The 144,179-nt window shown below is 37.1% G+C and overlaps 9 protein-coding genes, 2 long non-coding RNA genes and 1 pseudogene across 16 annotated transcripts; 3 read left to right on the top strand and 9 right to left on the bottom strand.

Annotated features, from left to right (window-relative positions):
- The first annotated feature begins 10,664 nt into the window (after positions 1–10,664).
- Positions 10,665–12,175, top strand: LOC121735879 (annotated as a pseudogene).
- Positions 12,176–21,207: 9,032 nt separating this feature from the next.
- Positions 21,208–30,886, bottom strand: LOC121735880 (pseudouridine-5'-phosphatase-like). Its single transcript, XM_042126856.1, has 4 exons — positions 30,592–30,886; positions 22,318–22,536; positions 21,716–21,948; positions 21,208–21,425 (listed from the first exon to the last, which is right to left on the bottom strand). Exons 1-4 carry the CDS (start codon positions 30,644–30,646, stop codon positions 21,243–21,245), a joined length of 690 nt encoding a protein of 229 aa, XP_041982790.1. The 5' UTR covers positions 30,647–30,886; the 3' UTR covers positions 21,208–21,242.
- Positions 30,887–45,919: 15,033 nt separating this feature from the next.
- LOC121736049 lies at positions 45,920–48,278 on the bottom strand. The gene is made up of 3 exons (XR_006036963.1): positions 48,219–48,278; positions 47,845–48,030; positions 45,920–46,897 (listed from the first exon to the last, which is right to left on the bottom strand). It is a non-coding gene; the product is annotated as an uncharacterized LOC121736049 (long non-coding RNA).
- Positions 48,279–48,283: 5 nt separating this feature from the next.
- On the bottom strand, positions 48,284–55,796 carry LOC121736048. Its single transcript, XR_006036962.1, has 4 exons — positions 55,721–55,796; positions 55,521–55,638; positions 48,697–48,888; positions 48,284–48,345 (listed from the first exon to the last, which is right to left on the bottom strand). It is a non-coding gene; the product is annotated as an uncharacterized LOC121736048 (long non-coding RNA).
- Positions 55,797–58,380: 2,584 nt separating this feature from the next.
- Positions 58,381–61,929, bottom strand: LOC121735885. Of its 3 annotated transcripts, XM_042126865.1 has the most exons (5): positions 61,686–61,929; positions 61,411–61,605; positions 60,745–61,069; positions 59,302–59,560; positions 58,381–59,178 (listed from the first exon to the last, which is right to left on the bottom strand). In XM_042126865.1, exons 1-5 carry the CDS (start codon positions 61,803–61,805, stop codon positions 58,902–58,904), a joined length of 1,176 nt encoding a protein of 391 aa, XP_041982799.1. In that variant the 5' UTR covers positions 61,806–61,929; the 3' UTR covers positions 58,381–58,901. The 3 variants fall into 3 exon arrangements, with proteins under 3 accessions (XP_041982799.1, XP_041982801.1, XP_041982800.1); XM_042126867.1 differs by lacking the exon at positions 58,381–59,178 and having other exon boundaries at positions 59,411–59,560; positions 60,975–61,069; XM_042126866.1 differs by lacking the exon at positions 58,381–59,178 and having other exon boundaries at positions 59,483–59,560; positions 60,926–61,069.
- A 7,241-nt stretch (positions 61,930–69,170) lies between these two features.
- LOC121735884 (intracellular protein transport protein USO1-like) lies at positions 69,171–92,064 on the top strand. The gene is made up of 21 exons (XM_042126864.1): positions 69,171–69,437; positions 69,517–69,637; positions 70,347–70,529; positions 71,137–71,204; positions 71,430–71,574; positions 71,734–71,891; positions 73,780–73,829; positions 75,820–75,886; positions 76,292–76,462; positions 78,475–78,607; positions 78,851–78,962; positions 81,489–81,699; positions 83,183–83,362; positions 83,767–84,031; positions 84,889–84,999; positions 85,334–85,695; positions 85,887–86,168; positions 88,398–88,555; positions 89,203–89,329; positions 90,168–90,320; positions 91,407–92,064. The coding sequence occupies exons 1-21, from the start codon at positions 69,318–69,320 to the stop codon at positions 91,491–91,493; spliced, it is 3,264 nt and encodes a 1,087-aa protein (XP_041982798.1). The 5' UTR covers positions 69,171–69,317; the 3' UTR covers positions 91,494–92,064.
- Positions 92,065–94,916: 2,852 nt separating this feature from the next.
- On the bottom strand, positions 94,917–96,189 carry LOC121736034 (aminomethyltransferase, mitochondrial). The gene has a single exon (XM_042127072.1). The coding sequence runs from the start codon at positions 96,148–96,150 to the stop codon at positions 94,930–94,932; it is 1,221 nt and encodes a 406-aa protein (XP_041983006.1). The 5' UTR covers positions 96,151–96,189; the 3' UTR covers positions 94,917–94,929.
- Positions 96,190–96,549: 360 nt separating this feature from the next.
- Positions 96,550–97,252, bottom strand: LOC121735838 (protein Abitram). Its single transcript, XM_042126793.1, has one exon. It carries the CDS (start codon positions 97,108–97,110, stop codon positions 96,571–96,573), a length of 540 nt encoding a protein of 179 aa, XP_041982727.1. The 5' UTR covers positions 97,111–97,252; the 3' UTR covers positions 96,550–96,570.
- A 2,098-nt stretch (positions 97,253–99,350) lies between these two features.
- Positions 99,351–121,016, bottom strand: LOC121735846 (sarcalumenin). The gene is made up of 11 exons (XM_042126802.1): positions 120,917–121,016; positions 120,643–120,781; positions 106,812–106,898; positions 105,373–105,723; positions 104,037–104,557; positions 103,371–103,692; positions 102,758–102,930; positions 102,135–102,326; positions 101,609–101,872; positions 100,804–100,967; positions 99,351–99,961 (listed from the first exon to the last, which is right to left on the bottom strand). The coding sequence occupies exons 2-11, from the start codon at positions 120,719–120,721 to the stop codon at positions 99,751–99,753; spliced, it is 2,364 nt and encodes a 787-aa protein (XP_041982736.1). The 5' UTR covers positions 120,722–120,781; positions 120,917–121,016; the 3' UTR covers positions 99,351–99,750.
- A 2,353-nt stretch (positions 121,017–123,369) lies between these two features.
- On the bottom strand, positions 123,370–127,072 carry LOC121735876 (DNA-directed RNA polymerases I, II, and III subunit RPABC2). Its single transcript, XM_042126852.1, has 2 exons — positions 126,762–127,072; positions 123,370–123,594 (listed from the first exon to the last, which is right to left on the bottom strand). The coding sequence occupies exons 1-2, from the start codon at positions 126,973–126,975 to the stop codon at positions 123,407–123,409; spliced, it is 402 nt and encodes a 133-aa protein (XP_041982786.1). The 5' UTR covers positions 126,976–127,072; the 3' UTR covers positions 123,370–123,406.
- Positions 127,073–128,089: 1,017 nt separating this feature from the next.
- Positions 128,090–130,210, top strand: LOC121736059 (40S ribosomal protein S27). Its single transcript, XM_042127103.1, has 3 exons — positions 128,090–128,185; positions 128,501–128,720; positions 130,050–130,210. The coding sequence occupies exons 1-3, from the start codon at positions 128,180–128,182 to the stop codon at positions 130,076–130,078; spliced, it is 255 nt and encodes an 84-aa protein (XP_041983037.1). The 5' UTR covers positions 128,090–128,179; the 3' UTR covers positions 130,079–130,210.
- A 240-nt stretch (positions 130,211–130,450) lies between these two features.
- LOC121736109 (putative riboflavin kinase) lies at positions 130,451–142,621 on the bottom strand. Of its 4 annotated transcripts, XM_042127163.1 has the most exons (6): positions 142,614–142,621; positions 141,611–141,618; positions 140,621–140,623; positions 137,374–137,458; positions 134,740–134,891; positions 130,451–130,872 (listed from the first exon to the last, which is right to left on the bottom strand). In XM_042127163.1, exons 1-6 carry the CDS (start codon positions 142,615–142,617, stop codon positions 130,669–130,671), a joined length of 456 nt encoding a protein of 151 aa, XP_041983097.1. In that variant the 5' UTR covers positions 142,618–142,621; the 3' UTR covers positions 130,451–130,668. The 4 variants fall into 4 exon arrangements, with proteins under 4 accessions (XP_041983097.1, XP_041983098.1, XP_041983100.1 ...); XM_042127164.1 differs by lacking the exons at positions 140,621–140,623; positions 141,611–141,618; positions 142,614–142,621 and adding an exon at positions 137,929–138,128 and having other exon boundaries at positions 137,374–137,570; XM_042127166.1 differs by lacking the exons at positions 140,621–140,623; positions 141,611–141,618; positions 142,614–142,621 and adding an exon at positions 137,929–138,128 and having other exon boundaries at positions 137,374–137,484.
- Between the last annotated feature and the right edge of the window lie 1,558 nt (positions 142,622–144,179).

The following is a 144,179-nucleotide window of genomic DNA, read 5'->3' as shown; positions in this document are numbered from 1 at the left end:
CGCTCCTCCGCGTCGCGGATGTCTGCGGGCGGCCGGCGCTTCGTCCCAATGTAGTTGTTCAGTGCCCAACGGACAGTCGCGCGGAGCGGACGTAAGGTACAGTCTTTTTGTCATGGCTGCGTCAAATGTGCAAAACGAGAGGGTTGTACAAGAAGTACGTCTTCAACCATGTTTTTGGAATCTCCGCGACAATTTATATAAAAATAGAGACGCAAAATTAAAAGCATGGATAGATGTTTGCCAAGCTGTTTGTCCGAATTTCGGATATAGTTCAGGTGAAGAAAAAAAACAAATCGGTAAGTAATTTTTATTGAAACATCTGTGTTATCTAATAAATGTATCTATTTTGCCAAGGTACAGATCCTTCATTCGAAACAAAGTAATTTGCGAAATTATCTCTTATTGTATTGCCCGAACTTGTACTAATGCGAGCATTGTAATCTGTAAATCCAACTACAATCATAGCGTCTTCTTCCGTATGACCATCGCGTACTCTAATGAAATTGTGTAAAATGCAGCACGCTTTGATTAAAATTTGTGCAAATGATGTTGATACATTGATAGATCTTAGGAATATTGCAAATTTGTTTGTCAATATACCAAAACTCGATTCTATGTATCGGCGTGCACGACTTAACATGTAATTAAATATATTTTTTCTGTGTCAAATTTGTACGCGCGTATGGGCGAAGTATTGGAAATGCCAAAAGCTGCGTCTGCTACAATGACATGTGGCTGTGGGTTGATACATGTACCTGGTAATAATTTTGGAGGTGGCAAATTTAGATCATCTCATTCAAGTCTATGAAATAACGAAATTTTCTTGAACACATTAGCGTCAGCTTCACTGCCACAAGCCCCGACATTTACATAGGTGAAACAGTAATTGGCATCACACATTGCAAGTAAAATAATAGAATAAAATTGCTTATGGTTGAAAAATACGGATCCACTTCCTTTTGGGCACGTGATTCTGGTATGCTTTCCGTCAAGGGCACCTACGCAATTGGGAAAATTGGCATCGCTTTCAAAGCCAAGTGCTATTTTATCCCAAAAATTTGGATCTGGTTCAGGCAGACATTCGTTTTTTCAGAATTGCCCATATTAATGAACATACTTCTTGAATGATGTATTTAATTGTCGATTGCCCCAATCGATAACTTAAATTCAAATCAGACATTCTTGACCCAGTAGTCAGGTACCTGCAACAAAAAAAAGTGTGTATTAAATAAGTTAAGTTACTAGCATGTGTTGTTTTATTATTTATTTATATTATTTTATTTACAGAAAAAGCTGTTCAGTTAAGATGGAAGACCGCCCGTGATGCATACATGAAGTGTAGAGCAATTCTTAAGACATCAAAATCCGGTTCTGCAGGGGGTGTCAAAAATAAGTATATTTTTTACGATATAATGACGTTTTTGGAAGACACAAAGGACTTTGATCCCACACATGAAAGTATGGCTTCAACATCGTCGCACAGCTCCCAAAATGTCGCTTCAACGTCATCGCAAAACTCGCAAAGTATTTTACCTATTGCCACGACCCCGGACTTGCCATCAACAGAAGAAACATTTCAGACACCTGTGAGGACTTCTCCAAAACCGTGGCAGAGAAAAAAAAGAGATGTGTGACAGACTTTGAGTCACAATTATTGAAAATAATAGAAAAGAACAACACTTCCACCACAAACTCTGCGTCGTCCACGGCTCTTAAAGACGATGACTGCAGTTTTTTCAATTCCCTAGCACCCATTATAAACGATTTCGATAATTATAAAAAATGGTTATTCCGAACTAGAATACTGGAGCTAGCTATGGAAATCAGAGGTCCAGCTATGAACTCGCCCAGCACATCTGCATCAACCGATAGTGCTACCAACGATTTACCTCACTTATTAGGGAGTGATGTGGAGGGGTCTTTAGAAAGCTGGCAACACGGTGATTTCACTGCATTGTAATTAATTATATAATTACAATTTAAATTGAATAAACTATTTTTGTAATTAAAAACAATTTTTCATTTATTTAAGTACCTACTTACCTAATTGTTACAGCCAATCTCTCCCGCGAACATATGGGTTTCTTGTATATGTTACGCTCAAAGACCGAAAACGCTCAGTGAGCGAAAAAATGGCTCACAACGCGTTGTGGTCATAGTGAAACGGCCACGACGCGAATTTCGCGTCGTGGCCCTAGTGAAAACGGCCACGACGCGTTCTGGTAATCACAGAAATACCACATAGCGAAATTCGTGTCGTGGCTGACGTGCTATTCGACCACAACGCGTTGTGGTAATCGAGAAAAGCCATGACGCGTTCTGAGCATTTAAAAACAGCCACGACGCGAATCCGTGTTGTGGCCCTAATGAAAACGGTCACGACGCGTTCTGAAAACAGGTTAGTTACTCAGAAGTAATTTTATAGCGCCCAAGTGTGTGCGCAATACACAAGAACACTCTGGTTTCAATGAAACCAGGCCAGTTACGCAGGAGTAATTTTATAGTGCCCAAGTGTGTGCGCAATTCTATATAATATAATATAAGACTGTTTCACTATTACCACAACGCGTTGTGACTTGTGAGCCATTTTTTCGCTCACTGAGCGTTTTCGGTCTTTGAGCGTAACATATATATCGCAACGCATTAAATAGGGCTCCAGTTGCGCATGCAACTCCTCAAGAGTCCTAACGGAAATATAAGAAGAATTTCATTTCGTCATTCTGCAAGTCCGAAAACAAGGATACAAATTCTCCTTTAAGAAGTCTTTTCTCAAGCAGTGGATGCACATTAAATCTTCTACCATGGCGTTGTCTTCTGTTGTTTAATATACGAGGGCTGCTATTTATGTATCCGGAACTGGCCACTTACAAGAACAATATTTAAAAAGTAATAACAACATTTGAAAATAGAACTCTTTGGTTGAAGAATACATTTTGTTTCATGTGACTGTCAATTATTTTTCCATTGTGGCGTCATTTTGAAAATTGCGTGTCTTCATTTGCCATGAATTTAACGCGTGAACATTTTCGTGCAATGATTTACTACGATTTTCGGCGTGGGCTAAATCAACAACAGTGCTTTATTCAACTCACCGCAACTTTTGGAGATGAAGCACCATCAAAAACCACTGTTTATCACTGGTACAGTGAGTTTAATCGTGGGCGGTCTATGCTCACGGATGAAAATAAAGAAGGTCGCCCAAAAACAGCTGTTGTCCCACAAAATATAGATGCTGTGCGGGAACTAATAATGCGTGATCGTCATGTTACATATCGCGAGATAGAGGCGTCCTTAGGCATAAGTATGACGAGCATACATAAGATATTACACGAACATTTGGCTGTAAAAAAAATATGTTCGCGTTGGATTCCGCACAATTTGACAATCGATCAAAAACGGGCTCGTGTCGATTGGTGCAAAAAAATGATAAAAAAATACAACCGTGGTACGTCAAAAGCCGTTTATATCTACACAGGTGATGAATCTTGGATCTATGCATATGACCCCGAAACTAAACAACAGTCAACGGTGTGGGTGTTCCAAGATGAGCCGAAACCAACAAAAGTTACTCGTGCAAAAAGTACTTTGAAGCAAATGGTCGCCTGTTTTTTTGGAATTAATGGACATGTGGCTACAGTGCCATTAGAGAATCGTAAAACGGTTAATTCTGAATGGTATACGACCATTTGTTTACCAGAAGTCTTTGAAGAAATAAGAAAGGACAACCGACAACGCAGAATCATATTACATCACGACAATGCTAGCTGTCACACCTCAGCTGAAACAACTCAGTTTTTGGAGGGTCAAAAGATCGAATTGCCTGGTCATCCGCCGTACAGCCCTGATTTGGCACCTAACGAGTTCTTTTTATTTCCATACGCGAAGAACAAATTACGTGGTCAACGTTTTTCGAGCCGCGAAGAGGCTGTTGATGCGTTCAAAATGCACGTTTTGGAGATACCTCAATCAGAATGGAAAAAGTGCTATGAAAATTGGTTCCAGCGTATGCAAAAGTGTGTCGATCATCGCGGCGAATATTTTGAAAAGCAATAAAACCATATTAAATGATATATGTTTGTTTCTTTTTTTAATTCCGGATACATAAATAGCAGCCCTCGTATAGGCCGCAATCACCAAATTCAAAGTTTTATCCATGACACTGTACCACTCTTGATCACGATCCGCAACGCACTGAACGACGAATTCATCCGCGACGGACGCATAACCTCATCCGCGAGCGGACGGTCTAAGACAGTGTAGGTAATTATATCACGGATTGGGCCGGAGTTAACCTACTTTCCCTTCTTTTACTATGCTATTGCTGTGTGTTTGGGTGTTTTAATAATTATTCAACAACAACAAAAGGAGGGGTCCTTTTCGAATTATGTAGCAAAAGTTTCAAGTGTAAACCATGAGGGAATACCAATGGTAAAGTGGGTACGTTTTTTTTAATGAAATAAGGGGGCAAACGAGCAAACGGGTCACCTGATGGAAAGCAACTTTTTTCGCCCATGGACACTCGCAGCATCAGAAGAGCTGCAGGTGCGTTGCCGGCTTTCTAAAGGGTAATAGGGGAGGGTAGGGAAGGGAATAGGGGAGGGTACGGAAGGGAATAGGGGAGGGTACGGAAGGAAATAGGGGAGGGTAGGGAAAGGAAAAGGGTACGGGGTTGGGCCTCCGGTAAACTCACTTACTCGGCGAAACACAGCGGAAGCGCTGTTTTTCTGTGAGGACGTGGTATTTCTCCGGTCGAGCCGGCCCATTCGTGCCGAAGCAAGGCTCTCCCACGTCAAAACTTGCAGAGACAGCGAGGATAATACTGCATATTTTATACACCCTTTGAGGCATGTTGATGACATTAAGTGCAAGTTACCGAATCCTTTATTTGGGCGAAGAGGGAAAATCTTTCGTAAGATTTCCTTTAAAGAATATAATGTTATTATACTTTAGATATTTTAAGTTCTCGTGAAAACATTTAAAGCAAAATTAACGTACCTACCTACAGTTCTTAATACACTATGTGACAAATATAAAATATGTTAATATATTAATACTAATTAATTAGGTTTTGAAATGTGCCATATTGTTGTGAATTCCAAAAACGTAATGCAACGTTAATTTTGTTTTATTAATAGTTTTTCAGGTTTTTTTAATTATTTTTAGGGTTCCGTACCTCAAAAGGAAAAAACGGAACCCTTATAGGATCACTTTGTTGTCCGTCTGTCCGTCCGTCCGTCTGTCAAGACCCTTTTTCTCAGGAACGCGTGGAGGTATGAAGCTGAAATTTATATCAATTACTCAGGTCTACTGTCCCTTGAAGCTGTGAAAAAATCAAACTTCTAAGCCAACGCAATCAAAAGATACAGCCGTTTATGCCGCAAATTTTCGACACTTGCAAGGGAATCAAAACCTACAGGGTGCTTCCCGTGAACTCAGAATCTTGAAATTTGGTACGAAGCAACGTCTTATAGCATAGATAAAGGAAAAATTACGAAAACCATAAATTTTTAGTTACATCACATAATATATTTTTTTTTAATAATTTTAAACTTACTACCCATTTCCTCATAAACGCGTAGAGGTATTAAATTGAAATTCATACCAAATACTCAGGTCTATAATACCTTTAAGCTGTCGGAACCCTCGGTGCGCGAGTCCGACTCGCACTTGGCCGGTTTTTTTTATAATAAACTATAAAGTTTATTCTCTACTTTTAATTATTTACCTCACAAATACTACATTCCGAAGAAAAAAGTTGTTTAAAACTCATTTGTTTGATCATAAAACAGTTTTTGTTGATTCCTGACAAATTTTATTTTAAGTGACTTATGTGGTTTTTGAAATGACCGATTCAAATACTTTAGCAACAAATTATGGTATCTAGATCAGCAGTTTGTTCACCAAATTCTTAAATAAATCTCGCTAAAACCTTTATTCTCTTACAGGTTTTAAGAAAAGTTTGGCATACGTGTCATAGGTTGTGTTGATGGGACATTTGTTGCATTAATAAGACCGCTACAAAATGAAGATAGATTTTACTGCCGTAAAGGCTTCCATGCAAGAAATGTTTTATTGGTAAGTTCTACTTAAGAATTTCATTAAAGTAAGTATACTACCAATTACCTACTTACATTTTATTTAAAATATGTTTTTGTGCATTTCAGATCACAGATGCGGATTTAAATATATTGCATGTGGATTCTTCATTTGGTGGAGCTTCACACGATAGCCACATCCATACTAATATTATAAATGCGAAATTGTGTCTGCCTGTCTGTCTGTTACCTCTTCACGTCCAAATTTTTATCCCGAAAAATGTACGGTTCCCGCTTGATAAACGAATTTTGGCGCAACGGAGTTGTGGGCGTCATCTAATATTTAATAACTCGCCAATCAAATCTCACCTTAAGCAACATACATTCTGAAGAAACTGTATACTTACTAGGTTGGTTCTAGTACCAATTGAGAATCATTATGTAGTACCCAGCGGGGCTAAAATGGTCGCTTTGAAGAATCATGATATCAATCATAACATGATTCATTTTTCTAAAATCGCAAAATGCAACTCTGCTTGCAATTCAGTTCTGTATTTTTGTACTGATTTGACATTTGTCAGTTTGACAGTTATGGCAATTCATTTGCTGAATTGATTGAGAGGAATTGCTAAATGTGACCATTTTAGTCCCACAGTACTCGTTACCTTCTAATTTCATAGAAGTTATTTTATCTGTTTCGGGGATTCAGGTTAGCTTTAAGGATCCTACTTGATCCCAATAGCAAATGCAGAAGACAACAGTCCCGAAGAGCACTACAACAAATTACATGCAACAGCTCGAAACAGTGTCGGACGTGCTATTCGTGTTCTGAAAGGACGTTTCAGATGTCTTCTTGCACATAAGGTCTTGCATTACGCTCCTGATGTGGCTGCGAGAATTATTACAGCATGTTGTGTTTTGCACACGACACGACGACTGGTTCATACCCTGAACCTGAAGGATGACGACCTCTCTGCCGCGTTAGAGCGGCACGTCGTACCAATGAAACTACGCCGTACTTAAGATGACACTACGTCGTATGCCTAACACGATGCGTCACACAAAATTTTGTCATGTGTCTTGGGCGACGCGACACTACGTCGTATGCCTAACATGGCCGACATTATGAGGAGTCCACACCGCCGTTTTTCCATACAAACGCTGTCCCTTGTTTCCTCCCTGGATAATGCCGGTAGAGTTATGATTTTTTTCCTGAATATCTATGGCCACTATTAGCATGTCCCTTTTTTTCATAATTTTATTATTAAAAAAGATAAGAACGTCCAAAAACCCAAAAAAATGGCAAGATTTTCCTCTGTGTTCAAACACCCAGAAAACAACACTGGCTAAAATATACAAAAAAATAAAACATAGGAATACAGCTCAAGCCTTGCTTTAATTCTTAATGAAAAAAGTACTTAAATCGGTTAAGTTTTGGAGAAGGAATCAGCGGACAACGAATCGAAGATTTTCTGTTCTTTTATTAGAACTTTTGTCGTGTTGTCTCTATCGCACTCTGCGGTGGGAGACTTGAGATTGGTGAGACAGCAATACATTTTCAAATACCTACCTATTTTCAATTTCTCTCGCCCCTGGTGTATCCTCTTAAGTCATATGTTTTAAACGACGCGTCACTACGTCGCATGCCTAATATGGCCCGACACTATGTCATATGTTTCGAGCGAGACGACACTACGTCGCATGCATAACGCGACGCGACACTACTCGTATGTACAGTAGGCGTCCATCGGGGCCTGAGGTGACGCGCGGGGGCATCGCCCCCCGCTTTCACCCACCTCGCCGCATTCGTCGAGGTCGAGTGTTGTCCTCGACGGTGACGCACGCTTGTCGATAGCGATACTAAAAACTATTAACCGCTAATTGTGTTGTTTTTTTGTGTACGAAAACATGAGTACTTCGCCTTCAACAGGTTCATGTAGAAAAAAACCTTATATAATACATACAGATGTGCGTCGAAGAAAAAAAGATAACAAATTTGCTTATCCCGTTAACAATGCTTTAGATCGAGCGGCCCGTTATACTGGGCTTACTAAAAGGACATTGACTAGAATTCAGACAGAAGCAAAAATGGGTAATCTTTGTTCACCTTCTAAAAAAGGAAAACCATGTCATAAAAAGACGAACTTAAATGTGGATGATTTCGATAGAAGTGTAACACACTTGTCCTAAACTTCTAGCGGTCATTAGAGAAAAAATAGATTTTCCATGGGGAGTTACAAGTTTAAGAAAACTACTGAAGGCAATGGGCTATAAATGGCAAAAATGTCACAACAAGCGAAAAATTTTAGTAGAAAGACCAGCTATGGTATTTGCTCGGTCAAATTATTTGCAAAAAATTCGTCAATATAGAGAAAACGACCGCACTATTTTTTTTTAGACGAAACTTGGTTAGACAACAACCTCACATTTAAAAAGTGTTGGAGAAATATTACATAGACGCAGTACTAACCGACACTAGCTCCACGAACAGACTGATTCTCGTCCATGCCGGATCCAGACGTGGTTTTTTGGATGGAGCAAAGTTGCTTTTTAAAGCTGGGACTGCTACTGGCGATTACCACGGGCAAATGAACAGCACAAACTTTGAGAAATGGGCGACTGACATGTTCATTCCCAATTTGCCACCAGCTAGCGTTGTCGTTATGGACAACGCTCCATATCATAGCGTTCAAGAAAATAGAGTCCCTACAAAATCAAGCAATAAAACAGTTATGTTAGACTGGCTTAGTAGAAACAATATAGAGGCTTCACTAAGTATGAGAAACGTCGAGCTTTTTGAGCTGATAAAACTACATGCGCCACAAGAGAAAACTTTTAAAATGGATCAGCTTATCCGTAGTCACGGACATGAGGTTTTAAGGTTGTCGCCGTACATGTGCGACTTAAACCCCATTGAATTGGCATGGGCAAAAGTCAAAAGAGTTGTGAGGGAGCATAACGTTAACTCAGATTTATCGCTGAAAAGATTGAAAGAAGTAACGGAGATGGCTATAAACCAGGTGACAGAGGAAGATTGGTCTGGATACGACGATCACGTCATCATTTTGGAAGAGCACTACTGGCAAAAAGATGGACTAATGGAAAATGCGATAGACAGATTCATAATTGAAGTCAGTGACGGCGAAGATAGTGACTCTGATTCTGCCCTGTCAGTTATCTTTGCATCTGATAGTGACTAATTCGTGTTTAGGGTTTTTGTGCTTTGTATTTTTTTTTTCCTATTTTTGTAATAAACTATTATTAAGTATTGGGTAAATCCATTCGATAACATGTATTAATTTACTTAATTATAGTTGTAATAAATTTGTGATAGAAATGGTTGACCAAATGTGTAATAATTTATCGACATCGACATTACCATAATTGATTAGGTCACAGCACTACCGCATTCCTCAGGATGGACATGAACTCGCGCGCCTACTGTACTATATCTAGGACTTTTAATTTAGTATTGCCAGATTAATTTCAGATCATGGCCAGTATAACAACAATGGGCGAATTGGCCACAAGACCTTGCCCAACCGGTGACGAGGAGGCATTCAAAAATGTAGTAAATATATTCGACGAAAATTTTCCGGACGACTGGAGATCATGGGAGGTATGCGACCTCTCATATCACGACCTATTCGGAGACGAAGTGTCACCCAAAATCGAAAGTAAGTTGAGATTTGCTATCCCGACTGTAGACCTAGGCCGAGCTTTCGCGCCTGAATCTTCTTTGCTCTCCGAGAGGAAATACAGGAGCATCAGGACAAAAATTCTCTACTGGCCCCTTGGGCGTGCTTTAGTGCATTCACCGCATAATATTATGGTGAAAATTCACGGCTCAGGTCAATATTACTATGCCTTCTTCGAAGCCGTTCGGACTATCAGAAGTAAACTCACAAATCGTAGTAGGGCCTCGTCCGAACTTCAACAAGATCAACGGACATCAAAAAATTTACGCTGCTTCTATGCATCTGAATTGGACGCAAAAGGAGAAAATAAGATTGTAAAATTCATTGATATGATGACACTAAATTTTCGTAAAGTTTATAATGCTGGAAAAGAACTCTCATTGGATGAGTCACTTCTTCTGTACCGCGGTCGTTTGCACTTCGTCAATATATTAAATCAAAAAGGCTCGCTACGGTATCAAATTTTATGAACTAACTACATCTGATGGTTACGTGCTAAATATAAAAACACGCGGGAAAAGAAGAAACTGAGCAAAATGGGTCTAAGACCGAGAAATTAGTAATGCGATTAATGCGTCCGTATCTGCTACGTGGACATCATCTTTTTATGGATAATTACTATAATTCTGTGACGTTAGCACATAAATTGATCGATTTAAAAACCCACTGCACGGGAACATTGCGTTCAAATCGTAAAGAAAATCCCGTATACATTGTTAAGAAAAGTCTGAAGAGAGGTGACCATATATGGGTACGCAAGGGTAAGGTTTACGTATCGAAGTGGAAGGACAAACGTCCAGTAATGATGATTACTATAGGCAAACCGTTTAACTCAGTCTTCGCCCGCGCGGTACAGGAGTGCGGGGGTATGGCGACTACGGGGACTGCGAGGGGTGCGGGCGGCAGGCGCATTTTTGTTTCAACTCAGTTCGCTCGCTACGCGGTTAGCGATCGCATGTGCTAATTGTCACGGACGCTTTGTGAGAGTTATACATGAGATTACATTGTCAAGATGAGTCGAAAGATATTCGCACATAAAATTAATAGTCAGTGCAAGCAAATGGCTTTTAACGTATACGAATATTTTAGAAAAAGAAAACTGGACCTATCTTCTGTTGAATATCAACAAGACATACCTTTAAATAAAACCGTAGCTGAAGTTACTGGACTATCGGAAAAGTCTATATCTAGAATTGTACAACAAGGGAAACCATTTAATAACGACGAAAGATTTAAATCACCGAGAAAATCAAAACATGTTCGCAGAAAAAGAGTGGAAATAGACGAATTTACAAAAGGAGTGGTAAGAAGAAAAGTCACTCAGTTTTATACAATCGATAAAAAAATTCCAACTCTGAAAACTTTAAATACTGTACTAAGAGCAGAGAATATATTACACTGCGGCAGGGAATATTTAAGGCTGTTATTACATGATCTAGGTTTTAAATTTAAGAAATGCGGTTCTAAAAGGAAACTCCTTATCGAACAGCCAAATATAACATCGTGGAGGTGGAAATACCTAAAGACGATTAAAAAATATCGTAGAGAAGGAAGACATATATTAGATCTTGACGAGACTTATGTAAATGCGTCTCATAACGTTTCGAAATGCTGGCAATCAAAGGATGTACATGGCGTGCTATCTCATATTGGTAAAGGGAACCGTTTGATAATCGTACATTGTGGTGGTCAAACTGGATTTGTAGACGGAGCACTTGTGATATTTAAATCCAAATGTAAAACAGGTGATTATCACGATTCGATGAATTTCATCAATTTCAGTAAATGGATAAATGAAAAGCTAATGCCTAATATATCTCCAAATTCTGTCATCGTAATGGATAACGCAGCTTATCATTCTGTTCGAGAAGAGAAAAAGCCGACTATGGCTTCTACCAAGGCAGTTATGCAAACATGGTTACGACGACATGACGTGGCTTTCGATGAAAATCTTAGAAAAGATGACTTATTAAAATTAATTAAAAAGAAAGAAACTGAAGATATTTACAAAATTGACCAGTTATTGAAAAGAACGGACATGAAGTGTTACGCTTGCCTCCATACCACCCAGACCTGAACCCCATCGAGTTAGTCTGGGGTGATATTAAAGGACGATTAGCAGAAAAAAATATCGACTCAACTTTGGACCAAAAAAAACAAATTTTAGAGGAATTATTTGCTGAATATTCCGTGGAGAAGTGGGAGCATTGTGTTAACCACGTAATTAAAATCGAGGACGAATACTGCAAACATGACGGAGTTCTAGATGATGCTGTTGATTTTATTATTAACACCCAGGACGACTCTGATGATTCCGATGATGGATGCTTCGAAAGTGAACAATCCAGTTCTTCTGATACTGATATGAATACAAGTGATTGATTTATAATTTTGAGAAATTATTGTTTATAATAAAAAGTATAAAATTAAAGTTTTTATTTAACTATCTACATAGCTTTCATTAAAATATTGTATTTGTATCGTCATCAATTAATTTTGAAATAAAAATTTTCGCCATTAAACACTATGTCGTCACATAAATTGGATTCGTCACATAATTTGGTATTGGTTGCAAATAAAAATTTGAAAACATATCTTCGAAGCGGTCTAGAGCGTAATTTCACCTCTTGTGTATCACACTACGAGCGCCTGCCGCCCGCACCCCTCGCAGTCCCCGTAGTCGCCATACCCCCGCACTCCTGTACCGCGCGGGCGAAGACTGAGTTAAACGGTTTGCCTATACAAGCCAACATCCATCGATTGTGGAAGTGAGGAATAGATTTGGTAAGACAAGACTGAAACCCACAGAAGTAGATCTGTATAACACGTACATGTCCGGCATTGATAGGGCTGATCAAATGATATCTTATTACTTGTGCCCTCGTAAAACTATTAGATGGTATAAAAAGGTATTGTTTCACTTGCTGGATATAGCGGTATGGAATGCCTACTTCCTTTTCAAAAAATATAAGAAAAACAACGCCAATACATATCATTATGTAAACTACCGAGATGAATTGATCAGGAAGATGATTGGGATCAATGCGAATATGAAAGTTAAAGAAATGATCCATCAAAGAAGTATTTATGATAACAGACGTTTCCCGCGGTCGCCTGCTGCAGCTGAGTCGGCCATCAATGGTACTGAAACTATTTGAGTTGATAAATATCAAACACAAATAAGTCCATCATAGACAAAAAATTTTTTTTTATGTCTACTTAAAGTAAACTAAAATCTAAACATTCTGAAATGTTTCAATTTCCAATATGTCCTTGTAGTTTCTAAGAAATTCGCCTGTAAGATCTTCATTATTTTTCAAAATGTAATATGTCCATAGAAGCATTCACAACAAAAACGAATATGTCCAAAACAACCAATCAAATGACTCCTTTCGGTCAAAATGGCGCTCAGTAGTGTTTGTATCATTACCGACACAGTGCACGCTCTGCGATTTAAATTAATTTAAATTAGATTAAAACGGTGAAAATGGATACAAACATAAATAATGTGGAGCTTGATAAAGCCAGGAAACGAAATAACATAAAGACGCAGAGAAAAAAGATAGAGAAGAAGCAAAAATTGTGAGTCAAACTTAATTATTACGTTAATGTAAACAGCCATTTCTTGAATTATTGCAGGGCTGCCATTAACACTAGTTATTAAAATATTGACGTAGTTTGTTTTCTATGATAATAATATTTCAAGTATGTTGTTAAAACTAAACTAAAAGAAATATTCGTAGGCTACAAATGTTTTTTTTATTATTATTATTTATCTAAGCCAGCGCTGAGTTAGGTATAACATAATATTGACGTTTTAACTTGATTAAAAATCAAAGGAGGGTCTCAGTTTGACCTGTGTGTACATTGTACATTTGTCCGCGATTAACTCGCGTTTGGCTGAACCGATTTCGATGCGGTTTTCAGAAACGTATCAGTTACACTTAGGAAAAAGTTTTGGTCTTTTAAATGACATCATACAAATGTTATTATTAATGAGGTGAGGTGTAAAATAAAATGCCAATAGTAAAATGAAATGCCAATAGTATTATTTTTCTTTTTCAGATATTCGGCCGTTGGTCTACCTAAAAAGCCAACATGCAAACATAACTCCAAATCTCTTAAATGTCTTTCGCTAGTTAATCTGGACCTTTTTTATTTCCATAAAAGACTGTATGGCACTTACTCTAAGACTGAACAAGATAATTACATACTTAAGCACATTGTCGTCTCAAAAGTCAAACGTTTTCGGCCTAGAAAGGGGAGTAAAAATCCCAGGGCATTTAATGTAAAACTTTACATACCAAAATACAAAACTAACGAACTTATTCCTGTTTGCAAAAAAACTTTTCTGTTGGCGTCACGTTTGAAGTCTTCTAGGATTGATGGAGTAGCAAAAAGACATTTCGAAACTGGAAGTATGGCCAAAGAAAATAGAGGAGACAGAAAACACTTCAGTTTCTCCTCTAGAAAAGAAGCTGTGGAAAAATTTATTAAAAGTTTTACTCCTTTAGAGAGTCACTATTGCAGAGATCAGATAAAGGTGCGTCAATACCTTCATCCGGACTTAAACATTAAAAAAATGTATCAAATGTACGAAGATCAAGTTTTGCCTGGATATAGTGTAACACAAGGTTTTTTTAGAAAAATATTTAACACAAGGTTTAATATTGGATTCGGTAGTCCAAAAACGGATGTATGTTCAACATGCCTTCAGCTGAATGAAAATATTAAAATTGAGACGTCACAAACTAAAAAACAAGAATTTATCACTCAACAAAGAATCCACAAACTGAGGGCTAAACAGTTTTATAAAATGTTGTAGGAAGAACTGCCTGGTCTTCTTATAATTTCATTTGACTGCGAGAAAAATCTTCCTCTACCCAAAATACCAGACCAGGCCACATACTACTCTAGACAATTATATTTATATAATTTTACAATAGTTATCGGTAGTTCGCGGGCATCCATGACTCCCCAGAATATTCACGCATATATTTGGACTGAAGACCAGGCAGCTAAAGGTTCAAATGAGATCTGTTCAGCATTGTATCATTGTATGAACTCATTAGACCTGTCTGGAATCGAAAAAATAAGGCTAGTATCCGACGGCTGTGGTGGCCAAAATAAAAATTCTATGGTTATATGTATGATTATGAAATGGCTGTCAGAAAAACCATCTAATATCAAGGAAGTTGAAATGATATTTCCTGTAACAGGACACTCGTTCTTGCCGGCTGATAGAGTGTTTGCCATAAATGAAAGAGTGATAAAGAAACGAGAGAGTATAATTAAACCGAATGATTATGAAAATATAATTGGTGAACATGCAACGATCCATAAACTGGCGGTGGAAATACCTATATCTGACTGGAAAGACAAAAGCAAAGATTTTCTAAAAAATACTCAAAGTTGGCATTTCCAAATCAGTAAGTGCAAAAGAATTATATTTCAGAAAGGGAACCGTAACACAGTCCATGTTCGCGGTGAAGTTTCTTATAGAAATTATATTTGCTCTTACAAATCTTTGACAAAGCGCGGTAAAAGATTAAACGAACTAAGTTTGGATATAGTACCAGCCGGCGTTCCCGTTAAACCTGCTAAATTGAAAGATGTAAAAAACCTTTTAACGAAACACTATGGAGATGAGTGGCAGAATAACGAAAACCTGGGTTACTACAAAAATATTTTTACCAGACTTGACACTGGCGCTACGACCTATGATTCAGATGATAATGAAAGTCTTGTAGATCCCGGCAATTTAGAAAATGAAGAAATTACTGATTTTGTTTAACAAAAATTTATTGATTGATTTGATATTACTTATTTTTGTTTAAAAAATAGATATATTGTGTATAACAAAAATATGTGATTTAAAATAACATTTGATACCATTGTCGCATGTTTTTTTATTTCTTGTCAGCCATGTAAAAATCCTATAAGCATCAGTAACAACCCTAAGCCGTGGCGCCATTATGACATCATGAGTAATTTTAATCAAATTCTAATATGTCCATTCATAACTTTTTTTCAAAACCAATAAGTCCATTGGTTCAGTTCAAATCCCAATATGTCCAAACCTGTTTTAATAGTTTTGATGTCATTTATGCGTTATTAGTTATATTTTTATGTAGTCAGGGGTAATTATTATAAAATTAAGCTAGATTAAACATTAACATATACAAGATAACATTGACAGCATCTGCAAAAAGATAATTTGGTCTACCGCCTTTTCACTTATGAAGGACTTATTTGCGTTTGATATTTATCAACTCATTTCTAGTGGTCACTGGCCAAAAAGTTCGCCTTCCTGAAATGCAAAGTTTGTAGCAAAAAAAATATTCGCAAGGAACGAGCTATTGCTGCAAAGGATGTCCGGATAAACCTCCATTGTGCCCATTGTTTCGAGCCTTACCTTATTGATCTAGGTATTATCAATAATTTCTAATTGATTGTTATAAATTTATAATATTATTAAGTTTCTTACAAAATCTAAGACTGATTAAAATATGTGTTGATTTTTGAGAAGATTTTATAAGATTAAGTTTAAAAAATTAGGTATAACTGTCATTATTTTGATATTATATTTGTAATTGCAATTATTTTTAAGATGATAAAACGCATTGTTATAATAAGTTTCTTACCTACAAAATCTAAGACTGATTAAAATAGATTTTTGAGAAGATTTTATTATACTTATTTAGTTTAAAAAACGGTATGACTCATTATTTTGATATTATTGTTTTAATAAAACTTCGTTTTGATTAATTAAACAATTGTTTTACTAATTTACTATTATATAAATATTAACACCTGAGAATGTACTTCCATATCTCATCATAAATAATTCCTATGTGACAGACTGCCTTATGACGTTTACGTTTAGCCGTTCTGTCATATCACATGCTATAATATGGTATGTGCTGTGACAGAACGCCTTATGACGTTTACGTCTATAGACGTTCTGTCATATCATGTGCTTTAATATGGTATGTGTTATGACACTACGCCTGTGGGCAATGTATGAAAAAAGTACTGTCTCAGCACACTGAATCTGAAAAAGAGTACTGTCCGTCAATGTGTTAAGCACTATGTTGTTTATTTTCTTAAATCCCCAAATATTCTACTACCCTTTAGTATACAGTATGCACCTTTATATTGTTTGTGTGACACTAATTCTAATATTACATTGTGTTTCTTTTGTGTGATGTACAATTTTTTTGATATTCACTCATATAATATTTTTTCCTGAGAGCCTCGGTTTCCGAAATAATCGTACTTCACAGTGCCAGAGTAGACAGAATTATAGAGTATGCTGACTTAGAACTGATGTTGAAATTTTTAAATTTGACGTGTTATGACGAAAATTGTCGCTAGTGTTGTTAAATATTGTTATCTACGAATTTAAAACCATGACATATTCGCTGGACGTGTTCCTCTTTGGTTGTATTGTTGTTTGTGTTTTGGCACATGCGATCTAAATTATCAGAATTCAATTATGGAATCTTTATTTTAAATATTTAAAAATAAATTATATCAGCCAGTGTGAGGCACAATCCGTTTATAATCCTAGTGAAACCCGACGAATTTGACAGATATTGAAACCTGTCCATTTCTTTGCACTCGAAATACTGGTAGTTATGTCTATTGTGACAGTGCTAGTGTAGGCAAAGGGGCGCGGGACTTACAAAATTTTCGGTGAAAAAAAAAATCACTCCAATTAACACCATCATTTTATTGGCACATTGTGTCGAGCTCACCACAGGGACCAATTTTACCCATGAGACGATTTCACGTAAGTCGCATCGTTTTCGACAAAAGCCAGGTTGAAATTTCTTTCAAAAAAAGACTAAGCTTGTACCTAGCTTACACAAAAACAAACCAACCGACAAAAAACCTTACAGGACTGATGGACAACTTTCAGAAAAGGCAGCAATATCCTATGTTGACTCATAGAAGTCACACATTATTAATAATATTATGTTAGGTCTGTATGTAGGTACTGATGCTCCCCAAACATCCATACTCAGACACTCAGAGGATTGTACACAGATAAAAGTATAAGTACAATAATTAGAGGATTGTACAAGTATATTGGATTAAGTATACTTAATTCATTGTAGAAGTCTATTAAATTTAAACAACTGTCCGTGTTATTAGTTATGGAAATAATAGTCCATACTGTGAAGAATGAAAACATGACCAATATTCATATACTAACCATGTCTTTTGTCACATGTTCGTGACAAAAGCCGGCAACAAATTCCATGTCAGGATAATTAAATTATAAATGAATTTGAAGCAGATTAATAATCACAAATTAAGGTATATTTCTATGTATTATTCACAAATTACAAAATGTATGAACCATGATGTAAAAAATGGCGCCTTCAGTTGCACACACCACAAATGACAAATCAGTAATCACAATGAAAATGACAAACACATTACCTACACAGATGACAGAGGTAGTCAGTTATCAATGTCAGAGTAAAGGGACCCATTCACGGCAGGCCGCCTTGCTGTCCGCCGGCTTATGTAGGAGCGTGAATGTGGTTGCAGGACTGCATTTTGACATTTTGTTGACACTTGACAGCAAAGAGAATAATATTATTCATTTACTAGCGACCCGGCTTCGCACGGGTATAAAATATATTAGCCACTGAAAAAATAATTAAAATCGATTTAGCAGTTTTGATTTATGTTTATTATTATTACTACCCGTGGCCCGCATTGGTCGGCACCGCCCGCGCCGCAAAAGCTGCGTCTCGCAATATTTAAGCCCGGCCGCACATTGTCCGAAATTTCTGATCAAAACAGTTGAACGTCCGCGCTCTCTCTTACATTTTGTACTAAACCGAGTGAGCTCGAACTCGCCGGAAGGATATTTCGGATAGTGGCAGTCCAGCGAAATTCAACTGTATCTGATCAGAATTTGGACAATGTGCGCGCGGGCTAAATATGTAATATTATCTTAGAAAATATTCACTTACTATCATATGCTAAGGGTATAGACCTATATTAAATCAACAATTACATTTGCTGAACGACAAGACGGTTTAATCTGTGATCGGTGAAAATGAACTTCCCTACATCATTTTTTCCAGGCTTAGGACTGGCAAGCAGGCAGGTTCATTACTGAAATCTATCTTAATATTATAAAGCGGAAGAGTTTGTTTGTTTGTTTGTTTGTTTGAACGTGCTAATCTCAGGAACTACTGATCCGATTTGAAAAATTCTTTCAGTGTTAGATAGCCCATTTATCGAGGAAGGCTATAGGCTATATTTTATGATGCTAATACTAATAGGAGCGAAGAAATTGAGGAAAGTGTGGAAAAAACGGGGGGATATTATTTGAAAGGGCTTATTTGAACGCGCTAATCTCAAGAACTACTGGTCCGATTTGAAAAATTCTTTCGGTGTTAGATAGGTCATTTATCGAGGAAGGCTATAGGCTATATTTTATGACGCTAATACTAATAGGAGCGAAAAAATTGAGGAAAGTGTGGAAAAAACGGGGGGATATTATTTGAAAGGGCTTATTTGAACGCGCTAATCTCAAGAACTACTGGTCTGATTTGAAAAATTCTTTCAGTGTTAGATAGCCTATTTACCGAGGAAGGCTATAGGCTATATTTCATTGCGCTAAGACTAATAGGAGCGAAGAATTAGAGGAAAGTGTGGAAAAACGGGAGAAATTAATTGAAAGGGCTTATTTGAACGCGCTAATCTCAAGAACTACTGGTCCGATTTGAAAAATTCTTTCAGTGTTAGATAGCCTATTTATCGAGGAAGGCTATAGGCTATATTTCATTGCGCTAAGACTAATAGGAGCGAAGAATTAGAGGAAAGTGTGGAAAAACGGGAGAAATTATTTGAAATGGCTTATTTGAACGCGCTAATCTCAGGAACTACTGGTCCGATTTGAAAAATTCTTTAAGTGTTAGATAGCCCATTTATCGAGAAAGGCTATGGGCTATATCTTATTACGCTAGGACTAATGAGAGCGAAGAATTATAGGAAAATGTGGGGAAAACGGGGGAAATTATTTGAAAGGGCTTATTTGAACGCGCTAATCTCAGGAACTACTGGTTTGATTTGAAAAATTCTTTCAGTGTTAGATAGCTCATTTATCGAGAAAGGCTATATATAGGCTATATTTTATCACGCTAAGACTAATAAGAGCGTAGATGTAGAGGAAAATGTGAAAAAAAGAACGGGGGAAATTATTTGAAAGGGCTTATCTCACGAACTACTGGAGCAAATTTTCTGTTATTTGGCACAGATAAGAAATAGACCACGTAAAGGATCATAGGCTATTTTTGTGGACTAATTTGTCTGTGAAATATCTAATTTACGCGGGCGAAGCTGCGCAGAACGTTATATTTCGCGTGGTCAGGATATCACGCGTAAACAGCTGGACCCATTTTGCTGAAATCTGGTATAAAGATACTTTGAGTCCCAAAAAAGATAATAGGATACATTTTGTCCCGGAAAAATGCACGGTTACTGCACAATATACTTTTCTGATTTGCGCGTAAACTTTTCAATCTATTTTGATAGAATTTGGTATGACTCTCGCGAAAGGAAAAGGAATACTAATTTTGTCCCGTAAAATGTACGGTTCCCGCACAATAAACTTTTATGATTATCGCCTAAACTATTCAATCTATTTTGATTTGGTATGGCAATACTTTCAGTCTCGGGAAAGGACAAGGTACTTTTTATCCCGGAAAAAATACGGTTCCCGCACAATAAACTGACGATTCTCGCCTAAGCTATTTAATCTATTTTGATCAAAATTGGCATGGAGATACTAATTTGAATCTGGGACAAGGAATGTTTTTTCCCCCGGAAAAATGTGCGGCTCCCACACAATATACTTTTCTCATGTGCGCGTAAACGACTCAATCGATGTACGGGAACAACTATAAACTAAAGTCCACGCGGACGAAGTCGCGGGCAACAGCTAGTTTTACATATTTACTTAAATAATTTAAAATTACTTGTATGAATATCACCACCCGTCCTTCGATCGCGTCATCGCGTCGTGAGAACGGTCTTTGTCGCACGCACCGTTCCGGTATGGCAACTGTTCACGTATAAACCAGTTTATCAGTAGGCGCTAAACTAGTTTACCCGTTCATAAACACATTAAACAGTTTAATAAAACAGTTCGTTCATTAAATGCCCATCCCTACCGTCCATAGATAAAGTCTTGAACAATCATGAATCAGCCATCCATTCGAGTTTCGACCTGCCCTTCCACGGGGCAGTTCGATGTCGAAAACTATTTGTCGTGTTGGCTCTGGCCCCTAGCTCAGCTATGTTCAACCTGCGGCCCGTTTGTCAGAGGCCCACGTAAAGTTAAACGATTTTGAAATGCATGTCCACCGGCAACATGGTCGCGACTCGCGACTCCCCCTCAATTTTTTCAAAATTATAACATATTTCTTACTTCAATAAAAATGTTATTTATTTACAATCTTTATTAATTGATTATTATATTTTAACTTTCATCGTATGATGGAAGACCAAAGCTTTCTGGTTTAAATTGCTCAATAGAATTCAATATAAGTGTGGCTTCTGGTACCAATTTGTGGTCTAATCTTGGATCGGGAACCATCACTACTTGCATACTAGCACTGCGCGCAGCTTTCACTCCATTTATGGAATCTTCAAATACTAAACACTGTAAGAATTAAACGAATCGATTAAGAATACTTCTAACAAAAAATAAAAATTTACACCAGTATTTAAAACTAGCTGTGGTCCATACAATCTTTTGTCTTTATATTTCGTGCGACTTCTTGGATGTATTAAAAAAAGACAAATGAAAGTTAACTCCTAACAATTTGTACAAAGACATAGTAATTCTTAAATTTTATGTCCAATATCGCATCGCCTTTACACCAAATCGCTTTGCGTAATGAGATAAGGCCCTAATGCTAAATGTGCTGTCTTTTAACGGAAGCAGAATACCTTTTCTGGAGGTGGATGTTCAGGAAATTTGGCTGCGGCAACTAAAAAAATATCCGGATATGGTTTTCCTCTTTTTACATCCGGATCTGAAGATCCCCATGTCTTGTAAGCGAATAAATCGAATATATCCTTATGATGGACAACTTTCATGTTGTATGACTCAATGCTGCTACTAGTTGCCAGTCCAATAGGTATTTTATGTTTATGAAGATGACGTAGAAGCTTTTCAACTCCTTAAATTATCAACAACACAAACATACTATCATAAATACCATTTGTTATTTATTTGGATAAACATAATCTATAAATAAAATTGAATTGAAGGACTTGCCTAATTTTAGTCTTTAAATGTTCATGGAAACTGTCCAGAATGGACTATTTAGAGGAAAGTGACACAAAGTTCACTGGGTCATCTAATAATGTATCTACGTCCAAAGAAATCTTATTCTTATTCTAGTATATTCTTGAGAAATTTGATTAACAATAGTAGGAAAAGTTTGGAATAATAATATTATAATACTTAATTAAGTAATAATATAATTTTGGAATATAGAAAATATTCAAGTTTTACTTTGCCATACATTATGAATTAGTGCACTTACCAGGCATTAGTTCTGATTGCGGAAATAACTCTTCAAACAATTTTCTAGTCTCCTTTAAAAAGTCCTCAACGGTCAACGGTAGTTCAAGGGCATCTATTATAGACTGGGCAAACTCTTTGCTCTGTTGACCCATTATTTTAGATTTTAATTCGAAAGTAAATTCCTTGCCGTAACGTGAAACCACCCTTTGAAATACTGTAGTATACAGATCTTCAGTATCTGAAAAAAATACTTTATGAATCACAATGCGCGCATGCCTACTTACCAAAGATGTTGTTTTTACTTAACGCGACATAGAATATATCAAATTAAAAATCGTAATAAGCGACATCAAAATATATCGTACCGAGCGCCGCGTTGGCGACCGAAATGTCAAAACTCTCTTTAAATAAGTCAATGATATAAATATTACAAGTTCCACAAGGCTTTAAATGAAGGTAGCGAGAAAAGGAACTAACGCTTCCATTGAGATAGACTATAAGGGCGAAGCCAAATGAGCGTAATTTGTGAGTTGTGAGTCGCAGAATTTCTGCCGGGCAGAATTCTGCTGCATTCAGTTTCATACAAAAGTCCTGTTTGATTCACACGAGCGTAATTTTGTGAGTCGTGATTTGTATGAAAAAAATTCTGCCCAGCAGAAATTCTGCGGCTCACGACTCACAAATTATGCTCGTTTGGCTTCGCCCTGACGCTTCCATCATACAAAAACGTCATTTTTGACATGTGTTTGACAGTTTTCCTTTACCAGCAGCACCCCGTCCACATTTAAGGGGCCCATTCACGGCAGGCTGCCTTGCCATCCGCCGGCTTATGCAGGATTGTGAATGTTGTCGCAGCCTGCACGGTGGCCGGCAACACCGAGCAGGATGTGACCTGAGTCCTGCAGAAAGTGTGCAAGCTCTGTCAGTGGCTCGGCGTCCTGCGTGGTAGACTGCCGTGTGGAAAGCAGGAACGTGAATGTGGTTGCAGGACTGCATTGATGACTTCTCTGGCTCAGTGGTTGGGCGTGTTGTCAGCGCTCAAGCCGGGGGTCGCGGGTTCGGACCCCGCCGACGGAACAAAAAGTTTTATTATTATTATTATTCTGTCATTTTGTTGACAATGGACAACACGGGCTTAGGGGAGTTTATTGAAATATATAAAGAAAATCGCTGTTAGTAACCAACAAAATATCCTCAAATTATGGTAATAAACAATAAAAATAAATAAGTAATAAAAAATATGTTTATCTAATAACAGAAATAAACAAAGCAGAATAGCTATTTTCTTTTTTTAGAAATAGCGCGGAATATCATTGCAAGAATACCGACACTAAAGATGTGTGCAACAGTACTGATGATGGACGGCAGAGCAGTATAGTGTGTGAGCTACGTCCAGCTTTACAGTCCTGCACGGTGGACTGCCAAGCAGGATAGTGAATGGGCCCTTTAAAACCTTGGAGCCTTATATAATTTACTTAAGTAAAATATCTTTGCCTGGAGCACTTGTATTTGAATGGCCAATTTCAAGATGTCCCTAAGTCGACTTAAAGGGCCCATTCACGGAGGCCGCCTTGCCGTCTTGTCGGCCGCGCGCGGCCGACAAGACACTTGAACGGCGAACTTCAAGACCCGGCCGCGCGCGGCTTACGACCACAGATTTAGATCAAGATAGATACCGCATGTGTATTGTGTATGTACTTCGCGTGCCATATCGCGTTCCCAAACGACGAGCTATGCTCGTTTTTTTAAAGTGTTTTCTTTAGTTAGCTGTCGGAATCGGACGTCAATCGGAATTAAAAAATGCCTAAAAGGGGTATTACATTATCATTTATATTGGATAATTTGTATGATCATATATAGGATCCAATATATATGATCATTTGATCATATCTGCATATTACATTATCATATTTCATTGATCCTATTTTACGTCATATGTGGTTTCAATAGCCAAAGAAGAGCGCTAACGCTGACAGGTATTGACGTCAGGGTTACTAGACCTCAGAATTCGATTTGTCAAAAGACATCGTCATTTTTAATATGGCTTGTTTTTTGTTAGAAATAACAAAAAACAAGCCATATAAAATTGGATAATCTTGCTGAAAAGCAAGATTATCCAAGTATATACTTAATTAGAAAAATAATTACATTACATTATTTGAAACATATTAACGAACAAGAAATTAAAAACTCTTTTTTATATTAAATAACTGGCAACACCTATTTCTATGACCGTATTGGATCCAATCTCTCAGCAAATGTCAAAAATCTATGATCAAGGAAGAAATGAATCATATGTCTATATTACATTATCCAATATCATTGACTCAATGATCTCGGATCCAATATAATATACTAGCTGTTGCCAGCGACTTCGTCCGCGTGGACTTCAGTTTAAAGCGCGCGGTGTCAATAAAATTGGTGTCAAAAGCAAAGCAAAGTCAGTAGAAATACATATGAGCAAGCGATAGCGCGATCTAGGCGCCATCTGTTCCAGTTTTTGGAACTAACTTAATTTGAACAAATTTACGCATAAACACCCCCTTACCCTTTTCCAGTTAAAAAGTAGCCTATGTCCTTTCTCAGGTTTTAGACTATCTGTGTACAAAATTTCATTACAATCGGTTCAGTAGTTTTGGCGTGAAAGCGAGACAGACAGACAGATAGAGATACTTTCGCATTTATAATATATTAGTATTAGTATAGAACGTGTATAACAATCGAAAGAATCGAAAAACTTAGCTTAACATGGTACCACCTCATATAGAAATACGCATGAGCAAGCAATAGCGCGATCTAGGGGACTCTTGGCGCCATCTATTTTGAGTTTTTGGAACTAACTTAATTTGACCAAATTTACGCATTTTCACCCCCTTACAACCCCCTTTTCCAATTAAAAAGTAGCCTATGTCCTTTCTCAGGCTTTAGACTATCTGTGTACAAAATTTCATTACAATCGGTTCAGTAGTTTTGGCGTGAAAGCGAGACAGACAGACAGACAGAGATACTTTCGCATTTATAATATTAGTATAGATGATAATCTAATATCTCCCTAAATGCCTAAAGTGCCGTATGGAGCTGTAGAAATTCAAATTGAAATGTTGGCCTTGATAATGGACACGTTTCTTATCATCGGTACGTTACAGTAGGTAGTAAAAAAGTGGCACGCTCGTTTTCATACAAATGGAGCGACATGCGGTATCTATCTTGATCTATTTCTGTGCTGTCGCGGGCCTCAGAAGCGGTACCATCAAGGAAAATAAGTAAGCGGTTAGGCAAGATGAAAAACTATATTCTGTACATACCAAATGTCATTACCATCGAAGGACAACTACAGACTAGAGACTTGACAATCTAACTTTTTAAGTTTGACACTAGTTGTCTATACTTTACATCTCCCTTTCTATGCAGACAAAAATTATAATTAGTTTACTAACATAGTAACAGTAATAATAGAATAAATTGCACAGCCCAACTAGATACCATATGTATCTTACATAATGAACTAGTAATTATAAACTTAGGTGCTATGATTATAATTAAATATTAAGTTTATTTATTGGCTTGATGATTCTACCAAATCTTGACATTCTTGGTGCAATCACTGGTTGAGGCAAATTTGAATTATTTGTATGATCAGGGTTATTCATTATAGAACTTGTTGATGCTGGGGGTGAGCTAATTGGTGGTAATTGTTCTTGTGCTGGGGCCTGTTGTAAAGCTGGTTCATCAGCATGGACGGTTTCAGGTATTACTACTCTGTTGCTGGGTATGTCTGCTTGTGTCTTATGCAGGTGGCTTAAATTTCTTCTTAGTATTTGTCCTTTGTCTGTTTCAATGATTACAGATCTTGGTAGACCTTCAGGCTTACTCACCACAGTGGCCCCTTCCCAGTGACGATGAGAGACTTTATGTCGGACTTTGTCATTAACTTCTATAGTATCTGGCTGTTTGGTATGCTTATTACTGTATCGGGTTTGTTCCTCTCTTAGTCGTTTCAGTTCGGCTGTAACTCCTTGTATTATTTTTGGTTTTAAATTTTTGTCAAGGGTGGGTATTGGAGATCTAGTAATTCTGCTGTATAATCGTTGGTTTGGTGAACCTAAAATATCATTTCTTGGTGTATTTCTCCAGTTTAACAAAGCTAGTTGAACATCCGACTTGTCAATGCTGCATTTTCTTAGCATATTCTTGGCTGTTTGAACTGCCTTTTCAGCGAGCCCATTGCCTTGATGGTGATGTGGACTGGATGTGACATGATTAAATCTCCATTCTCTTTGAAAGATCTTGAACTCTTGAGACAAGTATTGTGTTCCATTATCAGTTTGTAGCTCTTCTGGCACTCCATGCACAGCAAACCATCTTTTTAGTTGTTCAATTACTTCATATGATGACTGACGTTTTAGCTGATGAAAATCTAAGAATCCAGAGTAACTGTCACAGATTACTAGGTAAGTTTTTCCTTTTAACTCAAATAAATCTGATGCAACTATTTGCCATGGAAGTATAGGGATCTTTTTAATTAGTACTATATCTTTAATGTTATCTCTCTGAGTTTGTTCACAGACAGAGCAGGTTTTAACTAGTCTTATGACATCGTCATATTGTCCTTTCCAGTAAAGAAATTGCCGTGCTCTTCTTAAACAGCTATTTATACCTAGATGTCCTTGATGAATATTCTTTAACATTTTAGCAATCTGTGGTTTTGGTACTATTATTTTATTTCCTTTGAAGATTATTCCGTTGAGATAGCTTAAGTCTTCTTTAAAGTTAAAATAATGTCGTAGTTCGGTAGGCAGATCATTGACTTTTTCTGGGAATCCTTGTATTATTGTTTTTAGAAGTAACTGTAAGTGTGGATCTTCCTTAGTAGCTGTAATTAACTCTTCTTTAGCGTTTAATGACATAGGTAGTATAACTGCAATTTTCAAATTGTCTTCTTGTTCATATTTCAGATTAGATGTATCGCAATCTCGACTGAGGAGATCTGCTAAGGGTATTTCTGTTCCTTTTTTAAATATAACCTTTGGCGAGTATGGTGCAAGATTGAATATTATGCGTTGCAGTCTCGCTGGAGCAGATTGTATATTTTTTTTAAAGATTGTCTCAAGTGGCTTATGGTCTGATTCCACTGTCAGTTCTTTGCCATAAACATATTCATGAAACTTCTTACATCCGAACAGTATAGCAAGTGCTTCTTTCTCAATCTGTGGATAATTCTGTTCTGTTTTAGTCAGCGCTCTTGCACCATAGGCTATTGGTTGTCCTTCTTGAAGAAGTGCTGCTCCAAGGTTTCTTGAACTTGCATCTACAGTTAGTGTTACTGGTTTGTTAACATCATATAGTTTCAATACTGGAGGACTCTGTAAAACATGTTTTATTTTGTTCAGAGCTTCTTCTTGATGGGCTTCCCATGTGAAGATTGTATTCTTGTGTAGCAAATCTCTTAATGGATCTGTCAATTCTGACATGTTTTGAATAAATTTGTTTAGATACGTAATCATCCCTAGTAGTCTCTGTAGCTCAGTTTTATTTGTTGTTGTTTTTATTTCTTGAATGGCTTTTACTTTTTCAGGGTCTGCTTCTAGTCCATTTTCTGAAACAATGTGCCCTAAAAATTTAATTCTTTGTGATTCAAAAATGCACTTATCTTTGTTCAGTTTGAAACCGGCTGTCTTCAATGTTTTTATGACTTCACAAACAGTTTTGTTGAGTTCTTCTCTGGATTTTGAATGAATAAATATATCATCGATGGACACTCTGACATTTTTGAATTTACTGAGCAGATTAGTTAATATTTCTTGAAATATTTCAGGTGCTGACGACACTCCAAAAGGGAGTCTTTTGTAAGAATATCTTCCCCATGGGGTAGCAAAAGTTAGTATTTTTTGTGTTCTTTCGGAAAGTTTTATTTGCCAGAATCCTTTTGTACAATCTAATAATGCAAAGAACTTAGAACCTTTAATATCAGCTGAAATTTCTTCTATAGTAGTAAGTGGGAAGTGACGTCTCAGAATGTTTTTGTTTATATCAGATGGGTCTATACAGATTCTTAATTTGCCTTTTTGTCTGACAATTACAATAGGACTCACCGCAGGAGTAGGCTCCTTCTGTGGCTTTATGACATCTAACTTCACCATTCTGTCGAGTTCTTGCTTCACCTCATCTCTTATGGCATGTGGAATACGTCTTGGTGGTATGATTTCGAGTTTTGGGTTCTCTATAAGATCAATATCATACTCATAATCTTTATAACAGCCTAAACCGTTGAACACATCATCTTCGCATTCACTTTCCTTCAATGTTTTGACTCTAGCGATTAATTCCAATTTTTCACAGGTATCTAGTCCTAGAATTGGTATAACTTTTTCTTGTACTACTTTGAATGTAATGTTACTTTCTTCATTTTTGATTGTACACAATAGCTCCACTTCACCCGAAACTGCCAGTCTATCTTCAGTGTAGCTTATTAAATTTTTAGTGCGGCTTGGTTTTAGCTTTGCCTTTATTTTGTCTATCAAGTGTCTCGGTAACACATTGCATTGTGCTCCTGTATCTAGTTTGGCTGTAAATTGCACATTACCAACTTGTATCTTTTCTGTCCAGTCTTTATTTCCGCCAGCATTTATAGCTGATATGTATACCTCATCTTCAGAACTAATTGAGCTTTCTTCTACTGCATTCACTCTATTTTTCTGTTTAATCTGATATTTTTTTTGTGTATGGCACATCTTGGCAAAATGTCCATTTTTATTGCATTTTGCACATGGTTTATTAAAAGCTGGGCATTCTCTGCTTTTATGGTTTGTATCGCATCTTTTGCAGTCAAAATATTCATTTTGTTTATTTCTGAGACTTTTGTTTTTCAGTGATAAGACTTTATTTTTACCTTCGAACTCATCCAGTTGTTTTGTGGCTTCTTCACAAGTTTTACATATTGCTATAGCTTATGTCAAGTTTAGTTTGTCTTCTGTCAACAATTTCTCTCTTATCTGATTTGATCTAATTCCAAATACTATTTTGTCTTTTAGCATTTCGTCAAGTAAATTGTCAAACTCACATTTGCTTGCTTGAGTTTTTATTCTGGTTAAAAATTCGTTAAAGTGTTCAACTTCGTTTTGTTCGATCTTGAAAAATATGTACCTCTCGAATGATATATTTGTTTTAGGTGTGAAATATTCCCCAAACCTTTCTTTTATAATTTTGAGGTTATTTTTATTTGCGTCGCTAAGATTGAAGCTGTTGTAGATTTCGATCGCGTCTGGGCCTATTACTGCCATAAATGTAGCTGCCTGGACTTCGGCTGGTTTTTTATCGAGTTGAATAGCAATTGCATACCATTCGAACTGTTGTAACCACTTTTTCCATGACGTCGACTTGTCCGAGTCAATTTGTAGGCTAGCAGGCGGCTTTATTCCGGATACGGTATCGTTCGTAGCCATTTTACAACTTTCTCACATATATTCCTTTTCTTTATCACGTTATATACTTATGACACCATGTTAAGTAGTATAATAGTTATTAGGAAAATAAGTAGGTAAGCGGTTAGGCAAGATGAAAAACTATATTCTGTACATACCAAATGTCATTACCATCGAAGGACAACTACAGACTAGAGACTTGACAATCTAACTTTTTAAGTTTGACACTAGTTGTCTATACTTTACAATCACTGACCTCCATTAAACAAGTACGCTGTATAATGGAGGTCAGTGGGTACCATACATTTTAATATCGCGAACGGCCGACGACAGTCGTAGGCCGCGCACCCGCATTTGATCGCGATGCACGGAATTTTACCATAAGTAAAAGTCAATGCAGTCAAGAAGTCAATTCAATCGATAACAATTCAGTAAAGTGGTAGACGCATTACTGAAACTTTCAATGGAGTTTTGGAGGGAACACAAAATAGCACGTTTCTGGATATTACATCACTTTCCTACACTTGTGCACGATGACAAATAATATATATATCTATGTAATGGTTAAGGGCCGCGCTACACCGGAATGGCAGCGGCGAGGCGAGCGCTTTCAGTGTCATATGATTTTAAACTTTATCTTCATTACATATTGTAATACATAGTATCGGTTGAGATTTGAGAAGTCTATGGCCGCCCGTGGCCGCTTGTGGCTGCTGGCGGCCGCCGGGCGGCGGCCGCAATTTCTTAAGCGATACTATGTATTACAATAATGAAGATAAAGTTGAAAATCATATGACACTGAAAGTGCTCGCCTCGCCGCTGCCATTCCGGTGTGGCGCGGCGCTTATAGGTACTTGAAAAAAAAAACTTACTCAGTAATAAGCCATCCATATCAAATAAAACGTGAGTCACTGGTTTAAACGTCATTATTAAATTATTATTTAATTATAGTTACAGTACCGTAATTACTTGCTAAAATATTGTTATGCCTCTGGTAAAATTAACTAACTGCTACGATGTTACAGTATCTATGCAAACAAAGTTACACCAAATTAGAACTGTTTTGCGTCATCAAATATTATGAAGGTCAAGAATCAAGATAATTAATAATTATAACCACAGTCATGTCATAACCTTAAGTGCCTGACAGACGTACGAACTTAAAGTACGCGGGTTTTAAGGGGGGTATTACATTATCATTTATATTCGATCATATCTATAATCATATATAGGATCCAATATATATGATCATTTGATCATATCTGCATATTACATTATATTATTTCATTGATCCTATTTTACGTCATATGTAGAGCGCTAACGCTGACAGGTATTGACGTCAGGGTTACTAGATCACAGAGAATTCGATTTGTCAAAAGACATCGTCATTTTTAATATGGCTTGTTTTTTGTTATTTCAGCAAGATTATCCAAGTATATAATTAGAAAAATAATTACATTACATTATTTGAAACATATTAACGAACAAGAAATAAAAAACTCTTTTTTATATTAAATAACTGGCAACACCTATTTCTATGACCGTATTGGATCCATTGACTTTTATAAGTGGACTCGGCATAATGGTCTCTACCAAATCAAATACTGTGGCTGGTCCGCCATTTTATGTTCCGGTTCTCCGAGGTACATAAACTGTCAAAGTGTCGTATTAAAGGGATGTCGAAATTTAAAGAAAATATCGATACATCGATATTTGAAAAAATATCAATATCGGTCTCGATATATCGCGAAAAAAATAGGCACTTGAAATGTTCACAAAATACTCAGTTGTATACATACTTTATAATAATAATAATAATTGATGGTAAAATTAAAATAAACTGTAAACACTTCGTGCGTGAGTACAACTAGTATTTGTCCGATTTTTTGGTAATTTTTGCCCGATATCAATAATAGCAACTTAAATAATAATTAATAAACTTAAAATAAATTAAATAGTTTTATTAAAATTAATTATTAGTTTTATTAAAGGCTCCTATATAAAAAAAAACCATATTTGCCTATTTTGTCTCTATGTAAGACAAAATAGGCAAAAATGATATTTTTTTATATAATATTAAAAAAATCATTTTTGATATCAATATAATCCATACTAATATTATAAATGCGAAAGTATCTCTGTCTGTCTGTCTGTCTGTCTGTCTTGCTTTCACGCCAAAGCTACTGAACCGATTGCAATGAAATTTTGTATACAGTTATTCTAGAGTCTGAGAAAGGACTTAGGCTACATTTTGATGTGGGAAATTATTTCCATGAAAATATCGATGAAAATGAATTCGCATTGCGCGTGGCCAGCGCTCATCCCGGGGGTCCTGGGTTCGAGTCCCGCAGGCGGAACAAAAAGTTTTCAATGTTCCTGGGTCTTGGATGTGTATTAAAATAAAATTTCAAAAATCTTAAACATATTTTATGTATAATATTATAAAATCCATACTAATATTATAAATGCGAAAGTATCTCTGTCTATCTGTCTTGCTTTCACGCCAAAACTACTGAACCGATTGCAATGAAATTTTGTATACAGTTATTCTAGAGTCTGAGAAAGGACATAGGCTACATTTTGATGTGGGAAAATATCTTATTTCCATGAAAATACCGATGAAAATTAATTCGCATTGCGCGTGGCCAGCGCTCATCCCGGGGGTCCTGGGTTCGAGTCCCGCAGGCGGAACAAAAAGTTTTCAATGTTCCTGGGTCTTGGATGTGTATTAAAATAAAATTTCAAAAATCTTAAACATATTTTATGTATAATATTATAAAAAATCCAGAAATATATCGATGCAATGAACATTTTAGTTCTAATACGATTCAACAGATGGCGTTTTATTTTTTACTTTATTGTAACACTAGCTGTTGCCCGCGACTTCGTCCGCGTGGACTTTAGTTTATAACGCGCGGTGTCAACAAAATGTGTGTCAAATTTAAAAACTTTTTAAAACCCTGGTAAGTGGTACCCCTCTTAGGGCCGCGCTACACCGGAATGGCAGCGCTGAAAGTGCTCGCCTCGCCGCTGCCATTCCGGTGTAGCGCGCGGCCCTTAATTAATCAAAATACCCAAAAACAGCTGTGCAGTGTGCACATAATCTATACTAACATTGTAAATGCGAAAGTATCTCTGTCTGTCTGTCTCGCTTTCACGCCAAACGCCAAAAGTATCTCTGTTTGTCTGTCTGTCTGTCTGTCAGTCTCCCTTTCACGCCAAACGCCAAAACTACCGAACCGATTGTAATGAAATTTTGTATACAGATAGTCTAAAGCCTGAGAAAGGTTATAGGCTACTTTTTTACTGGAAAAAAGGGTTGTAAGGGGGTGAAAATGCGTAAATTTGTTCAAATTAAGTTAGTTCCAACAGTTCATAATAGATGGCGCCGTGCGTCTTCTACATCGCGCTGACGCTTGCTCAAAAGTCTTTCTATATGACGTGGTATCATCTTACATTTAAGTTTCGATTTTTTTCGATTGTTATATCTATTCTACGGTATTAAATAAGTCAGTACTTTATCTGTGCAGTGACGTAACCTTAAATCTATCAATGATAAATAGTTTATGGGTAAAGTTGGGTAATTGGAGGGCTAAATAAGCTTTAAAATTTGGCATAAAATATAAAGTTTAATATAAAAAAATGAAATACTTATTGTGTGCACACTGCACAGCTGTATTGATTTAAGGGGTACCAGGGTTTTTTTATAAAAGCTTTTGACACCAATTTTGTTGACATCGCGCGCTATAAACTGAAGTCCACGCGGACGAAGTCGCGGGCAACAGCTAGTATATAATATAACAGGACGCTCACTTATAACATGTTAGTTTATCGATGTCCTCGACAAATATCAACCGGTCACTATAAACCGCCATGTTTAGTTCTTGGCAATATGGCGCCGGCCACACTTTTTTGTAGTTATGTCGCCTCCACCTGTTTCCTTATTCATTGATTGGATCCAATCTCTCAGCAAATGTCAAAAATCTATGATCAAGGAAGAAATGAATCATATGTCTATATTACGTGGGAGAGCCATGCGTCGCCGGTCGGGCCGGAGAAATACCACGTTCTCACAGAAAACCGGCGTGAAACAGCGCTTGCGCTGTGTTTCGCCGAGTGAGTGAGTTTACCGGAGGCCCAATCCCCTAACCCCTACCCTATTCCCTTCCCTACCCTCAACTATTCCCTTCCCTTCCCTTCCCTACCCTCCCCTATTACCCTATTTCCTCTTAAAAGGCCGGCAACGCACTTGCAGCTCTTCTGATGCTGCGAGTGTCCATGGGCGACGGAAGTTGCTTTCCATCAGATGACCCGTTTGCTCGTTTGCCCCCTTATTTCATTAAAAAAAAAAATACATTATCCAATATCATTGACTCAATGACCTCGGCTCCAATATATATACTCGTATATGATAATCTAATATCCCCGAAGTCCGCGAACTTACTCGGCTCGCGTCGGTGACACACGAGTACACTGGGTTACCATGTCGTCGACGGAAGAAGCTTTGTGTTATTTAGGAATAATATCATATTACGTTTATTAAGAAAAAATAAACTAATAAGAAAAAACTAAATCGAAAAGTTTAAGTGTATAGTGTATACGTACGTACATATTTTTCACACAGATGAAAACCAATTTCGGTTTCGTTTGACAGCTCGAAATTGTTGCTCTATTCCGCTAGGTATATTAACTTTATGGTACCAAGGAGATTTATAATTTGGACATTGAATTTTCTACGTCTACATGTTACTGCTGATGTACGTTGTACATCAGCAGCATCAGCTATCGAAGAACACCAATAAATTAATATTTTGTTTGATAACATAAAATAAATTGAGATTTTGTTGATTATTAAAGATTTAAAATTAAAAAACGTTTTATTTGACTGAAAAATGTTAGCATAATTTTTAGCATTAATTACAGTAAATTTTAACAGTAGTTTAGCATATTTTGCATCAGTCGTGTTGGCAACACTGCCTGACGGCTCGCGGCTCGCGCCTCGCGACTCGCAGTGCTGCCAGACGTACGAACTACGAGTAAAATTCCAAGACGGCGAACTTACGCGGCAATCTTTAAGTACGCGTACTTTAGTCGACACACAGGCGAGTAAGGTCGTCGAGCCATAAGTCCGCGTACATACTCGCGTGTCTGTCACCCGCTTTATTGTATTTTTACACTTTGGTTAGGTATACACACAGATTTTAGAAGTAGTAAGTTACAACCATGTTACAACAATTGCGGTATTTACTTCCTAAAGGGAAACTTTTTAAATGAAATAAAAAAATAAGAGAACTTTATTAATTCGACATAAAAATGGGCAAAGTGACAATATTTAAAATGTAATAAGCGTTCTCTGTGAAAATACAAATAAAAAAATACACCTTTTAAGCGTGATTACGTTTAGAAAATTTTCCCGCCTGTCATGACTTTCTTGACGCACTATACACTTATACAGGCCCTGGGGCTAATAGCTGTCTCCCTTACCTCAAGCCTATATATACCGCAGAACGCGATAGAGACAACTGCAGACAATCAACGATTCGTTGTCCCCTGATTCCTTCTCCAAAACTTAACCGATTTAAGTACTTTTTTACAGGGATCGGAAACCGGTTTATGTTTTAAACCGGTTTGGGGTCAATGACCGAAACCGATTGGATTCCGGTTTTAGGTTTAGGTTACCGGTTAAAACCGTTTCAATCGAATGAAACCGGTTTTCTGTAAAACCGGTTTGGTAGAACGAAATTAACCGGTTAATTAGAAAGGTAAGTGTCATATTATAATCTATTTTGTAATTCGCATCGTAATTTTTGTCCACGCTCTGTGTCTAAGCTTTGTCTACATAATTTTCTTTACTAGAGATCGCCCAATGGTCGAAATTCAACCTTAGTTTCAACGACATTAGGACTACTACCTACTTATATTTTGTAAAAAATATTAACTTTATCATTTTTTTTCAACTCTTGTCTCCGGGACTTAGCTGATCTCAGACTGGCCGTGTAAGCATTGTCTAATAGTATCTTAGATTCAATATAAAAGTTATAATCCATTTTCAATTTGTCAAGTTGTTGTCAACAGAATTCAACCATAAATAAAAGATTATAATTCGAATGTATAGGCTTGTCACTCAAAAATCTGTTATTTCTCATCTGTGTGTGTTGTAGTGTGTGTAATGTTTTATTTGTTAAAAAAATTTATGATAAGAGCATAATTTCAAAATAATATTAGCTCGATGCATTCCTTCACCATATAAACTGTAACTGTGCAAAATTCCATGCTAGGTGCAAACGTGGGAGAGCCATGCTTCGGCACGAATGGGCCGGCTCGACCGGAGAAATACCACGTTCTCACAGGAAACCGGCGTGAAACAGCGCTTGCGCTGTGTTTCGCCGAGTGAGTGAGTTTACCGGAGGCCCAATTCCCTTCCCTATCCTCCCCTTTTCCCTTCCCTTCCCATCCCTACCCTCCCCTATTATCCTATTCCCTCTTAAAAGGCCGGCAACGCACCTGCAGCTCTTCTGATGCTGCGAGTGTCCATGGGCGACGGAAGTTGCTTTCCATCAGGTGACCCGTTTGCTCGTTTGCCCCCTTATTTCATTAAAAAAAAATTTGTTTCCCCATTTTTCGTAAAAAGGGTTACAAAGTTTTTCGTTCGCGTATTAATATTATGATATTATTATTATCTTTAGGGTGTATATCTTTACCTGTAAGTACCTTAAAAAAAGTAAAACTCAACCCTTATAAGATCAGTTTCTCACGGTACTTAATGGTGCCTGATCTAAATAAATAAATAAAATAAATAAATAATTAAATGAGTCGTTCCCGATTCGTCCTACGTGATTACGCCGCATTTAGAACAAGCCGGGAATTTTTTAAATGTCGATGCCGTTTCGTCCCATTTGGGTCAATTCAGACTGCAACGCGACGCGTAGATGCATTTCTTAATTTGTATGGATTTGACAGATTTAAATTGCGTGAGGCGTCATGCAAATCTGTCAATTGACAAATAGAATCCTAGATTTGTTTTTGTTGTATTGACTCCTAATCAATAATGTGTGTTGTTGTGTTCTTCAATTTCACGCAATAATAACTCATGTGTATCGGAGGTAAGTGATCATTTTTAGGGTTCCGTACCCAAAGGGTAAAAACGGGAGTCGGGACCCTATTACTAAGACTTCGTTGTCTGTCCGTCTGTCCGTCTGTATGTCATCAGGCTGTATCTCAAGAACCGCTACAGCTAGACTTCTGAAATTTTTACAGATTGTGTATATCTATTGCCGCTATAACAAAAAAAACCGGCCAAGTGCGAGTCGGACTCGCGCACCGAGGGTTCCGTACAAACCTGCAAGGTTTACAAAGTTCGTTCATTACGACAATCGAGTCATAACTATGGTATTTTTATTGCAAAATGAAATTCATAACATTACAATGGGGAAAGATGGAGGAGTATAAATTTAAGACAAAGATCTCTTTATCGTTTAAGTAATAAAAAGTAATAAGTTTATATTTATTAAAAAATATATATTTTGTAAAGTAACTAAAAATTTAAGGTTTTCGGAATTTTTCCTTTATGTGTGCTATAAAACGTTGCTTCATGCCAAATTTCAAGATTCTAGGTCGACTGGAAGTACCCTTTAGGTTTTGATTCCCTTGCGAGTACTTGCGAGTTTCAAAATATGCAGCTTAAATTGCTGTTTCTTTTGATTGCGTTGACATAGAAGTTTGATTTTGTTACAGCTTAAAGGTATTATAGACCTGAGTATTTGGTATGAATTTCAATTTAATACCTCTACGCGTTTATGAGGAAATGGGTAGTAAGTTTAAAATTATTAAAAAAATATATATTATGTGATGTAACTAAAAATTTATGGTTTTCGTAATTTTTCCTTTATCTATGCTATAAGACGTTGCTTCGTACCAAATTTCAAGATTCTGAGTTCACGGGAAGCACCCTGTAGGTTTTGATTCCCTTGCAAGTGTCGAAAATTTGCGGCATAAACGGCTGTATCTTTTGATTGCGTTGGCTTAGAAGTTTGATTTTTTCACAGCTTCAAGGGACAGTAGACCTGAGTAATTGATATAAATTTCAGCTTCATACCTCCACGCGTTCCTGAGAAAAAGGGTCTTGACAGACGGACAGACGGACAACAAAGTGATCCTATAAGGGTTCCGTTTTTTCCTTTTGAGGTACGGAACCCTAAAAATACTAAAAACAAAATAATATTCATATTTAAGGGGGCTCCCATACAACAAACGTGATTTTTTTGGCCTTTTTTGCTCAATATCAATAATGGCAACAGGTAGGCACTTAAAATTTTCACAAATACCTTAAATATATGCGTTCTTTAACAATTAATAATAATATTTAAATAAATTAAAAATTTAGGGGGGGCTCCCATACAAAATAATACAAGTTTTGGCCTATGTTTGCTCTAAACGATACGGAACCCTTCGTGCGCGAGTCCGTCTCGTACTTGGCCGATTATTTTACCTTTGTTTAGGTTTAGTTGTCGCTTTATCATTTATTACAATTGCTTTGTGGGATAATGCGTGGAGGCCGCAAAGGAAGATCTTCCGACCGAGCGAGGTGGTATGCTCGGTCAGGCCGAACCGCCACATCTCTCCCCCCGAAGACCGGAGGTCGAATCTTGAAGTCTTGTCGCTTGAGTCGCCAGTGCCAGAGAGCACTGTTGCAGTGAGTCCCAGTGAGTCGGAAGTGTAAGCTGCTGCACGGGATCCAGTAACTCAGATAGCTGCAGTGCGGGGCCGATGCCACGTGCTGACCAGGAGAGATGTGCTCTGCTTGCTGACCGGTCGGTGTAGTGACAAAGCCCGATGATGCCGATGCGAAGTCGCCCAGGCCGCAGTACATTGCGACTAGTGGACGATGTACCACTGCTTAAGTAGCACTGGTTTTTTCGCCACACATTCACTTAACTGTGACGGCCGACATACTATTATCTAACAAGTGAGGTAGTTATTAAGAGTATTCGGGCTAATGGTCCCAAAAAATTTGGTACCAATGGGAGGAATGACTAGATTACATTGAAATAAATAGATGACTAGAAAACATTGAAATAAAATTAAAATAGTTTGTTTTAGGGTTCCGTACCCAAAGCATAAAAACGGGACCCTGTTACTGAGACTTCGATGTCTGTCCGTCTGTCTGTCCAGATGTCTGTCCGTCTGTCTGACTGTCTCCAGGCTGTCACTCAATAACCGCTATAGCTAGACTTCTGAAATTTTCACAGATTGTGTATTTCTATTGCCGCTATTACAACAAATACTAAAAACAAACAAAAAAATATTTAAGGGGGGCCCCCATACAACAAACGTTATTTTTTTTGCCTTTTTTGCTCGTAATCAATAATGGTAACAGCTAGTAACTTGAAATTTACATAAATGCCTTAATTATATTATGTGTACTTCAATAATTAAAAATAATATTTAAATAAAATAAAAAATTAAGGGGGTCTCTTATATAAAAAAAATTGGCATATTTTTCCTCTTTAACGGTACTGAACCCTACGTGCGCGAGTCCGACTCGCACTTGGCCGATTATTTCTATAAAATAAATTCACAGGTTTTATTATAAAACATCTTAGGTGTACCTTGTAATTGTGAACTTATAGTTCATAATACAGTTTGAAAATATTAGAATTGCCAGTAGGTAACTCAAATAATCCATACTAATATTATAAATGCGAAAGTATCTCTGTCTGTCTGTCTGTCTGTCTCGCTTTCACGCCAAAACTACTGAACCGATTGCAATGAAATTTTGTACACAGTTATTCTAGAGTCTGAGAAAGGACATAGGCTACATTTTGATGTGGGAAAATATCTTATTTCCATGAAAATATCGATGAAAATTAATTCGCATTGCGCGTGGCCAGCGCTCATCCCGGGGGTCCTGGGTTCGAGTCCCGCAGGCGGAACAAAAAGTTTTCAATGTTCCTGGGTCTTGGATGTGTATTAAAATAATATTTCAAAAATCTTAAATATATTTTATGTTTATAATATTATTATTATAAAAAATCCAGAAATATATCGATGCAATGAACATTTTAGTTCTAATACGACTCAACAGATGGCGTTTTATTTTTTACTTCATTGTAACATAGAACTAATCATACTTATAATTAGTTATTATGTTTTTGTTTATAGTTTTTAATACGTTAGAATAATATGTTTAATAATATTATCACTTGGTATAATAATAATCAATCTATCTTATCTTAGAGAACTCATAGTGCATTTCTAATATAATATATTAGAAATGCATGCATTATGAATGAATGAATGAATATACTTTATTGCGCACATCACAGAAAGTTACAAACACACACATAAAATAAAGAACATATAAAATGAAGAGTTGACAACAGAAGGCGCTAAATAAAGGAGTTCGAGTGTACCGTGTTGGCCTGTATTCCATCCAGAAAATATATCAATGCAATCAACATTTTAATTCTAATATATTATGAAAACAGATGGCGTTTTATTTTTTACTTCATTATTGTAACAGAACTAATCATACCTACTTTATTATATATTGTTTTTATTCATAACTAGCTGTTGCCCGCGACTTCGTCCGCGTGGACTTTAGTTTATAGCGCGCGGTGTCAACAAAATTTGTGTTAAATTTAAAAACTTTTTAAAACCCTGGTAACTGGTACCCCTCTTAGGGCCGCGCTACACCGGAATGGCAGCGCTGAAAGTGCTCGCCTCGCCCTGCCATTCCGGTGTAGCGCGGCCCTTAATTAATCAAAATACCCAAAAACAGCTGTGCAGTGTGCACATAATCTATACTAATATTATAAATGCGAAAGTATCTCTGTCTGTCTGTCTGTCTGTCTGTCAGTCTCACTTTCACGCCAAACGCCAAAACTACCGAACCGATTGTAATGAAATTTTGTATACAGATAGTCTAAAGGCTACTTTTTTACACTGAAAAAAAGGGTTGTAAGGGGCTGACGCTTGCTCAAAAGTCTTTCTATAAGAGGTGGTATCATCTTCCATCTAAGTTTCGATTTTTTTCGATTGTTGATCTATTCTACGGTATGTATTAAATAACTCAGTACTTTATCTGTGCAGTGACGTAACCTTAAACCTATCAATGATAAATAGTTTATGGGTAAAGTTGTGTAATTGGGGGGCTAAATAAGCTTTAAAATTTGGCATAAAATATAAAGTTTAATATAAAAAAATGAAATACTTATTGTGTGCACACTGGACAGCTGTATTGATTTAAGGGGTACCAGGGTTTTTTTATAAAAGCATTTGACACCAATTTTGTTGACATCGCGCGCTATAAACTGAAGTCCACGCGGACGAAGTCGCGGGCAACAGCTAGTATTATTATAATTATTGAAGTATGAGTAATACTCTTCATACATTATTTTTTCTTATTTTCAATAATATTACAATTTTTTAACAAAAATAATCCTATGTTACATTAAGTAATTGCTGTGGTTATAATTTATATCAAAATATATTATTTTACATTTTTTATATAATAAATCAAGTATTAAAATTTAAAAATGCCTGAAATCAGTGTAGTTACATTCGTTAAAACTATTTATAAAATTATAACCTTATGTAATGTTCTACGAGACTTTAACAGTTATTAACGTTACTTTAAATACTTTAATTATCTCAGGTCATTCGTCCCATTGGGACCAAAATTTTTGGGGACTAATAGCCCAACTACTCGTTATTAAATGGCAGCAATGATCTGACTGGGGCATAAATTTAAGGAAATTATTTGGAATACAAACAATTATTTCTAACAATAATTACATCATCTATTATGGAGTTTTGCAAACGCATTCTTAAATTGTTGAGTACAAATTTTAATGAGAAAAAAATCCTCTCGACGCTGACACTTGTTGGTGGAATAGCTAAACCAACTTTTGTCAGATTATATAAATATGGTTAAATACACGGACGTAAAAAAAGTACGGACGGATCGCCATTAAGAAATGAGTGAAGCACCCTTAATAAGCCCAGGCGATCATATGTACACATCTTGCACAAACACACGCACTGTAATAAGCCGATCGTACCGCCATTACGCAATTAGACTGCTTCGCGGTGACACGTCTTTGTCATTCATAAATAAAAATAAATATGCCCTCTTGTGTTGTAAAATGGTGCAAGGACAATACAACCTTACACAAAAAACATCAAGGAATAATATTTCATAGGTAAGATAACATATTTTTAAAGTATTTTGATAAAATAATGTAAATATTAATTCAACTTCAACAGGTCAGTAATGTCCATAACAAAGTGGGGAAATTTTCCCCAAACCGGGGAAAATTTTAAATTATTTTTAAATAATCAAATAATTAATTTTATTGTCTTTTATTAGTGTCATGTAAGTATTTAGCATACTATTGACCAGTAATTAGGCAGGAATACAATAATAAGGGTGTAGACAGTAAACGAAATCTAATACAAATTATTGTTTTTTTGAGAGTTTGTATTATAGAATTACCGAAAATGGACATATTTTACTTAATAACTTTATAATATTTTTTATATTTAATAAGTGATTTTTTTAATTGAAATAAGAGTGTATTTATTTTTTACACATATTTTAGGTGTAACAAAATACTTATGTACTATCAGAGAAGTTGATTCCTATGCAAATCGGGGACATAAGTAGTTTGGTTGCGTTACGTCAAACCCAGCCGACAGATCACAATTAACATTGAATTGACATAAGTATTCGACCAAATAACGTTGGTCTGTCAATTGCATAGGAATAAACTTCCTTGATGGTACATCTGTAAAATAAATATATTTCCTAAAAATAGTCTACACCCCTATTAATTTCTTAATTTACAAAAGTGGATATAATTGTTGTTTGACGACCAGGGCTGTCGGTGGCTCAAGCCGGGGGTCGCGGGTTCGAATCCTGCCGACGGAACAAAAAGTTTTCAAAGTTCCTGGGTCATGGGTGTGTATTAAATATGTGTATCATATAATAAAAATCTTAAATATATGTATAGTATAACAGTATTAAATATATTTCCGTTGTCTGGTACCCGTAACACAAGTCCTTCAGGTACTTAGCACGGGGTCAGACTGACGTGGTGTGAAGCGTCCATAGATAAAATTGTTGTCTTAGATTTCCTTCAGTAGTAGGGGAGGGAAGGTGCTATTGGTGTAGTCACCCGAGCGTCATTGAGACCTAGTAGGAATGAAAATATTGAATGGACCTCTAGACCAGGAATAAATTTAACATCATGTTAGGTGATTTGATTTGACGTTAGCGCATGGTAGAACTCTCGATAGCTCTAACAGGCCGTTAACTGATTTAACAAGCCATTATTTATTTAACATTACTTGATTGTTTGATGAAACGGGTTACGGGACTTAAGTATCTTATATCTTTTCGTATACAGGTTTCTTATATAGGTTTCGGGGGCGATAAATCTGTCTAGCTAGGAATTATTTTTAGAAAATGTCATTTTATTCGTGTTTTATCGAATACGGAGCAAAGCTAGGTCAAATAGCTAGTAATAATTTTATTATTGTAAATGTTTGTACATAATCATTATTACTAATAAATTATTACATATTACGTACAGAGAAGTATATTATTTAATATACTTCTCTGTACGTAATATGTGTTTTTTTTCTATCTATAGTGTCATAAAAATAATATTTTCATTATAACATCTTTAACAACCGCTTACATTTCTGAAGCGAAAAAACATAAAAATATGTTTAAGTATAAAAAATAACATTTAACTTGTCTGAGTTTACAAAAAAAAGTAGGGAAATTTTACAAATTTATGATTTATATGGCAACCCTCATATCACGCACACGTCCTACACGGGCGGCCATAACTAGGCTTCACTCGTGATTAGAGAAGGTTACGTCCGTACTTTTTTTACGTCCGTGTATTTAAATATGGACTACACCCTTCCACTAAACATTTGGACTTTTTTGTGTTTTCGTCAAATGCAAACATCGAATATATTTTGTTTTCCTTTTTTCTTCCCATAATTATTGATAATTTACAAAAAAAAGAAACCAACACTCGCAGCGAAGGACGAACGAAGTAATAGTAAACAAACCCCGCGCATGCGAGAATCGAGATAGAGAAGAAAGGTGCGCGTGCGACGAGATGAGAGATAGCGCGGAGCGGCAACAGCGCGGCGATGCAAAGGTGCGAGCCGCACGCCGCTCAAACCGGTTTATTTCGGTTTGTGAGAGCTTAAAAATTTTGTTCTATCAATTTACCGGTTTTATGGAGGAACGAAATTATATCGGTTTATCGAACGAAATTAACAGGTTTTGCAAAACCGGTTCCGATCCCTGCTTTTTTAATTAAAGATTAAAGAAAGGCTTGAGCTGTGTTCCTATGTTTTATTTTTTTTTGTATAATCTAGCCAAATCTGTTTTCTGGATGTTTGAAAATCTGGCCTTTTTTTGGGTTTTTGAACGTTTATATCTTATTTAATAATTAAATTATGTAAAAAAAGACAACATAGGGATATTGTATTAGTGGCCGTAGATATTCGGGAAAAAAATTATAACTCTACTAGCATTATCCAGGGAGGAAACAGGGGACAACGTTTGTATGGAAAAAATGGTTGTGTGGACTCCTCTTAATAGTCTGAGGTTTGCCTCGACAGTCGCCACTCGCATGTCACCACACGAGTCCCGACTACTCTGTGACCGCGGCCTTAGGGGGGTATTACATTATCATTTATATATGATCATTTCTATGATCATATATAGGATCCAATATATATGATCATTTGATCATATTACATTATCATATTTCATTGATCCTATTTTACGTCATATTATGTGGTTTCAATAGCCAACGGAGAGCGCTAAAGCTGACAGGTATTGACGTCAGCTCAGGGTTACTAGATCTCAGGGAATTCGATTTGTTAAAAGACATCGTCATTTTTAATATGGCTTGTTTTTTGTTATTTCAGCAAGATTATATAATTAGAAAAATAATTACATTACATTATTTGAAACATATTAATGTACAAGAAATTAAAAACTCTTTTTTATATTAAATAACTGGCAACACCTATTTCTATGACCGTATTGGATCCAATCTCTCAGCAAATGTCAAAAATCTATGATCAAGGATTCGATTTTCGGGAGTGGCGGGAAAAGTAGAAAATTTTTCAGCACTGAAAATTTAATTTGATTTTTATTGTTAAAAGTTGCATAATTGTAGGATATTTGTCGTATTGTATATATTTTTTAATTGTATATAATTATTTCTTCGTATTGTTGGTAAGTTTTTTAATTATATAAAAGTCCCTTCACGGGACCAGGCGCGCCGCGATGTCTCAGCGGCCGTCCAAACGGAAGAAGAAGAGACCAATATCGTCTAGTCCGGTGGATGATCAGGCTGAGTCGAGTAGCTCTGAACAGTCTGAGCCCACAGAGGAATTTAGCAAATATGCTCCTTATAGAGTAAATGATTACAGCCGTCGCTATCCAGAGGACAGCGCAGCTGGATTTGAATTTGTAGTCTTCGTGGAAAGCACAGGTGAAACTCCTATAGGTACTCGCGACCTCATGGGTTTAAGTCGTATTTTCCAACAATCGATTAAGGGAATATCTTTCTTGAGAAAAATTAATAAATTCAAAGTTGGAGTCTATTTTAATCGGCCGAACTTAGCTAACGCATTTCTTGAAAATACTACTTTTTTACGAGACCAAAATTTAAAAGCAAGCATTCCAGCTGGTAGCACGGAGTTGACTGGTGTCATCAACTCCGTACCGACCGAAATGTCCAATCAAAAAATTTATAAAGCAATTTCCAGTAGTACAAAAAGGGTAATATGTGTACGTAGAATAATGAGAAAAGCTAAGGTTAACAACAGCTTTGAGCTGCAACCAACGCAATCAGTGGCAATTACATTTTCGTGCTCTAAATCATTGCCTGAATATGTTTTAATAAATATGTGGCGATTTCCTGTTACGACATATATTCCACCAGTGAAACAGTGTTATAAATGTTTAAGATACGGACATTTAGCAAAGTTTTGTAAGAATGCAGAGCGTTGCTCGATATGTGCCGAGGCTCACAATTATAAAAACTGTACTCAAAGCCCAGATAAAGCTGTTTGCGTACATTGCAAAGGTAGCCATTTATCTATATCTGGAGAATGTAGAGTTAAAAAAATGAAAATAGAAGAAAATAAAAAAAAGTATACAACTACATCATATGCAGACCTTTTTAATAATAAATTACAAAATTTCCCTTCATTGAATGAAAACACAAATAGTAAAGACTTATTAAATGTACTTCTCTCAAATAAAAACGCACTTACGTTACTCACAGAATGTTTAATTAAAGCTATTACTCTGAACAAGACTCAAAATGCAAGCATAAACTCACAGCTTCTTTCAGAAACAATAAAAGAAACTATAAAAGAAAAAAATAACAATCTTTCACATTCTCTGCCCAAGTAAATATTATGCAATGGAACAGTCAAAGCTTGCCAAGTAATAAATATGAACTACAAAAATTTCTATTAGATAATTCCATCCACATTTGTATAATTAGTGAAACGTGGCTCAAACCACATATCACATTTAACATGAAAGGATACTCTATTGTGAGAAATGACTGTGGTAATAATCACAATGGAGTAGCCATATTAATTCATAACACTATAGTCTATAACAAAATTAATACATTTTATGATGATTCTTTACAAAATATTGTTGTTCAGATTCAAATTTTTCAGAAACAAATTTCGATTGTAAGTTTTTACAGCCCAGGAAGCTGTACTCCTGAATTTAATAAGAAAAAATTTAATGATTTAATACACACTATTCCGAAACCGATAATTTTGGCTGGAGACTTTAACGCGCATCATACTTTATGGGGTTGCGGCAAAGTTGACGCGCGAGGGAGAGATATTGTTGATGTCGCTGATGAGAATGATTTGGTTCTCTTGAATGATGGACGTCCAACCACTGTAGGGTCGCATAGATGGAAGCCAAATGCACTAGATTTGACTTTTGTTTCGGCGTCGTTAGCATTATTTTGTGAATGGCAAGTTTCTTCAGACTCGTTAGGTAGTTATCATTTACCAACTCTGACAACATTGAATCTTTCTCCATCATTCTCTTCCCATAGTAACTTGTCACAGACATTTGAAAGTTTTCCTCTTCACACGAATCTGAAAACAGTAAATTGGGATTTGTATGAAAAAACTGTTAATCAGAAATTAAAAAAATTTCAAATTGAAACATGCGATTTAATCGACAGTTATAATAGATTCTGTGCGCTTATAATTCAAACTGTTGATAAATGTGGCACATTTATCAACGGTTTGAATAAGCCTAAGTTCTGCACCCCAACTGCTAATTCTGTTTCTCAAAGTTCTGCCTGTAGTAACGTTAAAAAAAAAGTTAAAATTCCATTAGTATGGTGGAATGAAAAATGTTCCAAGGCTGTACATGATTGTCGTCAAGCCTATGCGCGGTTTAAAGCGAATTCTTGTATTGAAACTTTTGTCGAATTTAAGCGTCTTCAGGCGCATAAAAAACGCGTATTGAAATAAGAGCGAAGACTTTCTTGGGAAAACTTTTGTAAATCTGTTAGTAGATTAACTCCTATGAGCCAAATTTGGATGAAAATAAAAAAAATTCAACCAAAGTTATACACCTAGAAGTAGTTTTATTGATAGTGAATGGATATTACAGTTTTTAAATAAATATACTCCAGATACAGTACCAAATAATTATAAGAACAGTAATTCTAATGTGACAACATCTCCAAATTCTTTTTTAGTAGATAGTTTTACATTTGAAGAGTTGAAAGCAGCCATAAAATCTCGTAAAGATTCTGCTTGTGGTCTAGATTGTTTATCTTACAAAATGTTTAAATTGTTAGACACCAAAAATATGAAGTTGTTCCTTAATCTATTAAATTCATTGTGGTGCCATTCCATGATTCCTGAACAGTGGAAAACAGATTGTCTCGTTCCAATATTAAAACCCGGAAAGGATATAAATGTTGCAGATTCATATAGACCTATAACTTTAAGTTCTTGTGTTGGCAAAATATTTGAACAGCTTATTAAACAGCGATTGGAATTTTTTATAGAAAGAAATCATATTTTACCTAGTAATCAGTTCGGTTTTCGGCGTGGCCGTTCGGCTAGAGAGAGCTTGAGTCATTTTTGTTTGGACATTCACAATGCTCTGTCTTGTAATTCAATATTGGTTGGTATTTTCTTTGATGTTGTTGGCGCATATAATAATGTCAATTTGGAAAAACTTTCAACTATTTTAACTTCTTTACAATTACCTGAAAAATTGGTAAATTGGGTGTATCATTTTCTTAGTGGTCGTAAATTATATGTGAAATTTGAAAATAAACTGATTGGTCCAAGGTATTCCTACAAAGGAATAAGTCAAGGAGGAATTCTCAGTCCTTTACTATTTATTTTGTATATACATAAGTTAAATATTGTCTTAGGTCAAAACATTACTAACCTACAGTTTGTAGATGACTTAACTATATATTGTACTGCAGACAAGTTGTCTGCAGCTATTGGAAATCTCAGAGTTGCTCTCCTTGGCCTTAAGGCCTATTATGATGATCTGGGCTTGGACATCAGCTCTGAAAAAAGCAAAGTTTTAGTTTTTTCAAAAAAACCTAGCAAAACAACAAACATTGTCCTACAATATGGAGATAGTATGTTAGCAGTTGACAAAACTGTTAGATTCTTAGGTGTGATTTTTCAGAACTCCTTCAAATTTAATAAATATATTGATTACTTAGCAAACAGGGCTTTAAAGGCTTGCAATATATTAAAGTCTTTAGCAGGCACATATTGGGGAGCTGATCCAAAAATTTTATTAATTCTTTACAAGGCTATTGTAAGAAGCCATTTTGAATATGGTTATGTATGCTTTGCTTCTATTCCACATTTTGTTGATAGACTAGATAAAGTTCAAAATAGGTGCTTACGGATTGTGCTTGGTGCGATGTGTTCCACACCCATAATATCAATGCAGGTTGAATGTAACATCCCTCCTTTGAAAATTCGCTTTAAATATTTAATATACAGGTTTTTGTTGAGAATTTCATCCATTAAAAATCATCCTCTTCTTGTAAAATTGCAGAGTGGTTCTTCTTCTTCTATTTTATTACATTACCTACCTGAAATTGTAAAAATAAAGCAAGACTATAACTTATATGAAAGTGACTTATGGCCTTGCTATATGAGCACATTTAGCTCTAAATATTTTCCACTAAAAATTGTAATTGATAATTCTTTGAAGTGCAAAGAAGATGTCTACCTTTTACTAAGTAACCTAGTTGGTTATCAACAAGTCTATACTGATGGTTCAAAGACTTCTGAGGCGGTATCAGCAGCCATATATATTAAACAGGATAAGAAAGGATATGGTATTAGGCTTCCAAATTTAACAAGTATTTTTACTGCTGAGTGTTTAGCAGTTCTGTCTGCATTAGAGTATATTGAAACTCAAGTTTATGATAAATGGATTATAGTGTCCGATAGTCTTAGCGTTCTTCAAAACTTAAATAACCCCAAATTTTGTGCTACAACTAACTATATTATCCATGATATTAGAGAAAAATATACAAAATTAACAACATTAAACAAAAAAAATATAGTTTTAGTCTGGTCACCGTCACATATTGGTGTTAAGGGAAATGAACAAGCCGATTTTTTAGCAAGAGCTATAACTACTTGTTCTCAGGAGCATTGTATTAAAAACATATGTCTTCCAGAATCTGACGTTTTAGTCAAAATAAAAGAAACCTTTAAAATCGAATTTACAAATTTTTGGAAACAGACCATGGAAACCAAAGGAAAATGGTATTCTAAGATTAAACAGGAGTTGTCAGTCCCATGGTTTACTAAAGGGCGTTTTCGTAAAAAAATGTCCCTACCAAAAAATCACTGTCCCATGACTTTGATGCCACATATTTCAATATTTACGGACTTCATTAAACAAGAAACCTCAACTAAAATGTAGTATATTTATTTTTATTACATTAAAAGTAAAATAGAACGTAATGCCATCAAAGTTAAAGAAAATACAATAAAATAAAGAATCTCTGATCGCAGATTTTCACGTGTCCCACACGGGTCGACAAAAGTTTCAACGACCCCATTTCTTATCCTATAAGACAAAGATGAAGAGATTTCGATTCGTTTGTACTGTAATTTTGATCTATTTTCATAAAATATGCGAAAGAATATGCGTTTTCTTACAAAATTATCCTATTTTACGTTTTATTGCGCTTCCATAAAAATTTGGTATGGTGGAAAATCCTACATAGTCACGAACTATTTTTTATTTTTTCTGTGTTCTTTCACACCCGAAATTCTTCTAAGACATGAATTTATTTGATCCTGGCAACACTAGTTTGTCTATGAAGACCGCCATTTGCAATAAAAGAATCATTTGACGCCCAAAACTCGTGACGACGTGTTGGAGGTTGACGCAAATCAAAAAAACATTGTTCCACAAAAGTCACGGCGTTGTGAAGAAACAGTAAGTAAATTTCATTATTTGACAACAATTTCGTATTCTTTTTGTATTTGATTATAAAATCAATAAGTTTCTGCAATCCATCTTTTAAAAAGACAATGAAAATTTTATAAAATAATTCGGTAACCCACTCAGCGTCACATCCGCACCGTTACGTGACATATAAGTGGAAATATTTTGTGACGGTGCGGAATTCTAAAGATGGGTTTACATGAATATGCTCGGATTGGTGTTTTAAGGTTAGGAATACTTTTTATTCAGTGCACAAACTTTCACAACATATTCTATGCATGAAACTGAACAACTTTCCCAAGCAACCTATATCGAATAAAAAATAAATAATGGACGGTATGGAGATCGGTCAGCTGATTGGCTAAATCTTTATACAAAGTTCAAATTTTTTTTTGAGAATTCGATATGGGTTCCTTGGAAAAAGTTGTTCAGTTTCACGAGTAGAAACCCACCTTAAAGTATTATGTTCGATCCGTATGTATGTAATTTTGTCAGATTTGTACAAAATTTGTATGTGTCAATCTATGGATTTAGTATCTTTGAATTTAGGGAACAGTCTAAGTTTCATCAAAATCGTTTCAGTAGTTTTCGAGATATGGTCAGTTGCTATTGACTTGTTTTTCACGTTGTCACTTTTTTATAATAATATACTATAATAATTATTTTTTTATATTAAATAATTATTTATTTTTAGGTCAAATGGCGTTAACAGCCGCACAAAGAGCGAAACGATACAGAGAAAAGTTAAAAACAACAAATCCTGAAAAATATGAGGCTCAAAAAAAGAAGCAACAAGAACGTTTAAAAAATATAAATAAAAAAATCGCAGATCTAACGGAAGAACAAAAAATAGAAAAGAGACGAATATGGAGAGAACAAAAACGAAAACAAAAAGAAAAACGAGAGACAAACAGAGAAACAACGGTGCCAATCAAAAAAGCTGTACCAAGCCAAACTTTTAAAATCAAACACAGGAAAATACAGGAAAACTACAAAAAGAGCTTAAAAAATATTTCAAAACTAAAAACTATTATTGAGCGTTTGAGAAAGCAGTTGTACAGAACTAAGACAAAGTATGAAATGAAAGTTAATCAACTTGAAGAAAGTAATCTTAAACTAAGCGCCAGACAGGAAATACTAGAGTTGAGCCTAAGAGAAAAATATCAAAACTTAAAAACACACGGAGAAAAAAAACTTTTACGATCAATTACTGAGACTCACGTCGCTAAAGAAAAAAATGGATCTCGATACATTGCAAAATGTCTCGGAATCAAAGGGAGAATTCGACACAGCAATAAAAATAGATACCTCAGTAAAAAAATTGCAGAAGAAATAAAACAGTTTTACGAGCGTGACGATATCAGCCGTTGTACAGCTGGAAAAAAGGAGTGTAAAACGAAAAGGAAGCATAAAGTTCAGAAGAGATATTTAACAGACACGCTTATGAACCTATTCAAAATCTACAAAAAAGAAGGTGGAAAATATAGCTTCACAACATTTTACAAATACAAACCTTTCTACGTCCTGTCTCCGACAGCGACAAACAGGGAGACTTGCCTTTGTATAAAACACAGCAATTTCCAGTTTCTTCTAGATGCTTTGTATAAAAAATCTGTCATAAGGTTCAAGTCACTGAATGATCTTGTGGCTTATGTAACGTGCGATTTAAAATCTTATGTTTGTATGTACAATCTTTGCGAAAAGTGCAAACATCCTACACTGGAATATAACAAAAATGACTGTAATGAAAATGTGAGCTGGTTTCAGTGGGAAAGAGCTACTAAGATTTATAAGAAGTCTGGAGAAGATCTTATCACAAAAATTACATGCAAACAACTTAAATCTGGTACGTTAGATGAACTGATTTCTCAGTTTGAGGCCCAAATTCCAGCGTTTAAAAAACACTATTATAACTTCAAAGAACAGCAACGACAATATCGAAAGTGTCTAAACAATTTAAGAGATAATGAAATTGCGATTCTATGTGATTTCTCAGAAAACTATGACTGTAAATTAGCTCAAGAAATTCAGGCCATGCACTTTGGCGGTTCCAAAAATGCAATCACTTTACATACTGGGATGATTTATGGGAAAAAATCTTGTCAGTCATTTGTGACTTTAAGTGACAATAACTGTCATGAGCCCGAGGCTATATGGGCACATTTGATACCCGTAATAAAGATGGCTAAAGAACTTTTCCCAGAATTGCAAGTGATTCATTTCTTTTCAGATGGACCCTGTTCACAATACAGACAGAAGAAAAACTTCTATCTGATAAATATGTTCACTACCAAATTAGACCTCAGCTACACCACATGGTCTTTCTCAGAAAGTGGACATGGCAAAGGTGTAGCTGATGGGATTGGGGGAGCCGTCAAACGGGCACTGGACAGAAGAGTCGCCTATGGGCATGATATTATCGATGCTTCGGACGCATGCCATAATTTAAACAAATGCATGGAATCGGTGGAGTGCATTTATATTCCTGAATCAGAGATATCCAACATTAAAAGCCTTCTGCCAAAGGCTCTAAAAGCCGTTCCAGGAACAATGCAAATCCATCAAATTGCATCAAAAAATGGCGAAAACGTCATATCGTATAGACCACTAAGTTGCTTTTGTGATGATATGAAAGGTGTCTGTGATTGTCTGAAGCCTAAAAATCATATTTTTACGCTTCAGACAATCACAGAGATAGATACAACATCGTCACAGAAAAAAAACCCTTACAATTTGGAATCTGCTTTTGATTCCGTGCCTGAGTTTTGTGACATTGATGTAACTCTGGACTCTGCAACTGATAAAGAAGTTTTGAATAAGGATGTCTCTATAGACCCTGACCATTTGGAATCTGCTTTTGATTCTATGCCTGACTTTTGTGACATTGATTTAACTCTAGACTCTGCAACTGATAAGAAAGTTTTGAACAATAATGTCTCTATAGACCCTGACAACATGGAATCTAATTTGCGATTCAATCCTGATTTGTGTGACATTGACATAACTCTGAACCCTACAACTGGCAAAGAAAATTTTAAAAGTGATGCCTCCGTAACAAGTACCGGTATTAATCCGAATAAACGAATCAGAGTTTTAAGTGCTATAACATTGCCTCCCAATAAAAAGATAAAAATTATGAAACCTGAAACCTGCTCAAAACCACACAAGACAAGTAGGAAATTTTTCTGTCGTAACTGTAAAACTCACTATCCCTTTAATCTAAATGAAATGGTCAATTGTACTAATTGCAAAACATGGACTTGTAGTTCGTGCTGCTCAAAACCTGTTAATTATGATACTTATGTTTGTCAACCGTGTAAACAAGATATTATAAAAAAAGCCGAAAAGATCTAAAAAGGACGACTTAGTTATTATAAGCATTCAACAATATCATATATTGTTGAATGCTTATAATTACAATGTTTTTTCCTACGATCGACTTCTTACATAAACCAAATAGAAGACTTTCTATTTGGTTTATGTAAGAAATTAAAGTAAAGGCTGTCATGTGCTGTGATTCCTTTTAAAGATAATAAAACACTTTTGTTCATAAGTATAGTACTTAAAAAGTCTCAAATAAAAGACTAATTTTAAATTTTAATGTTATGTGCTGCTGTCACAAGGTTAAACATATAGGGTGTTTTTAAATTAGTTCTTGATACCAAATGGCATGCATGTGCTCACGATAACAAACAACTTTCCCCAAGGAACACATAACTAATTCAAAAAATAATAATTCAACTTTGTAAGGAGACTTGGCCGATCAGCTGACCGATACAAAGTCCAAAAATTTTTTTAGAATTCTTTATGGGTTCCTTTGGGGAAAGTTGTTTGTTATCATGAGCACATGCATACCCTTTGCTATCAAGAACTTGTTTAAAAACACCCTATATTTTTGTGATTAAAGATCTCTAATATTTGATATTTAATTTTTATCGTTGAGTGTGGAACATTTTAGTTTTTTTTTTTTTTCTAAAACATATACTTAACTTAAATAATATCAGATTTACGGGACTTCCTGTTTCGGTTATCTAATAAACAGAATTTACACTAAAATTTCTGTTCTTGTACTTTTCTTCTGTACAACTTCCAAAATGAAAGACTAAATTTAAATGTAAGATTTAGTTAAGTCGAACTTTAAATAAATGTTCGTGTCTAAAGAAGACAACTATTTAAGATTATTTTTATGTAAGAAGCTTTAAATATTTTAATTTAAGCTTTTGTTTTTTTTAGTTTTTTTTTTCAGGTGAAACGTTTATTTTGTTAAAATTTAGAAGACAATATTTTTGGTTTTTATCTTATAAGGAGTAACCTGTTTACATTTATATTTTCTATAGCAAAAACGTTAAAACGTCTGGAATGAAAGACTTTTTTTTATTATGTCATATGCTGATTCTTTTTATCATAGTTGAAATGGCGATGTTTGTTTTGTGGTAATAACAATTTCCGTTATTTTACTCATTTTAAGAATATTTTATTTCTGTTGATTTTCAGTTGATTAGTAAAATGATTCAATATAAACTGTGCTTTACTTATTCCACCGCGTCACGACATGTTCCTTCACCGATACTGTCCCACATTTTATGGATTTGAAATTTGTTATTTCTGATGGAAATAAATTATGTTACGTTGATTTTCTTATTAGTTTTAATTTCGATTTAACTAAAATATCATATCATAAGCATATTTTTGTATCAGAAACAGTAGAGTGTTCTTAATAGTAAATTTTTATTCTCCTAATGACCCTAAAAGTGACGGTAAGGAAACAAATCAATTTATTACTGTATAATCTTTTATAAATATGCTATTCATAAATAACATTGCACAAGAAAAGCACTAATGATATGATATATAAAATTATCATTTGCCAAAAAGTTTGTATAATTCAAGAAAATAGGATGAGAATAAGTGACGACATGGAATACTTTTTTACACACTATCTTGAAACAAAATTGAATATCTTTTCAGTTTTATAGAAAAACCATATAAAATTTACATTCCTAGATTCTTAAGAATATTCCTCATTTAGGTAATCAAATACGTTTAAAAACAGATCACTTGAAATTGAAAGTTCCACAGCGTCACGATGTACACAATTTCGCGAAAACGCCCTAAAGGTGTTTCATTTCATGACAGGAAATTTTATTCTACTATTTGCTGTCTTAGACTTGGTCACTGTCGATTTAATGCTCATCTTCATAGATTGAATATATTGTCTTCACCCGTTTGTAATTACTGTAATCATTCTGAACAAACCTTGGATCATATTTTCTTTACTTGTAACAGTTTTACTCTTCAAAGATTTATTTTTATTAATCACTTGATGGATATCTTTAAAACTGCTGAAGCCATCCCGCACTCCCTTCAGCAGCTTCTGAAAACACCCGATTGTTATAAGCCAATATATGAGTACGTCCTTTCTACCATTGGTGATATATAATTAAATAGGTACTCACCAGTCATTACCTATATACCTTGAGATTGTATATAGTAACACAGAGATAGTTCTCTGTAACGGTTATGTGTTGTAAATTTCCTAATTACTTTGTGGTTGTAAATAATTCTCTTTTATATTTGCTTTTCATCTCGTTTTTCTTAGTTTTAGTAATAAAATATTATTTAATGTACATAACTTTGAACTGTATATTAGCAGACTTTTTAGCCTTTTTAGGCATCTGTCAAGAGTCAAGACCACGTCAAGACAAACCAATGACGACAAATGACAATATGTCAAATTGAAGAAGGGACAGTATTAAATAAACAAAACAATACTATCAAAACATGAGAAATGGCTTCGGCCTGATGAAAAAACTTATTATTCATATTATTTATATCAAAGAATTGGCTTCGGCCTGATGAAAACTCTATTTCAGATGGTTAATATAAAAGAATTGGCTTCGGCCTTCACTATCATTCATTAAATAGAGAAAACATAGAAATGGCTGTATGGGCAACGCTCCCTTTGCCTGTCCCGACCGGGACGAATTAACAAAAAAAAAAATCTATGATCAAGGAAGAAATGAATCATAATAAGTCTATATTACATTAAACAATATCATTGACTCGATGATCTCGGATCCAATATATATGATAATCTAATATCCCTCTTAGCCGTTGATTGTTATGTTGTTATTTGGTTTCCGAATGGTTTCCGATTTCTCAGTAAAAAGTAGGTACCTACCTACCTAGTTACCTACCGTACCTACTTGAACTTTACATAGACTAGCCAATAAGTAAGTATCATATTACTATTACCTCAGTGACGATTCTAAACTTTTTTGTAAGGTAAGCAATACACTAACGAAACCTCACTTTCTAAAATATAATTCTTTTACTATCACACAAGATGTTAGGTACCTACTTATAACTTACAAATTGCGCCAAAGAGAGCTCATATACTTAATACAAATAAGTATGTCCAACTTCAGTACAAGTAAATCATTGAATAAAATGTAAAAATTAAACAGAGTATAATTGTATCATTATGAAACAAGTAACTTGCAACTGCTATAATATAGTAGACTAGGTAGGTACCTACATAAAATATATTGGAGGTGTACTTTAATTTAAAATACACATAAGTATTTGCGTTTTCTAGATTTCAACTAAACACGTTAATTTTATGACATCATCATCAAAGTTTAATGAACAAAAGAGGAAAAAATGAGAAATAAAGTCATTCTTAATACACTTGACAGTGATGACGAATTCCCAGGTAAGTGTATTTTTTCTTTAATAAATTTTTTTTGTTTTTGATAATTAAGTAAGTACTTACTTAACTCTTTTTTATTTAAAATTTAAATCAATTAAGTTTTTATTTTTTTTATCATTTAATAATTTTGAATTGGGGAAGCAAGTAGGCAGGTGGATTGAAAGCAATTTCTATTGTCCGTGGGAAATATAGATTAGCCATAGCCAGCAATAGCGGTACTAGCCTTTTCAGATGTAGGAATTTTTCTTGAATTTCTTTGGCTAATTAAATTAGAATTTACAGGTTTTCCTTAAAAATAACTACATTGTTTAGTCCCAGAACAGATAGTAGTGCACTCAGCACTGATACAGGCTACTTTATAAAACACAAGATGACCCGGTGAACTATCTTTTTCCTCCTAATAAAGACCTTCCTTTGTCTACCACAAGTGTTTCAAGACTATAAGTAAATCGGTTCAGCCCGTGGTTCAGCCGTTCTCGAGTTTTAGCGACACTAACATTGAAAATTTATTTCTATTTATAATTTTATGCATATTGTATAGATGAAGTTGTACTAACTACTGTTGCTTAAGTATATTATGTGGACTATGGCAGAACAGAACTACTACTTACTAGTGACAGTGGTGACTTCTAGTGAGGTGTGTGAGTGTCTATTTGTTTTTCAGATGAGCATAATGAATTAGCAGCAGTCCCCGATTACCTGAACGACTGGAGATTTGATGAAATCGAATTCCAATGGCTTGAAGAAAATCAAATACAGGAAGACACTAACAAATTATTACAAAGTAAAAACAATGAACTTATCCTAAAAAGGGGTGTTATGAATGAGCAAGACTTGTATTGTTTAAAAACTATTGCAAATACTTGCCCCAACATATTGGTGTGGTATACAAATTTTATCATTTACAAAGATTTGCAATTGCCGTATAATTTTCTCCAAAGTTGCTTAGTGACCTTATAGAAAGTTCCAAGTTGGATGGGATTTACAATGAATATATTGTGATCTCTCATCTCATAGTTGCATGGTCAAATTACATTGAATGCTGGAAAACATCCAGGATAGGCCTTTGTTATGCAGCTGCTGTGACTTGAGTGACAGAGACTTCGCAAATCGCAGGGAGGCATAACAATATACCAAAAGAATTTTGTATGTGACCCACACAATATAAACTATAATATAGTTCAACACATTACTGACTGTGGTGTTATAACACCAGATAATATATATCTGTAGTTGTTAGGTTTACATTACAGCACACATATCAACTCAAAAACAGTTTGTATCACAGATTCTGTGTCGCCTCGGGTTTTTAGTATTCTTTGTATGAAACTCCCGTCTGCAAAGCAGCCATATTAGAATCGTAACAGCGCTTACGGCTCTTCGTAACCACGCTTACGCGTCCTCGTTTCTGCGGCAAAGGTCGTCAATCACCTCTGACCCCGTAAATGTTTACATTTAGCCACTCCCGTTGCTCCTCATGCTACTAGATATATTTCCTTGAATACTTCTGTAGCAGTAACGACGCGAATGAGCGTTCACACTAACACCTCGAGCAGCGAAAGTGCATGACGAGTGGCAGTGCTAGTGTCGTTTACATTCTTAAAATGCCCACTTCCCTGCTCGACCGAGCTGGTTGCAAACGACCCATTTGGATTCCACGTCAGCAAGCGGTCGGCGAGCCGTAAGCGCGGTACTGTAAGCTGTGACTACAGCGATCAAGTATTTACTTAACACAATTTTTGAAGACTTTTAATTTTACACCTTCAAAACCTTCAAGTTTTGTCTTATCTCTTTAAAAATACCCTGAGTAGCGGTTTTATAATTCTGGTGATACTAAATACTTGAACACTGCCCAAGTATTTTTTTATGAAATAGTTATAATTAGGAAACCAATTTTATACTGGAAAATAAATAGAGTTTATAAGTCATACTTCTATATCTTTTTCACTATAAATACATTCTTCCAATTCCTCATTTTCATTTAAAATTAATGTTTGTAACCTTTTGCTTTGTAAAGTTTTAATATGTTTAAGAGCAATTGGTATGAGTTCTGATAGTGGTTTTCTAATAAAATTTTCCGTTTTCCTAACCACATGATAGCATTGTCTATACAAAAATATTTGTGTGAATCCATCTCTATAGAATTTCACCATTTCCTTCCAACGGATATCACTCCAAACTTTATATGGCATTTTCGCCAACCTGCAATAATTTAAAAAGAAATTTAGGTTTATTGTAGCTACACTCTAACTTAAAAGAAATAGGACACATCCATCCTAAAGTATGTTAACATTATTCTGTTACATCTTGTACAAAATGACATACCTTTTAAATATTTTTTTCCGCAACCTATTCCTTTTGACATCACGTTTGACAAACAACTGTGCATGCAGTGTATAGTACCAATGGTACTGCAGATTGATGTAACTATACTGCATTTCATCCTGTAATTTGTACCACAATGACCGGTCAAATGTTTTATTCTTCAATTTTTTCAAAGGCAAACCGGTGTGTTTCATCAATAATTTCAAAAACTGTGTTGACAAAGGCAGCGTCCATTTTCTTCTATCAAATTTTAAAGGTTCTGAAATTAGTTTAATAAATTAAAATTACACACACAATTCCACCTACAAATTAGCTAAAAACCGAGCTTTGCGAGGGCTCACATCATCACACCTTGACTGACTGATGATAACAAATCTACATAATTATAAAAACCTTGGCTGACTAATGATATATAAATAAAGATTACTATGTTAAAGCACAAATCAAATAGGGGTGATAGTTTTTCTGTAAAGTGTACCACAAAATGTACAGGTTGTGGGATACACTAGGGCTCGCTTCTCTCACTCTGATTAAAATAGCTGTTATGGATACGCAAAAAAAAGTTGTGTTCTTGTCTATCAAGTATATTTTCTAGTGCATCAAACAAACTTGTTTGTGACATTTAATGATAATAGGCATGATGACAATTTTTTTTTTTTATCGGTAATTGAAAGACACTTAAAAAATAGAAACATCGTTAAAAGAATGACTCTGATAGCTTAAAAATTCACCAAGATATGACAATTCAAATATTTCATAAAAAAGACCTGCCCGAAACGCTCCATACAAAGTGCTACGAAAGTATGACGTCAGTCTTTCGTAGTTTGTACGCATCGGGAGACAACTTTGTTCGACAGGTATATTAAATATTGCGTTTATGAAAGTGGTTTCATAACAAAAGTTGCTTTTAATCGCATAAGTTATCGAATTGTATACAAATATTAAGAAATTTAATTGAAAAAAATTCGACTTGAATATCCAACTTTGAAGGCGCATAACAAAAAAAATACAAATGCTATCAAGCTGAAATTTTGGGAACACTTATTTTTTACCGTGATTTCTTTATTTTATTAACAAAATTCGCTAATCTTTGACCTTGTCATCATCCCTATTATTTGACTTTAGGCATTGAACAACTTTCAGTTACCTATGTAAAAATGTCTTTGAGTGCAGCAGTAATATTATTTAATATTTACATAAGTTAGAAGATAAAGGCCCGTATTTTTGGTCAGTACTTAAGAAGCGCCTCGGCCTCTAAGCCTCTAGGTTCGCCTCTGTGATTGGTCCAAATTTTGACAGCCAACCAATCACAGAGCCTGAAACTTGTCTTGAGGCCGAGGCGCTTCTTAAGTACTGACCAAAAATATGGGCCTAAGAAAGTTTCTGACAGACTCATTTATCGTTTAAAAGAACTAAAAGTAAAGAATATTATAAACATTTCACCTTTATCATTCTGCTGCAATCTTTTATAAATGCCTCTAGGATCTCTCCCTAGGATAAGTGATATAATAGGCACAGGATTCTTGGGCATATGGTATAAACATATCTGCATGATTTTCTCCTCGTAAGGTGTATAATGCCCTTTGGTGTGATAACCGTACCGGACTACAAAATGTCTGTACACCTGATGCAGATTTCTCTCTAGTCCCTGTGCCAGAAAAGAGATGACAAACCTACGAGCGCACTCCTCTGCTGTTCTTGGATTTCTGGACTTACTGATGTTCTTCCATCGAGCGAGGCAAATTGGTGTATCTGGTAAGTTAAACAACTAAAAAAACAAAAAATGTAAAACATACTTCATTTTGCACTTACATATTTAACAATCAGTTGTAAGTTTCAGTATAGGGCCTTAAATACAGAAAAATATTATTGAATCAAGTTGGACTAATGCAGATGTTTATTTAGTTCAGTGGACAGTGTGAAGCGATTCCAGCAGCATACCCATGTAGGACTTGAGTGTGATTCTTAGTTGGCCCAAGTTGTTTGCCATTTAATACCTCAATCGTGGGAATCACAGACAATAGATATTAAATTGTTTTGCAATAGCCGGGTGCTGCTTGGGGATTGATGGGTTTAAAAAGAAAATTTTAATCAATATGTAATAGTTACCTTTCGTAATTTTTGCCAATTATTGTCAATTTTGTTACTTTCATCTGATGATACAGCATCTGTGCGAAATGCTTCCTTTTGATCTGCCTCTTCAAGTAGTTCATTATCGAACACTTTTTTCGTGAGACAATTAGATTTCTGATACCATGGTAGTTCCCATGAAATAACCATATCGTCTCGTCTCGCTAACAGTTTCTGAAATATTCGTGACATGAATGAGATCATTGTGAGAGTTATACATTTAGCAAAATAGTAATTCATAAACAATTATTTACCTCCATGAACTCTTCGTCTTGCATTTGAATCTGATCCAAATATATCAACACTTCGTCAAATGCCTCAGAATCTGTTACATCTTGCACGTTCAAAATTTTTTCTTCTAAAGAGGACGCCATGACTAATGACGAAAATTCCACATCAAAATTTAAAGATGTTGTACAAAATTTATAAAATAATTTATGATACCTAATCCTTGTATTTTTTAGTTTGACTTTTGAGGTTAGAATTTAGAATTTTAGATCCACAGAATACTGAATAGGTACGGTAAGGTACGGTATAATAAGTACAGTTCGACAAGGCTTCTTCTTCTTCTTCTTTTTATTTATGGCTCCTTTGTGAATCGCCAATGTCAGGGCCCATCCCCACTCGCGCGCGACGCCGCGGAATTTCCGCGAAACGTGAGTGTGGATCCGATTCGCATATTTTTCGCACTTCGCGGCAGGTTCCCCGATTGTTGTCGGTTTTCTGTCCCGCGACAAAGAGATTTTTTGAAAATCTTTATTTTAATAAGGGCTTTTGCCATACAAGACATGCCAGAATTGTTTAGTGAACAGAATATAATTAATCCCACTTTAATAAAAATAATATCATTTATTTGCCAGAGTGAAATGTACAGTTGTATGGTCTTCGTAATACTTTATTTTATTATTATTCTTTATATACTTTATTTACTTTATATATTATATATATATATATATATATATATATATATATATATATATATATATATATATATATATATATATATATATATATATATATATATATATATATATGTTCTTAAAGCAATGCAAAGGAGTTCTCTCAGCACCTTCCCAATCTAATCATGGTATACCTTGGTGCAAAATCTTACTTGTTGATTGCATATGCTTAGACTACTTCCCACGAAACCGAAGTCACCACATGTTTCCATATAAATTTTAAGGAGTTCCCTCCATTTGTCATGGCTCCCAGCATTAGATCACCACTTTTGTGAGTATAGTACCAAATTGGGATGACACTCTGTACGCCAAAAGAAAAATTTTGAAAATCGGTTCACAAACGGCGGAGTAATCGTTGAATATAAAAAACGAACATAACCCCTCCCCCATTTTGAAAGTCAGTTAAAATTGTAGCATATGTGTTATTCTGATGTATATGCTATATTATTGTAAAGTTTTATTCAGATACATTCAGTAGTTTTTGCGTGAAAGAGTAACAAACATCCATACGTGGGAGAGCCATGCTTCGGCACGAATGGGCCGGCTCGACCGGAGAAATACCACGTTCTCACAGAAAACCGGCGTGAAACAGCGCTTGCGCTGTGTTTCGCCGAGTGAGTGAGTTTACCGGAGGCCCAATCCCCTACCTTATTTCCTTCCCTACCCACCCCCTATTCCCTTCCCTTCCCATCCATACCCTCCCCTATTACCCTATTCTCTCTTAAAAGGCCGGCAACGCACCTGCAGCTCTTCTGATGCTGCGAGTGTCCATGGGCGACGGAAGTTGCTTTCCATCAGGTGACCCGTTTGCTCGTTTGCCCCCTTATTTCATAAAAAAAAACATCCATACATCCACACAAACTTTCGCCTTTATAATATTATAAAGTAAATAAAATATATAAAGTAATAAAGTATAAAGTAGGATTAATTATATTCTGTTCACTAAACAATGCTGGCATGTCTTGTATGGCAAAAGCCCTTATTAAAATAAAGATTTAATAAAAATCTCTTTGTCGCGGGACAGAAAACCGACAACAATCGGGGAACGAAGCCAGGGCCGCGAAGTGCGAAACATATGCGAATCGGATCTCTCACTCATGCTTCACAGGAATTTCGCGGCGCCGCGGCGTCGCGCACGGTTCGCGCGCGAGTGTGGATGCGGTCGGGGAACCAGCCGCGAAGTGCGAAAAATATGCGAACCGGATCCACACTCACGTTTCGCGGAAATTTCGCGACGTCGCGCGCGATTCGCGCGCGAGTGGGGATGGGGCCTTAGGGAATAGGGACTCACAAGCGAGCGGTGAGTGGTGACGCACGCGCAAGATTTTTCGTCGCGTATTTACTGTTTACTGATTATAGAGGAATTTAATTCATGATACTGATTTAACCGCTTTGACAAAATCGTTATAAATCTTATAAAAATGAACAATTAAAAAGGCCAATAAAATATGTATTTGAATCAGGTTTTTAATACAAAAAGTAAATAAAAACTATACAAACATACCAAATAAACCAATTTCATACGAAGAAACACAAACTACACAGAAATAAACACAAGGTACTATGTTTAAATTGTAAAAGTTTCCTGCACTAATAATCGAATATATATAAAACTACTATAAAATATAGGTTGGATTACTAAAATTTTATATTACTATAAAAAGGTTTGCTATTCGTACCAATAGTAATTAAAAAATATTTTGTTTTCGAAAAGGCGAAAACCTTGATTTCGTCAGAAAAGGTACGAGTTATGCGATAGAAAGGGAGCGGATATGTAGGTAAATATAATTGTTGGCACCTAGCACTGCGCGGTCGGAATTTGAACTTTATAGTATCGTAGCATGAGTCGTTATTTCTTTAAACTGGTTTCGCTAGTGGGAATTCTGTTGGTACTACTAATATATATTCTGTGACTCTGCCTTAAAATGAACAAACAAGGGTATGTACGGTGAATTTATGATATTTTAAATTTGAAGATTTTGAACGTGGGTGACATTGACGGGAGCGCTGCTGGTAAAGGAGAACTATCAAACACAATATGTCAAAAATGACGTTTTTCTATAATAGAATAGAAGCGTTCAGTTCTCTTTTACCAGCAGCGCTCCCGTCAATGTCACCCACGTTCAAATAAAGCATTGTCAGTTGTCGAACTGTAGAGTATGGAGGGTAGATGGAGGAGAACTATCTTATATGGGGGATATTTGAAAAAGTGTCCAGCTGTACGCAGTAAATAACAGTTGAAAAATCCTTCAAGAGTGGCGCTAGCTGCAGCAAAGGGTATGGAATGAATGTAGTCGTTGCGCGTTGGTGGCAAAATATAAATTGAAGTATATTAAAATATAACCTAAAATAGCTGAAATAAAAGCTGCTAAATGATTTAAAATTTACCCTGTTGCTACTGTAGCGCCACCCTAATTTAACGCATTTCAGCGGACACTTTTTACATACCTACAGAGATAGTTCTCCTCCATCTACACTCCATAAACGAAACGAACACGACTATAGCCGTGTTCGTTTCATTTTTTCGCAGTTTGACAGCTGACTGTCAACTTCATAACTGAGTGTCATGTTCTAAAATACCAATAAAATCTACAAATAATTAAAACTAAGGAAAAGTAACTCCGTCAAAAAACATGCTCCACAATATGTAGAATAAAATACTAACAATTTCTGTTAGATTTTAGAACATGACTGATGACACTCACACTGACACTAATTTTTTACTTTGCGCATACGCAATGTGCGTTGAAAAACGAAACGAACAGGGTTAAAAGGCCCATTCACTCGGTGTTTCCGGCCGGCAACACCGAGTGTGAACCAATCAGTGAGGCCCATTCACTGCAGGACTGCCGTGCAGTCCTGCCGTGAATGGGTCCTTTGAGATCACAGATTGCGTAAGGTTAGGATCCCCGCAGACTTACAATTTTAAGTTGGCCGACTATCGTACAAACCACAGAGATAGATCAAGATAGAAGCGCCATACGCTCGTGTTAATACAAATTGGAGTGGCATGGCGCTTCTATCTTGATCTATTTCTGTGATTTTTACGATAGTCGGCCAACTTTAAATTGTAAGTCTGCGGGGACCCTTAGAGTAATAGTATCTCAATAGTTTAAGGGCCCATTCCCTATCCTGCATAAGCCGGCGGACTGCAGTCTGCACGGCGGACTGCAATGCAGGATAGTGAATGGGCCACTTTAGATTAGATCACGGCAGGGCTAAAATGGTCGCTTTGAAGAATCATAATATTAATCATAATATGATTCATTTTTCTAAAATCGCAAAATGCAAATCTGCTTGCAATTCATTTCTGAATTTTTGTACTGATTTGACATTTGTCAGTTTGACAGTTTTGACAATTCATTTGCTGAATTGATTGCGAGGAATTGCTAAATGTGACCATTTTAAGCCCCGCAGGTTTGAGGTTAGAATTGAAGCGATCTACCTTCTACCTATATCCATAATCTGTGGTCATCCCTTTTTTCTTTTCGAATTTCGAAATTCGAATCGTTTGGCGAAAAAAAAATTACACCTTTGCAGTACTAGCCGTGTTCGTTTCATTTTTTCGCAGTTTGGCAGCTGACTGTCAACTTCATAATTGAGTGTCATCTATACTAATATTATAAATGCGAAAGTATCTCTGTCTGTCTGTCTGTCTGTCTGTCTCGCTTACACGCCAAAACTACGGAACCGATTGTAATGAAATTTTGTACACAGATAGTCTAAAGCCTGAGAAAGGACATAGGCTACTTCTTACTGGAAAAAGGGGTTGTAAGGGGGTGTTTATGCGTAAATTTGTTCAAATTAAGTTAGTTCCAAAAACTGGAACAGATGGCGCCAATAGTCGCCTAGATCGCGCTATCGCTTGCTCATATGTATTTCTATAAGAGGTGGTACCATGTTGAGTTAATATTTTAGTATTACTAAATAGTTTATGGCCTATGGGTATTGGCTATTGGGCAAAGCTAAAGTTGTGTAATGCATTATGCAGCTAAGTTGTGTAACGCTAAATAAGCTTTAAAAGGTATAAAAAAGTTTAATTTAAAAAAATCATATTATGTGCACATTACACGGCTGTTTTGGGTATTTTGATTTAAGGGGTACCAGGGTTTTAAAAAGCTTTTGACACCAATTTTATTAACACCGCGCGCTATAAACTAAAGTCCACGCGGACGAAGTCGCGGGCAACAGCTAGTGTTCAATAAAATAGGTACTATAATAACAATGATGAAAAACTCAAAGCAGATATGTTACTACCGCGCGCGTTGTGAAGATTCAAATACGGCCCAATTGGGCCGTCTGTTGTTTAGTCTGCATCGAGCGCAGTCACGAACGTGCCACGTCTTGTCTTACATAAATAAATTGAAAATACGTCGTGCGTGTTTCGAAAATGTACCAATTATGACTCGAAAGTAAACAAAACACATGGAATCTCTTACCACATGTCTTGATTGCAATAAATACCTCGATTATTTACATTTTCAATTATTTTTTCGAACAATCTGGAAAAATCAAATTTTCGTCATATCTCAGGCGAAGAAAGAGACAGCGATACGATTCGACGTTTAAAAATAGAACTGTCTCTTTTGTGTAAATGATTTTTCGTATCTTTTGTTTCACTTATCTGTCAAATTTGTCAATGTTCGCAATTTTGAATTTGAAAATTGTTCGGAAGAGATTTAAGCCGGAAAATATCCTAAATGGGGAGGCTTACGCCAAAAGAAGAAGAAGAAGAAGCCGGAAAATAGTATGGACACTGACACTAATTTTTAACTTCGCGCATGCGCAATGTGCATTGAAAAACGAAACGAACACGTTACACGACTAATGAAACGAACACGGCTTTTGGTATGGCGGCCCACAGAGTACTTTAATAAATAGCGGCCATTGGGACCTGGCGGAAAAGTATGGCAAGGTGATTTTCGTGAATGGCTACTCGACGATGATTAGCTATGCAAAAATTAGCCTGGTACAAATGGTTCAATTCTTTTATTAAAATTAACGTATTCGCGTCGGTATGGCGGGCTGTAAGCCGCACCCATAAAGTTAATATACCTAGCGGAATAGAGCAACAATCTCGAGCTGTCAAACGTAACCAAAATTGGTTTTCATCTGTGTGAAATTGAACATGAATTCTATGAGATTAAATTATCAACGTGCGGCACGTGCCGACTGGACGTCAAAAAAAAATAGTGCAGCTGTCATGTATCACACGTCTCTTTTTACCACGCAGTGTTACTGATAGTCACATCTCTCTTGCTCAGGCCTTTGTTTCTTTATTCCGCTAGGTATATTAACTTTATGGCCGCACCCGACCAGTATGGCATTACGCTTTCGTCTACTTATTTTTTTTCGACTATCTGAAAATACAAGTATTTTTGTGGAACAAATCGTTCGATACTCGTTATTTATCCGACACGTTCGATTAACGCCTACGCGTTTGGGCTGCCAGTGCGAGCGCTATGATTCATAGCGCTCGCACTGGCAGCCCAAACGCGTGGGCGTTAATTATTTTAATTTGTCATTTGTCAATCAGACATCATTTTCCTTTTTGCCTTTACGTAATGATACCCCTGTAAAACCGCCACACTGGTACAAATGACCAAGAATTTTGTGTCAGTATCTCCAGGCCTATGGTAGAATATTAACCAATAAATATTCGATGTCGTGCACAATTGTGGGCAAGTGATACAACTTCAAGAAACGTGCCATTATGTGTTCCTTCCAAAACTCCATCGAAAGTTTTAGTAAAGGATCTACCACTTTACTAAAACAACTGACTTGACTCGTTGACTGTAACGTAGTATATGTCGTTGGCTTTACTGACTACTTTTTTTAGACTTTTACCTTTTACTAGACTTTCGACTTGACGATAATCTGCAAAAAGGACTTTTTTTGTAATCTTTTTACAAATTTATTTTCCCCGCCATATTTTACTTGACACTGGCCATAGTTAAAAATCCGAGTGCCATATTAAGAATAAAAATGCCGTAGCCGTAGGGTAACTTTTTCTAAAGTGCCTGATAGGCGTACGAACTTAATGTCGGCTGTACACTCTCGCCGAGAGCTCTCGGGCGAGAGTCTCGTGCGAGAGCCCCTTGCCCGAGTGCGATCATGTACATTCTCGCTTAGTTCAATTGCAGTTATGAACTCAGAGAAGATGGACCATTATGTTTCTCTATGCATCGAAAGATATCAATGTAATCCAAAGATCTATAATCATATTTAATTTTATTTCTCACAGATAATGACTGATAATGACGTTTATTATTGTTATTTTTCTGTTCTGCACTGTCTAGCGGCGCGACTAGTAGTGAAAAAACGCGAGAGTGTACAGTAATGCGCTCGCTTTCCTCGCGAGACCCTCTGTCTCGGGCGCAAAATACCGACACCGGACCGAGAGGGTCCGAGACGAGGCGAGCGCACCCATTTACACTCTCGCACTCGGGCCGCCTCGCTGTGTCTCAGCGAGAGTGTACAGCCGACATTAAGTACGCGGGTTTTAAGTTCGCGAACTTACTCGGCTCGTGTTGGTGACACACGAGAATCGCTCACACTGCATTATCATGCCCCTAGGCTCGCGACTCGCTGCACGCGGCTCGCGGCTCTTTGTTGACACACAGGCGATTAAGATCGTCGAGCCATAAGCCCGCGTACTTACTCGCACGTCTGTCACCCCCTTAAAAAAATGCAGTACTTTTTTTTCTGCGACAGTTGTCAAACAATTGTCAAATTACCTATCAAGTATCAACAAACAAGCGTTTCTTGTATTACGTTATTTTTCAACAAAAATAGATCTATACATAACATGGTTTAATTTTCCTTCATATTAATTGGTTTATGAATAAAAAATGAGTGAATTTTAACATCTACTTTACGTGTTACAACTGGTATTGATGATTACAAGCAACGGTTGAGATCGAAAGGATGGACGGCCCGGGGATGAGTTTATTCCAAGGTGCACCTAGTTTCCACATCAATAATAGTGCTCAAGACCGACTAGAGGAGCAGGAGGAGCTAGAAGATGCAAAAAGAAGGAACGAGGAGGTATAAACTGTACATTTGAACACTCTTATGTCTGAATGCTTCTGTGCTTGTTTATTTTATTGTTCCTTTTATTTTGTAGCTTAAACACGATCTTGTTGGTGCTTTCGAAGATTTAGAGAATGATGAGAACTTGAACGATGATGCCAGTTCTGTGAATTTGAGTGGTAACCACACAATTGGGGGACCAAAGACAAATGGAGGTATTGGTTTAATTTAACTCTGAAATAAGTTGGCATAAGTGTCGATTTTCCATTGATTACTGTTGTAATATCTAATATAATTGATTATTGTAGTGAGCGTCCATGGCCTAATTGGTAGAGGCCTTTGGTTTGCACTCCTAGAGGGTGCAGATTCGTTCCCGGGTGGAGGCGTGTACCAATGAGACATTTTCTGATCTCTAGTAAATAATTCGGACGCTCGTACGGTGAAGGAAAATATTGTGAGGAAACTCACACATAGTTGGTCCCAGACTTACTGAATCATTCTTTCCTCTGGACTAGGCCGACTATGTTGCGAGAATGCCGTATGTGCTTGGGCAACCATACAGACATTTAAAAATCTTGTCCCAGGCACTGCAGTATTTGAGGAGTGGTTACTTCGCTCTGAAAATACTCAATAAAAAAAAATCATTAAAATCCATTCAATAGTTTTGAAAGATAAAGGTTTTTATTTTAGCACCTTGCTCCTTTTTAACCGACTTCCAAAAAGGAGGAGGTTATAATTATGTTCGTCTGTATATTTTTTATTTCTTGTATCATTTGTTAGTAGGTTGCCATGCTTTACAAATATTTATTTAATTTATTAGTTATTACCCTTTTTTTTGTAATGGTGGAAAAATAGCAACAAAACGGTTGTATGAAAAATAATCATCAGTATAATAATAACAATTTTATAATATTTTTTTTTCAGTGAGAGTTGGTCAACCACCAACATATAATGAGTCACTGAATCATCAATTTTCTGAGTCACCAAAGTATTATGAGACTCCCAAAAACCATATTCCACATCTGAGAAGTCCGGATGACTTAAAACTACCATATAGTCCTTACGCAGCAGGAGATGGTCATAACTTCTATCCTCACGAATTAGCAGGTAATATTCTGTGGACTGTGAGAATCAGGTACTTATTTAAAAAATATAACAGTTATTATGTAGATATACTATGAAACATCAATATTAAAATTCTATAGTAGGTAGGTGCATGAAAGAAGAATAAAACATGAACAGTCTTACTACAAAAGATTTAAACATCTATTGACAGTTGTTTTGAGACCATTATGTGATTTTTTTTCTAATCAACTGTTCAACGGGTGTTTACATCTTTTGGGATCGGAGATCTTTTACAAAAACTAAACTTTTATTAGAGACCTATGTGTCATCAGGACACGCTGATACATAAAACATACAAAAGTGCAGTGATAATAAGCACAAGAATGTCATAACTACCTAACTATTGTATCAGCAAATGGGTTAATAAATAAATAAATAAAATCTTTTATTTGCTTCACATCAAAGGGAAGAAACCCATGAGAGTGAATGAGAAAGATACAAATTAAATTTTATCAATATTGGAAATTTAACTTTATTACAATAAAAATAAGTAATATTTTAAGTTGGGTCAATGTAATTCACAAATATTAGGGGGGTGTATACTGTATATGTTTCATTTGCCTTTTAATATGACTTATCAACTTTGCAGGACATTTAAACGGTGTCAACAACTTTGACGGACTTACAAAATATGAAAGCCTAAAAGTTATGAATGAGGTAATCATCCATTTTATAAATTTTTTTAAGGCTGCGTTTCTACCAGTGCTAAGATAAGCTGTATTGCAAGTATTGTATTTTTTGAATATGATCCTCACAACACCCAAACAAATTTCGTCAAAGACAGTTCAGTGATGTGTGAAGAGTTAACAGACTAACACATTTGCATTTTTATTATTAAAATAATAGTCCATTTATTGCTCTTAACTTCTTTGTAATTTCCAGATGAGTTTGAAAGAGTGTCAACAGTTTGCGAGTCAGAATGAGAGTCTGAAGACGGAGATTGACAGTCTCCGAGCGAGGCTGCAAGCGGCTATTCAGGACAAGGACAAAGCGGAGCTGTCGTTGCAGGAATCACAACACTTGCTGGGTAAGTAAAAAAAAAAAACTATTTTTTTATTTGTACTTGCACAGATCAAAAGGCTTTTCGTCTAGCCCCCTTTCGCAACGCGCGATAAGGAACTTCGACCTCCGTTCCAATATATATTTAAAAAAATATATAAAAAAAAGGATTTTGTTTCTGTTTCAGCGTCCAGTAAGCACAAGCTATTGGAGCGAGAACAGCAGATATCGTCTCTGACTGACAAGATCAAGATGATTGAAGACGAGAAGCAGGAGTTGCAGCTGCAAGTGACTGCAACAAACGTCGCTCTGCAGGAGAAACAGCAGCGGTTGCTAACGTTACAGGTGAGGTGACATCTTAAAGTTAATATACCTAGCGGAATAGAGAAACAACGGCCCGAGCAAGCAAGATGTCACTATCAGTAACACTGCGTGGTAAAAAGAGACATGTGATGACATGACTGCAGAACTCTTTTTTTGACGTCCAGTCGGCACTTATCGGCACGTTAACAAATTAATCTCATAGAAAGATGCTTGTGTAAGTGTACAGTTTCGTTTGACAGCTCGAGATTGTTGCTCTATTCCGCTGGGTATTATAGCTTTATGGGTTACATGCTGCTGGCCGCGCGCGTGTTAGAGCCAGTCCACACGGCGCGTGGCGTCGTCGCAACGCAAATATTTTGACGCATAGCCGCTGGCCGCTGCGCCATCGCTGCGTTATTACGAAGCAGTCTTAACGTCGACACCCCCTCCCGCTTCATCTCGGGGGCTGTTGTCCGTCATGTGTGCGTTGCGACGTGAACACCTTGGTTATTTGTATGTAAAACAACGCAACGTGCCATATAGACTGGCTCTTACATGACTGGAAAAACGTGTATGAAATGTTGCCCACTTTCATTAGTACCAAATCCACGCGATAGGAGAAAGGGCTTGAAATATATTGGTCTAAACCTTATTGTCTATGGGCGAATATAGTTGCTTTCCATCAGGTGATCCGTTTGCTTGTTTGCCCCTTTATTTTTGCCATCACTGGAAAATGCTGGAACTATGCATTTTTCTACGATAAAAAGTTCATTCCTTTTACAAAACATAGCCTGCTACTGCCAAAGTTTATTTATCCTGTTCTGACTTCTGTCCTGTTTTTTTCCTTCAAATATAACCCATTTTTTAAATGAATATTTGTGTTTATTTTTCAAATATATTTCAAATATTTTTCAAATAATAATAAACTAATGTCACTTTTAAAATCTTGTCTATAAACTCATAGTAGAGGAGGGGAAGGTGCTATTTTTGTAGTCACTCGAGCGTCATGGAGACCTAGTAGGTTTTTACATTAGGTAAAACTGATAAAAAAATAATAAGAGCGTTTTTTATTTAAGCGGTGGGTTCATAAACTGCAGCCATTTTAAAGTAGTTTAAAGTAGTAGAAACTTTAGTTCCTTTGTGGTGAGAGTACCGACGAATCTTCTTTCGACCTTTGAGGCGCCGGAGTTCTGGCCGATGAATGTGGTCTACCGGAGGTTCCGGGGGAAACTCCGGAATGAAGCGCATCACGTAGCCGTCAACACGTGACAAAGTGTAGTTTTAAAGTGTATAATAACAATATGTATGTTAGTCGAGGTATATATATGAATATGTATGTTAGTCTGTAAGGTATTTGTATTATGGGCTTAGATGCCTGAAATAAATGGTAAAATAAAAATAAAATAAAATAAAAGTAAAATAAAGTTTTGAAAAAGAAAATATACTTACTTATTATTAATTTATTATGTATTCACAAAATTGCTTATTTAGGTAAATTATAAATATATTTAAGACAACAAGGACTAAATCATTTAGTTTAGTGCAAAATAAATTATCTGCGAAGCTTAGTTCGGAAAATAAGAAGCTTTATTTTTTTATATTTTAAAATGTCCCTATAGGCTTACCTAACCTTTGAATCGTCAGTGCTTTATATGGAAGCTTCTTTGGGGTATAGTGTATACTAAACATCCCCTATCTTAATCTGACAGATCCGATTACATTTCAATATAAAAAAAAATATTAACCCACCACGTGAGAAATCTGATTTCTATACCATGATAACTAGACACATGTCGGAAGCCTATACAAGCTTAATCTGACACGCTCGAGCTAATCCCGAAATCCCCTCTTCCCCTCCCCAACTACCACATGTAAACTGTACATTTTGCACATGAATAAGTCTATTTTACTAACACGCTTTATTTTTCAGGTGGCGCATTCACACGACACGGACGCGTTGTTTAGAGAACAACAAGACAGGTAATACCATTTTTTAGTTGAAAAACTTACTACTTACCTTAATCTTCTTAAATATATAAAAGAAAGTCGTGTTTGTTACAACACTATACGTGGGAGAGCCATGCTTCGGCACGAATGGGCCGGCTCGACCGGAGAAATACCACGTTCTCACAGAAAACCGGCGTGAAACAGCGCTTGCGCTGTGTTTCGCCGAGTGAGTGAGTTTACCGGAGGCCCAATCCCCTACCCTATTTCCTTCCCCACCCTCCCCTATTCCCTTCCCTTCCCATCCCTACCCTCCCCTATTACCCTATTCCCTCTTAAAAGGCCGGCAACGCACCCGCAGCTCTTCTGATGCTGCAAGTGTCCATGGGCGACGGAAGTTGCTTTCCATCAGGTGACCCGTTTGCTCGTTTGCCCCCTTATTTCATAAAAAAAAAAAAAAAAACACTTATAACTCGAGGTCGGCTGGACCGATTGCCATGGTTTTTGATTTGTTGGATTTGTTTCCGTCCCGAATAGCAGAATACATCTTAAAAACAATGAAAACTCAATATGTGTAATGAATACTTAATCATTTCAATAGATGCTGATTTGTTTATTACATGTCAAACATTTGTTGTCCAGTCCTGTCAAATAGTGTAACAACTATTTTTTTTTTTGGAGCTTATGGCCTGGTTGCTGAGACATTTAAGCCACAACTTTATTTTTTTCTGAAGACATCATGTGCGCGTTCAGAATTTTTTTTTTTGTAAAATGTCTACAAAGTTCAGGTACTGTTATATTTGTTTGTTTTAGACATTAATTTTCGAAAATTATTTATTAATTATTTAATTTTTAATTCCCGAAAATAATACCTAAGATTTATTCTACGGTTAAAACATAAAATCATCGGAAAGGAACGGAATTTAGGGAATAAAAAATCAATTGGTAAAGGTTATAAGATAAAGGAAAAAAAATCTACAGGTTAACAAAAGTGAAAATGTCTTTTTATAGGTTGTCTATGATTTTTCTTGATAAGCTATTCATACGTAGTGGTAATATACTCTTTGAGCTATTGTATATGTCTCGAAAGTTCAGGCACTGTTATATTTCGGATATTGAATTAATCCGAGTTTTATTTTTTTCCCCAATCTGCACAACATAGTTTTCAATAATTTTTTCTGAAATGAGTTTGAAGTACTTAATTATTATTATTATTTTTATTTTTTTTTATTCTCATTCTGTATGTATTTTTTCATCATCATTCATCATAATAAAATACTTTTTTGTTTCTATCTATACATATAAATATATTATTTTGTATCATTGTTTTACATTCATCAAAGCCTAAGTTAGTATTTATTTACTCAGTTGAAGTGTGTGTGGTGGTCTGAAAGAGATGGCGATAAGGTTTTATTTCCTAGGTTCTTTTGATTTTCTAGGTCTAGCGACCCGTGCCGCCGCTGTTTTGTAGTGGCGTAAAGCACAATGAAACCTATAGCCTACGCCCTAGGGCGTAAAGTAGCATTTTATTTAAATTTTTGTGGTCGTTGTCGCGAGGATCGTAATCACTTTTAGTTTTAATATGTGCGACCTATATAAGAATAAAAAAATAGTTTGTCGAATTTAGAAACCACACCTATAGGAAAAACCAAATAATAACCAACAAAAGAAATGTCTTATATATTTTATTTATATCTCATTTACAATTGGAACGAAGTTCCTTATCGCGCGTTGCGAAAGGGGGCTAGACAGAAAAAATTAAGACGAAAAGTTGTAACGACACTTTTTATGTCGTTGCGCGTTGTGACTTGTGACGTTGCCGTGCGGTAGCGCGTGTTTCTCTCTCCTTCTCTCTCTCTCATAGAATGCAAGTTATTTTCGTTTCGTCTTTCAGTTTCGCACTGAACAGTGTGGTGTAGTGACGATTTTTTTGTTGAGTGTGCAGTGCAGTTTTTTTGTACATAAGAAATAACTTCGTTCCATCCTGGTGCCCTACACCTCTCAAGTTTTTTTTTCCTTTTTTCAGACATCGCGAGGAAGTAGACAGGCTGCAGAGTGATTTGATGAAAGCCAAAAACAGGCTCGAAGAGAAGGTAATCTATTATTTTTGTAAGGGCCAACGCTAAAACTCGCGCGGGCGCACGCTCGCACACACGTCGCACGCGCCTGCGCTGCCCATACTATAACACACGCGAGCGTGCTCCCGCGCGAGATTTAGCGTTGGCCCTAATTTATGCAACTTTACCTCTATTCTAATTTACTTATTGTATTGCGTTGTCTTGTGATAATAGATAACTAGCTATTTGACCGAGCTTTGCTCAGTATTCGATAAAACACGAATAAAATGACATTTTCTTAAAATGATTCCTAGCTAGATTGATCGTATTACACATTTCTTTTTACCACGCAGTGTTACCGATAGTGACATCTCGCTTGCTCAGGCCTTTGTTTCTCTATTCCGCTAGGTATATTAACTTTATGAACACAATATGTTTCAGGAAAACGAGATAAAAGTACTGGAGAGGAGATGCGTGGAGCGTCAGAAAGAGAAAGAAGACGTGCTGATAGAGAAGGGCGACACCATCAACCGGCTAGCGGGAGAGTTGGAGGCGGCGCAGCGCCGGGTGAGAGAGAGAGACATCGGCAGAGAACAGCTGAGAGATCTGGGGGTGAGTAGAGGGAAACTTTAAAACTGCCATTAACTTAAAACTACTTTTCTTACGGCTCCACTCTGAGAAATTTCACGTTTGCTTAACTTTAATTTAAGATAAGCGTCTTCAAGGTACAATATGTGAGTTTGGAACATGAAATAATAAAATTAGCCGACTGCTCCTGGCCAAAAGTTGCTCAAGATGAGAAATATGTAAAGCCTTACCTTTGACTGAGAGGGGTTCTTGTGAAATCATAAAATTATGGGTAGCGCTAGTGCCAGGTAGTTTATGAGAGTTATATCTATTAAAATTATCTCGAGAACGCCTGAGCAGGTTTTCCAAATTTTAGTCTTGAAATATTCTTGAAATTCAAGGGAAGTAGGAGGAAAGTGATACGAAGTTCACCGGGATATAAGTGTTTTATAAAACATTGTGTGGCGGTACAAGAAGCGATACAGTCCCACATCGCGCTATCGAAGTTTTTGAGCACGGCAAGGTAAATACAACGTCTGAAATGACATCAGTGGGCTTCGGCCTTACCGAGCATGCTCTCTCGCTCGATCGGATGATCTTCCTTTTCGGCCGCTATGCATGTTCCTAAAATAGTACTTACCAGAGTAGACAGAACTAAGCGACTTCAAACAAACGAGCGTATCTACGCGAGTTGGGCGCTAATGTAATATTCAACATGTTTCGCAATGTAACTTCATAAATATTCCTTCTCTACCGAGAACTCAAACGACGCATGCTAGCTGTCTTGCTCTACATACACGCGTTTCAATATGATAAACAATGACGAAAGTAGTTTTATCGCTGTGATTGCACACTTGAACACCCCGGAAAGGGTTGCGCCCACTGACCTTCATTATACACGTAAGACTAATGATACCCAGCTGTATTTGAAGCGGAAGCAGCTCCCCCAATGCGCGGGAGGAGAACTAAATCTGACGTAACTTGCAAATGGCCGCTCAATCGCTATTGGTTGTAGAAACCACAGATTAATAGTATACCTCCATGGTAGAAACTAGTATTAGTTCCAAGTACTCCCACTACTGCTATCAGCGCCAATATGGCGACTTTCAAACGTCATTTTCACGTCAAATTTAGTTCCTATCCCTCGCATTGGGGGAGCTGATTCCGCTTCAAATAGGCACAAAAATAGCTGTCATTTCAAAGGGTATCATTAGTTCAGCGTACTTGTATAATGGAGGTCAGTGCTCAGTGGTTGCGCCACAGATGCGGACTTTTGAAGTGCGCCCCCTAGCGGGGTTCGCCACAGCTGAGGGGATATCGGCCGGCGCGTGCAGTACTAATTTAGTACTGTGCGCGCCATATGACATACTACGTCAAACGTATTTTCCAGATCTCTTCTGAGTCGGCCTACTCGGTAGTTCTGTTTACTCTGCTAGTACATCTTATATATAAAATTCTCGTGCTCAATGTTAGGCCGCGTACTCCTCCGAAACGGCTTTACTGATTTTAAATGGCTCGACACTCGCGAGGTAGATCCTGCTTACGGTAAGCACGGAGGATCTCAGGATACTGATTCTAATAGTTGTCGAAGGACCACAAAGGACCTTTATAAAACTAGATAGATACTAAAACTATAGTTGCTGATAAGTTGTATATCGCAAGGCGCGACGATTTTGCGGCAACTGTGTTTAAAACTAAATTATATTTAAAATGAGCGCGAAGTGAAATTGACAAATTGATGATTATGTGAATTGACACAATGGACTTTGTACGGTTGGACCGTACACCAAATTTTATATGCATATTCAGTGGGTCTGAGAATCGGCTACTGGGTACTCATTATATTGATAAGTGCATTTGAATAAATAATAGTAAATTATTACAACTCGAGACTGACGGCGACCATTGTTTGTGCGACGGGATAGCGTTGGACGTTGCCATGGTGACATACTTATTTAGTCACTTCAATAAAATAATATGGACGAAATACTTTATAAGGCAAAACAACGTTCGCCGGGACAGCTAGTATTTTATAAAAAAAAGTTAACTAATTCCAGTCGAAGCTGAAGGAGACGGCGTCGGAGCTGGTGGCGTGCCGCAAGACGCTGGCGGCGGCGCAGCGCGACGCGGAGGACGCGCGCGCCTCGCTACACCACCTGCTCGTCGAGTGGATGCCCGAACACAATATAGGTCAGTAACACCAGAGACGAGAGCGGGCGATGTTGCTTGTTGACGAAAGTGTTCTCACTCATTTAAAATAATTTACGCAGCGTATATCTATTCAGAGCTGCTACTTTCACAGTGAACTCTATACAAGACTGAAGACACACACACCTACCTACCTACGACCTTAAGTATTATCACTGTGTGTTTTGTTACACCTTGTATACATTTATTTATGTTTGTTTTACGAATTGAAATGATCTGATTCAGGTGCAACAGGCGACTCGTTGGCGAGTAAGCTGGCGACACTAAAGGAGGTGTTGAGTCGATACAAACAGCAGATGCAGAAGTTGCCGGCGCTGCAAGATGAGCTAGCTAAGAGGTACGCAACGCGTATATGTAACAAGATAAAGTTATAGGCTGGTTTTATCGTTAAGCATTTCGGCAGCGCCGTTGGAGCGCCGCGCGTTTGAAGATGTATGGGGGTAGTAGTAGCGTTCATGGGCGTAGCCACACTGAGGCAAGCTGGGGCGCTTGCCCCACCCTGGCTCTGACCTGTTTAGTTAGGTACCTTATAGCCTAACTAAACAAAAAAAAAATTTCAAGTTACTACAATTATAATTCATAATATCCGTAACAAAGTTACACAAAAAATTAGTGGACATGAAAAAAGTGCGATCAAAACAAAAAGCGCGCACCATTGACCGAACGCGCGCATCGCAGCGGTCTTTTGAAACCAAACCGTGTTATCGTAGAATAACTGAATAAATATTACATTTTATTAAAACGCATTATTCATAGCACCGACTATTCATTAATAAAACAGCTGTAATATTTGGGGGGGGGGGGGGGCGGTTTGGTCATTATTCTGAATGATCGTCATTATGCTTTTAGGGGTATTCAGGAAAAAGACGTTTAGGAAAATGACATTTTCACTAAATTCGTTTATAATTAAGTATTGATATAAAGAAAACTAAGAAAATTATTAAGAACTTAGAAATGTTGCGGGCCTTTATAACTTGGTATAAAAAAAGTAGTGAAAAACAGACAAATGTTGGCACACATCGAAAAAGGTTAATGACATCTTATTTGGACATTTTTGTAGAACGTATTTTAAAGACTCACCTGCATAAAACGAAGACCTCTATCCACACCAAAGCACTGCGATCAAATAAAGTGAGCCAGCAGATTTTATCGCAAAATAGGTTTAAACCCGTAACGTAGAGTATATCGGCAAGGCATTCAAAACAAACAATGCGCAGGCCAATGACGCGAATTTTATGAACATTTTAAAAATAGAATTTTTAGTTATTTAATGTAAGTTGGTGTGTTATTTGTTGGTATCGAATAGTTTACTAGTTCTTTATCTTCAAATTAACATTAAATTTTTAATCCTTTCTAGCTCATTTATTTTTATAAATAATAAATTGTAAGCGGCAGTATCGAAACGACACGCAAAAATGTCACAATTTGGTACTTTTTTTTTATAATAACTTTTGAAATATTAACTCTACTTTCAAATAGTTTTAGCAGCATTTTCGTTAGTTAATTAGACATTGAAATGTGTAATGTTACATCAAATTTACGAAGGCATTTTGGACCCAACTTCAAAGACATGAATTTAGTCTTTCTCAAATATTCGCCCCCGTACGTTTGTTACAGCTTCGAACGCGCGCGCTCCAACGGAGCTGCAAAACGCTTAACGATAAAACCACCCGTAATATTTTAGCGTGTGTAATGTGTATGTGTTTGTAACATAAAGTTAATATACCTAGCGGAATAGAGCAACAATGTCGAGCTGTCAAACGAAACCAAAATTGGTTTTCAACTGTGTGAAGAATATGTGTAAGTATACACTTACACAAGCATGATTGAACATGAATTCTATGAGATTAAATTGTCAACGTGCGGCACGTGCCGACTGGACGTCAAAAAAAGAGTGCTGCTGTCATGTATCACACGTCTCTTTTTACCACGCAGTGTTACTGATAGTGACATCTCTCTTGCTCAGACCTTTGTTTCTCTATTCCGTTAGGAATATTAACTTTATGGTTTGTAAGGAGTTTTCTGTGAATAGAAGTAGCAGTTTCAAAAAGTGATTTTTTCTTTAACTTTACAAAAAAAATTGAACTCTATTTAAGGGACACATACACGAATACGTACCAAAAAATAATAGTGTTTTATTATTTTTTGTAGAGAATTGTATGATCTACAACTTTGCCTTTTAACGTATCTATCAATTTTCAGCTTTATGCGAATTTTTCCTAGGTTACGACTTTTTTCTGTCTAATTTGTCTGGGCTAAGTACACTCGTGAGATTTTGGACTGAGGGGAAATGTCTTTCTAAAATCGTGACAACGCCGCGACGCAATATTTTATATTATTGTTTCGACCCTATTTTTCATGAAGCGACCTTGTTATTTCACTCTCAACGCGCCTAAGTAACTAAGGAAGTAACTGTGTCATTTGTCCACGAGTCTACAAAATGTGACTAATACATGCATACTTAACGCATTTATTCGGTACACAATTTCGTGTAAATATAGAAGTGACAATTGATGTCAACGGCTTTGTTACGTAAAGAGTGTAAAGTGTTTCGTTGCTATTCGATATTTTAGGCCGGTATAAATAGTCAGTACTTAAGATGCGACCCGGTCTCAAGACGCAGTTCGGCTCTGTGATTGGTCCAAATTTTGACAGCCAACCAATCACAGAGCCTGAAGCGTGTCTTGAGACCGAGATGCATCTTGAGTACTGACTATTTATACGGGCCTAAGTGTGCGAAAAGGAACAAATTCGAAACGGTTGAAGTATAATAATAATAAACATTTATTCAACACAGTATAGGAGTTACGTTTCCTTAGTTTTTATTATTCGTAGCTAAACAAGTTTCACTTTAATATTTCAGAGACAAAAGACTGGAGCACCATCGCAAACAAGAGTCGGAGTTGCGGTCAAAACTCGAGGAGTCCAAGGGTGTCGAACTCCAACTGAACTCACATATCGCCATGCTCAAGAACAAAGTGGAACTATTGAGTAGCGGGGGGGAGGACGCGTATAGACACGAAAATGTACAGCTACGGAGTGATCTGGAAGACGTGAGGGCTGAGCTGAAGAATGTGAGTTATATACAGTGTGTAACTAAAATAGAGAGTTCACTGTGAAAGTAGCAGCGCTGAAAGACGAAAATTTTTTTTCACTTTTGTATGGGCAAGGGCCCGAGCATCACGAGTTTCCCCATACAAAAGTGAAAAAAAAATTGATCTTTCAGCGCTGCTACTTTCACAGTGAACTCTCTACTAGGAACACGTGCACACCCTAAAGTATTATCACTTATTTTTGTTACACCCTGTTTTTTTGTAGAAATTAAATGACTAATTAATCTAATGTACGTACTAATGTCGAAAATGCTAGTCTGTCAGTTACCTCCCCTGACCTCAGCCGTGTTCGTCGGCGTATTTTTGGACAAACCTTTTATTGCGCATGTCCAAAGGATGTCATGGCAACGCCATAACAAGTTGCTGGTCAAGTCGTAAACAACGTATTACATGATTAAAATAATTTTATTTATTTATTTTAAAAGGTTTGTCAACAATTGCTAACACTTATAATAAAGTGCAGGATACACTTAATTAATTACCATTCAGTGTTACAACTTCTTACATATAAACACTACATGCACCAATAAAAATTAACAACAAAATTCTATAATAAAGTAATATGACTATAAAAATAACATTACATAGCTGCATAGGAAGAATCAAACAATACAATACAACAAAATAGAATAGTTAAAATTTCAAGGTAAATAGACATAGCAGAAAAATATTTTAGATTTTAAATTTTAAATACACTATTTATCTGTTTTTTATACTGAACTAATTTTAGACCAATATCCAAGTTTTCACTTTTGGAGAGACAGTTGTAAGCCTTAGTAAATAATAAAAACTAAACATAAAAACATAAGCCTAAATTGTCTAAAATAATTTATTTAACACTATAATAGTGTTTGATTATTTTAGAATTAAAAATATGGTTATGGATCACTTGAAAAATTTAGTGGAGGAAGTTATCGAGGTATTCAATGAATATCATAGGAGGTATTAATATTATTTAAATGGTTAAATGTCAAGTCGTAAACAGTTGTCATTGCCATGGCATGAAATGATTTGGACATGCGCAATAACTAGGTTTTGCAGCGAATGCGCTAAAAATTACGCCGACGAACACGGCCCTCGTCAAACCGCTGAACTGATTTTGACATTTAGTATGCACATTTTTTTTTAAACTGGCTTTGGCCCACCACTCATTCCCACCACTGTATCTCCTGTGTCGATTTGAATCAGCTGAACCGATTTTAATGAAATTTTTAATGCAGACATTTTGAAAGACAAACATTAATTTAGAATGGTGCCGGAATAGTAACCGGTTCTTTTGCGATAAACGAATTTCGGCACGACGTAGTCGGGCTAGGGCGTTGTCCAGTATTTTATACACCAAAGTAAAACTAAACAGTAAATAGGTATCGTAGTGTGACTGACCGTGTAAGTAGTATTAACGATTTATTTTTAAACTCATCAACTTGATTTTTTATTATCACAGGAGGAGCTAAAATACGCGGAGCTCGAGATGGAGTATGAAAAGCTGAAGACGGAGAGGGGCAGCCGGGCGAGCCTCGTGCAGGACGCCAACGCGGACCTGCTGCGGGAGCTGGATAGATACGCCGCACAGCTCAAGGACATCAAGAAGGAGAACGGCGACCTGAAGACCTTGTATCTACAGGTAACGTATCATTTTTTGCCCCCGACTAAAGGGGGTATTGTAAGTTTGACGTGTGTGTGCGTGGGTGCGTACGTGCTTGCGACTTGCGAGCATGCAAACGTGCGTGAGCGCGTACATGGATGCGTGCGTGCGTGGATGCGTACATTCGTGGATGCGTGCGTCTACATGCGCGCGCGCTCGCGCGTATGTGTATGTGTGTAAGAACACACATACCCTAAAGTATTATACGGTTTAAGACTTTATTTCTCACAAAATAATTTTACAAATTATTATACACGGCGAGAAACACGTATTACAAAAATAAATTGAGTGATACATTTGGCAAACACTTCCATTACTTTCTATTACATATTATCACTTTGTTTTGTTATGTTTAAAAACGTAACGTAAACCATTGATTGTAGGTTTGCAGTGCTCGTGACGCAGTAACTCGAGAGCTTAAAGACGTCCACACTATGACGCAGAGAGAGAAGGAGGCTTATAGGACGCAGGAGAGAGAGCTGGTAGAGAGAGTTGAGAGTGAGAGGCGTCAGGTAGAGAAACTGACGGCGGAGTTGACAGCTGTCAGGCAGGAGTTGGACCGCGCTAACTGCAGGATATCAGAGCTACAGACCGAGTTTACGGACAAGCAGAGAGAGTTTACTGACAAGTTGAATAAGTTTCTTGAAGGTAATAATATATATATTCACAACAATAAACTTAATATAAAAAAAACATAATTATATTGGAACGAAGTTGCTTATCGCGCGTTCCGCGTATAGGAGGCTAGACAGAACGATATTTGACCTCGACACTTTTTTATTAGTACCTGCATGGTAGGGACAGAGGGCGTTGATAGTATTCCTGAGCGTCAACTAGTTTTTTGAGAATAAACAGCGACGCGTTGTTATTATTCGAGGGCATCAATAGATGGCGTTTTTTAAATATATATAATATGTAAATAGGTTTTTTGAACATAAGAAATAACTTCGTTCCATTCGGGTGTCGCTAGACACCTCACAAGTTTTTCTAAAGTTGTGTCTGTCTCTCTGTTAGTACTTCACGCTCAAATCGTTGAATAGGAGATACTTTAGTGCCAAGGAAGGTCATTGGATTGAATTATTAACCTATGTACTATCAGAGAAGTTGATATTAGGCAGATGGGGGACCTACGTAGTTTGGTCGCGTTACGTCAAACCCAATCGACAGATCACAATTAACATGATCCCACCAAATGACGTTGGTTTGTCAACTGCCTAGTAATCGATTTCCTGGGTGGTACATATGGGTGGTATGTTGCGTTTCCACCAAAGATGTGCTGCAAGGAATGTGTTTTTGAGAATCAATAGAATCGCTTCATTGACGTAAGCTTGCCGTGACATCGCTCAGCGTGGCGATGCTATTTGATCTAAAAAACACATTACTCGTAACACATCTTTGGTGGAAACGCAGCCTCAAAGTCCAATCTCCACTTTAAATTTCATTACAATCGGTTCAGTCGTTGAAGGGGTGCTGAGGAGAATTCAGTATTTTTCGTAACATTTCAGACGAGAAGACGGCCATGCGTAAGGAGATAAGCGCGTGCATACAGTGCGATAAGCAGCTCAAACACATACGGAACCTCGAGGACCAGATCAGCAAGTATAGCGTTCGATTAGGTACGTACCAGTAGGTGATTACCACAGACATAGATCAAGATAGATACTGCACGTGTATGTACTTCGCGTGCCATATCGCGCTCCCAAACGGCGAGAAATGCTCGTCTTTCGAAAGTATGTCCTTTAGTCTGCGCTCCACGGATTGCGGATTGAAAAAATGCCTAATTGTGCCGTATAGAGCTGTAGAAACGTTGGCCTAGAATCTAGATAATGGACACGTTTCTTATCATCAGCGTCACGGTAGGTAGCTGCCAACTACAATCTGGCTATATTTAAATGCTTATATTTTTGTTATTTTTCATCTTATCAAAAAAGTAATATTGTACTGTTACAGCCGCCCAAGAAAGCAACGAGACGCTGATGAAAGAATTGAAAGGCAAAGCGGAGTTCTTCCAAAAATATATCCTCGAGAGGTACCAGAGATTATCAGAGCAGTGCTCAGTCGCCACCAACACGGACAGCCGGATCGATATGCCGGAAGGCCGGATCGGACCGGAAAACCGGAGCGGTCTGCCGGAAGGTCGGATGTCGATGGCCGATAATCGCAACGGTGTACCCGAAGGCCGGAGTGTGTCGGAAAGCGGAAATGGTATTTCGGAAAGCCGGAATGGTTTGTCGGACCGGACGCACGAGCCGGATGGTAGAGACGGACAGGACACGCCGGACACGGATAATGATGACGATTTGAATGCCAAGGTACGTATAAAATACACGTACGTATACGCGTAAAATTTTACATGAAATATAAACATTGAAAGAGCTGTTTTGTATGAAAATATAGGTTAAAGGCATGTGCTATTTACTTATAGCTAGATAAGAATTAAGAATTGACATGTGTAATATTATTTTTTATTTTATTAGTAATATTTAAATCCTTATCTTTGCAGACTGCTCTTATGATGAAAGAGAAGGCAATAAGAGATCAGATAGCGGAGAAATTCACGCTGGAAATGAAGACGATAGAAATGAACTGCGCTAGAAGATTAAAGGAAATGGAGACGGAACAGCTCACAGCGGTCACCAAGTTGAAAAATCTTCTAGAACGAAAGGCTAAGGAGGTTGAAACATTGAAGGAGTTTATACTGGCAGAAAGAGCTAAAGTCACACAGATATTGGAGTCGAAAGAGAATGAGATATCGGTGTTGATAAAGGAACATAATGAGTTACAGGTTTATATGAAATATATTTTTATATTCAATCAAATCAAATCATTTAATTCGGGCATCAGAGGCCCATATAACAAATACCTTAAATCTAACATACATATAATTATATAATAAATACCTTAAAACCAACATACATATTTTATATATACTTAAAAACTAACACTGTCACATTTTGCCGGCGACGTGACTCGCTTCGTTCCGGAGTCTCCCCCGGAACCTCCGATAGATTACATCCATCGGCCAGAACTCCGGCGCCTCGAAAGTCGACAGAAGATTCGTCGGTACTCTCACCACAAAGGAGCCAAAGTTAACCTTGTGGCGAGACTGCAGACGCTCGACCCTCAGGCGCAGTGTCGTCTTCTTATGGATGTAGTCCACGACATCCTGGACCTCCATGGACCAGTGCAGGCGGGATATGTACAGGGGCGTCGCGGGGACCTCGCTCCGCAGACGTAGCTCAGGTACATATGGTGCGGTGCCGCGATGGTTGCGGGCGGCGGGCTTCTTCCTCCTCTCCACCAGTATGAAGCCCTCCTCATCGCACCTCCTGCCTTCGTCCTTGCCAAGCCGAGAAGATTCCACCTTGCGGCTCTTCGTAGCCTTGCGGCTCTCAGTATCGCAACTCTTCGAAGCCTTGCGGCTCTCATTCGCCCCATTAGTTTTCGCCCGCGGGGGAGGTGCGGGGCGACCAGCAACAGTCGCAAAGTTTTTCTGAGTCGCCTGAGGACTCGGGGTCGGCGCAACCGGGAGGGGAGCGGGGGCGGGGGCGGCAGCAGCGGTGTTCGTTGACCCGTCCGATGATAATGCTGACGGGCTAAACGTGCTCGCTTGCGCGCCACGACGAGTAGTGACGAATGCGGCATCAGCATCAGGTAACCTACATATTGAATTACCACTTTTTAATTGCGATAATTCAATACGTAAGTCACTGATCGTAGACTCTGATGCCTGCAATCTACCTCGAACTCCGGCCAGCTCCTCCTTCAGGAACCTGATGTCCTTCAGTAGGCTGACGACGTCGACGTGGTCCAATGTGACGGGCGGCAGCTTGTGGAGCTCCTTTGCCACAAAAGCCGGCACCTCATCAGGATCCGTCTGCTTCAGCAGGGAGATGATGTCCTGCACGCTCCTTTCCGTTCCGTCTCTTCGTCGCGACGGCATATTCGCGCTCTGTCCGAGCGTCTCGTATAGCAGCTGCTTGCCCTTGCAAATCTCCTCGCTGGAGAAGGAGGACTTGCAGATCTGCATGATGCTGACCTCGTCCATAGTGTCGATGGCATGCTGGATAAACGCCAGCAACTCGTTGGCCACGAGCGCCATGGTCACGTGCAGCGGCAATGGCCGCGCGATTCGCAAAAATATTACTTTTGCTGCGTGTGTAACGCGGAGCACGACCGGTCGCTAACTCGACGCATTACACACTCAATTATATTATACTAGCTGTCCCGGCAAACGTTTCTTTGCCATATAAAGTATTTCGCCCGTATTATAAGTATGTCACCATGGCAACGTCCATCGCTATCACGTCGCACAAACAATGGTCGTCGTCAGACTCGATAATCAATATAATATGTAGATACACAAGTTAGCTTTCGAAAACGTGACTTTTAATCTATATTAATAATCACTCAAAGTATCTCTATGCTAAATTTCATCAGCCTACCTAGCATACGCCAACGAGATATCTCACTCTACATGTTTTCTCGATGTTTGATGGTTTGTCTCTTCATCTCTATTGACCCTAGCATGACAAACATTTTTTCTCGCGTAGATCTATCATCGAAATAACACATTTTTATAGAGTTTGGTCGAGATAATGTCGAGATTTTGACATTATGAGACGAGTAACTACTCGTCTCATAATGTCAAAATTTAATTATCTCGAGAGTGAGATATCTCGTTGGCGTATGCTAGGTAGGCTGAATGGATTGAGTGGCAAAATCGTAAAGAGATAACATACGGACAGATATTTTCGAATTTATAACACACTAGCTGTGCCTGTGCCCCGCGGTGTTTTGTAAAAGTAAATTGCATATTACAAAAGCCTATGTGCTAATCCAGGATATCAGCTGACTCCACGCTAAATTTTATCAAAAACGTTCCAACTGATTAAGCGTGAAGAAATAACAAACATACAAACTTTTGTCTTTATAATATTAGTATGAAGTATGATAGTATGACCATAATATTAGTGTGATAATAGTAAAGATATCATTCGTATTAATCTTGCAGGTTGAATGTCAAAAGGCGGTGGATAACTGCGGTGAATGGAAACACAAAGCCGAGAAATACAAGGAGAAACTCTCCCAGCTCGGCTCGCTAGAAGACTTATTGAAGAGAGAGAAAGATGACTGGAAGCAGAAGACCAGCTCAGAATGTCAGACCCTCAGGTAGTAACTGGAATTAATGTTATTTTCTATAAGTTTCATTAACATGCTAATTTTTATGTCACAGCATGCTAAGTATTATTGCTTTGCTATTTGCTAAAAACGCGGCATCGTGAATCGCATCGCACCGCTCGCGTCGAGTATTATTTCGCATCGAGTGAAAAATAACAGTTAACACAGCGGTGCGAAACAGCGCGGACGTGATTTTTAGGGTTCCGTACCCAAAGGGTAAAAACGGGACCCTATTACTGAGACTTCGATATCTATCCGTCTGTCCGTCCGTCCGTCTGTCTGTCTCCAGGCTGTATCTCAAGAACCGCTATAGCTAGACTTTTGAAATGTTTACAGATCGTGTATATCTGTTGCCGCCATAACAACAAATACTAAATACAAAATAAAATTAATAAAAGGGGGGCTCCCATACAATAAACAAAATTTTTGGTCTATTTTTGCTCTATAACGGAACGGAACCCTTCGTGCGGGAGTCTGACTCGGACTTGGCCGATTTTTATCATGATCGCAGGCTATTGCTACGCATGATAATATTAGCAATCGTATTTTTAGCAAGTTCGATTAATTTAATTATTGCTAATGGGCATTTAACAATTAATTATTATTGCTAATGCTATTTTTACCAACACTACCGTCAGGAACAAGGTCATGGAGCAGCACACGAAAATCAGTCATCTGGAGCAGCAGTGTGACAAACTTAACCACGATTACCAGATGTTGTTGGACAAATATAAGAATGCGAAGAGAACTGTTGTGACTTGCAAGGTGAGTGAAATTGGATATTAATGCAATGTTTTCACGCTAGAGGCCGGTAAACAAAAAGTTTCTGAACTGTCGACTAAGATCCGATGTATGGTTATCAAAGTCGACTTTAAAATAATCTTTAATCCCATTAAAATCCGGCTAATCGGTATATCGCCCCATTACAAAACGGCTCTGTTTTTTAAAACAGCTAGCCGTAATGTAAAGTAGAGGCAGTGGCGTGCACAGGAATATGTGTGACATATTGACGGGTTAGGAGGATTGATAGACGGGTATGCGCTGCGGGGCCCAGCGGAGTGGTCGGATAGCTTTAGATATTATATCATGATCGGAAAAAAATCTTAATGGCAAGGCATGCGGGAGATCGCCGCATGACTTGGTCCGCGCCGTTAGAATTTAAACTTTAAACACTTGCAAATTGGTGCTATTATATAAATTTAAGCGTTTTTAGTGTACTATATTTTACTATTTAGTGTATTAATTTTTTTACTATTAATTATAGTCATCTAAAACATACGAAAGTTTAATTAAAATATCTGTGAATGGCAGGTAATGCACTGCATTTCTGTCTTTAAGGAGTGCACGCCCCTGAGCAGCGGATTATACAATCCGCCTGCGACACTCGGCGAAACGTGGCAGTAGCGGTCATTGACTCCCTGTCAAAAAACTTTTAATTTTCTATATAAACCGCGATTGGCAATGGACTAGGAACATCTGACACTTCATTGTCAATCGCGGTTTATATATGAAAAGGACAAGTTTTTGACAGGGAGTCAATGACCGCTACCGCCATGTTTCGCCGAGTACAGTATAGTTTATGATATTAGTTTGTGTGTTCTAGGATTACATAGCGAAGAAGGACGAGCACGTGCACAGCGAGTTGAGTAGGATACAGGAGGAGTATCGCAAGATATTCGTGAGGCTGCAGGAGCAGATCGACCAACACGCCGCCACCCGAGCCAGGGAGGCCAGGCACAGGCCGGCACAGACTGAGGTATGTAATGTACTATCAGTGAAGTTGATTGCAGTGGTGTAAAAATAACATCCGGGGCCCGAGGCATATTGATGGGGCCCTATCAGTAAAATAGTCACGTTAATAATAAAACAATGTATAAAAAGACGGTCTCTTGGGCCGGGGCCCTTTCGGGTCGAGGGCCCGTGGCATTTTGCCAGCCCTGCCACCTTATAGTTGCGCCACTGGTTGATTCCTAGGCAGATGGCGGCCCTAAGTAATTTAGTCGCGTTAATCGACGGAGAGCTGGCGACCGAGTCGGTCATGTGCCTTCAGCTGTTTTAAAACTCCGTTAGCTACTTCCCTGAACGACCTTATCTGATAATCTGCGTGCTGGCAAGCCGTGGGCGGTAGGCGTAACGTTGAATTTGTACGAAAATTCGCCGATTTCAACAATTATTGTTGTTGGTATCTTCCCACCATTAAGACCATCGAAGAAATTTATACACAATGATCTACGTCGTTGTTATGGATATTCAATGTTAATTCATTTTAATGTCAATGTTTAGTCAAACCCAGCCGACAGGTAATACATTGTTGGTTGGGTTTGACTTAACGCGACTAAGGGTGGGTTGCACCAGAGGCGTGGTTAAAGTTAAAGTTATGGTCAAAATTATGGTTATAGTTAAGGCTAACTTTAACTTTGACCACAGAATTTGACAGATATTAGCTGGTCCGACAAGGCTTGAAATGAACGTGGGCGGGGGCGCAGCTGGTAAAGGAGAACTGTCAAAAATGGCGTTTTTGTATGATGACAGCGTTAGTTATATGTAGCCTTGTCGAGCTCAACCTATGGCGTATATTTTTGACTGTTAAAAAATTTGACATTTTGCATTGTAGTTAAAGTTAAAGTTATAGTTAAAGTTACAGTTATAGTTAAAGTAAGTTGGTGTAACCCCACAGAAATAAATCAAGATTTATTTCTGTGTGCAACCCACTCTAAATTACGTAGGTCTGCTATCTGCCTATGAATCAACTTCACGAGAAGAAGATAGTACTTAGTACTTGTGGCACCGCTAACGTTGGAAAATCATTGTGCTTTAACATTGTTTTGTTTTTACTTTTCAGTACGCAGAGAAACTAAAGGAGCTCTCGCAAGATTTCGCGCGCCTCACCCAGACGAATACGGGAGATAAATTCGACAAGAATAAATGACACAATATAAGTATAATTTTAGGATTTAAAAGACATTTTAAGTTTGTTCTGCTGAATAAGCTCAAGTATTTTTATGATAAAATGTAATATATTAAGTAGATTGTATACGACGTCTATAGACAATACGTTAGATTTTCAAATAGCCAATAATGACATTACTTTATGTACCTATTTTTGTCTTAAGGGAGTAAAGGCCCCACTGACGTTTTACAAACCTCAATTCTATGGAAGGTAAAGTGCGGTCTCGCCATAAGGGTAAACATTGCCCCATATAAAATGCCCCACAATTTTCCTGCCAAACAGTCGAAATCGAGCGCAACCAAACGGACACCGGAGTGCTTAGTCAAAATGCATTCGTTAATTTCGATAGGCATGTAAAAAGTCGGTCCTGCGCCTGATTTCTCGCCAGTCGTGTCTGTCTTCCGTCCCACTGGATTATGAGAGTATGGGAATATAGAATGATCTTCTGTACTGCGCACACACTTGGGCACTATAAAATGACTTCTGCGTAACTGGCATGGTTTCAATGTAACCGGCTACCGCCACCTAAACCGGTGTGGGAGATATTGTACTGTATTCGGCGGTAGCGGTCATTGACTCCCGGTCAAAAATCTTGTCATTTTCTATATGAACCGCGGATGACAACATCTGACACTTCATTGTACCGCCATGTTTCGCCGAGTACAGTATAGTTTCGATGGTGAAGTTATGTGTCAAATCCCATAAATTTTTAACGTCTTACTTCGCTATCGAAACTGGAAACTAGCGAATGCATTTTAACTAAAGGGTCTAGTATCTTTTTTTATGAAATAAGGGGTCAAACGAGTAAACGGGTCACCTGATGGAAAGCAACTTCCGTCGCCCATGGACACTCGCAGCATCAGAAGAGCTGCAGGAGCGTTGCCGGCCTTTTAAGAGGGTATAGGGTAAAATGGGAGGGTAGGGAAGGGAAAGGGTAGGGAGGGAAATAGGAGAGGGTAGGGAAGGGAAAAGGGTAGGGGATTGGGCCTACGGTAAACTCACTCATTCGGTGATACACAGCGCAAGCGCTGTTTCACGCCGGTTTTCTGTGAGCCCTTGTTATTTCTCCGGTCGAGCCGGCCCATTCGTGCCGAAGCATGGTTCTCCCACGTTTAGACTCTATACATTTTGTTGCAAGCGGCTGTTGATTGCACCTGCACGGTGTCCCGGTGCCCAAAGGTTAAAAGTACTGTTTGGCATATCATATTGATATGCCATTAAACTTAGTGCTTTTTGCCAGTGGTTTCAAAGCGTGCCATAAGTTTTTAAACTTTGGCTTGCAGGGGTTTCTACACTTCTGTATTTATCTGTTAACTTGTCGACAGTTTAAAGATTCTCGAATATTGAGTGTGTTCTTAAATCAAGCTCAGTGTATTCTATTAGTTTTTATTTATACAAGAAAATTAGTTTTAATTATCTTAAAGTACAAATACGACCAAGTATTAGGAAAGTGTCAAATGTAGTATGTATTTACATGAAAATTCTATGGATAAATGTAAGATATCTTCAGTCTTTCCGGGCAGGGCAAATATCAAGATATCAACTGTACAACCATTTTAAAATTGTAAATCAAAATTATTCACTGTTAAATTTCTTTCTTATATTTTTCTTCGCTATATTCTTACTTTTTAATTATTTAAATATTTTCTAATTTCTAGCTAGCCTTTGTTTCATTCCATTTTTAGTTATTCCATAGACGAATATTTTCGTTAGTCTATGGTTATTCTAAATATGTCTTGACGACCTCTGTGGCTCAGTCGGTGGGCTGTTGGTAGCTCAAGCCAGGGGTTGCGGGTTCGAAGCCCGCCGACGGAACAAAAAGTTTTCAAAGTTCCTTCTTCAAATCTTAAATTATTTCCGTTGTCTGGTACCCGTATGGTCGATTTACACGGGTGACTGACGGGTCGATTTTAGTCACCCGGCAAGTCACCAGTCGACAGTAGTATTCGCAGTAAGCGATCGCTTGCGACTGAGCGTTTGGCCGCACGACTTTGGGGCTTGCGACTTTAGCCGCATGCGGCGTAGTCTAATTGCCATTTACTTACACGGTCGATTTTCGCCGTGCGGCGGAAATCGTGCGGCTTTAGTCACCCGTGTAAATCAGCCATTACACAAGTCCTTAACACAGTACTTAGCATGGGGCCAGACTGACGTGGTGTGAAGCGTCGATAGATTAAAAAAAACATGACATAGCTCAGACCGAATAAAAGAGACTGCATTTTGTTAAAGTAAAACTGACTTATGTATGTGTGCCATGCAAAAATATGCATGTATTGTGTAGCTAACACAATACACGCATATTTTCATGCTGTCACATTGTCATAGTTTACCTTACAAACTCAGGCGTAGTTTCGTTGCATGCGTGTGCGTGATTTGGGCACACATAAGCATGATTATCATAAGATAACATAATGTAAAGTATTTCACGCATTTGTAAAACTTGTCTCTGTGTTGAATTTCAACAGCACGGTTGAGAGATTACTACAATTTTTTGTATTGTAACAGATTCTGTCTTTTTATTTGATTGGAGGCAACAAAGTCTATAAACAGTTTGCATTATGAAATTGTTAAAATTCACCTTTAATTGATGTTATATCATTATCTCGAATACAAATTAATATTGTATATTATTGCAAAATTTTAATAATAATGACATAAATGCTCAAAATGAGGAATAAATGATGGGTACTTAATTCTATTATTGTATTCTCATGAAAGAATATATTTTTTACAAAATAAATATACTTTTGTAATCAAACAGGGAGTAGTATTAGAAACTTTTTCCCGCCGCGGCAGTTTTATTGTAAAAATAAAATTATTCTTAAGTTCTTATATTAGGGATCTATAAAAAGGTTTGTATTTTGAGCAAAATAATCTTTTAAGTTAAATATTGTAAATATAAAATATCTCAGGAAATAATTGTGATGGTTGGGGGCGCCGAACTCCGAAATAAACAAAGTGCCGAGAAACAGATAAAATATTTTTTTTTTCATAAATTTTATTTTTTAATAATCAATTTAAATGTGGACGTTCATTTTACGCACTATGTAACTAAATTGGATATTTATTTGTTTGTCAATCAGTGTGTATTTTTTTATTCCATTTCGTTACTTTTTCAAGGTATCGAGCATGAATACTTTAGGTTTTCAAAAAGCGGGCGCCCCTAGTCACGTTGTAAGTCTGGGACTTATAAAATACAATTTGAGGAGGTCCTGTGATATCGCTGTATTAAAGACAGTATTAGCTGCAGATTGTACACACATTCCTTCTACTTTCCAACATTGTAAAACTCTGTGAATGTATTGTTGCTCAGTTATAATGTTATATTTTTGTTGTTTGTATAGATAAGCTTACTCGCATTTAAACGCAGACATATTTTTTCAATTTGTAAATAAAATTTAAAACGTTGGTGTGTTTATTTTTTAATGTAATATTTGGCGGGGACGAAGGGCATTTTGGAGACGACGCAGGGGATATCCTTGCCTCTGATGTTGACTGCGAGAGGGGTGCCAGGTTTCTTCAGATGTTCTAACACGTAGCCCATGGCTACGTTGCCTCCTAGGGATGGACTTGGGCAGCCACTGGTAACGTTTCCGATAGTGGTTCCTTTGTCGTCCTTCAGAACTGCCCCTCTTCTAGCCGGTGCGCCCTCTAGTCTGATGCCTACTCTTCTCTTCTGTACTCCCTCTTTGATCTGTCGAACAATGATCGATGCCCCCGGGAAATTCTGTTCAGTTCTGCGTCTCTTTGCAACGAGCCAAGTGAGAGCCGCCTCGACCGGTGTAATATCCTCGTTGATATCGTTCCCGTACAAACACAACCCGGCTTCCAAACGCAGGGAGTCCCTCGCGCCTAAACCGGCCAGCTTCATGTCTTTAGATTGGAGCAGCGCCTCGGTGACAGTGTTCGCTTGGTCGGCCGGAATCGATATCTCTACTCCATCCTCCCCGGTGTACCCGCAGCGGGTTATTCTGCAGTCCACTCCGGCTACTTTACCAGTTTTCGATGTCATGAAGACTAGATCTTCCAACGAGAATTCCGTCAACGGTTGCAGTATGGAAGCCGCGTTCGGGCCCTGCACTGCGATCAGGGCGCGCTGGCTGCAGTCCCAAAAGTCAACCTTGACATCTTTTCCCTTCTTGCTATAAATATCCGAAGTCTCCAGCATGTGCTGTTTGTCGACCTCCAAGCGCCCAGCGTTGGATACGATGTACAGTCTATCTTCGGCCACTTTTGTGACTATTAAGTCGTCAATGATACCTCCTTTCTCGTTCAAGAAGACGGTAAGGGAGCTCGAACCGTTGGCCATACCTTTTAGATCCACGGGACAAATCGACTCGAACCACTCTACGCTGTCTTTGCCGTTGACGTTGGTTTGCAGCATGTGGGACACGTCGAATATTGACGCACTCTTTCTCGTGAACAGATGAGAAGCGGACACAGTCATGTCCGAGTATTGCACTGGCAGGAGAAATCCAGCAAAATCCACCATTTTGCCCCCATTCTTAACGTGTAAGTCGTAAAGCGGTGTCTTAACACTTTTGCTCTCACTGTACAGCCGATTACATAATATTTTCGTTAAATACTTTTGACTGCATTTATTGTAAGCGAAAACGCAAATATTTTTGGTTAACATTTTTAAACTTAAAATGTAACAGTATACTAGTATAGAATGACTGACATCGCGTAATGTAACATTTATCAAATTGGGAGTCAAAGGTCAGCTAGTTAAGAAAGTTAATAATAAATTAAGATAACAACGGAATATTTACAAACTGATGTTATTGTAATAAAGCTGAAAAAAAAACAAATTTTAATGATGAAAGAATCAAGACATTAGTGTCTACTCTTGATTCTTGTTAGATATAAAAATATTTAGTGTTCAAGCCAAAACTTTTTATTGAACAGATCAAGAACAGATCATACTAATATTGAAGCTATTGCCATTGATTAAATTTAATAATTTATAGTTGGACAAAAGAAAAAATATTCTAAAAGTTACCTAAAATATGAAATCATAGTAAAACTAATCAACTATTTTATTTAAAAATAATATTTATTTACTATCACTACAATTAACAACTTTTAAATACTCCTCATGAGTCAACAACTCGTTCTTTGTGGTGTCCGAAATGGTAATACTGGACAGCATAATAGCTAGGAATCCATCGGAGTCAGGTCTTTCTCGTAACAACTGAGGATGCTTGACCAGCTCCTCATTAACTTCCACAAGGGTTCCTTTCATTCCGCACGGTATTTCAAAGCTGCTCCCATCTTCCCATTCCACTTGGCATATAGCAGACTTGGGTGTTAGCATCTGACCACCCTTTTTACCTTTACCCTTGACTGTGTTGCATAATCTATCAACTTTACCTATCGTAAAGTTCAACTTGTAATTGTCCGGTCTTTTAAAAAAGGAATGACTCGGTGCGAGACACAACAAAGTTATCCGGTTGGAATGGAACATCAACATAATGTCGTTGTTGGGTATGCCGTCGACATTCAGAATGTACCGTTTACTGAAGTATCTATCGGTGAATGACTTAAAAGTGTCTTTGTTGGTAAGGTCAATTGACTTCAAAATGTCACAATCCATGTTAATGTTGGGCTTGACGCTGCTCAGCTGCTAATATTCTGGCGCGGATTGCTGCGTGCTTACGGACTGCCTCTTCGTTGTTCGCTTTCTGGCGTCTTAGTCTCTCCGCTTTGAGACATTTTCTCATATCTCTGTCATAATCATTGCAATATCCAACGAATTTTCTGTATGGATGCTACAAAAAAGTACAAGACTAATTAATTACTAAAACTTTAAAAATCGAGGATAATTAAAATAGTTTGCTGCCTAAGCAGCAATCCATTTTAATTAGGGGCATTAAGATAATCATTATGCAACAATAACATTTTTCTAGATATGTATTTTTTGGTAAATACTAAATATGTTAAGTAATGGACATTTTAGGGCAAATGAAAGTTATTAATTAATAGCTTTCGTATAGCTAATTTATTGATATTTTTATGCATTATCGTTATTTCCAGGGATGTACAGTTTCAAATCACAGTTACAAAATACCAACCTCAACATGACAATCTTGCAATAATTTAATTAAAAAATTACATTCATCTGTGTGTAAATGTGGAGACAAATCTGTGTGCATAACTTAAATTTATTATATTTTTGTGCAATGGAAAGAAATTATTGCTTCTATTAGTTTTGTAAATAAAATAACCTCAAAATTTATTTCAACGGAACGTCAATGTCAAACACAGATTAGTTTTTTTTTAAATAAGGCACTTCGGCTATGTAACCATGGCCAGTATCGAGTATATTATGGCGGGAATACAATATTTTATAATACAATAATTTTCAGCATCGTTTTTCTATATTGTCAGGTCTTAAATCTGACTAGATTCTAAGTAAAAAGTCAATACAGTCAGGACTCAGGAAGTCAAGTAGATCGATTCAGTAAAGTGGTACGGACTATAACGGTAGACGCTTTACTGAAACTTTTCATACGATACTGAACGTTTCTGGATATTGCATCACTTTCCTACACTTGTGCACGATAAAAAATTTCTAATGGTTAATAACCTACCAATATTACACATTATAAACCCAGTTAACACAATTTTAGAAAAAATAATACAAAAACACAACATCACTCTTTCACATTCCCGGCAAAACTCCCAGAGCTAAATAATTAACAACAACAATACCATTCTGTCAAGTAAAGGGCGGGAAAACTTTTTTATATCGTTTTTGGTTGCACAGTTTTTCTAAAGTCCGAAGTCGAATTTAAGTTTAAATAAATCGTCAAGGTGGTGATTGGTGAATGAATCAAGTCGGAGGATTTAGTAAAGTGTTTGAAGCTACCAGTATAAGTTAGGAAAGGGTCCAAAGAGTTTTGCAGGGTACACAAAATAGCACGCTTTCCGACGGCGACTACCCCACACGCATATTAAAATATGGTTAACTTTCTACTCTTATTACAAAGTACAGACTACGAACCAAATAATGGAAAGACATACAAAAGCCCAACATCACACATTCACATCCCTGCCAAAACTAAAAAAAATAAAATTATTAGGTATGTCCTCCGCAGCTGCCCCCCCCCTGCTAAAATCCATGTAAAATCCTGAGTACGCCTATGTGTCCTTCTTCGAGAACTTGCCACGGGCCTTGGGGCTACACCGACCAAAGAGGATATACACTATGCAACAACAGCGACGTGACTTGGTAGGTATGAATATATACCCAGGGCCAGATCCCAGAGGGCATATATGACATAACTAATTACTCTCACATGGATGAAACCTAAATAGGTTCTTATTGTCTCATGTACCTACTTAGATTACCTGCGTGTTTGTGGAGCTCTTTAGTCTTTCATGGTAGGTATAATAATAATAACTCCCACACCGGTTTCGGTGACGGTGGCAGGTTCCATTGAAACCAGGCCAGTTACGTAATTTTATAGTGCCCAAGTGTGTGCGCAATACACAAGAGCATTCTCTATTCCTTTTACTCTCATATACCCTGTGGGACGGAAGACCGACACGACTGGCGAGAGGTCAGGCGCAGGACCGACTTTTTACATGCCCATCCAACGCATGGATCATCTTACTTGTCAGACTATCAGGTGATCAGCCTGCATTGTCCTAACCAAACTAGGAATTAACATGTTTCCAACGCGGGAATCGAACCCACGACCTTCGTGTCAAGAGCCATGCTCTGAACCACTGGATCACGGAGGCGTTATGGTAGGTATATCAGGTAACTCATTCATTACTCATTAAAAACATGTATAAGGTTGTTGATTGCAAATGAAACACCATTATTTATTTATACTTTATTTTAATATTCACAACGTCTCGATCTAACAGAGATTCAGGGTAGAGACCGCAACGCAAATCTTTTTCACCCCCATCAGCACGCGCCATAAATTATAATAAATAGTACGTAACAACTTTCACTAACAAACTTAATGACTAGAATATTAAAATTGCTTTTGACATTCGTATAAAAATAATGTTAATAGGAAATTGGATGTCTCCTGCATTTTCTACGAGAAAAAAACACAAAGAAAACCGTCACCGTCGGGAGTAAGCGATAGCAAAAAAAAAAGTAAAATGCGATTTTCAACTAAAAAAAGAATCCAATTAAAAAAGAAATGCATAATGTGCCCAAATTGTCTATGGTCCGCGCCGGACGATGCTACGCGCGAGAGAACGAGCGGGTGTTTCAACTTTTGGGCATGCCTTGCGGTGTGGCGGTTTCGACCATCTTCTTGTATTTGCCGACGAGCTCGGGCAGGTCGTAGGCGATGGCGACGTCCAGGCGGTTGATGGGGCAGCCGCGGAAGTAGGTGCAGGTGGCGGACAGCTGCTGGAACTCGTACAGCGGGTTGAGGCGGAAGAAGTCGCGGTACGTCTCCGGGTCGGGCAGGTCGTACCTGGAAACAGATTTGTTGTGTAAAAGAAAAAGCGCCCAGAAAATCATCATGGCATGATAAAGAGTAAAGACTTTATGTCTCGGAAGTCACCAGTGCGGGTTTTAGCACTACCAGCGCAGAATTCTTGCGCCCAGGATGCTGGTAGTCCTGAAAAAAATGGCGCCCCTTTTGTTGACCTTCAGCGCCCCTTTTATAACCGGCACCCTGGGCAATCAAGCAGGTACGGTCCGAAGGGAGGGGGGGGGGGGGGGGGGTCACATGGGACATGACCAAAATCTAAGGTCAAATTGAAAAATGACAAAATCTTGCCAAATAATACAAGGAAATTTTTGCCAATCAATTTTTAGTATAGTGAGTGACCCCCGCTGCGACCGCGCCTGCAATCAAGGTAATTTCCCATGGTAATTTCCCACTATGTAAATTTTCACAGAGGTATTATTCCACTTATGAAACCAACCAAATAATTAAACCAACATACCGTATTTATTTACTGTACATAACATTTCATCAATGCGTGGTCCTTAAATGTAGGTCCCCATGCCAAGTTCTTTATTTTGTCATTTGAACTGCGCCTATATTACTATCCGGGCCACATAAAATCTAAATTCAATCGTAAGTTTATAGTAAGCATGTCGGCTGGGCTTGAGCCTTGACACAACCCGACCAATAAATCAATTTCTGTGGTGGTACCATCGGGGAAATAGAGTCCTAGGCAGTTGACAGACCAACTTCATTTGGTCGGATCATGTCAATTCAGTGTTATAATCTGTCTTGGCTGGGTTTGACGTAATGCGACCAAAGTACGTAGGAATCAACTTCTCTATTATTATAGTACAACTCACCTTGAGATGTTTGTGAGCGTGCTGAGTCCCTCGTAGATGTGGTAGTTCTGGGGGTTCTCGATGATGGCGTCCGAGATGAGCTTCCTGTTGCCGAATATCGTCTTGTGGTTGTAGTAGGTCGTCAGGTAGCAGTCCACCATCTTGGCGTGATTCCTCACGCGGACCTGGGGATATTTATTTATTTATGTCAATTCACCAGCAGAACATCGGCCTGGTGAACTATGTATCACGGCTGACGGTCCTACTAATATTATACATTTTTATTTCTATACCTTGTTCTAAAATGTAGGTTAAATTATTCTATACATTATTCTAAAAATAATGTATAGAATTAATTAAACGCTGATTTGTTTAGAATCTAAACAAACGTACGAGGACAAGGAGCACCACCCAGATATTTCGTCTAGGCTCTTAATCCTTCGATAGTGGATTCTTGAAAATCTATTGTTATTCTATTGTGTCTCGCTCACCGGTGAGCGTTACACAGTGTTACTAATAGTGACATCTCTCTTGCTCAGGCCTTTGTTTCTCTATTCCGCTAGGTATATTAACTTTATGGTTAATGTATTATTTAATGTATTTGAGTGTTTTTTTAACACATTATCTCTGAATTGAAACAGATTTGAACTTGAAATAACTAGGACCTTTAGACGAGTAGTTTTGTGTAAAAAGAAAGAAAAACTTTGAAGCTCTTTGTGAGTGGTGAGGTGTGAGTCGTGTCGTGACTTACATTAATTTGACATTAAACACACCAAATTAATGCTATCGGCACAAGTCACAATGTCAAACAAATATTTGTACTCACCGCGAATCTCCTCGCACTCGCTATCTTATTCTCGATCCTCTTATCGACGGCGTGTCGGAGGTCCCTGAGCAGCTCCCTCTCCTGCGCCTGCAGCAGCCGCACCGGAGCCCCGGCCTCGTAGGGCAGCGACCAGAGCGACACCGTGTACATGACCGGGGGCTGCGCCGAGCTCATCAGGGGGGATATGTTCCAGATGAGCGCGCTCTGTACGCGCATCAGCTCCTCCGGTTTGACTGTGTCAGCTTTGTTGAGGACAATGCGCGTCTGGAATTATAATGAAATACAGAGAATTCGCACACGGTACATTTATACGCTACAATAACTATTGGTGGAAAGCAACTACCGTCGCCCATGGACACTCGTAACATTAGAAGAGCTGCAGGTGCGTTGCCAGCCTTTTAAGTGGAAATACTCTCTCTTCTTGAAGGTTTGCAGGTCGTATTGGTCCGGAGATACTGCTGGTGATAGGTTGTTCCAGCGTTTCGGGACACCTTGCTCCTTAGTAGCTGAACGCCACTGAACTCACCTGCGACTCCCTGCCTTTCAGCTGATCCAGGATAGCCTCCGTCTCGGGGCCGACGTCGAGCTTGGACGGGTCGTAGACCAGGAAGATGATGTCGGCGCGGTCGATGAACCACTGGCAGGCGTCGTTGAAGGGGAACACACGCGACACCTGCTTCCGCACCTCCAGGATGCCCGGGATCTCAACGATGTTCACCTGAAGGCACAAGTCATAACCAACTACTTTTCACCAATTGTCAAGTTCCACCTTTCAAACATTTAGTGCCGATTAGATCCTGGGCTGCGTTATTTTATAAAATGGCTATCAATCTTCACGACCAGCGAAAATGGAGTTTATGTTGCGTTTACATTAGATATCAAGTGGAAACGGCTACCCTAACTTTTGTATAATATATTCTTCGGGATAATATATTCTGTCCTGACCGTATCGTAGATTTGTTAAATTCATGAAAGGCAATGAGTATTTTATGAAATGGCCGCATTTCATGAAATGTTTGTCAGTCCATTAGCCAAATCATTAAATAATGTCTGGGCAGATGGAATGCGATCATTTCATTAACTACATGAGTATTTTATAAAATGAAATCTATGATGTGGTCACGGCTTATTGAAATATTTAAGTCGAACCTTCTCAAGCAGCTTGCTGGGGTACCGCAGTCCCCGCAGACGCTCCTCCAGCCCCTGGCCGAACTTCTGCAGCCCAGAGAACGTCCAGTCAGCCGCCAGCTGCGTGCCGTCCAGAACCTCCGGCTCCTTGCCATGCATCAGGATATTGAAATATGCCGGTGATGGCTCGGCGCCTATGAAAAGCAATGACTCGTAAATAATTACCCCACACCGGTTTCGGTGACGATGGCCGGTTTGAAAGCCTGGCCAGTTACGCAGGAATAATTTTATAGTGGCCAAGTGTGTGCGCAATACACAAGAGCACTATCTATTCCTTTACTCTCATAGCCCAGTGGGACGGAAGACCGACACGACTGGCGAGAGATAAGACACAGGACCGACTTTTTACATGCCCATCCGATGAAGAATGATGAATCATCTTACTTGTCAGACAATCAGGTGATCACCCTGCATTGTCCTAACCAAAATGTTGGAAATAACATGTTTCCAATGCGGGAATTGAACCCGCGACCTCCGAGTCAAAAGCCAAGCTCTAAACCACTAGACCACGGAGGCGTTAACGACTTGTAAGTACCATATTATAAGGGCTTAAGTTAATTTCAGTCACACGTACCTGTTCTCAAAGACCACTTGGTGAATTCTATGCCGGTCAGGTAATTAAGTATGGAGGACTTCCCACCGCTCCACGGTCCCATAAACAGCACCAACGGTTTCGAGAAGATTTCAGGGTCACCGAAATGCCTATTGCTCAAGTCCCTGTACTTGTATAGACCCTCGAGGGGCTTGATGGAATTCTCGTACAGCCTCTTCAGGTCCCGAAGGATGATCTCCGCTGATTTCTCGATGGTGAGCTCATCTTCACTCGCATCTTCATCCAGACGAAGTATCTGGATGATGTGGTCCCGCGATCTCAGGTTCTCGGGTATTTCTCCAGTCTGAAAAATGTTTGTGGTGAAAATATTTGAATAATATCCCCAATAAACTGTAATTTTGGTGGTTTTTTTTCGCCGTGCACACGTGCACAACATCATCAAAAGAGACTATAAATAGGGTTCATTTTAAGGCAGGAAGTGTGTCTCTAGTATGTATGTAGTAGATGGCGAAAATATTGCTTCTAGCACAATAGGTCAAATTGCTCTTTCTGTTACCTACCACAATAAGGGGATTAATTGAAAGAAATAAATTAAAAGAGCTAGAGACATCTCTTTTACAAATCTCGCTTATAATTTATAAATAAGGCTCAAACTACTTATTTAATAATTAAGGAAAAAATTATTACCAGTAATAAGTCTTCTTCTGGGGCACCTTCCTGAGATTCCTCCTCGGACCCTTCCTCACCAGCCTCCTCGCCCTCTTCGCCGCTATCTTTGGCCTCTTCAGTGTCTTCTGCCTCTCTCTTTACTCTGCTTCCTTCTTCTTCGCTCTCTTTCGCGGCCTCAGCAGATTCATCTTTCTCCTTAGAGTCTCCATCCTCGGGTTTGTCTTCTGCTTCCTCTTTGGAATCTTCTTTTTCTTCGCCGGAAGCTTGCTCATCCTCTTTAGATTCAGCCTTTTCTTGAGATCCATCGTCCTCCTTTTTATCTTCTCCACTATCACCGTCGTCTGCTGCTTCTTTTGATGCATCTTCTGCGGCATCTTCAGTTTCAGCGCTCTCACCGTCATCCGCCTGAGACTCTGCCTGAGCTTCTTGACTGTCATCCATCACTTCTTTGCTATCAGCTTGGTCTTCTTGGCTGTCTTGTTGTTCCTCTGTGGCGGCATCCTCTTTGCTATCACCATCGGCTGCCACTTCACCACTGTCTGTAATCATAGAATCAAAGGTCAAAACGTAATAACACATCTTTATAATCTTTATTGGTTTTAGATTATTTTACTTCTACTTCCAGCCAGTTTTTATTTTGATAAAAGTAAAAACGTAATGTAAAGCAAACGATAAAGTATACTTAACTGCACCGTTAAATTTAATCTCTTTGATTTAATATTTTTAGTCTATGAGTTAAAAGTGATCGATAGAAATTTTATCAACTTCGACCATGGAATAGGGATGATGACAAGGTCAAAGATTAGCGAATTTTGTTAATAAAATAAAGAAATCACGGTAAAAAATAAGTGTTTCCAAAATTTCAGCTTGATAGCATTTGTAATTTTTTTTGTTATGCGCCTTCTAAGTTGGATATTTAAGTCGAATTTTTTTTCAATTAAATTTCTTAATATTTGTATACAATTCGATAACTTATGCAATTAAAAGCAACTTTTGTTATGAAACCACTTTCATAAACGCAATATTTAATATACTTGTCGAACAAAGTTGTCTCTCGATGCGTACAAACTACGAAAGACTGACGTCATACTTTCGTAGCACTTTGTGTGGAGCGTTTCGGGCAGGTCTATTTTATGAGATATTTGAATTGTCATATCTTGGTGAATTTTTAAGCTATTAGAGTCATTCTTTTAACGATATTTCTATTTTTAAGTGTCTTTCAATTACCGATAAGAAAAAAAATTGTCATCATACCTATTGTCTTTGTTACGGGCAACAAAAACTAAACATAACCTAATCATGACTCATGATCAGTGTATTTAAAAGAAAGTTGTATAGTTGAAATCAACAGTACCTTTTTCGGATTCTTTTTCTTCAGCAGATGCTTCTTCGCTGTCTCCAGCATCACCCTCTTTCTGTTCGGCGCTGTCCTCCGTATCTTCGACTGTCGCGTCTTCGGTTTCTTCTACCGTCTTGTCATCTGTTTCTTCTACTGTCGCGTCTTCTTTAGATGCATCACCATCGTCTTCCGCGGAAACTTGGGACGTGTAAGGTTCATCAGCTATTTCTACGGACGGTGCTTCTACTTCTCCGCTGTCCTGTTCCTTACTGTCTTCTGTTTCCGCTTTCCCTTCTTCTACTGATGTATCTTCTTTCGTATCGTCATCCACTGTTGCTTCATTTGAATCGTTTTTTTCTTGAGATTCTGAAATAAAAAGATAATTTGATTAAAATTTAAATATTAATTATGACATCTTTATTCTGATTTCAAGTTGGGTCCTAAATGAAAAAAAAACTTTTAAAAAGTTATTTTTCACGTGTTATTCACACATGAAAAGTGTAAACAACACTTCTAACTGCTACCCAATAAATGATTAAAAATAGGGGATCAAATCAAAAGAGTAACAGACGAAGGTTAGCATGAGTAAGTGTATTTACTGTCGTTACGTACCCATAAGTCTGTCACTTTGCTGTCATTATGTCACAACTTTGAACACGTTTCCCGCAGAAAATGCGAGTCCACTGACACATGAACGTGTAATAATAATGTATCACGCGGCTTAAACTGTACAGGTGTTGTATTTATTGCCAATTAATTTACAAACACACACTGTTTTTTGAGTCATAGGGAATTCACGTATACGTATTTATTAGGAAAGATATTGAAAAGATTACGCAACGTGTAACGAGTAACTAAAATTATTATTGACCTAATAATAATTTAACCTAACCGATGTTACAGATTTTAGTATTCTTCCTAATTAAGTGTCATTTATTCATCTAGATCAAAGTGAATGATAGAGCTTGAGCAAGCTTTTATCCAGCCCTCTGTTAAAGGGATTCGCGATTAACCGGACTATCGCCAGAAAATATGTCTATTAATATTTTATGAATAAAGTTTTTACCAACAGAGAACATTTTCTACATGCATAATATTATGCACCAACTCGCTTTTCTTCGTACATTTGATATTTCGGATTTTTTACTATCCGAATGAGTAACGACAACAATTAGTCCGGTAAATCGACTTTCTACAGTATATTGTACTAGATGAATCCCGCAAGTCCGTTGCGCCAAATTTGTTTATCGCGCGGAAACGGTATATTTTTGGGTACAAAAAGTATCCTATGTCCTTTTTTGGGACTCAAAGAATCTCCATACAAATTTTCAGAAAAATCTAGGTTCAGCGGTTTTTGTGTAAAGAGGTAACAGACAGACACACTTTTACATTTATAATATTATTAGCAATTAGTATGGATATTCAATATTACAGAGTATAAATAGATTACCCACCTGGCTCTACATCACCCCCCACTTTTTCCTTTAGCGCCTTCTCTATGTATGGACGGCATTGCGACTCCGACGGCACCTCCTCTTCCGCTGAAACACAATTAAACAGACGTTAATAATAAATTCCTTAAACACTAAATAGCAATATAAATAATTTCAAAAAAGATACGGCGTAGGGACAAGCTACGGCGTAGAGTCTACAGGTTACGGCGTAGGGACAAGCCACGGCGTAGAGTCTACAGGTTACGGCGTAGGGACAAGCCACGGCGTAGAGTCTACAGGTTACGGCGTAGGGACAAGCCACGGCGTAGAGTCTACAGGTTACGGCGTAGGGACAAGCCACGGCGTAGAGTCTACAGGTTACGGCGTAGGGACAAGCCACGGCGTAGAGTCTACAGGTTACGGCGTAGGGACAAGCTACGGCGTAGAGTCTACAGGTTACGGCGTAGGGACAAGCTACGGCGTAGAGTCTACAGGTTACGGCGTAGGGACAAGCTACGGCGTAGAGTCTACAGGTTACGGCGTAGGGACAAGCTACGGCGTAGAGTCTACAGGTTACGGAGTAGGGACAAGCTACGGCGTAGAGTCTACAGGTTACGGCGTAGGGACAAGCCACGGCGTAGAGTCTACAGGTTACGGCGTAGGGACAAGCTACGGCGTAGTCTACAAGTTACGGCTACGAATAACGGACAAGTTAAAAATTTGTACAATGTCTCTAGCTTCAAATGAAAATGACTGATAAAAATGTTTTTTTTTTAATAAATAAAAATAATGTATAATTACCTACGTCTTATTTCGAAGTGAATTTGAATCAAATCTTTTCAGAATTTCTACGTGATGACCTACCACCGGTTCCATTTTATAATAATTAATACAGGCAGTACTGTTTTTCTATATAAGTAAATTGACTAAAATTTATTGAAAAAAATATACCTATGTCTTATCGTACCTAATTTAAATATCACCCTATATTAACTAGGATATTTAATGTTACATTTTTCCTTGTAGTTCTTTCGTCATTTGTCAATTAGAAAGAGCAGATTAAACGATTGCTAATTCTTCCGACCACTTGGAGCACTCTAAATTCTTTTTCTAATGTAAGTTTAACGCCTATTCGCATTTTTGTAGTGGCAATTTAACCGACTGCGCTAGGAGGGTTATTTTAATTGTAATGGCGCCCATCCAACGATCGACTGATGCTAAAATAGATATATTCATCAACTAGGTTAACAATTATTATTAATATTAGTGTTACTCGATACATGTTGTATTGTTAGAAACTAATATTTTTTTCTGACATTAAATTTTCATGCGCAGGTGCTTGTTGCCAAATTCTTCCAAAACGACTTAACCGATTTTGATGAAAAATAAAGCCATACATACTACAGGTACAGAGAGTAATATAATATTATACGGCTGAGGAGTTTGTTCGTTTGAATACGCTTATCTTGCACGTACTACTGGACCTACAAAATGTAATTTGGCACAGGGGTAGGACATAGGATACTTTATACTTTACGTGTATGGAGCCACTCTTCATTAAATTGAATATAACTAATCGTTAAATGACTCTGAGTGCGCTTGTAAATTGGCAAACTATTATCTAGTAAAACTAATTTCATTGCATACCGCGGAAGTTTTCTTATCTGCAAAATCTATATATTGCTAGTTGATCAAAAGGAAAAGTTAATCCATTGAATTAACATCTGAATCTGACATTCTATTTTTGAAATGATGCCACGTGTCCGTGAAACAGTGACATCTAGTGGAAATGTGAACACAAATAGAATTTATAAATAGTTTTTATACTCTATTCTCACCTATTTTCACCGGGTGTAAAAAACTGTGACTTTAGGGTGTGTTATGTGTGTCCCTTATAAATTAAAATAAAGAGTTTACTGTGAAAGTAGCGGCACTGAAAGTTTCACTTTTGATTGCTGTGTTTCTATGAGAAACACAGTAATCATACTAAATTTCAACAAAATCGGTTTTGGGCGTGAAGAGGTATCAGACAGACACATTTTCGCATAAAATTTATAATATTAGTATGGGTAGTATGGACTAAGAAATAAGATAAATGTACTATCAGAGAAGTTAATTCATAAGCAGATGACGAATCTACGTAAATGGATCGCGTAACGTCAAACCTAGCAGAATAATCACGGCTACAATGACGACATTTAGTTTTAGTAAATAGTACCAACCATAATATGACGTAGGTCAGGCTGTAGTACAGATTATACCTATGGCACTAATTATAATATATAATATTTGATGAATGGCGGATAGTAGTGTAACCTTTGCCATTGTCCCAAACTTTAAAGAAGTATTAACTGAGCCTCCTATGAACTATCATCTAACTTAGGCGTGAATACATAAAACTTTTCCACTTTCTTACCACAGGAATCAAACATTTTTTTAAATGAAATAAGGGGGCAAACGAGCAAACGGGTCACCTGATGGAAAGCAACTTCCGTCGCCCATGGACACTCGCAGCATCAGAAGAGCTGCAGATGCGTTGCCGGCCTTTTAAGAGGGAATAGGGTAATAGGGGAGGGTAGGGATGGGAAGGGAAGGGAATAGGGGAGGGTAGGGAAGGGAATAGGGTAGGGGATTGGGCCTCCGGTAAACTCACTCACTCGGCGAAACACAGCGCAAGCGCTGTTTCACGCCGGTTTTCTGTGAGAACGTGGTATTTCTCCGGTCGAGCCGGCCCATTGGTGCCGAAGCATGGCTCTCCCACGTTAATAATTTTTATTTTAACTATATTTATACAGGGTGTAAAAAAACTAAGTGATAATACTTTAGGGTGTGTGTGTTCCTTGTAGAGAGTTCACTGTGAAAGTAGCAGCGCTGAAAGACCAAATTTTTTTCTCATTTTGTATGGGCAAGAGCCCGAGCGTCACGAGTTCCCCATACAAAAGTGAAAAAAAATTTGGTCTTTCAGCGCTGCTATATCACAGTGAACTCTCTACAAGGAACACGTATACATCTTAAAGTATTATCACTTAGTTTTGTTACATCCTGTATATGGAAACTTAATATTTTCACTTTTAAACGAGAAATAGCTTTAGTTTGGACTCTTTTCTTGTACCCATTAAACTACATATTTAACATGACCGTTTTATTCTATTTTAAAACTATTAACACAGTTAAACTACTATAAACTATGGCATTCGTGTCTATTTAACTAAGCAATAATTAAACGATTGTCCACCTACTATTTATTAAAACCAAAGTAAAGCTGCTAAATGTAACTATTTTCTTTTGTTGTTTAGAAAAAAAAAGACGGATTGCACTCCGGGAGTGCCGGCAGAAGTGAAAACTTGATTATTAACGTTGTGCATTATTTTTTTTAACCCATTTTTTATGAAAATCGATTTTTAAAAAAAACTTTTTTTTAATTAATCGAAACCCTTACAATCGATTAAAAAATATCGACAATCGAAAAAAAACAATCGATTGTTCGATTAATCGATTTCGATGTTACAACACTACTCTCCAACCGTCTTACGGTTTTTCGATCAGCACGGGAATCTGACGCGAGTTTCACAGTTTTTACCCGTCCCACAAAAATGTGCTCAACGCCGCTAAAGAAGTTTTCACTCCAAAAATATATACTTAATGATATTATGATTCACAAGATTTTAACCCCTTTCCTCGTCGTTTATTACAAAAATTATTCTAAATTGCTCACGAAAAATAAACTTTTAGGGACCTATCAGACAGAGACCGGTCACGCGTTCCGGCGTTCCGCGTTCGCATTCCGCGTTGCTTTTTACTGGTAGAAGAAATTATTGTTGGTTTTGACAAGCAAGTTGAACCAACGCAAGATAGCGCGACTTGAAGGTCAAGGACACTATCAACAGGGTGTTTGAAAACTTTCTTATGAAAACAAACTATATCTTGAATAAATTGTTGCGTGTTCTTTTCGTGAATGAATTGATAACATAAATATTTATCTAATAATATTTTAAGTTATGAAATATGATAGAGATTCTATCTTATGTACTTGCATTAGTTTGTTAATCTGTGGCCTATCTCCAATCCTTTCCTTTCCTTATCTTATACTATGTATTTATCTTTTTTTATATCTTTTGGACTAATTTTCCGAGTATGCAAAATACGTCCATCGCTTATAATTCTGTCTACTCTGGCTGTATTAACAATGACATAAGCTGCGGCTAAAAATATATAAGACACGCGAAGAAAAAAATTAGTCACCGTCTGACATGACGCGCGCTCTATATCAAACTGGTGCATATAAAATATTATATAATTGTTGGTAAATATAGCGGCTGACATAATTTATAACAGCTATTACACAACTTAATGATAGAGTGTATTGGCATCTTGGCATCGATCTCAAACATGTTGATAAGGGAGAATTAGCTAGACGAGTTTTTCTAGTTTTTACTAGCTACAGTGAAGCTCAATAGCGTTTTTCCTGTCATGCGTGTTGGTACCCGCGCGCGGATCTAGTCCGCATGCGGGTGACAACATGCTCCTGGCCGCGCGCGTGTTACCCGCATGACAGTACAAACTTCCATAAAATGATAGAATGCGGGCAACTTCACGCTTGACATGGAAAACGACCTTTAGAGTGGGTTGCACCAGAGGCGTGGTTATAGTTACAGTTATCGCCAAAGTTATGGTTATAGTAATTAAGGCTAACTTAACTTTAACCTTAACTTTGACCACGGAATTTGACAGATGTCTGTTGCGTTTATTTTTTGTTAAAAATAAACGCAACAAACAGTATAAAAAATGAATTGTCAAAATCGACAGGAAAAATATTATTATAACAACACTGTAATCCATTGTCAATTTTCACGAAAAAAATTCGATATAAGTTTGAGCGGTTATCGTTAAATATGGCGTCCTTAACCAAAGATTTGACATTTTACACTGTAGTTATAGTTAGAATTAAAGTTACAGTTATATGTAGTTGAAGGAAGTTGGTGCAACCCACCCTGGGATGCCCTGGATACCAACTTGGTAAGAACGTTTATCTTCTCATCAATATTATGTATATTTGTTACTTATTTTTAAAGGAAGATGACTACTTTGCCGGACCCAGAACTACTCTCATGACTAAGACGAATCTTTTAGGAATCTAATGATACCTCTCTAGGTCAAATGCGACTAACCATTACGGCACAAATTCAAAATAACCAACTGCCCGTTTTCACCAACAGCACCTAAAATTTAGGTGTCCCTTAAGCCAATATAAGGGGCACCTAACGTCAGTTTTGTTTTCACCGATGTTTAAGTGACACCTAAACCTAAAATTTAGGGGTGAATTGACAACCCCGTAATGCTAAGTACTCACATACAGTTTTGCTCGATAGTTATATATGTCGAAGGAAATGACATATTTGACATATTTAATTCTATCGGAGTCGGCTCGAAGCGAGCCTTCGAGCTGTCAGTTTTGCGGTCCACACGGTGGTTATTGCTCGATTTGGAGTAAAACTATCGAGCAAAACCGTATGTCAGTACTTAGCATTGTATTGGTGGTTGGTACTGGTGACGTATATTTTAAATAAAACAACCTATTTTGCGATTCATCCGTTTTCATTTCAATTCACTAAAATTTTAGGTGTTGTTGTTGAAAACAGACATATATTCCTCCATAATGTACAATGCTTAAAATATATACATAAAAAATTTAAACACGTGGAAAATATTAAAGAAAACGCATAGAAAAAATTGGTTCATGCCACTCGCCTAGTGCTGTAATGCTTTATCTATGTTGTATCACTATAACATATAAATAGCGAGAGTATTTTTGTTTCGATTGATACGATTGTCCGATTACATTATGCCAAAAATATTTTGCCGACGTACAACAAGTGTCTCATAAATTTATAACGAGATTACGAGAGTAGGTAGTAGCTTTAGTATGCCAAAATTATTTTCAACTTACGTAAGTATTAAGCTAAGGATATTTGCCAAAACGTGGTCCACATACATCTATACTATCTTATATATAAAAATGGATTTTTAAATGTGTTACTCTCGCTAAAACTTGAAATCGGCTGAACGGATTAACGGCTAATTTTAGCCTTAAAATATTCGTAGAAGTCCAGGGAAGGTTTTAAAGTGACACGAAGTTCACCGGGACAGCTAGTTTAATCTATATATATAAACATGGATTTTCAATTGTGTTAGTAACGCTAAAACTCGAAAACGGCTTAACGGATTGGGCTAAATTTAGTCTTAAAATATTCTTAGAAGTCCAGGGAAGGTTTTAAAGTGACACGAAGTTCATCGGGACAGCTAGTTTAATCTATACTAATATTATAATTGGGAAGAGTTTGTTTGTTTGTTTGAACGCGCTAATCTTAAGAAGGTCCGATTTAAAAAATCTTTCAGAGTTAGATAGCCCATTTATCGAGGAAGGCTATAGGCTATATTTTATTACGCTAATACTAATAGGAGTGAAGAAATAGAGGAAAGTGTGGAAAAAACGGGAGAAATTATTTGAAATGGCTTATTTGAACGCGCTATTCTCAGGATGTACTGATCCGATTTGAAAAATTCTTTCAGTGTTAGATAGCCCATTTATTGAGAAAAGCTACAAGCTATATTTTATTACGCTAAAACTAATGGGAGCGAAGAAATAGAGGAAAATATGGAAAAAATGGGGGAAATTATTTGAAAGGGCTTATTTGAACGCGCTAATCTCAGGAACTACTCGTCCGATTTAAATAATGATTTCAGTGTTAGATAGCCCATTTATCGAGGAATGCTATAGGCTATATTTTATCACGCTAGGAGCGAAGAAATACAGGAAAATGTGGAAAAAAAACGGGGGAAATTATTTGAAAGGGTAAGCCCTTTCTTTCTCCGAACTACTGGAGCAATTTTTCTGTTATTTGGCACAGATAAGAAGTAGACCACGTGTAGGAGATCATAGGTTATTTTTTTGTGGACTAATTTGTCTGTGAAATATCTAATTTACGCGGGCGAAGCTGCGCGGAACGTTTATGATTTGCGCGAAAACTATTCAATCTATTTTGATGGAATTTGATATGGTGATACTTTGAGTCTCGGGAAAGGACAAGGAATACTAATTTTGTCGGAAAATGTACGGTTTCCGCACAATAACCTTTTATGATTATCGCCTAAACTATTCAATCTATTTTGATGAAATTTGGTATGGCAATACTTTCAGTCTCGGGAAAGGACAAGGGATACTTTTTATTTACGCAAAAGTAGAATATTTAATAGCATTAGAACAATACAACAAAGATACATAATATAAGAAATTAATAGATCATCACCAACATAACACAGAAATATTACACAGGGCAAATATATAATACCGGCAATAAAAAACTACTATGGCAAAAGAACTAGGAGATATTTGACTCCTAGTATTTACAACAAAATTGATTTTATAAGGGGTGACAGTAACAAACTAAGTAAAACTAAGTTAAAGGAAAAATTAAAAAGTTATTTTTTGGAAAAAGGCTGTATACAGTATACTTAAATAGTAATACATTTTATTTTATAAGAGCACTTGATTATTCATTGATTGTTATTATTAATTTTAAGCATTATGTTACATAATAAGGTTTTGTTTTGTTTTATGAAAGAAGAAAAATATTTTGTTATTGAATTTTTAATTTATTAATATTGTTAATAACATGTGTTATATTGTTTAATTAGATATATTATATAAAATATGTATTGCAAATATCGCCAACTAACTGATATGCAGTTTGGCGGTTCTTAGAATAACGAAACAATATTGTAAAATACTTGAATGAATACTTAAAAAAAAACCCGGAAAATATACGTTTCGCGCACAATAAACTTTTATGATTCTCGCCTAAACTATTTAATCTATTTTGATGAAATTTGGCATGGAGATTGGAGATACTAATTTGAATCTGGGACAAGGAATGTTTTTTGTCTCGGAAAAATGTGCGGTTCCCACACAATATACTTTTCTGATTTGCGCGTAAACGACTCAATCGATGTACGGGAACAACTATAAACAGTCCACGCGGACGAAGTCGCGGGCAACAGCTAGTATAATATAATATTATAAAGCTGAAAAATTTGTTTGTATGTTTGAACGCGCTAATCTCAGGAACTACTGGTCCGATTTGAAAAATTATTTCAGTGTTAGATAGCTCATTTATTGAGGAAGGCTACAGCCTATAGCCTATTTTATGCTATATAATATATTTTTTTATGAAATAAGGGGGCAAACGAGCAAACGGGTCACCTGATGGAAAGCAACTTCCGTCGCCCATGGACACTCGCAGCATCAGAAGAGCTGCAGGTGCGTTGCCGGCCTTTTAAGAGGGAATAGGGTAATAGGGGAGGGTAAGGATGGGAAGGGAAGGGAATAGGGGAGGGTAAGGAAGGGAATAGTTTAGGGGATTGGGCCTCCGGTAAACTCACTCACTCGGCGAAACACAGCGCAAGTGCTGTTTAACGCCGGTTTTCTGTGATAACGTGGTGTTTCTCCGGTCGAGCCTGCCCATTCGTGCCTAAGCATGGCTCTCCCACGTTTAACACATTATCACGCTAAGACTAATAGGAGCGAAGAAATAGAGCAAAATGTGAAAAAATTGAAATCGCTTATTATCATGAGAACTACTGGAGCAATTTTTATGTTCTTTGGCAATTGGCACATAATATGAAGAATAGACTACGTGAAGAAACGTGCGGAAAAGTGTACGGTTTCCGTGAAATTCCTAAATTACGCGGGCGAAGCCGCACCGAACATCTAGTTTTGCATAATAAAGATACAAGATTACGGAATTGTTCCTACGATAATATTTTCAAGTCTGGAGTCCTATAACTCTAACTTCGTCATTTCACGATTGTTTGAGTCTCAAAACGGTTTCGTTGTACGGTCCCTGATTAGTTAGATTCATTACGATAACCTCGTTTATCGCGCGGGAACCGAACACTTTTCCGGTATAACAAGTATCCTATGTCCTTTCCCGGGACTCAAAGTATCTCTATGCCAAATTTCAGCAAAATCGGTTTGGCAGTTTGGACATAAACCCAAACTCAAATCTATACATAATATAATAAAATTCAGAATATTTTTTTGCAAATATTCTCTGAAAGTCTACATGGTGCCTACCACCGGTTCGGTAACTAACCCGGCGAGAACTGGAGAAGAACCGGCGTAAGAAACTCGTCAAAGAGATGACAGACATACATAATTTCGCATTTATAATATTAGATTGGCTTTTAGGACCCTGTCCATCTACATCCAACTCCATGCATATTCTCGATCACATTTTTCTCGACGCCACGCCGCCTGTTCGGTCTATTCAATTTTTTTAAGTTAGTTAAAGGTCTCAAATACCCATGGAAAATATTTTTATGGGAATTTAGACTTGAACTTTTGTAAAAAAGAAAATAAACACGTGTTTGACTATATTTTTAACCCCTAAAGGGGTGAACCGTGAAATCGCGGATTATCTCTATATTAGCTCGCTACTAACTTTTGATCCTAATCTCTAGCAGAACCAGATTTTATATTAGGGTCCCAAGTTCTAACAAACACAAAAATCATCTCTCTACGATAGGTAAATAAAAAATAAATTAGGTGTGAGATGGAATATGGTCAATTCATGAATAAAAACTAAAAGAACGTTTAGTTGAAAAATCTTATATATACATATTTTAAATGCGAAAGTGTGTCTGTCTTTCTGTCTGTTACCTCTTCACGCCCAAACCGCTAAACATATTTTGCTGGGTATGTAGATATGCTTACTTTTTACCCCAAAAAAATGTACGGTTCCCGCGCGATAAACTAAGGAGTTGCGGGCGTCATTTAGTATTATATAGACCTACGTATGAAACTTTCTAAGCATAAATATACGTGGGAGAGCCGTGCTTCGGCACGAATGGGCCGGCTCGACCGGAGAAATACCACGTTCTCACAGAAAACCGGCGTGAAACAGCGCTTGCGCTGTTTCACGCCGAGTGAGTGAGTTTACCGGACGCCCAATCCCCTACCCTATTCCCCCTTCCCTACCCTCCCCTATTCCCTTCCCCTCCCATCCCTACCCTCCCCTATTACCCTATTCCCTCTTAAAAGGCCGGCAACGCACCTGCAGCTCTTCTGATCCTGCGAGTGTCCATGGGCGACGGAAGTTGCTTTCCATCAGGTGACCCGTTTGCTCGTTTGTCCCCTTATTTCATAAAAAAAAATGGAAGTTTATTACTCTTTTACGAAAAAACTACTGAACGAACGTTGATAAATTTTTTTGTGGAAAGACCTCAGGGAAATACATAAAATGTTACGCCTTTGGATTACCATGATACACACACACAACACGCAACTTTTAACGATATAGCTTTTGGAGATAGAGCCTGTCTACATCTCCACGTCACGACGTCGTCAACGAGGAACGGGGCGTAACGTGGCTCGGTACCATGGGCGTATATAAGAGGGGGGTCCTGGGGGTCCGGACCCCCCCCATTACTATCCATCTTACTTGTCCAATCGACAATATATTATGTACCCACCGATTTTCATTGGCGAAGTACACGTAATATAATAATTATTATTATACCGTCCCACTGGGTGATGAGAGTAAAGGAATAGAGAGTGCTCTTGTGTACTGCGCACACACTTGGGCGCTATAAAATTACTCCTGCGTAGCTGGCCTGGTTTCAATGAAACCGGCCACCGTCACCGAAACCGGTGTGGGAGCTCTTATTTATTTTATTATACTGTGGAGCGTGTCCGTAGGCAGAGTAGGTATTTAGGCTGCTGCAGAACCCTTAATGGGCGAGTCCAACTCGCACTTGGCCGCTTTTTTTTCGTTAGGGCCCCCCCCCCCCCCTTATCAAAGCTATATATACGCCCGTGCACGGTACGTTAACGTACCGCAAAATGCACATCGCGATATAGCAACATTGTACGTCGCCATGCCTTGTAAAACTGCTACATTCTTCACTACTGATCTAGACGTGGACCGCACAATACGTATTCTGCTTTTGCTATTGTTAAAAAACGGAGACGTTACGTTGACGTAAATTTTCACGTCACGTCAACGTACGTTACCGCACCGTTCCACGTTGACGACGTCGTGACTTCGGCCAACTTACTTAACTATAACTGTAACTAACTTTAACTACAATACAAAATGTCAAATCTTTGGTTAAAGTAAAAAATGGACGCCATATTTAACCATAACTATAAAGCTCGACAAGGCTTTTAAATGAACGTGGCGAAAAAAGGAACTAACGGCTGTCATCATACAAAAACGCCATTTTTGACAGTTCTCCTTTACCAGCAGCGCCCCCGCCCACGTTCATTTAAAGCCTTGTCGGACCAGCAACGTCTTCTGTCAAATTCTGTGGTCAAAGTTAAGGTTAAAGTTAAATTAGCCTTAACTATAATCATAGTCCATAACTTTAACTGTGCAACCCACCCTAAAGGTACTACGATGTAACGTACGGACATGTAACACCCCTATGTATTTATATTTATAACATAATATTAGGTTCCTTAAGTACATAATAAATTTTTTTACTAACAAAATCTCCCGCGGTGGAATTTTTGACAAGAGCTGTTTAAATTATTTTTTTGCCCGCAACATTGATAGATATAACGTAACTTTCTATTGGTGAAAAAAATCGGTTCAATACTCCAGGGTTTAACCCTATAACTAACAGTCACAGACTTTTACCTCATAACTGAGACCATACATTGAGACATCGAGTCCCGGAAAAGGACGTAGGGTACTTTTTATTCCGGAAAATGTACAGTTTACGCGCGACAAACGATATTACACACAACGGAGTTGCGAGCTTATACTATTCAAATATAATAAGTACTGCGAAATCTTGTAGTGTTGATTTTGTTTAAATATGCATGTTAGCAAGTAGATATAGTTTTGCCTACAAAAATCAAACGAATTTACATTTCTTGCACGGGTTATTTTTGTTTGTTGAAATTGTCATACTTAACACAAACTTAGAGGTCTACCAGAAGCTGATTGCAAAAAATGAGAAAATAAATTGACTAGCAATACCGGGGTAATTGGAATAAAACATTTTGATCCTTTTTTTCCTTATTATTCTGTGTGTGAATTGTGAAACATGCAAATATAAAAATTCATCCAATGATCATGAAATTTAGTATAAGTATAGGGGGTTTCGGGGGGGATAAATCGATCTAGCTAGGAATCATTTTTAGAAAATGTCATTTTATTAGTAAAGAATTAAAGTAGGTAAACAAATAAGTATGCATAGCATAATGTATATTTTAATATGTGTGATAAAATTATTTGTCCTCTCATACAGTCTGTTAAAACTTACACAGTGAACACTAACTGAAAAGGTGTTAAGACCTTTATTAATAACTAGATGACGCCCGCAACTCCGTTGCGCCAAAATTCATTTATCGCGCGGGAACCGTACATTTTTTCAGGATAAAAAGTATCCTATGTCCTTTCCCGGAACTCATTCCACCCCCATTCCTTTCAGCAAAATCGGTTCAGCGGTTTCAGCGTAAAAAGGTAACAAACAGACCGTCAGACATAGAACTTGCACATAATATTTGGATGTAAATATTTTTTCAGGCATAATACTTCTTAATTATTTTACGTTTTGATGCTGTACAAATTAATCTAAAGTTCTGTGACCCTGAAACGAGCTTTATAATCTGCATTGGAGGGAATCGAACCAGCGTTAGTTTCACGCTCAGTCTAAACACTGTCACTTTGCCAACCTTCACCTATTCTTTGGTCATAGTTATTATAGACGACGCTGCCGTGACGTGAAGAGTGACCGTGAAGACTCTACCACGGTACTTGCATCCAGCCTCCTACAATTTTACCCCTGAGACTTTTATACTGAATAAAAAAGCGAGCAAAATCTCTGTATGCGAGTATTCGGCCGTATTCATCATTAAAAAAGATTTTAAAATATTTGAAAAAAGAACAGTTTTGACAGTTACACAAAATTTGACGCCATCTATTGTTTTTTTTATTGAATTTGAAGCAAAGACTGGGAGGGATGGATACAATCTAAAAATGTAAATAGTGCTGCGCACAATTTACGTTGGAATTTTGAGCCTTGATGGATTGTCATTGACTTAGCAAACTAAATTTAATGCATCTAAATCCGTAAACCCGCTAGCACGGTCTACATAAATAATCTGTTTATGAATGGGACTATAAAACAAATTCCTTGAAAACAGAAATACTGGCCAAAATAAATCGATAAAACTTTTATTATACACATCTAACGTTCATTTGTGCAATCAAAAATGTAACACTGTAGTTTTTACTTTTAAAACTCTACAAAAATGCGAATACTGACGGAGTATTTTTTAATTTTCAACAGAAACAATTTTAAACGCTGAAAAACAAGAAAATCGCTAATCAACTTCCGCAATTTACCTACGTATTTTTTTAAAGGAAACAGAAAAGAAAAATGTTTAGTGGGTAGTACACAAATAAATTTTTATGATAACCTACTCTTTAGCTCCACTAGCAAGTGTTTCTAGTACAGCTAGCAGTTACATAAAACTTATGATATTGACCTATTTTCTCATTTTTATAATCGCGCTTCGATCCTATCGTTTTTCACAAGATGGCGTCGCCTAGCGACTAACCCCTGAATTTCTATTTGCGGAGCTCTACTATCGCAATCGATTAGTTCGTCTCAACCTTACGAATCCACTCGGAAGTCGTAAACGTTTCAGCGTATCTCGCACGATAAACCTTTCTAGGTTATCTTCCGCCAAAAATAGCGGCCGAAAGCGCTTTTTACATAATTTCAGCGCAAGTTACAACGAAAATAGAAACGATGACGCGTCCGAGCCCACACGGCTTACCTCCCGCCGCATGCGCGAGCGCGGCCACGGCGAACAACACGCACAGGGTAAACCTCCATTTTAATCGTTTTGTCCACATTTCGATATGCCCTCAGGGGCAGCCAGTCATTTGCACAACACTCGCGCGCGATCGTTCGATCTGGGGAAGTACACCGGTGTATCCGCGGGTCGCATTCCGGGGAAGGCGGCCCGCGGGCGCCGTCCGGCCCGCGATCGGAACGCGGTTCGGATCGCGGCTCGGGCGGCGCGGGGATCGGAATTCGGGGAAACGCACTATTTCCGGAGACAGGCCAGCATCGCTGGTCGGAGGAGTACTGGCGCTCGCGGTCTTGAGCCGGGTCCAACACTGGGCGCGGAGGGGGGCCGGGGGGGCGCCGCGTCACTCGCCACTCGTGTCCTCGCGGAGACACGCGCGCCCGCCTGCGACTAAGGTCCTCACTCCTCACCAGCTTGCAGAACGTTTAGTGACAGTCTCACATAGTCTCACTTCCCTCCAAGTCAATCACGACAGTCCGACATAGTCTTACTACTTTTCTTACTTTCCTTCAAGTCAATGTGCCTTACCATTCACGAGTTACCACATGTCACATGAGTGGTCAAGAGTAAAGACTTGAGACACGTTGCAAAGAACACATTATTTGGACTCGCCTTTTCCTGTAGAAAAAGCTGAAATTATTCCCAGAACTCTACACACCACATTACCATGCTTAAACTTTAGTATGACTCTGCCCCAGAGACATGATTGCTAAAGCTTGGAGAAATACTTAGATACTTACTTACTATAAAATATGTGACATTTTGTTCGGTTGCCACCAGAGTCGCAGTGATGATATTCATTAATAAAGGTGTTGTTAGATATTTATATTGCAATCTGTGTACATAATATCAATTGGCAGCTAGTGCGCGCCACTGGCTATAATATTTCAACCTGCCATACTTCGATTGCAGCAATGCATACCCGCATATTATTGTCTAAGACCTAAGTACTAGACGTACAGCGCGGCTCTACCCGCATAGCAATTCCACGGGCACCGTACATATTCCCGCAAAAGTAGCCTATCGTTTTTCAATCTCGTGGTCTATGTGTGTGAATTGGCTTCGGCCTTCACTATTATTCATTAAATAGAGAAAACATAGAAATGGCTGTATGGGCAAAGCTCCCTTTGCCTGTCCCGACCGGGACGAATTAAAAAAAAGTCTATGTGTGCCAAATTACATAAAAAATCGGTATGGTAGTTTAAAAGAGTAAGCTGCATTTTTTTTAAACGGGCTTTGGCCCAGCACACATTCCCACCACTGCAATGATATTCTATGTTACTAACGTCACCACTGTATCTCCTGTGTCGCCAGGATCGACAGCGGTATCCAACCACGAAAACCCTTTGATATGATCTCAGGGAGCCCGAGGGACATGCTAAGCTGCATTCCAACAAACAAACTTTTAAGCTTTATAATGTTAATATAGACAATCTCTATATCAAGGGCCGTGTTCGTCGGCGTATTTTTGGACAAACCTTTTATTGCGCATGTCCAAAAGATGCCATGGCAACGACATAACAAGTTGCTGGTCAAGTCGTAAACAACGTCTTAATTGTTTATACATGATTAAAATAATAAAAGCTAAACATAAATACATAAGCCTAAATTGTCTAACAGCCGCACAAATAATTTATTTAACACTATGATAGTGTTTGATTATTTTATTTTGGAAAATATGGATATGGATCACTTGGAAAAATTTAAAAATTTAATTGTTTTTTTTTATGAAATAAGAGGGCAAACGAGCAAACGGGTCACCTGATGGAATTCAACTTCCGTCGCCTATGGACACACGCAACATCAGAAGAGCTCCAGGCGCGTTGACGGCCTTTTAAGAGGGAATAGGATTACAGGTTAGGGGAGGTAAGGAAGGGAATAGGGAGGGGTAGGTAATAGTCGATCAACTAAAATAATGTGTTCGTAGAAGTATAGGTAGAAGTACAAAGGAACTAAGATGAATATTGCGCGTAGCACGACACGCACTTGGTCGATTTTTCTTAAATTCTAATACTATTAATGCGAAAGTGTGTTTGTCTATCTGTCTGTCTGTTATCTCTTTACGAGATACTTTCCCAGGAATGAACATAATTTATAAAATGTACGGTTCACGCGCGATAAACTGGCACCGGGCGCCGGGCGTTATCTACTTGTTATATTCAGAATACAAATGCCTACGTAACATTAATAGCAACAGAATTTTACGCCAATTTACAATTAATATTATTCCAAGCAGGAACCGTCTTAAAAATCCTATGGTGGGTACTGGGTAGTATGGTGTTTCAGACTTTCTTTAAAGTTTTTTATGGTGTCATGTTATGATTATTATTTTATTGTTTTATAATTTTAAGCTTCGCGTTTAGAATTTTTAAGAGATCTTTACCATTTAAGTTTTCTACCATTAAGAAAACTACAATAATAACAGAATGTAGTAAAATAACTAATGAATATAAATAATTAGTTTTTTTCACTAAGACATGATGGCAATGAATTTATACGGACTTTATTGATTTAATTTAGTATTGTCGAAATATAACTAAATTATGCTTTGCCTTCTTTTTAATATTAAAAATCGGCCAAGTGCGAGTCCGACTCGCGCATGAAGGGTTCCGTACTGTTACGGGGCGAAAGTAGGAAAAAAAATGTTTTTTGTATGGGAATCCCCCTTAATTATTTATTTTAATTTACAACATACAAAAATACATAATATATTATCACAAAACTTAATCTAGTGGTCTATTATAATTAACTCATCTATACTCCAATCCTCATACGAATGATCGGGAAGGTACCTTCGGATGATAATCGGAATCTTTCTCTGTTTCAGCTCCTTCATAGCAATTTGTAACGGATCCGTCTCACCTTCTAGTTCCACCATCACTGGGGCGCACATTGCTATTTGTAGCGCCCGGGTTCCTGAAAATGAAAAATAAGTTTTCAATAAAATATTTTTAGTACTGTCTATCTGTTACCTGTTCACACCTAAATCCTTGAACCAATCTAAGTGAAATTTAGAATAGATATTATATTTTTAAGACACCTAAAAGATATAGGATACCTAGTTTTTATTGTGGCTACGAGGGCTGCTATTTATGTATCCGGAATTAAAAAAAGAAACAAACATATATCATTTAATATGGTTTTATTGCTTTTCAAAATATTCGCCGCGATGATCGACACACTTTTGCATACGCTGGAACCAATTTTCATAGCACTTTTTCCATTCTGATTGAGATATCTCCAAAACGTGCATTTTGAACGCATCAACAGCCTCTTCGCGGCTCGAAAAACGTTGACCACGTAATTTGTTCTTCGCGTATGGAAATAAAAAGAAATCGTTAGGTGCTAAATCAGGGCTGTACGTCGGATGACCAGTCAATTCGATCTTTTGACCCTCCAAAAACTGAGTTGTTTCAGCTGAGGTGTGACAGCTAGCATTGTCGTGATGTAATATGATTCTGCGTTGTCGGTTGTCCTTTCTTATTTCTTCAAAGACTTCTGGTAAACAAATGGTCGTATACGATTCAGAATTAACCGTTTTACGATTCTCTAATGGCACTGTAGCCACATGTCCATTAATTCCAAAAAAACAGGCGACCATTTGCTTCAAAGTACTTTTTGCACGAGTAACTTTTGTTGATTTCGGCTCATCTTGGAACACCCACACCGTTGACTGTTGTTTAGTTTCGGGGTCATATGCATAGATCCAAGATTCATCACCTGTGTAGATATTATAAATGGCTTTTGACGTACCACGGTTGTATTTTTTTATCATTTTTTTACACCAATCGACACGAGCCCGTTTTTGATCGATTGTCAAGTTGTGCGGAATCCAACGCGAACATATTTTTTTTACAGCCAAATGTTCGTGTAATATCTTATGTATGCTCGTCATACTTATGCCTAAGGACGCCTCTATCTCGCGATATGTAACATGACGATCACGCATTATTAGTTCCCGCACAGCATCTATATTTTGTGGGACAACAGCTGTTTTTGGGCGACCTTCTTTATTTTCATCCGTGAGCATAGACCGCCCACGATTAAACTCACTGTACCAGTGATAAACAGTGGTTTTTGATGGTGCTTCATCTCCAAAAGTTGCGGTGAGTTGAATAAAGCACTGTTGTTGATTTAGCCCACGTCGAAAATCGTAGTAAATCATTGCACGAAAATGTTCACGCGTTAAATCCATGGCAAATGAAGACACGCAATTTTCAAAATGACGCCACAATGGAAAAATAATTGACAGTCACATGAAACAAAATGTATTCTTCAACCAAAGAGTTCTATTTTCAAATGTTGTAATTACTTTTTAAATATTGTTCTTGTAAGTGGCCAGTTCCGGATACATAAATAGCAGCCCTCGTACATTTACAATTATTAGTGTGCAATAAATGATTTTTTATTCTTAGGTCTTTTAGATTTATTGCTTTAAGATATTATACAGTGCAGTGGGGCTAAAATGGTAACTTTTAGCAATTCCTCTGAATCAATTCAGCGACGATATTACGAGCAATATCGTCGGTGTTTCATCTAATTTTGTAAAATAATGTCCTACGTCAATGGCAATTCAATTCATTAGCAGATTCATAATTGAAACTGTATTGCCATTCTGAAAAACATAAAAACAAACATGACCGGTTTTTTTTCTACATTTATTTATGATTTTATGAATGATCCACGAAATATTTGATATAATTGTTATATTTTATGTTATGTATTAAACTGTACATTTATTGTATATTTGTTCATTAAAATCATTTTATAACTAAAAACAAAATGTTGTTTAATAATTTCACCATAATCTTCAAATATCGTTATATTTTCGTAACGTTACTGCCGCAAGGGCATCTATGCCCATAATATAAAAATTTCACCGATACTTGAAATTATTAATTATATGGAAACATAATATGGTGATTTTGATTTAAAGAGAAGTATCCTAAGCATATGCTACCAAAAGTAAGATTTTGCACCAAGGTATGCTATGGTTCCGAAGATACTAAGAGAACTCCGGATTCCTTATAGATAAAAGTTTGGGGGTTCCGGCATTGTTTTACGAAGAAAGCATATTATTATGCTACTATGTAAATTACATTCATCATCATCATCATCATCACTACCATCACACCACAGACCAATTATACATAAGACTCTTGAATCCCATAAAAAACAGCGTGTCTGCAGTTTTTAGTTCTCATCTGAACGATAGATGGCGTTGAGTGTATCAAATTAGCCTAACAAATAAAAAATACAATAAATAATTGCTTTATCTAGTAGACTATTTTTAAAACACGTTCACAAACTGCAAAAACTCCTAAAGATGTCGCTGATTAATTTTAATCGGAAATGACATTTATTAAAGCTTTCTTAACTCTCTTATTTTTTGGCTCTTTTAAAATATCTATATTTTTTATAAATATAGATACTAAAAAAAATTGATTTTTTTTATTCCATCGGCAGGATTCGAACCCGGGACTGCCGGCTTGAGCTACCAATGCGCTCATCCATCTGTTTTTCTGACATTATGTATTTCTATTGCCGCTATAATACTAAATACTAAAAACAAAATAAATTAAATATTTAAGGCGGGCTATATGTAGCTTCACTTATTCTGCTATTTGACAGAAAAGCAATTCGGATTTATTGGACCATTTTTACGACTTTTCATTGAAAAATGTCAAACAAATGAATTGCTTAGTACGAATCATTAAATGAATTGCACGTTAAGAGAAGTTTAAAAACGAATCGTAAATGATTCATTGTATGATTCAACTAAGCGACCATTTTAGCCCCGCTGATCTAAAGCCTAATTTTGTTATTTATTACACTACTGAATGACTCATAGAGAAACGCGAAGGAGATTGAAGGAGTCGTAGCGGGCCCCTAGACAATCAATTTTATGGTACAATAACACATATTGGGCAATATTATTGACCGTCTAGGCTTAATATTGAACGCGCCTTACAACCTTATTGTCAAATAAGTTGTTAAATAATATATTGTTCAATATAATTGTAGGTCTAGGGCACTCTAGGGGCCTACTTAGACTAGAAACTTGCTTTAAGAAAAATGCTTACCTAACACTCTGGCCCGCTCGTATTTGGTCATATATCGTGTCGTGATACGTTTAGACTTCTCTACCCCGCCGCCAGCCTGCCCCGGGGGTATGCACTGGACGTTATTGTACCCATCATCGTCTTGATCTGCCTCCTCCTCGATATTATTGTCCTCTTCCACGATATCATCGTAATCTCCTCCCGCATCGTCTCCGTCATAGTCCTCGTCCGCCATTATGTTATTTGTATGTTAAATATGATTGATTTTAGTAATTTATTGTATTAATAGGAAAATCACATGCAAGAAGACGCAAGCGTATTTTTGTCAAACGACAATGCACAGATTACCTACTAGTATATATTTGTAGACGACAATGTCAATGAGAACCAAAGTCCAAACCAACTGTCAAATTGTTGCTGTAATTTTTTTTTACAAAAACCTATATTAAATGCAAGGAACTAAGAAGTCTTTCTAGTTTGTTCACTTTGTACTTTGTCGTTTATTTTGTACTTTACCAATAACCAAAATTTCACAAAAACGATAATAATTCATTTCAGGACTCAGGTCTGGTCTGACTTCTGACTTCTGAGGTCGTCATAATGGGCAATCTTATCGATCCCAATCTAGACAGACAATTTTATTGGATGATGTATAATCAGGGGCGTAGCTACCGCCGTATCAACCGTATCAATTATACGGGGCCCCCGACCTACGGCCCCCCCCCCAGGTGCGTAAGCAAAAATTAATAAAACTTCATAATTTTTTTTTCAATTTCAGAAATAAGAAAAATAAAAAAAGCAATAATTTCTTTTTTCCCGAGTAAAGCGTGCGTTCAAATTTTAAGATCTTCTATGAGCCTGTCAGACCTGTCACTATTGTCTAATGTCCATAGAGGCAGAAACTTAAGAAAAACTAAAGTCATCATCAGCTATGAATGATATTAATGTTTGCCGAAAAAAGGCAAGGAGACTGGAGTGTTAATATATTATTTAATTTGAATTGTTTTTAAAAATGTGACAGATAGATAATAATTATGATGAATAAATAATATTTATTTTAATTTTATGCAAATATTTTTTCTTTTTTGAGAAATCTTTACCCTTCCTAAGGGCCCCCAAACAAATTTTTATACGGGGCCCCGCCAAGGTACGCTACGCCCCTGTGTATAATCATATTTTTGTTTCTTTTATGATAGAAATTTTAATCTTTTAATAAATACTCACATATTTGTGGAGAATATGTTATAAATTGATACAATTAGTTTATAGTTTTTATATTTAAGTACTAATTAATGTTCCGTCGTCCTTATACATAAAATGAACGCAGTCGTAAAGATTTGCAGTGAACGCACCAGAACTCTTTTATTTATGGGCAAGTAATATTGTCTTTGTCACATAGATCGTCTTTCCTTTTCCGGTTCTGCATCGTAGCTGAAACCATGCCGGTGTGTATTCTTAGTAAAAGAATGGCATAGTTATTTAATTTACGGCTAACTATTGTGCAAATTTAACGTACGATGTGTTTCGTTACCGTACAAGTAAAATTACAATGTTGTACTCAAAAGTGTGATGTCGCGCAAAACAAGATAAACACATGGCAGTGGCTTCTTTTTGACGTCGACCAAAGTTTTATCGTTTTTAGTGCTCGAAATTATGAGTGTTGATCAGATGCACGAAATAGAATCACCAATCGCGGATGCTGGATAGTTCCAAGTGCAGTTATTTTTTGACGTATGTAATAATCTAACCTCATCTTTCAGCTCGCAATCGACTTATTGCACCCTTCCCCAGTGTCGGAGAGGAGGAAGCACAAGCTGAAGAGGCTCGTGCCACATCCCAACTCGTATTTCATGGATGTGAAGTGCCCAGGATGTTACAAAATCACAACCGTATTCAGTCACGCTCAAAGGGTTGTTGTATGTGCAGGATGCTCCACCATCCTCTGCCAGCCCACAGGTGGCCGTGCTAGATTAACTGAAGGTGAGCATACTCTACTCATTTTTAATTTAACTTATTAGAATCAGAGACTAGGAAATGGTCCCTGTAGGCTGTATGTAGTACTCAAACTAAAAATAATGAAATCATGGCCACTCATAATTTTTTCAAAGTTATAAATAAGCTTTGGAATGGGAAATTCACATTTCATTAGCAAATTTTTTTCTGGATGTACCAGATTTTAGAAATTGTGTTTATGACATGATTGCTGTTTTGTGGTTTCTCTTTGCACTTAACTGCTTTGAATCATGATGATTAATAATTTTAATACAAATTTATCAATTTCTTTGGTTTTAAAATATCCAAAATTGCTATTGCACAATGTAATGTGTGCATCCTAACCTTACACAATGTTTTGTAAACAATATAGCTGTCACCTACAAAGAAATATTGTGAAATAATATGCAAACTGTAAGCTTTTGTCTTCATGTTACTTTAAAGTTTCAGTAGAATTAAATATCTAATTTCATTGAATATTCATTGTGTCCTTGGTCATAATAGTAAAATTTTTAGGTAAACATTGTGATACTATTGAATGACTCACTCTTAGTGTTAATATAGTTTTTAAAGGAGAATTAAGTAAATTATAACTTTTCACTGACAGGATATTTTTATTGCGGTCTGGTTATAATGATTCAGTATTTAGTAGTCAATTTTACTATATAGGTCTTGTACTAAGTGGTGGAAATTTGGACCAGTCTACATACATTTTAAAACATACTCCTTTAGTATTTTTATGTACAACATTTTAACTGCTGCTAATTTAATGTCACCAGCGACCGCGATAACAATAGGTAAGCTATTGTGTCTGGTTTTTAAGGTATTAATGCACTGGATGCCAAATAAGTTGTGCATTAAATTACTCCTCATACCCACTATGGGGTGAAATCTTTCATAATAATTATGTTTAGCATGCAAATATAACTAAAAAGTATAAAAACTTATTTTTTACTAAAATATGATGTGTTCTCATCTTCCATTACATTTTTATTAATACTTTTATACTATACTGTATATATTTAAGATTTTTATTATATAATACACATATTTAATACACATTAATGACCCAGGAACTTTGAAAACTTTTTGTTCCATTGGCGGGATTCAAACCCGCGACCCCCGACTTGAGCTGCCAACAGCCCACCAACTGAGCCACAGAGGTCGTCATCAGGTCGTCATCTTATAGTGTGAAATTTCACAAGGATATTATAGACAAAACTTTGGGAGAAAGTTCTGGTGGGCGGTGGCAAACTTGTATCTAGGTCAAATGCTACATAGAGACCAAGTAATTAACAAATGTTTTTTTTTTTTCAGGATGTTCGTTTAGGAGAAAACAACACTAAAAGTACCATAGAGAGAGCCGTAATTTTAAGATTGCATTTTATTTCCAAGAATTTAAAAATGAACGAGCGATGAGTTTTTTCTTGTTCATTGGATTTGTTAAGGCACTATAAATAAAGGCTTTTTCAAACGGTTATTCTGTTTCTATTTTACCATAATGTTTTTTAAGATAATAAATTTTTTGATCAGTAACAATTTTGTATTACTGTTTCTAATGAGGTCAACAACAAATAAAGATTTTCTTAAGAATATAATAATAATTACATTTAGTAACTAAACTAGTTCTTACACCTAAATAAAGTATACTTTCATGCTGGGCAATAGTAAAAAGAAAAAGGTTATTAAAATATTAAATATCTTAATTTATTCATGATAAAACAGTGTATAAAAGTATCACAATGTGGAATAATTCAAATTGATAATCTAATTTTTATTTCATACATTTTATTGCAATAAAATTCATTCAAGGCCAATCTTCACATTTTAACTATTCATATATTAACAGGCCAGTCACAACATAAATAAAATAGTAAAACATAACATTCACAATAATAAAATTATTGTATAAATTGAACTAAAGAAAATCATACAATTATTCTGTAAAAAAACTGTGTTCCCTCAGCTTTGTCGATTCTCCCTCTAAGTTATTGCTAGCATTCTCAATATCTTGCTTGATGGCTTCTATTAGTTCATCTAGAGATGAGAAATTCTTCTCTGGCCTTAAATATCCAACTATGCAAATCTTTAGCATAGAATCATAGAAGTCATCGTCGAATTTGTGTATTACATGGGTTTCCTGGAAAAATAAAGTTTACAATTTTGACCCTGACATTATTGAGCAGTAAGGGTCAATTTATACTAGCGCAGAGTCGAAGCGAATTTAATTAAAACTGAACATAACAAATTCAACCTAACTCCAAAGCGTTAACGCACTTCTGAGAATTCAAAAAGGCGCGCGCGTCCGCGCGCACTTTCGCGAATTCGCCTGACCACCGCTTTTTGGTGCGCGCGCATTCTCGCGCACACAAGCGAATCTACGCGTCATCTCTGTAGGCACTCTGGCGAATCCCCGCGCATTCGTTCGACTTGTTGCGAATTTGACGCTTCGCTGCGCTTCGACTCTGCGCTATAAATTGAACCTTAGTTGATGATGATAATATTATAGCTAAAAATATTTAACTTAATTTGCGTCCTTTGTAAGTTGCAACTTTCAAACAAAATAGTGAATTAAAATTGATATTTCTGTTAGGGAGTTACGACAAAGAATACACATCAATCTTATGTACCTCTGTTGAGATAAGAAAATGTAGGTCTACAAATAGTAACAAAGCAGCTCTGTTCAAAGAATGAAGGGAATACTCAGCTAATAGATATAAGATAAGCTTATAATTGACACAGGTTTATTGGAACTTTAATTCCATTTAATAAATACATTGGGCACCTCTTAGGGGGGTATTACATTATCTATACTAATAATATAATTCTGCAGAGTTTGTTTGTTTGTTTGTTTGAACGCGCTAATCTCAGGAACTACTGGTCCGTTTAAAAAAATCTTTCAGTGTTAGATAGCATATTTGTTGAGGAAGGTTATAGGTTATATTTTATCACGCTAAGACTAAAAAGAGCGAAGAAATAGAAGAAAGTGTGGAAAAAACTGAGAAAATTATTTGAAAGGGCTCATTTGAACACGCTAATCTCAGGAACTACTGGTCCGATTTGGAAAATTCTTTCAGTGTTGGATAGCCCAGTTATTGAGAAAGGCTATAGGCTAAATTTTATTACGCTAAGACTAATATGTGCGAAGAAATAGAGGAAAATGTAAAAAAAAAGGGGGAAATTATTTAAAAAGGCTTATTTGAACGCGCTAATCTCAGGAACTACTGATCCGATTTAAAAAATTATTTAAGTGTTAGATAGCCCAGTTATCAAGGAAGTCTATAGGTTATATTTTATCTACATAAGACTAATAGGAGCCAAGAAATAGAGGAAAATAAGAAAAAACGGGGGTGACTATTTAAAAGGGCTTATCTCACGAACTGCTTTTCACGAATTTTTTCTGTTATTTGAATCAGATAAGAAGTAGACCACGTGAAGGATCATAGGCTTATTTTTTGTGGACTAATTATTTTTCTGTGAAATATCTAATTTACGCGGGCGAAGCCGCGCGGAACGTCTATAGATAATAAAATCGTAGGAAAATCAATTCTGTGCATTGAATATTTTTGTACAATAAATAATACTTGGGACGTGATCTACAATGCTAACGCGGACGAAGTCGCGGGCAACAGCTAGTCATTTATATATTATGATCATTTCTATGATCATAGGGGGATATTAGATTATCATATATATTGGATCCGAGATCATTGAGTCAATGATATTGGATAATGTAATATAGACATATGATTCATTTCTTCCTTGATCATAGATTTTTGACATTTGCTGAGAGATTGGATCCAATACGGTCATAGAAATAGGTGTTGCCAGTTATTTAATATTAAAAGAGTTTTTAATTTCTTGTTCGTGAATATGTTTCAAATAATGTAATTATTTTTCTAATTATATACTTCGTTAATGTTGCTGAAATAACAAAAAACAAGCCATATTAAAAATGACGATGTCTTTTAACAAATCAAATTCTTTGAGATCTAGTAACCCTGACGTCAATACCTGTCAGCGTTAGCGCTCTCCATTGGCTATTGAAACCACATATGACGTAAAATAGGATCAATGAAATATGATAATGTAATAAGCAGATATGATCAAATGATCATATATATTGGATCCTATATATGATCATAGAAATGATCCAACGATCATAGGAATGATCCAACATAAATGATAATGTAATACCCCCCTTATATAGGATCCAATATATATGATCATTTGATCATATTATCTGTATATTACATTATCATATTTCATTGATCCTATTTTACGTCATATGTGGTTTCAATAGCCAATAGAGAGCGCTAACGCTGACAGGTTATTGACGTCAGGGTTACTAGATCTCAGAGAATTCGATTTGTCAAAAGACATCGTCATTTTTAATATGGCTTGTTTTTTGTTATTTCAGCAAGATTATCCAAGTATATAATTAGAAAATTATTACATTACATTATTTGAAACATATTAACACTAGAAAGACCGGAGCGGTCAAATGACCGCATTTTCGCTTTTAATTTGCGATATTTTTGTTACCGTTGCGTGAAATTCGTTTTCCTCTCGGACATTTAATAATTTTCGATTGTTTAAATTGTGATAACGTGTTTTTAATGATTGCTCAATAATTATAAGTTTTAAATAACAACCTACCTAGAAAGACCGCAGCGGTCAATTGACCGCTTGAATAAAATTTCTAAAGAAAGTGGGTTTTTCTTGCAAGTTTTATTTTTCTTCCAAATTTTTTATTATTATTATGTTTTGTTTGTTTATTGTATTTGAAATTTGATTTAAAATTTATAAAAAACTCGACTGAAATAGACTTGTCAATGACTAAAGTGGGATAAATACTTTTATTTACATAAATAGTCTGAAATTTTACATTTTTATAAGTTAAAAATATTGGTAATATATTTACAAATATAGTATGTGCACTAATAAAACCTTTTGCCTTGCCTGTTTTGATATTATTGTAACGTATTTCAAGTTTTTTGCCTAATGAAACCCTGTTTTTTTAAAAATCATCAACGTTGCTACAAAAATCTGTGTCAATTTTCATAGTATTGTTGTCTGAGTTGACCTAACACAGCCAGGGTTTATTAGTAGTTCGATTTTCAATAAAATATTTATGCTAAGTTAATTTAATTTTTTGTTTTACCTACACAAACGAAGCCAATAACAAACTAAAGGTTGCGAATTGTAGTTCTATGAAAATATGATAAAAATTGTACTATTTATGCAAATTTTCAGTATATTTCATTTCTAAAGCATATTTTTTGTACTTTTTTAGCTTTAGTGATAAAAGATTTTTATATTGTGACCAAAAATACGACACGAAAAAATAATATATTTGTCCTTCAATAGGGAATTTTCATCAAGGTGTTCATGGCTTCTAGACGTGAATTGCTGTACATAAGAGTAACTTTACCATTCTTTTGCTAAAATGAGAAAATATAAAATCTGAAAAAAATGGTATTTTTTGCTCAAATACAAGAACAAAACCAATAAATCTTGTAGAATCATTATAATGTCATTATAGAATCAATATCAGTAGCATGCCTATAAAATGCTTTTTTAAATAATTTTCTTGAATATTTGTTCTATGATTTAATTTAGTTACATTTATAAATAATTACACGATCAATAAAATGCAAAAGCAAAATAGTGAGACACACAAAAAAATGTTAAAACATACGATGGGTCATTTGACCGCTCTTGGTCTTTCTAGGAAGTTCAGAATTCCGGTCTTTCTAGTGTTAACGAACAAGAAATTAAAAACTCTTTAATATTACATAACTGGCAACACCTATTTCTATGACCGTATTGGATCCAATCTCTCAGCAAAATATGTCAAAAATCTATGATCAAGAAGGAAATGAATCATATGTCTTTATTACATTATCCAATATCATTGACTCAATGATCTCGGATCCAATATATATATGATAATCTAATATCCCCCTTAGTATGAAAACAGCACCAATAATTAATATGTACTTACCACACTCATTTCCTTATTCTGATAAAACGGACACCAGCCAATGTTGACGACCATTTTGCGCACTTCATCATCGTCAACCTGCGCCCAGCCATAGTATACTCCAGCCTTGAAGTCCTTTGGAAGAGACTGAGCTACTTCTCGGGGGTAGTTTGCTGAAAACAATGTTTAAAGTGTTAAGAATGTCCGCTTACGCTTCTGATAAAAAATTGGGGGTCGATGATGATGAATTATTATTATTATAGCTAAGTATTAGTAAGTTAAAATACTTTCGACCACATCTGCTTTCCATAAAAAAGATCAAAATCGGTTCATCCGTTTGATAGGGAGCTAATAAGATAACGCAAGGAGGAGACAGACACGGCAAACAAAAACACCAAAACCGTGACCGTGGAAATAGAACCTATGCAATTATAAGCAGTAACGCGTGTGCATTACTGCCTAATGTAAATTATAATTGCATAGGTTCTATTTCCACGGACTAAAAAGTGTGTCACGGTTTTGGTGTTTTGGTGCGTCACGGACAGTCTGTCGTCTGCGCTAAGATTTTTGTTTCCTTAGGTATGTATTCATATTACCTTAAGGTTATTTTTAGTTTTAAGTGTTGTACTGTTCCTATCGTATGTCATATTTTCATCTCTGTTGCTTGTCTGGAAGAAAACGCTAGTAGCGGTAAGACCGCCAATTTTGCGCAAATCCTTTATTTTTAAAGTGAAAACCTCTTTAGCGGCGTTAAGAGGAGTCCACACCACCGTTTTTCCATACAAACGTTGTCCCCTGTTTCCTCCCTGGATAATGCTGGTAGAGTTATGATTTTTTCCTGAATATTTATGGCCACTATTAGCATGTCCCAATGTTTTCTTTTTTTTTCATAATTTTATTATTAAATAAAAAAAGAACGTCCAAAAACCCAAAAAATGGCCAGATATTCCTCTGTGTTCAAACACCCAGAAAACAAAACTGGCTTAAATATACAAAAAAAAGTAAAACAGGAACACAGCTCAAGCCTTGCTTTAATTCTTAATAAAAAAAGTACTTAAATCGGTTAAGTTTTGGAGAAGGAATCAGCGGACAGCGAATCGAAGATTTTCTGTGCTTTTATTAGAACTTTTATCGTATTGTCTCTATCGCGCTCTGCGGTGGGAGACTTGAGATTGTCGAGGCAGCAATACATTTTCAAATACTAATTTTCAATTTTTCCTTCCCCCCTGGTGTATCCTCTTAAGCACTTTTGTGGGATGGGTAAAAACTGTGAAACTCGCGTCAGATTCTCGTGCTGATCGAAAAACCGTAAGACGGTTGGAGAGTAGTGTTGTAACTTGTAACATCGAAATCGATTAATCGAACAATCGATTGTTTTTTTTCGATTGTCGATATTTTTTATTATCCAAGTATGTAATTAGAAAAATAATTACATTACATTATTTGAAACATATTAACGAACAAGAAATTAAAAACTCTTTTTTATATTAAATAACTGGCAACACCTATTTCTATGAGCGTATTGGATCCAATCTCTCAGCAAATGTCAAAAATCTATGATCAAGGAGGAAATGAATCATTTATCTATATTACATTATCCAATATAAATGACTCAATGATCTAGGATCCAATATAAATGATAATCTAATATGCCCCAAATTAAAAAAATCGATTTTCATAAAAATGGGTTAAAAATTTAATCGATTGTAAGGGTTTCGATTAATTAAAAGAATCGATTTTCATAAAAAATGGGTTAAAAAATTGTATGGGTTTCGATTAATTAAAAAGATCGATTTTTTAAAAATCGATTTTCATAAAAAATGGGTTAAAAAAATGCACAACGAGGAAGGCTATAGTAAGCTACAGAGGAAATTTTTTTCCAAATTTTCCTCTGTAGCTTACTATAGCCTATAGCCTTCCTCGATAAATTGACTATCTAACACCGAAAGAATTTTTCAAATCGGACCAGTAGTTCCTGAGATTAGCGCATTCAAACAAACAAACTCTTCAGCTGTATATTATTAGTATAGATAATATACATATTATGTAACATGTATATATCCATCAACTAAGGGGAATCCCTCAGATACATTTGTGGTTTACCTCATGCATCATCATGATGATATCACAAAATAGGTTATGAATAGCAAATATTATATTCCTCACATCAATGCTAATTGTTTTTAAGAACTACAGATCAATAGTACAAAAACCAAACATAAACCATAGGTTACATCTATTATAAAAGATAAAGAATTATGCTAAAAAAGATAATGTACTTGGACTAATAAAGTAAATTAAAGTTTATAACTTCTAAACTGTCAAATAAATATTATGCATAATGACAAACATACAACAATAACACCATTCTCTATTGCAATGCAGTTTGCACTGTATTTACAATATGATTAATGATATTAGTTTATACTAGTTATTTTATATTTGGCAGTTATGTAATAATAATTAAGATAACTGAAAAAGGTAGTTTCATATGATTATGAATGTTATTTTTTTAAATGGTAGTATAATTCTGGTTAAAAATCAGAACTTGAATTTTAAAAAAATTTAAATGACAAAAATGTTATTAACACCTGCAAGTTTTGAGTTATCCCCCTTTAGCTGATTTATAAAGAAAAATATTAAAATAAGGAATACCTGTAGGACATCCAAGGTCTTTTGAGCCTCTTCCAAACCCTTTTACAACTCTTCCTTTGAGAAACAGTGGTAAGTGTGCCATTGTCTTATTCAGGATGATGAAATGAGGAGCTGGCGAACAAAACCAGACAAGTCCACCAGAGTGCAAAAGTACCTATTTTTTTTTCGAATCTCTCTTGACCCGTGTACGTCAATCCCTGTTAATATTTTCAATCAAAACCGGCTTTAAAAAGTCAATTTTCAAACAAAACTGGATTAGTTCAGTAGTAGTAGTAGTTAATACTAGTTTTTAACCGTGTTATTTTTTTTTCTCGCGGACTAATCCGGTTCTGTTCGCCAGCTCCTCAATTATTATATTTAAATTAAATTCGTAGAACTCCTGTGAACACTTCCGATTGATGTGTCCTAACTCCTACCGAAGCAATGGCGCACGAATAATAATAATTCTCTCGAACGCTTGACTAATTGAAGGTTGCAATACAACAGTCCCAGATACTATCTTATCAAATTATTATAAACAGCTGAATTATCATATAAATTTACGTATTTCCCTACCAGTAAACAAGAGTGTTCTTGAAGTTTATTCATAAGCAAACCAAGATATTATTGCACAATGAGCGTTTGTGATCATTTACTGAAGTATTTTATTGCTTTTATATAAAGATTAGCAACAATTCCGCTCATAAATTACATTGAAATCACAAAAAATTAGGACGAGTTCAAATTTCAAAACTCCAAATCAAACTTCAAAGTTCATTGATGGTTCATTGACATATTATTTGACAGATGACAATAGGTACTTCTTCTTCTTCTTATGGTACCCCACCTTCAGGGCCAGGACGGCGGGTGGGACGAATTGGGTCTCCACCCCATTTCGACAGCTGGAACAGTCTCTCAGTGAATCACCTATCATGGCCATGCCATCAGATGCCATGATCAAGGTGTATAGCTTTTCGAAGCAGTACCAGGTTTTTATACCTTCCAGGGAGGACTGGCAAAGGAAAAATCCAATCGATGTCCGCCCTAGCGACATAGTTTGGTTCACGGATGGATCAAGGAAAGACAACCGTGCGGGAGCCGGAATCTACGGAGGCAGGCCACCAAAAGGCAAATACGCCTGTTTGGGGGAGCTTGCGACCGTGTTTCAGGCTGAAGTCTTCGCTATCCTCGGTTGTTCACTAGAAAGCCTGGAGATGGCCCTAGTTAATAAAAACGTTTTTATCTTCTCCGATAGTCAAGCTGCACTTAAAGCACTGACTGCCGCAGAAGTCTCGTCCAAATTAGTTCTGGAATGCATTGAGACGTTAAACATGCTGGGAAGGAACAACAACATCCGCCTAGTATGGGTCCCGGGCCACAGCAACGTCCCCGGCAATGAAACCGCTGACGAGCTGGCTAGGCTTGGGGCCGAGAGTCTCATATATGGTCCAGAACCATTCTGTGGTATAACTCCCAGTACCACAAAGCAAGTGCTCAAGGAATGGGGTCACAGACTATGCAGGAAGCAATGGGCTGAGACCCCTGGCCTTGAACACTCCAAGGCACTAATTCCTGACTTCAACAAGAAACAATCAGAATTAGTGCTCACCTTGGGTAGGAACCAATTAAAAATCCTTACCAGAAGCCTAACTGGGCACTGCAAGCTCAACAAACACCTAAACAGAATGGGTATTTGTAGCATAATGACTTGCAGATTCTGTGAGGAGGAGGATGAAACACCTATTCACCTTCTCCTCGACTGCCCTGCTCTACTACAGAGCAGGAACAGGCACCTTGGTCGCCACGAATACTCGTCCACAGAGGAAATTCGTGGCACCAACCCCAACCATATCGTTCAATTTATGAGCAGTATAGGGTTGGGGATGATACTCTAGTGCGAAGGAGTCACAATAGATCCTCATGGGTCGCAGTGACGTCAGGGCTACAGTGACCTGCCTTCTTTAAAAAAAAAAAAAAAAAAAAATGGTACCCCAATGTGTAGAACGGGCGTTCGCGCGTTGGCCGTAGGTATTTAGACGTTGGCCGACGCGTCTGCGAGCTTGCCGCGCGGGTCGGAAATGTCGGCAAAAGATCAAAGGACATTTGTCGCAAGCTTCGCGCTCCATCCACACATAGGCCGCGCGATCAGTTTGCCCGGAGTTATAATTATGATAATTATTATAATATGTAATAATTTTTGTATGTAATAATTTAATAAATAATAAGTAGGTAATAAAATAATTACTTATATTAAGTATTTTAATATTATAAAATATTATGTAAAAGTGAGTTTATTTCTTTGTTTGTTACGTTTTCTCGCCTTTTATTTATTTATTTCGAGAATACTCTTTAAAAACTTTTTCTTGTCCACATTTACAAAGTAATTATAAGCTGTGAATAAATAAACAGCTGCAGCTGTTAGCGAATTACGCACGGACCCCTAAAGGGGAATGCTGATGCAGCCACACGTGCCCGGTCAACGCCATCGTCTTCGAGGAAACACATCAGCAGTTTCAGCATAACCGCGTTTTCGTAGTTATTCAGATTATATCAAAAAATTGTCATTCCATTCCGGTCTAGGATCGATCGCGGAACAATTATTGTAAATTAAATATAAGTTAGTTTTAATAAATTTCTTAAATAATTTTTGTTTTTTTTTGGAAGCCCAGGCTGCCGAATTCGTAATTGGCGCAGTCGGTAGGATACTTTCGGGGCTATCGCGATCGCATTTAAGAAGATTTCCGGGGTCTAGATTCGACACCGCGCGCGGTCGTTCTAGCTCTTGCTGTCCAGCATTCACCGAAGCATCGAACCTCAGGAGTAAGCAGCCGGGGCGCACTCAAACTACAGTGCAGCTTCAGAAAAAGCCAGAGAAGTCGACGAGTATGTGAGTACACTGATCTTTTTCTCATAAGTGTTGCTTTCCACGTCCAAAATTTTCCGTCCCACTAAAAATAGTGATAGGACCGCCTCCTCAAGGCAGGTACGTAGGGATAGCATATTAGATTTAAATCGTAATTTAGGAGAAAGCTCGAATCGCTCTCTACTAGATTATAGTGATGACGATAGTTTAAAATTAGATTTATTTTTTTATTCCGAGAGCTCAAATCGCTTTCAAGAAAATTTTGATCAAGATTTAATATTAATAAATTCAAGTAGTAGTGATTTAGATTTAAATAGTAGCATTTTAGGCTACGGTATTACAATGGATCCGGATACGATTTATAAGGCTCTTCGCCCGGTTCCCGAATTCGACGGGAATCCGAACATACTTACTAGATTCATCAGGATTTGTGATCAGATAGTTATTCAGTGTGTAAAAGATGGTCCAGAATACGAGTTATCTAATTTGTGCGTTATCAACGGTATTTTAAATAAGATTACCGGCCCTGCGGCTCGGACAATTAATTCAAACGGGATACCAGAAAATTGGTTAGGCATAAGAAACACCTTAATTAATAATTTTGCCGACCAGAGGGATGAAACCGCCCTCTATAACGACTTGGCTCTTGCTACACAGGGTAACGAAAGCCCGCAGGAATTTTACGACAGGTGCCAAAACCTTTTCAGTACCATAATGACGTACGTGTCCTTACATGAAACCTTAGCTACCACCGTGGAGGCTAAGCGAACATTATATAGAAAATTAACATTACAAGCGTACGTCCGGGGGTTGAAAGATCCTCTCGGCTCTCGCATAAGATGTATGAGACCCGAGACGATAGAAAAGGCGTTGGAATTTGTCCAGGACGAATTAAATGTAATGTACTTGCAGCAAAGAAATAATCCTCGTCCATCATCATCATCATTACCACCTTCACAAGCACAGATTAAATTACCTCCAGTTAATATTAATAATGTACCGCGAGCGTTACCAGGACCTAGTTGGCAGAAACCTGCATTCACACCGGCTTTTCAGCATCATCATAATATGCCGCAGCGACATCCGTTCCAACCGAGTAGAACGCAGCAAATGTTTAGAGCTCCCTTACCGAATTATAATCATGGATTTAGAATACCTCATAAAAATAATTTTTCACCTAATAATAACTCTGGGCCTAAACCTATGAGTGGAGTGAGTCATTTTGTCACAAAGCCCATGCCACCTAGAATCCCTGGCCATGATTGGCAAAAATTTGGGAATCCACCACCATCTAACTACTTTAAGAGTAGGGAAATGAATTACAATGAATTTTCTGACTACTACCCTGACTATAATTACTATGACCAACAGGAATATGACTATGACTATAATGACTATAATGACTGTAATGACTATGACGAACAACTTGCACTTGAACAATATAGTTATCAGTATTCTGAAAATTCACCAATATCGTATATAGACCATAACATACCTACAAATTCTAGCCCGACTCAGCACGTAGATAATTCAGCCCAGTCTAGCAAAAAACAGGATTTTCAGAAACACAAGGGTCATACCGCACCCGAATAGAATTAAATTTACATTCAAAAAAAGAATTGCCGTATATACAGATTCACAATCCTCCTCTTAAATTTCTTATAGATACCGGGGCTAACCAATCATTTATAAGCCCCGAAGCTGTTTATAAATTTTTCCCACATTTGCCAAAAATATTCGATCCTTTTGAAGTTACAAATTCTCGCGTTACCAGCATACACGAATACTCTATTAAAATTCCTTCTTTTCCAGAATTTAATCAGGATAAAAATTTAAAACTTTTTATATATAAATTTCATAATTACTTTGATGGATTAATTGGATTAGATTTATTAGAAAATTGCAAAATTGATTTAAAAGATAATATTTTAATAACGGACAGCGCTAAATTACCACTTTTGAGATATCAATGTAGGAGAGATAATATAAGACAAGAAAATATCCCTGCAAATTCATCAAAACTTGTTAATATCCCAATTGACCACGACGACGGTGAAGTCTATATACCAGAACAATTTTTATGTAATTTTATTATTCACGAATGTATCACGACAGTTACTGACAAAACAGCAATAGTTGAGATAAAAAATTTGACAGACACTGACTCCGTAATTTCGTTTGATTCACCGACGCAAATTGACGTATGTAATATTGAATGTACTGAACCTGTTCAGGACCCGACTCGAGTTAAGAATGTTTTAGACCGACTTAGGACCGACCATTTGAACCCTGAAGAAAAAACTAATTTAGAGACTTTGTGTAAAAATTACGCTGACATATTTTACATAGAAGGAGAACCTTTGACATTTACTAATAAAATTAAACATTCTATAAAGACGCATGACGAAATACCAGTATATACTAAAAGCTATCGCTATCCATTTATACATCGACAAGAAGTTAGGGATCAAATAGCGAAAATGTTAGAACAAGGTATAATACGACCATCCGACTCTGCCTGGAGTTCACCTATTTGGGTAGTTCCAAAAAAGGCCGATGCCTCAGGTAGAAAAAAATGGAGACTAGTAGTTGATTTTAGGAAACTTAACGACAAGACCATCGATGATAAATACCCTATCCCCAACATCACTGACGTTTTGGATAAATTAGGTAGATGCCAATATTTCACCACCTTGGACTTGGCGTCTGGGTTTTATCAAGTTGAAATGAGCCCTGACGATATAGCTAAAACAGCATTTAATGTGGAGCATGGACACTATGAGTTCCTGCGTATGCCAATGGGATTAAAAAATTCCCCATCAACTTTTCAACGTGTCATGGATAATATTCTGAGAGGTCTGCAAAACGTAATTTGCCTAGTCTACTTAGATGACATAATAGTGTTTAGTACGTCACTTCAGGAGCACATGGTGAACCTGCAAAAAGTTTTTCGTAGATTACGCGACTCAAATTTTAAAATACAGATGGACAAGTCCGAATTCTTAAAATTAGAAACTGCATACTTAGGTCATATAATTACTAACGAGGGAATAAAACCTAACCCCGATAAAATCAAAGCAATCTAAAATTATCCATTGCCAAAAACGACTAAGGAAATAAAACAATTTTTAGGCCTAATAGGATATTATAGAAAATTTATACCTGACTTTGCACGAGTAACTAAACCCATGACAAAATGCTTAAAAAAGACAAATAAGATAGTTTTAAATTCAGAATATGTTGAATGTTTCGAAAAATGTAAGACCTTATTGACTAATGACCCAATACTACAGTACCCTGACTTTACAAAAGACTTTATACTTACCACTGACGCATCGAACGTTGCTATAGGTGCCGTACTTTCTCAGGGCCCGATCGGAGCCGACAAACCCGTCAGCTTTGCATCTAGAACTTTAAGCACTAGCGAGACAAACTATAGTACCATTGAGAAGGAGCTTTTAGCTATTGTGTGGGCTACAAAGTACTTTAGACCCTATCTATTCGGACGAAAGTTTAAAATAGTTACTGACCATAAGCCCCTTCAATGGATCATGAACATTAAAGAACCCATCTCGAGACTAACTAGATGGCGACTCAAACTCAGCGAATATGACTACACTATAGTATATAAGAAAGGCAAGTGTAACACCAATGCCGACGCCCTATCTAGAGTTCAAATTAATAACGAGGAAATAGAGTCCCTTCTCACAGAATGCGGAATTGACCTTTCTATAAGACCTGAACCCTCTGAAGGTTCAACCACCGTTACAGTACATACATCAGCTGAAAACCCTATACTCGTGATCCCAATTACTGACGAACCACTTAATAAATTTCATAGGCAGGTCTGTCTCACGATAGTAGGTGACATAAAGCGACGACCGACTGTTACTAAGCCATCCGACACACACACACGTACACATATTCAAGTATCCGAGTCAAATTTAGAGCAGGATGTAGTAGA

This window comes from Aricia agestis, chromosome 18 (genome assembly GCF_905147365.1).
Source record: "Aricia agestis chromosome 18, ilAriAges1.1, whole genome shotgun sequence".
Classification (NCBI taxonomy): Eukaryota; Metazoa; Arthropoda; class Insecta; order Lepidoptera; family Lycaenidae; genus Aricia; species Aricia agestis.
Note: the sequence above shows the minus strand (reverse complement) of the source record. Positions and strands in the feature narration are given on the sequence as shown.

Excerpts from the sequence above, each read along its gene's own strand:
- LOC121735880 (XM_042126856.1), bottom strand. The coding sequence starts at position 30,646 with ATGACGTTTAAACCAGTGACTCACGTTTTATTTGATATGGATGGCTTA. Across the intron at positions 22,537-30,591 it reads TATGGATGGCTTATTACTGA|ATACTGAAGATCTGTATACT; the intron begins GTAAGTTTTTTT and ends TATTTTTTTCAG. Across the intron at positions 21,426-21,715 it reads AACATCCACCTCCAGAAAAG|TGTTTAGTATTTGAAGATTC; the intron begins GTATTCTGCTTC and ends TAATTCTTACAG.
- LOC121735885 (XM_042126865.1), bottom strand. The coding sequence starts at position 61,805 with ATGGCGTCCTCTTTAGAAGAAAAAATTTTGAACGTGCAAGATGTAACA. Across the intron at positions 61,606-61,685 it reads AAGACGAAGAGTTCATGGAG|AAACTGTTAGCGAGACGAGA; the intron begins GTAAATAATTGT and ends CGAATATTTCAG. Across the intron at positions 61,070-61,410 it reads ATTGGCAAAAATTACGAAAG|TTGTTTAACTTACCAGATAC; the intron begins GTAACTATTACA and ends TTGTTTTTTTAG.
- LOC121735884 (XM_042126864.1), top strand. The coding sequence starts at position 69,318 with ATGGACGGCCCGGGGATGAGTTTATTCCAAGGTGCACCTAGTTTCCAC. Across the intron at positions 71,892-73,779 it reads AGCGGTTGCTAACGTTACAG|GTGGCGCATTCACACGACAC; the intron begins GTGAGGTGACAT and ends TTTATTTTTCAG. Across the intron at positions 85,000-85,333 it reads CAAGTATAGCGTTCGATTAG|CCGCCCAAGAAAGCAACGAG; the intron begins GTACGTACCAGT and ends GTACTGTTACAG.
- LOC121736034 (XM_042127072.1), bottom strand. The coding sequence starts at position 96,150 with ATGTTAACCAAAAATATTTGCGTTTTCGCTTACAATAAATGCAGTCAA.
- LOC121735838 (XM_042126793.1), bottom strand. The coding sequence starts at position 97,110 with ATGGATTGTGACATTTTGAAGTCAATTGACCTTACCAACAAAGACACT.
- LOC121735846 (XM_042126802.1), bottom strand. The coding sequence starts at position 120,721 with ATGTGGACAAAACGATTAAAATGGAGGTTTACCCTGTGCGTGTTGTTC. Across the intron at positions 105,724-106,811 it reads GGGGGGTGATGTAGAGCCAG|AATCTCAAGAAAAAAACGAT; the intron begins GTGGGTAATCTA and ends TTTTTATTTCAG. Across the intron at positions 103,693-104,036 it reads CAGAAGAAGACTTATTACTG|ACTGGAGAAATACCCGAGAA; the intron begins GTAATAATTTTT and ends AACATTTTTCAG.
- LOC121735876 (XM_042126852.1), bottom strand. The coding sequence starts at position 126,975 with ATGGCGGACGAGGACTATGACGGAGACGATGCGGGAGGAGATTACGAT. Across the intron at positions 123,595-126,761 it reads CGAGCGGGCCAGAGTGTTAG|GAACCCGGGCGCTACAAATA; the intron begins GTAAGCATTTTT and ends TTTCATTTTCAG.
- LOC121736059 (XM_042127103.1), top strand. Across the intron at positions 128,721-130,049 it reads CCGTGCTAGATTAACTGAAG|GATGTTCGTTTAGGAGAAAA; the intron begins GTGAGCATACTC and ends TTTTTTTTTCAG.
- LOC121736109 (XM_042127163.1), bottom strand. Across the intron at positions 134,892-137,373 it reads AGACCTTGGATGTCCTACAG|CAAACTACCCCCGAGAAGTA; the intron begins GTATTCCTTATT and ends CATTGTTTTCAG. Across the intron at positions 130,873-134,739 it reads AGAATAAGGAAATGAGTGTG|GAAACCCATGTAATACACAA; the intron begins GTAAGTACATAT and ends TTATTTTTCCAG.